Here is a 144179-nt window from a genome sequence, read left to right on the forward strand (position 1 = left end):
AAGGTTTACACAGACCTACTCCTTCAAAGGTATACACAGACCTACTCCTTCAAAGGTTTACACAGACCTACTCCTTCAAAGGTTTACACAGACCTACTCCTTCAAAGGTTTACACAGACCTACTCCTTCAAAGGTATACACAGACCTACTCCTTCAAAGGTTTACACAGACCTACTCCTTCAAAGGTTTACACACACCTACTCCTTCAAAGGTTTACACAGACCTACTCCTTCAAAGGTTTACACAGACCTACTCCTTCAAAGGTATACACACCTACTCCTTCAAGGTTTACACACACCTACTCCTTCAAAGGTTTACACAGACCTACTCCTTCAAAGGTTTACACACCTACTCTTCAAAGGTTTACACAGACCTACTCCTTCAAAGGTATACACACACCTACTCCTTCAAAGGTTTACACAGACCTACTCCTTCAAAGGTTTACACAGACCTACTCCTTCAAAGGTTTACACACACCTACTCCTTCAAAGGTTTACACACACCTACTCCTTCAAAGGTTTACAGACCTACTCCTTCAAAGGTATACACACCTACTCCTTCAAAGGTATACACAGACCTACTCCTTCAAAGTTTACACAGACCTACTCCTTCAAAGGTTTTTCTTTATTTTTTACTATTTTTAGTAGTGAAGACATCAAAACTATAAATGGCACATGAAATCATGTAGTAACTGAAAAAGTGTTAAACGAATGCTTTTCCAACAGTCTTCGAGGAGTTCCTACATATGCTGAGCACTTCTTGGCTGCTTTTCCTTCACTCTGCAGTCCAGCTCATCCCAAACCATCTCAGTTGGGTTGAGGTTGGGTGATTGTGGATGCCAGGTCATCTGATGCAGCATTCCATCACTCTTCTTCTTGGTCAAATAGCTCTTACACAGCCTGGAGGTGTGTTGGGTCATTGTCCTGTTGAAAAACAAATGATAGTGGGGCTAAGCCCAAACCAGATGGGATGGCATATCGCTGCATAATGCTGCATGCTGGTTAAATGTGCGTTGAATTCTAAATAAATCACAGACAGTGTCACTAGCAAAGCACCATCACACCTCCTCCTCCGTGCGTCACAGTGGGAACCACACATCCGTTCACCTACTCTGCGTGTCAAAGACATGGTGGTTGGAACCAAGAATTTGGACTCATCAAAACAAAGGACAGATTTCCACGGGCTAATGTCCATTGCTCATGTTTCTTGGCCCAAGCAAGTCCCTTCCTATTGGTGTCCTCTAGTAGTGGTTTCTTTGCAGCAATTCGACCATAAAGGCCTGATTTCACGCGGTCTCCTCTGAACAGTTGATGTTGAGATGTGTCTGTTACTTGAACTCGGTGAAGCATTTATTTGGGCTGCAATCTGAGGTGCAGTTAACTGTAATGAACTTGTCCTCTGCAACAGGGTAACTCTGGGTCTTCCTTTCCTGTGGCGTTCCTCATGAGCCAGTTTCATCATCGCGCCTGATGGTTTTTGTGACTGCACTTGAAGAAACATTCAAAGGTCTTGAAATGTTCCGTATTGACTGACCTTCATGACTGTCGTTTCTCTTTGCTTATTTGAGCTGTTCTTGCCATAATGTCGACTTGGTCTTTTACCAAACAGGGCTATCGTCTGTATACCACCCCTACCTTGTCACAACACAACTGATTCGCTCAAACGCATTAAGAAGGAAATAAATTACACAAATTAACTTTTAACAAGGCACACCTGTTAATTGAAATGCATTCCATATGACCTCATGAAGCTGGTTGAGAGAATGCCAAGAGTGTGCAAAGCTGTCATCAAGGCAAAGGGTGGCTACTTTGAAAGAATCTCAAATATAAAATATATTTTAAAATTGTTTGACACTTTCTTTGGTTACTACATGTTTCCATATGAGTTATTTCATAGTTTTGATGTTTTCACTATTATTCTACAATGTAGAAGAAAGAAAGAAAAGCCCTTGAATGGGTAGGTGTGTCCAAACTGTTGATTGGTACTGTATGTACAGTGTGAAAGTGACCCGCTTAGATAAATTTTTGTTGTCTTTTCTGGAGCTATACCACGATCTAGGTTTGTGAAAATCACCTGAACTCTTTCTGTCTCCTCTTTTGGGATCCACCTCCTAGCCTACCATGTCTGAACCAGGTTCTGGTTGTGGTGTTCCAGCCCAGAGAAGCTCACAGCGGGGTCCAGAGATGCTGTCAGTGAACCTGGATACCCCAGTCAAACAGTGGAACTCAATGTGATTGTCAAAAGAGGAGGAGGAGCGAGAAATCAATGAGCGGGAGGAGGAAGGGAGAGAGAGGAGGACAGGGACTCTGTTGACTCAGGTAAATTCAGGCTAACATCCTCTTTGGTTCAGAGGTAAACAACCCAAAATAAGCATTGCTTTTCTGGTTCATTAAGAAACGTAAACATGTGTTTTTGGTTGTTGAATAAAATGTTAATTCAGAATATTTAGGCAAGTTAGCTTGCTAACTCATTGATTCTGCTTTGCAGTATAACCCTCAGTATGTGTAAGAGGTATGAGGCGAGTGGCCCTCAAAAATGTCTTCCGACCAATGCGCAATGCATTGTAATTTGACAATGGCGGCATTATTTATGTGCAATGCAACAAGCCCCTTGCAAAAGTATTTCTTTCAATACACTGTTAATCCTAATTAATGTTGAATCCTGCATGAAGCTAAAATACTTTGTTTCTCTCTGTCTGTTTCTTACCCTATATCTGTTCATATTCTTACAGGAGAGATCCCAGACTCGGTCAACGAGCCCAGTTCCACAGCATCAAGACTGCCTGGTTGTGGAGTTACCCCTGTCCTCAATGTGGGAAGTGTTTCAGTCGGCAGGAGACCTGAAGACTCATCAGAGATCGCACAGTGGAGAGAAGCCTACCTGTACTTTCAATGTGATTGTCAAGAGGAGGACGGTGACTGTACTCTCAATGTGATTGTCAAAGAGGAGGAGGATGAGAAGGAAGAGAGGAGTTGAGGAAGAGAAGAAAACTAGTGGTATAGTTGACCCTGATACATCAAGACTTCGTGGTCGTTACCCCTGTCCTCAATGTGGAAAGAGTTTCAGTTCCTCAGGTAATCTAAAGAATCATCAAAGAGTTCACAATGGAGAGAAACCGTACCACTGCTCCCAATGTGGAAAAGGTTTCAGTCGAGCAGGGAGACCTGGAAGACTCATCAGAGATCGCACAGTCGAGAGAAGTCTGCCAGTACTTTCAATGTGATTGTCAAAGAGGAGGGAGGATGAAAAGGAAATCGATGAGACGGTAAAGAGAAGTTAAGGAAGAGCAGGAACCTAGTAGTCTAGTTGACCCAGATACATCAAAATTATCTGGTCGTGGTCGATTCCCCTGTCATCAGTGTGGGAAGAGTTTCCGTTCCTCAGGTAAACTAAAGAATCATCAAGAGTACACACTTTCGAGAGAAACCATTTCACTGTGCCACATGTGGGAAGAGTTTCCGTGAAAATTCAACCTCACGAGACATGAGAAGGTACATAGTGGGGAGAAGCCCATATCACTGCACCCAGTGTGGGAAAAGCTTCAATCGTTCTGGAAGTCTTAAGGAACATCAAAGAGTACATACAGGGAGAAGCCTTACTCACTGCTCTCTTTGTCAGAAGAGTTTTAGTCAGCCAGAAACCTTAAGAAACATCAGAGAATACATACAGGGAGAAGCCTTACCGTTGCTCTCTGTGGGGAATAGTTTTGTTTTGCTGGAAACCTAAAGAATCTCAGAGATCACACTGTGGAGAGAAGCCTTACCGCTGCTCTCAGTGTGGGGAGGATTCCCTCAACTAAAAAAGTCTTAAAAGTCATCAGAAAATACATATTGGAGAGACGTCTCCCTCTACTTTCAATGTGATTGTCAAAGAGGAGGATGGTGACTGTACTTTCAATGTGATTGTCAAGAAGAGGAGGATGGGAAGAAAATTAGAGAAGTTGAAGAGGACAACAACAACAGTGGTGTAGTTGACCCAGATACATCAAGATTACTGTTCCCGGGGTCGTTACCCTGTCCTCAATGTGGAAAGATGTTCAGTTCCTCAAGTAATCTTAAGAATCATCAAGAGTACACTGGAGAGAAACCTTTCCTCTGCTCCCAATGTGGGGAGGTTTCAGTGAGAAGAAATAAACCTTAAGAGACACGAAAGAGTACATAGTGAGAGAAGCCTTACCACTGCACCACATGTGGGAAGAGCTTCAATCATTCAGGAAGTCTTAGAGATCATCAGAATTCATACAGGGAGAAACCCTTACCACTGCTCACTTGTGCGGAAATAATTTTCGTTTTGGTGAGACCTAAAGAATCATCAGAGATCACACAGTGGAGAGAAGCCTTACCAATGTGCTCGGTGTGGAGAGGATTCACTCAGCTAGAAGTCTAAGAAGTCATGAGAGAATATCCATTGGAGGGAAGCCTGCCTGTGCTTTCAATGATTGTCCAAAGAGAAAGAAGTTGAAGGAGAGTGATGTGAAATAAACGTGAAGTGAGGATACATAAGCTAACTATAGGTATTGATATTCACACCTATCCTTGCAGTGGTGTCATGGACTGCACCATTTAGGGCTATCTTCATCTTCTTTACTTCTGAAGAATTGGAAGTTCACAAATGAACTCAACTTGAATACCACCACCACTAATGTGCTAGAGAGTGTATGAATCTGACCTTTATTTTGACAGGAGTCAATACTGAGACCGAGGTCTCTTTTCCAGATGAGGCCTGTATAGCACCACAATACACATTAATATACAATAAACCCATTAAAACTACCAATTCATATACACATGCAACTACCCATTCATAAAACAATATACACAGTGTTATACACAACATGACACAAAGTAAAACACAATCATAAAAAACAGACATTCTTTAGCAACAATGTCCCATAACAACTGTCTGAAATGCCCTGAGGCACCAATTCCCTCCAATTTTTAAAGTGCATTGTAGATTATTCGACACACGCAAGGCACAAGGAAACCAAATGCTGATCTACCGAACTCTGTAGACGCCAATGGAGTCTCTAGAGTTAACCAACCCCAATGGAGTCTCTACTAGAGTTAACCAACCCCAATGGAGTCTCTAGAGTTAACCAACCCCAATGGAGTCTCTACTAGAGTTAACCAACCCCAATGGAGTCTCTAGAGTTAACCAACCCCAATGGAGTTTCTAGAGTTAACCAACCCCAATGGAGTCTCTAGAGTTAACCAACCCCAATGGAGTCTCTAGAGTTAACCAACACCAATGGAGTCTCTAGAGTTAACCAACCCCAATGAGTCTAGTGTTAACCAACCCCAATGGAGTTTCTAGAGTTAACCAACCCCAATGGAGTCTCTAGGAGTTAACCAACCCCAATGGAGTCTCTAGAGTTAACCAACCCAATGGAGTCTCTAGAGTTAACCCACCAATGGAGTCTCTAGAGTTAACCAACCCTTAATGGAGTCTAGTGTTAACCAACCCTAATGGAGTCTCTAGTGTTAACCAACCCCAATGGAGTCTCTAGGAGTTAACCAACCCCAGTGGGAGTCTCTAGAGATTAACCAACCCCAATGGAGTCTCTAGAGTTAACCAACCCCAATGGAGTCTCTAGAGTTAACCAACCCCAATGGAGTCTCTAGAGTTAACCAACCCCAATGGAGTCTAGTGTTAACCAACCCCAATGGAGTTTCTAGAGTTAACCAACCCCAATGGAGTCTCTAGAGTTAACCAACCCCAATGGAGTCTCTAGAGTTAACCAACCCCAATGGAGTCTCTAGAGTTAACCAACACCAATGGAGTCTCTAGAGTTAACCAACCCCAATGGAGTCTAGTGTTAACTAACCCCAATGGAGTCTCTAGTGTTAACCAACCCAATGGAGTCTCTAGAGTTAACCAACCCCAATGGAGTCTCTAGAGTTAACCAACCCCAATGGAGTCTCTAGAGTTAACCAACCCCAATGGAGTCTCTAGAGTTAACCAACCCCAATGGAGTCTCTAGAGTTAACCAGCCCCAATGGTCTCTAGAGTTAACCAACCAATGGAGTCTAGTGTTAACCAACCCCAATGGAGTCTCTAGTGTTAACCAACCCCAATGGAGTCTCTAGAGTTAACCAACCCCAATGGAGTCTCTAGAGTTAACCACCTTAATGGAGTCTCTAGAGTTAACCAACCCCAATGGAGTCTCTAGAGTTAACCAACCCCAATGGAGTCTCTAGAGTTAACCAACTTCAATGGAGTCTCTAGAGTTAACCAACCCCAATGGAGTCTCTACTAGAGTTAACCAACCCTAATGGAGTCTCTAGGAGTTAAACAACCTGTGACCAGGTTTGAGTTTTAAAAAACAGTAAGGGGTTTTCCTGCACAACTGTAAAATCAGACTGTAGCCTTGTCACAGCCAGGTCAGCAGCCGGTAATTCCGTGGGTAATATAGTATCATCCGTATTTAGATGAGATCGAGACAAGATCGTTAACAACTATAGTGGTTGCTGTAGTAATGCTATTCCCAGGCCTAAAGCCTTTAGCATGAGATCGATATACTGAACAATACGTTTTCCATTCACACAAATTTTGTGCTCAAATTTGTTTACGTCCTTGTTATTGAGCATTTTTTTCTTTTGTGAAGATAATCCATCCACCTGACAGGTGTCATATCCAGAAGCTGATTAAATAGCATGATCATTATGGTAATGAACATTGACAAACTGATGTCCCAGCCTTATTAGTCTAGTCATGGTAAAAACATGACGTCTGGCCTCCCGAGTGTCACAGCGGTCTAAGGCACTACTGTCTTTCTTTTGAATGCACAGATGACACAATAAACAACAATATCTAACGTTTAACTACCACAGTATCATGTTACAGGGCAATTTCACAATGACATAGTCATAATCTCAAGCACCACACAACATGTCAACATTTGTGAAATGGCACATTTTTATGTTTTGCAGTAAAATATATAGAGAATATGTGTTTCCAATGACATCAGAGGATTTTATCCAATTATCAGGAGTGAAATTGTTTACTAATTACCTACTAATTGGTTGATGATGTCATCACATATGTTGATGTTGGGGTGGTGCTTGAGATGATGAATGTGTAGTATGTTTTTTTTTTTTTAAATACATTATTTCCTGTTAAAGCAACGTATGTACATGACTAACATGTAAAACAGTAACATAGTCTATAGAGGCCTGTATACTGGGGGCTGAGTCTATATATAGTGTATACTAGGGGGCTGAGTCTATATATAGTGTATACTAGGGGCTGAGTCTATAGAGGCCTGTATACTGGGGGCTGAGTCTATATATAGTGTATACTAGGGGCTGAGTCTATATATAGTGTATACTAGGGGCTGAGTCTATAGAGGCCTGTATACTGGGGGCTGAGTCTATATACTGTATACTAGGGGCTGAGTCTATAGAGGCCTGTATACTGGGGGGCTGAGTCTATAGAGGCCTGTATACTGGGGGCTGAGTCTATAGAGGCCTGTATACTGGAGGCTGAGTCTATAGAGGCCTGTATACTGGGGGCTGAGTCTATATATACTGTATACTAGGGGCTGAGTCTATAGAGGCCTGTATACTGGGGGCTGAGTCTATAGAGGCCTGTATACTGGAGGCTGAGTCTATATATAGTATATACTAGGGGCTGAGTCTATAGAGGCCTGTATACTGGGGGCTGAGTCTATATATACTGTATACTAGGGGCTGAGTCTATAGAGGCCTGTATACTGGGGGCTGAGTCTATATATAGTGTATACTAGGGGCTGAGTCTATAGAGGCCTGTATACTGGGACTGAGTCTATATATAGTATATACTGGGGGCTGAGTCTATATATAGTATGTACTGGGGGCTGAGTCTATATATAGTGTATACTGGGGCTGGGTCTATGTAATATATACTAGGGCTGAGTATATATATATAGTATATACTGAGGGCTGAGTATAGTATATACTGGGGCTGAGTCTATGTATAGTATATACTGGGGGGCTGAGTCTATGTATAGTATATACTGGGGGCTGAGTCTACGTATAGTATATACTGGGGGCTGAGTCTATATATAGTATATACTGGGGCTGAGTCTATATATAGTATGTACTGGGGCTGAGTCTATATGTAGTATATTCTGGGGCTCAATGTCCCAAATGGTGCGCTATTCACCCTGTAGTGCATTACTTTCACCATGGGCCCTATTCTGTAATTGCACTGCATTTGACTATGGGCCCTATTCTGTAGTGTACTGCGTTTGACCATGGGCCCTATGGGCTATTCTATTGAATACAAAATAAGTCCATAGACTACAGTAGAATTCAGTTGTGGATATTTTTTTATACCTGATTAGAAGTAGAAGGGCTGGTTTCTATTGACATAAAATGTATTGTTATGTCATGATCTGGATGGAACCGGTGTTTTTAGAATATTGTTCTTTTCCGGAACAGTATAGATCCCTTTCGTTGTCTGTTCTGGTTCTGTTCCTTGAAAGTCCATTTTTCTTTTCTGTTCACTGAACTGGTTCAACCCCTGATTTAGAATATTGTAAAGTATCCATTAATTAAATAATAAATGCTAACAAACTGTAATCGTCTTCTTCTTTAAAGGTGGATGATGTTGGTAGATTATCTTTATCCATGAAAAGTCAGTATTGTATCATGGTGATGATAAATCACAAGAATAAAAAGATGCCAGACACTCACTGCATTGTTGGAAGTTATAAACGGTCTGGTTTGAGCCCTGAATGCTGATTGGCTGACAGCCGTCGGCATATCAGACAGTAGGACAAAACATGTATTTTTACTGCTCTAATTACGTTGGTAACCAGTTTATAACAGCAATAAGGCACCTCGGGGGTTTGTGGTATATGGCCAATATACCTCCGCTAAGGACTGTATCCAGCCAGTCCGCTTTCAGTCGTGCATGAGAACAGCCCTTCGCAGTGGTATATTGGCCATATACCACACACCCTCTGGCCTTATTGCTTAAACACAAGAGACTACTCTGTTGAATGTTTGTATTGAATGGAGAGTGGTTGGGAAATTGTTTTTCACTCCGTGTAACGTTGCGCTGGAACACGAGAGAAGGTCGACAATCAACAGTCACTTCGAATCAGCAAAGTATATGAGAATGTCAGAACAGTTCCCACGGCAGCGGCAGATCACCATGACTGACGTGGTAGCAGGAAGACTGTGGCAAGCTGAAAGAATCAAGGTGAGTGGCGTTTTACTCCGCTACTCTTGGTTTTTAGTAGGGTGGTCGGCCCTCTGCTCTCCCCAGTCTACTCTTGGTTTTAGTAGGGTGGTCGGCACTCTGCTCTCCCCAGTCTACTCTTGGCTTTAGTAGGGTGGTCGGCACTCTGCTCTCCCCAGTCTACTCTTGGCTTTAGTAGGGTGGTCGGAGCTCTGCTCTCCCCAGTCTACTCTTGGCTTTAGTAGGGTGGTCGGCACTCTGCTCTTCCCAGTGTGTCTATGGAGAGCGCTGCTCAAAGCGCTGAGTGCAATTTGTCAGCTTTGCCGTATTCAATTTAATACGTATGACGAAAGCACAAGCTTTCTGGATTTAAAAATAAATGGTAATACCGTTCTAAAAGTACTTATCAACCACAAAAAATCTAGTTTTTACGTTTTCTGTTCATCTCCCTTTCAGAAAAAATCACAATCATGCATTTTAAGACACAAAAATCGATGCTCAAATTGAAAGCGATTGATGAGCTTTGAATCAATTTGTTTTGTTTGAGAGAGAATGTGACTGGGAGGTGCATCTTGTGTTGATAGCAAGCCCCAAGCCTGATGGAGAGGAGAGTTGTGTGTGTGTGTGTGTGGGTGGATACATTTTATCTAATTAATTGGTGCAATTGTTATTTTTCAGATTTGTGAAGATTGGGTACACACTTGCACAACAATCAACATGCAGGACGGAAAAATGTATCACAGAATTTCCGAAAAGCTTCCACAAAATCAAGTAGAAATCAGAAAAGAATGTCGCGAAATGCTGCAATATGTTGGTAGATTGCCTTTATTGATGTCAGGATAGTCACTTTAAATCATTTAAATAATGCCACTTTAATGTTTACATATCTTACATTACTCATCTCATATGTATACATACTGTATGTTATACAATCTATTGCATCGTGCCTCTCGGTCATCTCATCCATATATTTATATGTACATATTCTTATTCCATCCCTTTAGATTTGTGTGTATTGGGTAGTTGTTGTGGAATTGTTAGATTACTTTTACATTTAAGTCATTTAGCAGACGCTCTTATCCAGAGCGACTTACAAATTGGTGCATTCACCTTATGACATCCAGTGGAACAGCCACTTTACAATAGTGCATCTAAATCTTTTAGGGGGGGGGGTGAGAAGGATTACTTATCCTATCCTTGGTATTCCTTAAAGAGGTGGGGTTTCAGGTGTCTCCGGAAGGTGGTGATTGACTCCGTTAGATATTACTGCACTGTCGGAATTAGAAGACAAGCCTTTCGCTACACTCGCATTAACATATGCTAACTATGTGTGACCCATACAATGGATTTGATAGTAACATGAGGATAATAAAGGATACCAGATGCTGTACACGGTTATAATAATATAACTTCACACTGCTGATAGAAATAGAATGTAGTGATAGCTGTCTTGTTTTGGTTGAAATATCTATTTTCGTGTGTTTTGCCTGACTTCTCTCGGTCGGAGGCCGGTAAAACATGCACAATGACTTCGCTGATACGACGCTCACGAACATTTCCCGCAGCATCTCATAATCCAGACCAAACTCACTCAGAGAGTGGACACATTTTTTCCTCTTGCTCTACGAGACCTCACTACTTCCTCAAGTTCTTTTCAGCCAAACAGGAAATCAGTTCCAGGTAACCTATTGCTAATGATTATTATTTGTTTTAATGATGCTTGTAACACGGTCTGTAAACCAACACATTCCAGGATGAAACCGCTCTGGTTTCCGCGGCCTGGTTTTGTTGTTCCCCCAGCTAGTTAGCTGTTAGCCAGTTAGCAACACATCTCCCGTCAAAACCCGTTTGTGTAGCTAACTAGCTAACATGCTAACTTTATTTCAGGGTCACGATTGAAGTGTGACTTCCACTTCGTTGTTTAGCCACAGGCCTTTGGTAGGCCGTGATTGCAAATAAGAATTTGTTAACTGATTTGCCTAGTTAAATAAATAAAACAAATATTTGGTTTAGCAACTTAGGTAACCAGCTAGCAAAATTAGCAGGACTAAACGTTGCTAAAGTTGCTACACTAAATCAAACTTCTGCCAGATGCCAACCCCCCCCTCCTTTCAAAATGTCCTTAATTTTGTGTCTAGAGTCAAATACTTAATGTTGCACACTACTGGTCAACTCGAGCCACCAAAATCCTGTCAAATACTCCATATAGAACAAACTTCGCGTCAGCATATGCAACTGAAATTAATAGTTAATGTATGTGTGTTATATTAAATATAGAGGAGGGAATAAACGGGATCAGAAATATCAACTCGGAAGCAAGTCGCAGCAATGAACAATTGAGTGCGTGCGTGTACACGGGGTTCGGAACAACACCAGCTTCCGGTTTATGCAAACGTCGAATCCCAACGCTTCGAACACACCTACAGTGATTTTGCGCAAAATGCTATGCAGCAACAGTTCAACCTTCAGCTACCATTTCTGTCAAGCCGTCCAGGCATACACTTTTATACATTACATTCGATCAATTCATGAATATAGGCAATGCTGTAAAGCAAACACAGTGTCCCATTGGAAATAAATGAATGTACTTCTGGTGTACCAAAATACAATGACACTGTTGGTGTAATCAAGGCGTAACACTTTCAAGCAAAGTAAGAAGGAATATCGACATAACTTGTAGAGACATAAGAAGCTAAATGCCATCAAAATAATAAAATACAGTTGTGAAACAGACAAGAATAAGGAAGTACTTCCGGGTCAAGGATCTTTTGGAATCCTTCAGAATAAGAGTCCTGTCATGGATATACTGACAAGATGCATGTCTCTCCGTCCTATTAATGGGAGTGGTTGTCTACAAAGCGGCACGGTGGGCTGTCTAGCTCCTCCCCCTATACTTTCTTTAAATTGGTCGGTACATCTCATTATTGTAATCCTTTAAAAAAGTTTTGATGAGGTTGTAGATGCCAACGCCTGTATTCAATGGAGAGAGATGGATCAAATCAAATGTTATTGGTCACATACACATGGTCAGCAGATGTAAATGCAAGTGTAGCGAAATGCTTGTGCTTGTAGTTCCGACAGTGCAGTAATATCTAACAAGTAATCTAACAATTCCACAACAACTACCCAATACACACACATCTAAAATCTATGTAAAGGAATGGAATAAGAATATATACATGTAAAGATATGGAAAAGTCTGTAGCGATGGCTGTTTAACAGTCTGTATGTTAGGTAGCGATGGCTGTAACAGTCAGCAGCCTCTCTGTGTTAGCGATGGCTGTTTAACAGTCTGTATGTAGGTAGCAGCTGTGTTATGATGGCTCTCTGTGTTAGCGATGGCTGTTTAACAGTCTGTATGTAGGTAGCAGCCTCTGTGTTCTGGCTGTTTTAACAGTCTGTATGTAGGTAGCAGCCTCTCTGTGTTAGCGATAGCTGTTTAACAGTCTGTATGTAGGTAGCAGCCTCTCTGTGTTAGCGATGGCTGTTTAACAGTCTGTATGTAGGTAGCAGCCTCTCTGTGTTAGCGATGGCTGTTTAACAGTCTGTATGTAGGTAGCAGCCTCTCTGTGTTAGCGATGGCTGTTTAACAGTCTGTATGTAGGTAGCAGCCTCTGTGTTAGCGATGGCTGTTAGTCTGTATGTAGGTAGCAGCCTCTCTGTGTTAGCGATGGCTGTTTAACAGTCTGTATGTAGGTAGCATGGCTATTTAACAGTCTGTATGTAGGTCTCTGTGTTAGCGATGGCTGTTTAACAGTCTGTATGTAGGTAGCATGGCTGCTTAACAGTCTCTGTGTTAGCGATGGGCTGTTTAACAGTCTGTATGGCTGTTTAACAGGTAGCAGCTCTCTATGGCTGTTAGTCTGTATGTAGGTAGCATGGCTGTTTAACAGTCTGTATGTAGGTAGCAGCCTCTCTGTGTTAGCGATGGCTGTTTAACAGTCTGATGGCCTTGAGATAGAAGCTATTTTTCAGTCTCTCGGTCCCAACTTTGATGCACCTGTACTGACCTCGCCTTCTGGATGGTAGCGGGGTGAACAGGCAGTGATTCGGGTGGTTGTTGTCCTTGATGATCTTTTTGGCCTTCCTGTGACATCGGGTGCGGGACGTGCCCTGGAGGGCAGGTAGTTTGTCCCCCCCCCCATGCATGTCACGTTTCCTACTTACATCAGTACATTCGTAACGACTTAAGGATGACACAACTTCTATTCGATCAAGTAAAACTTGTGTAGGAAATAAGCCATTACTTTTTTTGTTGACCAAAATCGACACTCATATTCCAACACACAAAAACTCCCTGCTTGTTGGAAACAACGAGAAAACGCCACCTACTGGAGGGAGACAGATTTGCAGCCGTGTTGGGCCTCTCTCTTCCTCTTCCTCTCTGGTTATACTTTGTAAATAAAAGTATTTCTATAAGATATTATGTGATTTGTTTGTTTATTTTTTTAATTTTTCCAGACTAAATGGTCAACAATGTGTTCTGTGAGTAGTCCTATTAATTATTGTCCACAATTATCAATATATTTTATACTAGTTATCGTACAAAGAATAATTACAATACTTGTATAAAATAGTTATTTGATAATTTTTCAAGACTAAATGGGCAACAATGTGTCTTATTAGTTATTGCACCTTACACAATTATCTGTACGCGACTGAGTTTACACCCCAGGAACACTTCTAGTCTCCAAGTCCACTGAGTTTACACCCCCAGGAACACTTCTAGTCTCCAAGTCCACTGAGTTTACCCCCAGGAACACTTCTAGTTTCCAGGTCCACTGAGTTTACACCCCCAGAACACTTCTAGTCTCCAAGTCCACTGAGTTTACACCCCCAGGAACACTTCTAGTCTCCAAGTCCACTGACTTTACACCCCCAGGAACACTTCTAGTTTCCAAGTCCACTGAGTTTACACCCCCAGGAACGCTTCTAGTCTCCAAGTCCACTGAGTTTACACCCCCAGGAACACTTCTAGTCTCCAAGTCCACTGAGTTTACACCCCCAGGAACACTTCTAGTCTCCAAGTCCACTGAGTTTACCCCAGGAACACTTCTAGTTTCCAGGTCCACTGAGTTTACACCCCCAGGAACACTTCTAGTTTCCAAGTCCACTGAGTTTACACCCCCAGGAACGCTTCTAGTCTCCAAGTCCACTGACTTTACACCCCCAGGAACACTTCTAGTCTCCAAGTCCACTGAGTTTACACCCCAGGAACACTTCTAGTTTCCAAGTCCACTGAGTTTACACCCCAGGAACGCTTCTAGTCTCCAAGTCCACTGACTTTACACCCCCAGGAACACTTCTAGTTTCCAAGTCCACTGAGTTTACACCCCCAGGAACACTTCTAGTTTCCAAGTCCACTGAGTTTACACCCCCAGGAACGCTTCTAGTCTCCAAGTCCACTGAGTTTACACCCCCAGGAACACTTCTAGTCTCCAAGTCCACTGAGTTTACACCCCAGGAGCGTCTCTCTTTTTCGTAATTGAATCGCAATTGGATATCACGAGGTAGGGGACAGAAAGGGGTAAAATACACACAAAAACTATTCTAAACTACTTTTAACAATTTCCACTGAAAATTATTGACAGATTGACAGTTTTTGCTGTTTGGTGCTGTCATTGTTACCAAACTTTGTAGAATTTTCTGTGTAAATTGTTCAAATTAGTCCTTGTGGATGGAGTTGTAGGGTTTGTATTCATTGCTTGTATATGCTTGTACTCAACAGCCAGTGTTTTCTTCACTTGTGCCTAATCTGACTGGCTGTTGCCGTCAATCTATATTTATTTTAGGCAAAAAAGTTTCCTGCTGGACGGGATGTGTGGTTAGCTAGCTTAGATACATGTTTGTCTTTTCTGGAACTATACCACAATCTAGGTTTGTGAAAATCACCCTGAACTCTTTTGGTCGCCTCTTGTTTAGATCTACCCAACCTACCATGTCTGAACCAGGTTCTGGTTGTGGTGTTCCAGCCCACAGAAGCTCACAGCGGGCTCCAGAGTTGCTGTTAGTGAAACTGGGGGACTTCAGTCAAACAGTGGAACTCAATGATTGTAAAAGAGGAGGCGGAGGAGAGAGAAATCAATGAGCGGGAGGAGGAAGGGAGAGAGGAGGACAGGGCCTCTGTTGACTCAGGTAAATTCAGGCTAACATTCTCTTTGGTTCAGAGGTAAACAACCCAAAATAACTATTGATTTTCTGGTTCATTAAGAAATGTAAACATGTGTTTTTGGTTGTTGAATAAAATGTTAATTCTGAATATTTAGGCAAGTTAGCTGGCTAACTCATTGATTCTGCTTCGTAGTATAACCCTTCTAAAACTGTTTGAATAATGTATGTGTAAGAAGGAAGGCGAGTGCCCCCCAAAAAAAAAACAATGTCTACAGACCATTGTGAAATGCATTTGTTACGGCGTTCTTTGTTTGTCGAAAGAGAGTCGGACTGAAATGCAGCGTGGTGGTTACTCATGTCTTTAATGAAACTAATGACGATACATGAAATAACGTAATATACAAAAACAACAAAACGGAACGTGAAAACCTATACAGCCTGTCTGGTGAACAACAACACAGAGACAGGAACAATCACCCACGAAATACACAGTGAAACCCCGGCTACCTAAATACGGTTCCCTATCAGAGACAACAAGAATCACCTGGACTCTGACTGAGAACCGCCTCAGGCAGCCAAGCCTAAACTAGACACACCCCTAATCAACCACAATCCAATGCCTGGCCTGAACAAATATATAACGAAACACAAAATACAAAATAGCATTAAATTTGACAATGGCGGCATTATTTATGTGACAACACAATAAACCCATGTCTGTATTAACCTGGTGACATGGGGCCTTGAACAAATATATAACATTAGTATTGGATAGAAAACACAAAATACAATGACCAGGAAGGCGTGACAGATATTGGTTATATTGCACTTCCTATGGCTTCACTAGATGTCAACTTAGAAATGAGGGGATTCAACTATAGGGGCTTAGGAGCTGTTTGAGTGCAGTGGTCTGGCAGAGTGCCCCTTGCAAAGGTAGCTCTCTTTCCATTTACAGACAAAGGAATTCTCCACATTATTGAACATTTGCACATCCTAACGATTGATTCTATATGTGGAACGACCTGTAATATCACTTTTGAACTTCCTGGTGACATGGGGGGATTTGTTTACCAAATGCCCTAACAAAGACGTAGACATAAATGATTGACATTATCGAACAAATCAAACATTTATGGTGCTGGGATTCCCAGATGTAATCACTGAATATTTCCTGCTGACTTCTGTCCCAGATATCTATATGGATATAATGGCTTGTTTGTTATAATTTCTAGTATTGGCTTTTTCCATACATTTTTTAAAAAACACAGTGGTTTCATTAACGTTTCTAAATCTGATCTTGAATGATACGTTAAATCTAATAGTATTAGTTAAAACTCAAAAGTATAACATGTGAATCCAGGGACAGATTTTTAAAACCTGAGAAGCTATTATCTGATAGCATGTAACACTCCCAAAAGACCAGGGGAGGAAGTACACAAACCGGACAATAAAATATAAAACAATTACCTTTGACCATCTTCTTTGTTGGCTTGGCCCATAATCACTATTGGGTATTTTTTTAAAAAAACTCAGATATCGATCTATGAAGACTGTGTGATAAACGAAAAAGAATAGCGCCAACGGATGTGTGGATTTATAAACTTTCACAAACACTTCCCTGCAACTTTAGGTAATAGTACACTAGATGTCAGAGGCGATAAATTTATAGGTGTCTGTCTTTAGAAATCTCAACCAAAACATGGTTTGAGGGAATTTCCTTGATTCTGACCAAGAATCAAAGGAGCAAATGACAAGACTCTAGATAGGAAGCTGTTACTGAACTCGGCCTCAGTGGTCTTGCGCCGAGCCATGATCCTTGGGCTACCATGACGTTAACAATTTCTAAAATCGTAGATGAAATGAAATAAATATGCCTGCTCTCAAGCTTAGCTCTCTTTAACAACACTGTCATCTCAGATTTTCTTTTCTACAGAAAACAATCATTTGTGGAGTGTTGATTCTAGCCGTAGCATTTAGCACGCAACATATTCACAAAACCAGCAAAGGAATCAATAAAATAATTTATGAAGAACTTCAGATGTTTCAATGAACCATCTCAGTTACATAGCAGATGTCCAGTTTTTCCTGAAAGATTCTAGGACAAATCGCCCGCTTTGTTACTTTCAGTTTGGCATGTTTCTAAACGCCAAACTTTTTTCCACTAACTCCATAAATATGGCAAACGTTGTTTGAACTTTTCATCTCTTCATTGATACGTTGGAAGCATGGCTGAATCCTATGGAAAATACCAGCAGCTGAGTTTGGATTTGTTTAGTCTATTATGGCCCAATGAACAAGAACGCTCCAGATTGGGACATAAAGGGTGATTCCTGGACATTAGGAGATAATGCAAAAAGCCTCAGAAATCCTGTTCATTTATGGTTGCAGAAACATCTTGGTTTTGCTTTGAAGCTTTTGTTCTAGGGCACTCACAGTGAAAATCTTTGCAGTTCTGAGTGGCTTCTTTCCAAAGATCATTCAAGGTAGCATCTTTTCGTGAATATTTTATAATGCTATTTCAAAAATGACTTCTAGAGTCTGGAAGAGGTTAACAATTCCTGGAAGTGGCGCATGGATATCTATTAGATATTTTCAGTGATCAGATTTTCCTGTTTGATTGTTCTGTTATAGTCACAGCAGTGATTTAACCAGTTTTATAAACGCCTGAGTGCTTTTTCCACCATACTAATCATATGCATATACTATATTTTAAAGGGCGCTGAAACACAGTGTCTAAAAGTAGGGGGTTCATTAAGGAGAAGTATATCTCTAATTCCACATGTAACACTTGGAATTTTCGTCAACATTTATGATGAGTATTTCGCAACTTGAAGTGGCTCTCTGTAAAATCAATGCATGTTTTAGAACTACGAAAAATAACGCGCCAATGTAAAATGAGATTTTTAATATAAATATGCACTTTAGCAAACAAAACATACATGTATTGTGTAACATGAAGTCCTATGAGTGTCATCTGATGAAGATCATCAAAGGTTAGTGATTCATTTGATCTATATTTCTGCTTTTGTGACTGCTATCTTTGGCTGGAAACATGGCTGGATTTTTATGTGACTTGGTGATGACCTAACATAATCGTTTGTGGTGCTTTCGCTGTAAAGCATTTTTGAAATCAGTCACTGTGGCTGGATTAACGAGAATTGTATCATTAAAATGGTGTTTGATACTTGTATGCTTGAGGAATTTTAATTATGAGATTGGTTGTTGTTTTGAATTTGGAGCCCTTCACTTTCACTGGCTGTTGGCGAGGTGGGACGCCAGTCCCACATATCTCATAGAGGTTAAGCTAAAATACTTTGTTCCTCTGTCTGTTTCTTACCCTATATCTGTTCATATTCTTACAGGAGAGATCCCCAACCCAGACTCAGTCAAGGAGCCCAGTTCCACAGCATCAAGACTGCCTGGTTGTGGGAGTTACCCCTGTCCTCAATGTGGGAAGTGTTTCAGTCGAGCAGGAGACCTGAAGACTCACCAGAGATCCCACAGTGGAGAGAAGTCTGCCAGTACATTCAACGTGATTGTCAAAGAGGAGGAGGATGAAAAGGAAATCTATGAGACGGTAAAGAGAGAAGTTAAGGAAGAGCAGGAATCTAGTGGTCTAGTTGACCCAGATACATCAAGACTATCTGGTCGTGGTCGATTCCCCTGTCATCAGTGTGGGAAGAGTTTCCGTTCCTCAGGTAATCTAAAGAATCATCAAAGAGTACACACTCGAGAGAAACCATTTCACTGTGCCACATGTGGGAAGAGGTTCCGTGAAAAATTCAACCTCACGGGACATGAGAAGGTACATAGTGGGGAGAAGCCTTACCACTGCACCCAGTGTGGGAAAAGCTTCAATCGTTCTGGAAGTCTTAAGGAACACCAAAGAGTACATACAGGGAGAAGCCTTACCACTGGTTTCCTTTGTCAGAAGAGTTTTAGTCAGCCAGAAACCTTTAAGAAACATCAGAGAATACATACAGGGGAGAAGCCTTACCGTTGCTTTCAAAGGAAATAGTTTTGGTTTCGCTGGAAACCTAAAGAATCATCAGAGAGCACACTGTGGAGAGAAGCCTTACCACTGCTCTCAGTGTGGGGAGGACCTCAACTAAAAAAGTCTTAAAAAGCCATCAGAAAATACATATTGAGAGACACCTGCCTGTACTTTCAATGTGATTGTCAAAGAGGAGAAGGATGAGAAGGAAATGAGAGAAGTTGAAGAAGAAGACAATAGTGGTAGTTGGATCCAGATACATCAAGACTGCCTGATCGTTACATCTGTCCTCAATGTGGAAAGAGTTTCAGTACCTCAAGTAATCTTAAGAATCATCAAAGAGTACACACTGGAGAAACCTTTTTTCTGCTCCCAATGTGGGAGGAGTTTCAGTGAGAAAGTAAAACCTTAAGAGACACAAAGAGTGCATAGTGGAGAGAAGCCTTACCACTGCACCACGTGTGGGAAGAGCTTCAATCATTCAGGAAGCCTTACAAATCATCAGAGAATTCATACAGGGGAGAAACCTTTCTACTGCTCACTGTGCGGAAATCATTTCCGTTTTGCTGAGACCTAAAGAATCATCAGAGATCACACAGTGGAGAGAAGCCTTACCAATGCTGCTCAGTGTGGAGAGGGGATTCACTCAGCTAAGAAGTCTAAAAAGTCATGAGAGAATATCCATTGAGGAAGCCTGCCTGTGCTTTTTAATGTGATTGTCCAAGAAAGAGAGAGAAGTTGAGGGAGAGGAGAGTGATGTGAAATAAATGAAGTGAGGATACATAAGCTAACTATAGGTATTGATATTCACACCTATCCTAGAAATGGTATCTTTTGTGACAACATGGTCATGGACAGCACCGTTTAGGGCTATCTTCATCTTCTTTTACTTCTATGAGTGTATTGAATTGAAGTTCACAAATAGGCCTGTATACTGTGGCTGAGTCTATAGGACTGTTTACTGGGGGCTGAGTCTATATAGGCCTGTATACTGGGGCTGAGTCTACATAGGCCTGCATACTGGGGCTGAGTCTATATAGGCCTGTATACTGGGGCTGAGTCTATATAGGCCTGTATACTGGGGCTGAGTCTATATAGGACTGTTTACTGGGGCTGAGTCTATATAGGCCTGTATACTGGGGTTGAGTCTGTTTATAGTATATACTGGGGCTGAGTCTATATATATAGTAGATACTGGGGCTGAGTCTATATATATAGTAGATACTGGGGCTGAGTCTATATATAGTATATACTGGGGCTGAGTCTATATATAGTATATACTGGGGCTGAGTCTATATATAGTATAGTAGATACTGGGGCTGAATCTATATATAGTATATACTGGGGCTACTGGGGGCTGAGTCTATATATAGTAGATACTGGGGCTGAATCTATATATAGTAGATACTGGGGCTGAATCTATATATAGTAGATACTGGGGCTCAATGTCCCAACGGGGCACTATTCCATCTATCTCTCATTGCCTCCAGTAGAATTCAGTTGTGATATTTTTTTATACCTGATTAAACTCAGTAGAAGGGCTGGTTTCTATTGACATAAAATGTATTGTTATGTCATGATCTGGATGGAACCGGTGTTTTTTAGAATATTGTTCTGTTCCGGAACAGTATAGATCCCTTTCGTTGTCTGTTCTGGTTCTGTTCCTTGAAATTCCGTTTTTCTTTTCTGTGCCCTGAACTGGTTCCAACCCCTGGTTTAGAATATTGTAAAGTATCCATTAATTAAATAATAAATGCTAACAAACTGTAATCTTCTTCTTCATTAAAGGTGGGATGGATGATGTTGGTAGATTGTCTTTATCCATGAAAAGTCAGAATATTAGAAATTGAGCCCTGAATCATTGGTGATGATAAATGACAAAACATGTATTTTTACTAATTAAGTAAAGTTTATAATAGCAATGCACCAATGTTTGTGATGAAAGAGAGTGGAGAGATGAGAGAAGAGGCTACACCGAGAATATTTGTGAAGAATAAAGAGTGGTGCTCGTTTTATGAAGTCAGATCAAAAAACTGATTCAATTTAGATCATAGGCTGAGTTTACACAGGCAGCCAAGATCTGATGTGAAAAAATGTCATGTGATTGGTCAAAAGACCAATGAATGGAGAAAAAAACTCAATCGGGCTGCTTGTGTAAAACACAGTCATAATGGCTGTATTCTATATTTGTGCTCACCCTCCTTTCACATTTCTCAACATTCATTTAAAAATATATAATTCTTCAAGTCTTAGATCTTGGGTTATGTACAGTGTTATTTTGAAGTAGCCTACAGTGTTGTGAATTATGTACAGTGTTATTTTGAAGTAGCCTACAGATGTGAATTATGTACAGTGTTATTTTGGAGTAGCCTACAGTGTTGTGAATTATGTACAGTGTTATTTTGAAGTAGCCTACAGATGTGAATTATGTACAGTGTTATTTTGGAGTAGCCTACAGTGTTGTGAATTATGTACAGTGTTATTTTGAAGTAGCCTACAGTGTTGTGAATTATGTACAGTGTTATTTTGGAGTAGCCTACAGTGTTGTGAATTATGTACAGTGTTATTTTGCAGTGAATTAATTTTGAGTATAAGGCGTTAAAGAACTAGCCTGTCTTATTTTCAATGTAAGCACAGTGTTGTCCATTATGGCTCGAGTTGTTAGTTTTGACAGCATAGCCTACAGTGTTGTGAATTATTACAGTGTTATTTTCAAGTAGCCAACAGTGCTGTGAATTATGCGAAACACTTTATTTTGAACAGCCTACAGTGGTTGTGAATTATTTACCGTGTTATTTTGACAGTAGCCAATACAGTCACTTGTGAATTATGTACAAAGTTATTTTGAATGTCAGAACCTACAGTGTTGTGAATCACCATGACTACAGTGTTAGCAGGGAAGAGTGGCAAGCCTACAGTGTTGTGAATTACTGTACAGTGTTATTTTGAGGGTGGTCAGTGCTCTGCTTATGTCTACAGTGGTTTTAGAGGGTGCCTACGCTCTGCTCTGAATTATGTTGGCTTTATTTTGAAGCTAGCCTCCCCAGTGTTGTGAATTATGTACAGTGGTTCTGCTCTCCCCAGTCTACTCTTGAGCTTTATAGGGTGTTAAAGAACTAGCCTGTCAGGGTGGTCGGAGCTCTGCTCTCCCCAGTCTACTCTTGGCTTTAGTTGGGTTGAGTCTTCTCCCAGTCACTCTTGGCGTGAGTAGGGTGGTCGATCATCTCACAAAATCTACTCTTGGCTTTAGTACTCAACCTCATTGGCCAACAAAAATGCTCTTGGCTTTAGTAGGGTGGCAGAAACTCTGCTCTCCCCAGTCTACTCTTGGCTTTAGTAGGGTGGTCAGAAACTCTGCTCTCCCCAGTCTAACTCTTGGCTTTAGTATGTGGTCAGAAGGTCTGCTCTCCCCAGTCACTCTTGGTTTTAGTAGGGTGGTCAGAACTCTGCTCTCCCCAGTCTACTCTTGGTTTTAGTAGGGTGGTCAGCACTCTGCTCTCCCAGTCTACTGAAGTGGTAGTAGGGTGGTCGGCGCTCTGCTCTCCCCAGTCTGCTCTTGGCTTTAGTAGGGTGGTCAGAACTCTGCTCTCCCAGTCTACTCTTGGCTTTAGTAGGGTGGTCGGCACTCTGCTCTCCCCAGTCTACTCTTGGTTTTAGTAGGGTGGTCGGCACTCTGCTCTCCCCAGTCTACTCTTGGCTTTAGTAGGGTGGTCGGGCTCTGCTCTCCCCAGTCTACTCTTGGCTTTAGTAGGGTGGTCGGCGCTCTGCTCTCCCCAGTCTACTCTTGGCTTTAGTAGGGTGGTCGGCACTCTGCTCTCCCCAGTGTGTCTATGGAGAGCGCTGCTCAAAGCGCTTGAGTGCAATTTGTCAGCTTTGCCGAATTCAACTTAATACGTATGACGAAAGCACAAGCTTTCTGGATTTAAAAATAAATGGTAGACCGTTTTAAAAGTACTTATCAACCACAACAATCTATTTTTACGTTTTACGTTCTTCATCTCCCTTTAGACACTCAGAAAAAAATCACAATCAAGCATTTTGAAGACAACAAAAAACGATGCTCAAATTGAAAGCGATTGATGAGCTTTGGATCTATTTGTTTTGTTTGAGAGAGAATGTGAGTGGGAGGTGCATGTTGTGTTGATAGCAAGCCCCAAGCCTGATGGAGAGGTGTGGGTGGATACATTTTATCGAATTAATTGGTGCAATTGTTATTTTTTCAGATTTGTGAAGATTGGGTACACACTTAAACAACAGTCAACATGCACAACATTGCAAAATGTATCACAGAATTTACGAAAAGCTTCCACAAAATCAAGTAGAAATCAGAAAAGAATGTCGCGAAATGCTGCAATATGTTGGTAGATTGTCTTTATTGATGTCAGTATAGTCACTTTAAATAATTTAAATAATGCCACTTTAATGTTTACATATCTTACATTACTCATCTCGTGTGTGTATACATACTGTATTTTATACAATGTATTGCATCTTGCCTCTCGGTCATCTCATCCATATATTTATATGTACATATTCTTATTCCATCCCTTTAGATGTGTGTATTGGGTAGTTGTTGTGGAATTTTTAGATTACTTGTTAGATATTACTGCACTGTCGGAACTTGAAGCCAAGCATTTCGCTACACTCGCATTAACATCTGCTAACCATGTGTGACCCATACAATAGTAACATGAGGATAATAAAGGATAACAGATGCTGTACACTTATAGAAATATAATGTAATGACAGCCGTATTGTTTTGGTTGAAATATCTATTTTCGTGTGTTTTGCCTGACTTCTCTCCGTCGGAGGCCTGTAAAACATGCACATTGACTACGCTGATACGACGCTCACGAACATTTCCTGCCGCATCTCATAATCCAGACCAAACTCACTCAGAGAGTGGACACATTGTTTCCTCTTGCTCTACGAGACCTCACTACTTCCTCAAGTTCTTTTCAGCCAAACAGGAAATCAGTTCCAGGTAACCTATTGCTAATGATTATTATTTTGTTTTAATGATGCTTGTAACACGGTCTGTAAACCAACACATTCCAGGATGAAACCGCTCTGGTTTCCGCGGCCTGGTTTTGTTGTTCCCCCAGCTAGTTAGCTGTTAGCCAGTTAGCAACACATCTCCCGTCAAAACCCGTTTGTGTAGCTAGCTAGCTAACATGCTAACTTTATTTCAGGGTCACGGTTGAAGTGTGACTTTTATTTCATAGTTAGCCAGCTGCCGACTCATCTTCAGTAAAATGACTGTAGCGAGGAATTAGCTAACCGGCTGCTCATTGTTCAGCCACGGGCCTTTTGGTAGGCCGTCATTGCAAATAAAAATGTGTTGTTAACTGATTTGCCTAGTTAAATAAATAAAACAAATATTTGGTTTAGCAACTTAGGTAACCAGCTCGCAATATTAGCAGGACTAAACGTTGCTAAACTAACGTTATTCTACATTTTCTTGCCTGCCGAAATCCCCTTCTAATTCCCTCAATTTTGTGCCTCGAGTCAAATACTTCCGTGGCAACACGAGCCACCAAAATCCAGTCAAATACTTTATATAGAACAAACTTCGCGTCAGGATATGCAACCGAAATTAATAAATCATGTATGTGTGTTATATTAAATATTCTATTAAACAGCGGGGTGAACAGGCAGTGGCTTGGGTGGTTGTCGTCCTTGATGATCTTTTGGCCTTCCTGTGACATCGGGTGCAGGACGTGCCCTGGAGGGCAAGTAGTTTGCCCCCCACGCATGTCACGTGTGTAGGAAATAAGCCATTACTTTTGTTGACCAAAATTGACACACTCATTGACCTCCATACAAAAACTCCCTGCTTGGTGGGCAAAACAACAAGAAAAACGCCACCTACTGGAGGAGACAGATTTGCAGCCGTGTTGGGCCTCTCTCTTCCTCTTCCTCTCTGGTTATACTTTGCCAAATAAAAGTATTTCTATAAGATATTATGTGATTTGTTTGTTTATTTGTTTATTTTTCCAGACTAAATGCTCAACAATGTGTTCTGTGTGTAGACCTATTAATTATTGTCCACAATTATCAATATGTTTTATACTAGTTATCATACAAAGAATAGCTCAAATATTGTTATTTATTTGTTATTTTTTCAAGTCTAAATGGTCAACAATGTGTGTCCTCCTATCATTTATTGCACCTTACACAATTATCTGTAAGTTGTGCTGCAGTAACTGGTCCATTCTACCCAGGAACACTTCTAGTTTCCAAATCCACGGAGTTTACACCCCAGGAATACTTCTAGTTTCCAGGTCCACTGAGTCTACACCCCCAGGAACACTTCTAGTCTCCAAATCCACTGAGTTTACACCCCAGGAACACTTCTAGTCTCCAAGTCCACGGAGTTTACACCCCCAGGAACACTTCTAGTCTCCAGGTCCACTGAGTTTACACCCCCAGGAACACTTCTAGTCTCCAAGTCCACTGAGTTTACACCCCCAGGAACACTTCTAGTCTCCAGGTCCACTGAGTTTACACCCCAGGAACACTTCTAGTCTCCAAGTCCACTGAGTTTACACCGCCAGGAACATCTCTTTTTCGTAATTGAATCGCAATTGTTTATCTTGAAATTGGGGGAGAAAAAGGGGGTAAAATACACAAAAAAAAACATTCTAAACTACTTTTTTTCCACTGAAAATTATACAAACACAGTGCAGATTGACAGTTTTTGCTGTTTGGTGCTGTCATTGTTACCAAACTTTGTAGAATTTTTCTGTGTAAATTGTTCAAACTAGTCCTTGTGCATGGAGGAGTTGTAGGGTTTAACTTTTTATTCATTGGTTTTCATACATTTTAAAGTGACATCTCTGTGTCTACATCACTCTGTTACCTAGAATTACCCTGGCGGCCAATTCTAACACAAGAAAATGCTTGTGTTGCCTAATAGCCTATAAGGTGAATGTTTGAATAGGCTACTGAGGATGGGGTGGTAATTTCAATCACTGTATGTATCAATGTATCATATATTAGTCATGAATTTGAACTGAATATGCTTGTACTCAACAGCCAGTGTTCTTCTTCACTTATGGCAGGATAATCTGACATGCTGTTGCCGTCAATCCTATATGTTTATTTTATGGAAAAAGGTTTTCTGCTGGACGGGATGTGTGGTTAGCTAAGCTTAGATACATGTTTGCTGTCTTTTCTGGAGCTATACCACGATCTAGGTTTGTGAAAATCACCCTGAACTCTTTCAGTCTCCTCTTTTAGATCCACCTCTAGCCTACCAGCCCTGTGTCTAGACAGGTTCTGGTTGTGGTGTTCCAACCCAGAGAAGCTCACAGCAGGGTCGAGAGATGCTGTCAGTGAAGCTGGGGGACTGCAGTCAAACAGTGGAACTCAATGTGATTGTCAGAGGAGGAGGAGGAGGAGAAGAGAAATCAATGAGGGAGGGGGAAGAGCGAGAGGAGGACAGGACTCTGTTGACTCAGTTAAAATTCAGGCTAACATCCTCTTTGGTTCAAGAGGTAAACAACCCAAAATAACCATTGATTTTACTGGTTCATTGAGAAATGTAAACATGTGTTTTTGGTTGTTAAGTCAATTAGAGCATGCCAATTTCAAGTTAATCTTTCAAAAAATAGATATATTTCTGAATATTTAGGCAAGTTAGCTGGCTAACTCATTGATTCTGCTTTGTATATTATACCCCTCAGGCTTCTGTATGTGTAAGAGGGAAGGCGAGTGTCTACCGACCATTTGGCAATGCATTGTAATTTCACAATGCCATTATCTATGTGCGATGCTATGCAACAAGCCCCTTGCAAAGTATTTATCTCAATACTGTTAATCAAAATTATTGTTGAATCCTGCGTTGTTAAGCTTAAAGCCTTTGTTTCTTTGTCAGTTTCTGACCATATATATGTTCATATTCTTACAGGAGAGATCCCCAACCCAGACTCAGTCAAGGAGCCCAGTTCCACAGCATCAAGACTACCTGGACATGGGAGTTATTCGTGCCCTCAATGTGAGAAGAGTTTGGTTCTCAACTGTTAAGTGTGAGTACTGGAAAAACCTTTCCTCTGCTCTGCATGTGGGAAAGAGTTTCAGTGAGAAGTAAACCTTAAGAGCCTGAGAAGTACATAATTGGAGAAAGCACTTACCACTGCACCCAATGTGGGAAGAGCTTCCAATCATTCTGAAGCCTTAAGGAACACCAAGAATTCATACAGGAGAAACCTTACCACTGTGTTCTTTGTAGGAAGCATTTCAGTCAGCCAGGAAGCCTTAAGAAACACCAGAGAATACATACAGGGAGAGCCGCTACCACTGCTCACAGTGTGGAAAGAATTTCCGTTTCGCAGGAGACCTAAAGAGTCACCAGAGATCACAGTGGAAAGCCTTACCACTGTTCTCAGTGTGGCGAGGATTCACTCAGCTCAGGCGTCTTAAACGTCATCAGAGGATACACATTGGGTGAAGCCTGTCTGTGTTTTAAATGTGATTGTCAAAGAGGAGGAGGTTGAGAGGGAAATCAAAGAGGAGGAAGCGAGAGGGTTGAGGAGGGACAATAGGTAGTGTAGGTGACCCAGATACATCAACATTACCTGGTTGTAGTCTTTACCCTTGCCATCAATGTGGGAAGAGTTTCCGTTCCTCAAGTAATCTACAGAATCATCAAGTACACACTGGAGAAAAGCCTTACCACTGCTCTGAGTGTGGGGGGAGGGATTTACTCAGCTACTACGTCTTCAAAAAGTCATCCAGATATTACACAATGGAGGAAGCCTGTTTGTGCGTTAAATGTGATTGTCAAAGAGGAGGAGGTTGAGAGGGAAATCAAAGAGGAGGAAGCGAAGTTGAGGAAGGGGAGGACAATAGTAGTGTAGTTGACCCAGATACACCAAGACTGCCTGATCGTGAGTGAATTACCCTTGCCATCAATGTGGGAAGAGTTTCAATTCCTCAAGTAATCTAAAGAGAATCAAGAGTACACACCGGAGAGAAACCTTACCACTGCTCCCAATGTGGGAGGGGTTTCAGTGAGAAGGTAAATCTTAAGAGACATGGCAAAGTACATAGTGGAAAGAAGCCTTATCACTGCACCCAATGTGAGAAGAGCTTTAATTATTCAGGAAGCCTTAAGGAACACCAGAGAATACATACAGGGGAGAAGCCTTACCACTGCTCTCTATGTGGTAAGAGTTTCAGTCAGCCAGGAAACCTTAAGAAACATCAGAGAATACATACAGGGGAGAAGCCTTACCACTGCTCTCTTTGCGGTAAGAGTTTCAGTCAGCCAGGAAACCTTAAGAAACATCAGAGAGTACATACAGGCGAGAAGCTTTACCACTGCTCTCACTGTGGGGGGGGTTTCACTCAGCTAAGAAGTCTTAAAAGTCATGAAAAAATACACATTGGAGGGAAGCCTGCCTGTGCTTTTAATGTGATTGTCAAGGAGGAGGAGGAGGAGGAGGAGGAGGAGGAAGAAAAGAAAGAAGTTGAGGGAGAGGAGAGTGACGTGAAATAAAGGCGAAGTGAGAATAGATGAGCAACTCTATAGTTATTTAAATTCACACATATCCCTGCAATTGCATCTTCTGTGACGGCATGGTCATGGGCAGCATCATTTGAGTTTTAAAAATCTGTAAGGGGTTTTCCTGCACAACTGTAAAATCAGACTGTCGCCTTGTCACTGCCAGGTCAGCAGTCGGGGTAATTCCGTAACATAATAGTGTCATCCGTATTTAGATGAGATCGAGACAAGATCGTTAACAACTATAGTGGTTGCTGTAATAGTGCTATTCCCAGGCCTAAAGCCTGATTAGTTTACGTTAACAATACATGTCTCATTGTAAACCAGGTTGCCAGTCCGGGCCTAAGCCTGTGTTCCTGGCCTTGACCCAAGCATCATTTATTTTTATGAATTATTTCTGAACAAGATCCCTCCTCCTAATGTGCTACAGTGTGTACAGTCTGAACAGGATACTACCTCCTAATGTGTGCAGTGTGTATACTCTCTGAACAGGATACCACCACCTATAATGTACTGCAGTGTGTATAATCCTGAACAGGATACCACCTCCCTAATGTGCTGCAAATTGTGCAGTCTGAACAGGATACCACCACCTAATGTACTACAGTGTGTACAGTCTGAACAGGATACCACCTCTAATCTTACTGCTGAGTGCCTTACAGTCTGAACAGGATACCACCTAATGTACTGCAGAGTGTACAGTCTGAACAAGATTTACCTCCTAATGTACTACAGTGTGTATACTCACAGACAGGATACCACCTCACAATGTACCTGCAGTGTGTACAGTCTGAACAGGATACCACCTCTAATATACAGTGTATACTCTGAACAGGATACACACCTCTAATGTACTGCAGTGTGTATACTCTGAACAGGATACCACCTCTAATAATCTGCCTACAATTATTGTACAGTCTGAACAGGATACCTCTAATGTACTGCAGTGTATACTCTGAACAGGATACCACCTCTAATGTACTGCAGTGTGTATACTCTGAACAGGATACCACCTCCTAATGTGCTACAGTGTGTACAGTCTGAACAGGTACAAAGACAAGGTTGGTAATTTACTGCTACCTGCAGTTATGGAATGTTATCTCAGGACTATAAATTCATTGGTTGACTCCTCCTGACCTGGATGGAATTATACGACCTGGATATAGTGCACTACATTTGACCATGATTTTGGAATGAGATGTTGGACGAGCAGGTGTCACACTACATCGGTTACCACTACAAACGTATCTTCCTCTATCTACTACCAAACAGAGAAACACTCCATTTTCACATCTGCTGATGTTGGGTTGGTGCTTGAGGTTATGAACATGTAGTAGAATGTTTTTGAAATGTCCCTTTAAAAAGGTATGTATGCCCATGTACCGACTAACATTTACATGTAAAACAGTTGACAGTAGCATAATCTATATTTGACTTGAATTTGAGCTGAATACTGGGGCTGAGTCTACATATAGTACATACTGGATAAGTCTCATATAGTACATACTGGGACTGAGTCTATATATAGTATATACTGGGACTGAGTCTATATATAGTGTATACTGGGGGCTGAGTCTATATATAGTATATACTGGGGCTGAGTCTATATATAGTGTATACTGGGGCTGAGTCTATATATAGTAGACACTGGGGCTGAGTCTATATAGTAGATACTGTCTATATATAGTATATACTGGGGCTGAGTCTATATATAGTATATACTGGGGCTGAGTCTATATGGTATATATACTGGGGCTGAGTCTATATATAGTATATACGGGGCTGAGTCTATATATAGTATATACTGGGGCTGAGTCTATATATAGTGTATACTGGGGAGCTGAGTCTATATATAGTGTATACTGGGGCTGAGTCTATATATAGTATATACTGGGGACTGAGTCTATATATAGTATATACTGGTGCTGAGTGTCCCAAATGGCGCTATTCACCCTGAAGTGCACTACTTTCGACCATGGGCCCTATTCTGTAGGCACTACATTTGACTATGGGCCTATTCTGTAGGCACTACATTTGACCATGGGCCCTATTCTGTAGTGCACTGCATTTTGACCATGGGCCCTATGGGCTATTCTATTGAATACAAAATAAGTCCACAGACTCCAGTAGAGATTCAGTTGTGGATATTTTTATACCTGATTAAACTCAGTAGAAGGGCTGGTTTCTATTGACATAAAATGTATTGTTATGTCATGATCTGGATGGAACCGGTGTTTTAGAATATTGTTCTGTTCCGGAACAGTATAGATCCCTTTCGTTGTCAGTTCTGGTTCTGTTCTTGAAATTCCGGTTTTCTTTTCTGTTCCCTGAACTGGTTCCAACTCCTGGTTTAGAATATTTTAAAGTATCCATTAATTAAATAGTAAATGCTAACAAACTGTAATCTTCTTCTTCATCAAAGGTGGATGATGTTGGTGAGGTGTCTTTATCCATGAAAAGTCAGTATTGTATCATGGTGATGATAAATCACAAGAATAAAAGATGCCAGACATTAATTGTTGGAATAATATAACATCACACTGCAGGCCTGTGTAGGATGATCTACATTACACACGGTCTCTTCTCTACTCGTTCATCTGCCCAGAGAAGAGGCTACTCTGGTGAATGTCTGTGATGAATAAAGAGTGGTGCTCGTTTAATAAAAGTTAGATCAACGCTTAATAAAAGTTAGATCAACGCTTAATAAGGTTAGATCAGCGCTTAATAAAGTTAGATCAAAATCACATTTTCAGGCTCTACCCAGTAGATTTTTGCGGTGACGCAGTGTCCCCATGGTGACAGAACACTGAGCCAATCACGGAGCAACTAGAGAACATTACCAAGCCTATGCTTCGTATTTTCACCTGGCTGCCCCACCACCACAGAAGGCACTGAGCTGAAACACCTGCATTTTGGAGCTGCCTTACTCAAGAAAGCAAAACAAGAGACCAAGTTTGTACGTGGCTTTATTAACTCAATGTTTTATTTATGTATTTTACATTGTTTGCAAACTGAAATGTGACATGTATTTTAATGCCAAAATAACATGCAAAGCAGGCAGCAATAATAAACAAAAATATAATACATATTATAGAAGTACCAGTCAAAAGTTTGGACACACCTACTCATTCCAGGGGTTTTCTTTATTTTTACTATTTTCTACATTGTATAATAATAATGAAGACATCAAAACTATGAAATAACACATATGGAATCATGTAGTAACCAAAGAACTGTTAAACAAATCAAATATTTCTTTATATTTGAGATTCTTCAAAAAGAAGCACTTGGCACAACTATGCAGTTACCCATACCTGGGACTGGGCAAAAACTCCCTATTTTCAGACACAGACTAAAAAAAGTTATATATCTGTCAGATGGCCAAAACATGTACAACTTCAACAGCTGATATGACACTCACAAACATGTATCGAGTGCTCCATTAATCAAGACCAGACACAGTCAGCAGGGTTGGGGGTCATGGCAGCAACACACTAGCTGTATCCTATCACATTAAGACTTCAGGTTTTCGGATTTGATTTCAAAATAAAGTCCCGGGATAAACTTTTTGCAGCTTTGCATAGGACATAATGTTAAAATGATGTTCAAATAAAATAATTAGTCCAGCAACACTGTATTATTCAGTGCCCCATGAAATGACACCATATGTACACTGAGTGTACAGAACATTAGGAACACCTTCCTTATATTGAGTTACATCCCCTTTTGCACTCAGAACAGCCTCAATTTGTCGGGGAATGGACTCTACAAGGTGTCGGAAGCCTTCTATAGGGGCGGCAGGGTAGCCTAGTGGTTAGAGCGTTGGACTAGTAACGTAAAGGTTGCAAGTTCAAACCCCCAAGCGGACAAGGTACAAATCTGTCGTTCTGCCCCTGAACAGGCAGTTAACCCACTGTTCCTAGGTCATTGAAAATAAGAATTTGTTCTTAACTGATCTTGCCTAGTTAAATAAAGGTAAAATTTAAAAAATGCAGAGCCATGTTGAATCAGTTGTGTGAAGTTGGCTGGGTGATGGAGCAATTCTTTATCTACAAAGTAGAGGGGTTTGGTAATGCGTTTAGACACTTTTCCCCTATCCCTAGCGTTTAGACACTTTTCCCTGTCCCTAGCGTTCCAGACACTTTTCCCCCTATCCCTAGCGTTTAGACACTTTTCCCTGTCCCTGGCGTTTAGACACTTTTCCCCTATCCCTAGCGTTTTAGACACTTTTCCCCTATCCCTAGAGTTTAGAGACTTTTCCCCTATCCCTAGCGTTTAGACACTTTTCCCCTGTCCCCTAGCGTTTAGACACTTTTCCCCTATCCCTAGCGTTTAGACACTTTTCCCCCTATCCCTAGCGTTTAGACACTTTCCCCTATCCTAGCGTTTAGACACTTTTCCCCTGTCCCTAGCGTTTTGACACTTTTCCCCCTGTCCCCTAGCGTTTAGACACTTTCCCTGTCCCTAGCGTTTAGACACTTTTCCCCTGTCCCTAGCGTTTAGACACTTTTCCCCTATCCCTAGCGTTTAGACACTTTTCCCCCTGTCCTAAGCGTTTTGACACTTTTCCCCTGTCCCTAGCGTTTAGACACTTTTCCCCTGTCCCTAGCGTTTAGACACTATTCCCTATCCCTAGCGTTTAGACCCTTTTCCCCTGTCCCTGGCGTTTAGACACTTTTACCCTATCCCTAGCGTTTAGACACTTTTCCCTATCCTAGCGTTTAGACACTTTTCCCTGTCCCTGGCGTTTAGACACTTTTCCCCTATCCCTAGCGTTTAGACACTTTTCCCTATCCCTAGAGTTTAGAGACTTTTCCCCCTGTCTAGCGTTTAACACTTTTCCCTATCCCTAGCGTTTAGACACGTTTCCCTGTCCCTAGCGTTTAGACACTTTTCCCTATCCCTAGCGTTTAGACACTTTTCCCCCTATCCCTAGCGTTTAGACACTTTTCCCTATCCTAGCGTTTAGACACTTTTCCCTGTCCCTAGCGTTTAGACACTTTTCCTATCTAGCGTTTGAACACTTTTCCCCTATCCCTAGCGTTTAGACACTTTCCCCCTATCCCTAGCGTTTAGACACTTTTCCCCTACAAGCGTTTTGACACTTTTTTCCCCTGTCCTAGCGTTTAGACACTTTCCCCCTGTCCTAGCGTTTAGACACTTTTCCCCTGTCTAAGCGTTTAGACACTTTTCCCTATCCCTAGCGTTTAGACACTTTTCCCCTGTCCCTAAGCGTTTTGACACTTTTCCCCTGTCCCTAGCGTTTAGACACTTTTCCCCTGTCCCTAGCGTTTAGACACTATTCTATCCTAGTTTAGACCCTTTTCCCCCTGTCCCTGGCGTTTGAACACTTTTCCCCTATCCCTAAGCGTTGAACACTTTTCCTATCCCTAGAGTTTAGAGACTTTTCCCTATCCCTAGCGTTTAGACACTTTCCCCCTATCCCTAGCGTTTAGACACTTTTCCCTGTCCCTAGCGTTTTGACACTTTTTTCCCCTGTCCTAGCGTTTAGACACTTTCCCCCTGTCCCTAGCGTTTAGACACTTTTCCCCTGTCCCTAGCGTTTAGACACTTTTCCCCTGTCCTAGTTTTGACCTTTTTCCTGTCCCTAGCGTTTAGACACTTTTCCCTGTCCCTAGCGTTTAGACACTTTTCCCCCTATCCCTAGCGTTTTAGACACTTTTCCCCTGTCCTAGCATTTAGACACTTTTCCCCTGTCCCTAGCGTTTGGAGCACTTTTCTCTATATCACAACTAAACACAGGGTATTGACACTTTCTGCTATTACATGGGGACTTTATTTTTACGTTTCCGAAATTCCGTGACCCGGAAGTACTTCATTAATGTTGCTGACGAGACGCTGATGTCGAGACGCAGGTGGATAATTGATTCTGCTTGCGCTCTCACTGGATCCCCATCAACCAAACAAGTAGCCAAGAAATCAATATCAAGTAGCCTACCTGCTAACATTTTTAAATTTGAGCTTGTACATTTGGTCTGTAGGCTAGCCTTTCCATCAATCGTTAGTGGTTGCCGCTGACCCTGGCTTTGTTGTTATGCAAACTAGCCCTCCAATCCCAACCCGTTTGTGTAGCTTGCTAACTAGATTCAGTCAGAGTTGAAGTGTGTCTTTTATTTTATATTTAGTCATCTATCATTTGCATTGTGGGTAAAATATCTAGCGAGGAATAAGATAGCTGGCGACTAGCTAGGTAGTTAGCTAGCTAAATAATCTTGATCAACCGTTGCTAAACTAATTGCCAACCGGTTTGTGTTAATCCCTGTTGGACAGGATGAGTTGTTCGCTATTTTAGCTACATATATATTTGGAACTATCACGATCCAGGTTAGTGAAAACCCCCTGAACTTGTTTGAGGTCTCCTCTTTAGATCCACCTCCAGCCCGACCATGTCTGATCCGGGATCTGGCTGTGGTGATCCGGCCAGAAAGAAGCTCACAGCCTGGTCCAGAGACGGTGTCAGTGAAGCTGGAGGACTGCGGTCAAACACTGGAACTCAATGTGATTGAGAAAGAGGGAGGAGAGAGAAATCAAGGAGGAAGAAAACAGTGACTCGGGTGACTCAGGTAAATTCAAGCTAACAACATCTTTGTTTTAGAGTGCTGTACAAATCAGGATCAATGAGTTAACCAGCTAATTTTGATAAACAACCCCACATTACAGTAGATTTTCTGGTACATTAAAGAAATCTATACTTATATGTGTTTGGGTTGTTGAGTCGAATAGACCAATATGAAGCTTGAAGTTATTTCTGAATATTTAGGCAAGTTTGTATTTATTATGGATCCCCATTAGCTGCTGCCTTGGCAAAATGAGGTAGTTACACAAAAAAACATTAAAATACATTCATAAGAGATTTCACAACATATGACGTGTGCCCCTCGTGCCTCTACTCCCACTACCACATATCTACAACACAAGATACATGTGTGTAAGCGTGTGATTGTCTATGATTGTTGCGTCACAGTCCCAGCTGTTCAATAGGATGTATTTGTATCCGTTTTTAAATTCTTTCAGTGAAATTCGGAACCGTTCCGTATTTTATCTAACGGGTGGCATCCATAAGCCTAAATATTGCAGTTACATCACACAACCTTCAATGTTATGTCATAATTATGTAAAAATTCCGGCAAATTAGTTGGCAATAGCCAGGCGGCCCAAACTGTTGCATATGCCCTGACACTCTGTGTGCAATGAACGCAGAGAAGTGACACAATTCTCCTGGCTAATATTGCCTGCTAACATGAATTTCTTTTAAATATGGAGGTTTAAAAATATATACTTCTGTGTATTGATTTTAAGAAAGGCATTTATGTTTGGGTACATTCATGCAACGATTGTGCTTTTTCAAATGCGCTTTTGTTAAATCATCCCCCATTTGTGAAGTTGGCTGTCTTTGTTAGGAAGAAATGGTCTTCACACGGTTCAAAGAGCCAGGCGGCCCAAACTGCATATACCCTGACTGCTCGCACGGAACGCAAAAAGAGAAATGACACAATTTCCTAGTTAAAATAAATTCATATTAGCAGGCAATATTAACTAAATATGCAGGTTTAAAAATATATACTTGTGTTTTGATTTTAAGAAAGGCGTTGATGTTTAGGGTTAAGTACATTGGTACAATGACAGTGCTTTTTTTTTTGCGAATGCCGTGCTGCCCTGTCAATTGCAATTTTTCGAAGTCCATTTTTGTGGCACCTGAACAGTATTCAGGTGCGACAAAAGCCTTTAGAGCCTGTAGGACCCTGCCTTGTTGATAGTGTTGTTAAGAAGGTAGACACTAGGGCCTGTAGGACCTGCCTTGTTGATAGTGTTGTTAAGAAGGGAGCACTAGGCCTGTAGGACCTGCCTTGTTGATAGTGTTGTTAAGAAGGTAGACACTAGGGCCTGTAGAACCTGCCATTGTTGATAGTGCTGTTAAGAAGGTAGACACTAGGTCTGTAGGACCTGCCTTGTTGATAGTGTTGTTAGAAGGTAGACACTAGGGCCTGTAGGACCTGCCTTGTTGATAGTGCTGTTAAGAAGGTAGACACTAGGGCCTGTAGGACCTGCCTTGTTGATAGTGTTGTTAAGAAGACACTAGGGCCTGCAGGACCTGCCTTGTTGATAGTGTTGTTAAGAAGGTAGACACTATGGCCTGGACACCTGCCTTGTTGATAGTGTTTGTTAAGAATGAAGAGCAGTGCTTTATTATGGACAGACTTCTCCCCATCTTAGCTACTGTTGTATCAATGTGTTTTGACCATGACAGTTTTACAATCCAGGTTACTCCATGCAGTGTAGTCTCCTCAACCTGCTCCATTTCCACACTATTCATGACAAGATTTAGTTGAGGTTTAGTGAATGATTTGTCCCAAATACAATGCTTTTGGTTTCTGATTCCTTGCCACCTATTCTGAAACTAACTGCAGCTCTATGTTAAGTGTTGCTGTCATTTCAGAAGCTGTGGTAGCTGACGTGTACAGTGTTGAGTCATCCTCATACATAGACACACTGGCTTTACTCAAAGTCAATTAGACCATGCCAATATCAAGCTTAAAGTTATTTCTGAATATTCAGGCAAGTTAGCTGGCTAAACTCATTGATCCTGCTTTGTAGTATAAACCCTCAGGCTTCTGAATGTGGGAGGATGAGCACCACAACAAATGACTGTCCAGTAACTCACCAGTGTGCAATGCATTGTAATTGATCTCTGTGTGATACAAAGCAACAAGCCCCTTGTAAGTCTGTTTATTGCTCTGTTAATGTACACACTCCAGCTCACATCCCACCAAATTCATGTTGAATCCTGCATTTTTTAAACCCAAAATCATTTGTTCCTCTTTCTGTTTCTTACCCAATATGTGTTCATATTCTTACAGGAAAGAGCTCCAACCCAGACTCAGACAGCAAGCCCAGTCCCACAGCATCAGGAAACCACAGACAGAAGCCCCAACCCTGCTGCAGTTTTATTTGTCCAACTCACCTCAAATCACACCAACCAACTCCCAAAATATATAAGACTTACCTTTGCCGTCAATGTGGGAAGAGTTTTCAGACACCAAGCAAGCTAAGGCTCATCAGAGTATGCACATTGAGAGAATCCTTACCCCTGCTCCCAGTGAGAAGAGCTTCAATCATTCAGGAAGACTTAAGGACCATCAAAGAGTACATACTGGGGGAGAAGCCTTACCACTGCCCTCTTTGTGGGAAGCGTTTCCCAGTCAGTTAGGAAACCTGAAGACTCATCAGAAAAATCACAAGCCTTACCACTGCTCACAATGTGGGAAGAGTTTCAGTGAGAAAGTAAAACTTACGGGACATGAGAGAGTACATAGTGGACAGAAACCTTACCACTGTACCCAATGTGGGAAAAGCTTCAATTATTATTCAGTACTTAAGGAACATCAAAGAGTACATACAGGGGAGAAGCCTTACCACTGCACACTTTGTGGGAAGAGTTTCAGTTGGGCAACAAACATAAGGAATCATCAGTTAAGACACATTGGAGAGAAACCTACATGTACTCTCAATGTGATTGTCAAAGAGGAGGAGGGCGAACAGAGACACATTAAGGCAGAAGAGCGAGAAGTTGAGGTAGAGGAGAGAGAGGTGAAGGAAGAGGCTACATAAGCTAACTCCATAGGAATTGCATTGCAGGGGGGTATAATGGATGGGGGCGGAACATGAAGTGCAGCTGGATGTATACGATACAGTCCCTTTCAAAAACGAAACATATTTGGTCGCTTTGGATAAAAGCGTCTGCTAAATGGCATATATTATTATGTTGTTATGGTAGAGACAATTAATTATTTCCAACCTACTTTAACTGAGGAGACAGGTCCTACAGACAGGTCCTACAGACAGGTCCTGCAGCCCAATATTTCAACATTGTATTTTTCAATATTGGTCATAAAAAAGTTGTCTTATTAGCACAATAAAAGGTGGCCATTGATTAAAATGGAATCTTATGAATCTGTTATTGATGTTGAAATGCAGGCTTTTATGTTGAAGTTTTTTTATAGAAATGTTTTTTTGTTTTTTTTTTTTGTGTGAAATAAGGTGTCAAGAATGTGTATTTTAATTGACCTGCCTGATAAAGTTAAGGTAAATACACACATTATATGAGAGTGATGTCATTGTTTGTGCTGCTGGCAGAACAAATGTCAAATTGTGGTTTGTAATGAGTCTGTGAACTCGTAGATCAAATAGCCAAAAGGGTGATAGAACATGAATCAATAGATTCTCCACTGGGTGAACTGAGGCTCAATGTAAGATCAGAGACATGTTGGTAGATGTGTGGCAGAAGGGTTTGGATTCAGAGACCAAGGGCGGCATTTATAATCCCTCTAAAGGAAGGTTGGAGGACCAAGATTCCAAGGTCAGACTGGGAAAGAAGAGGTGTCTCCCTCCAAAGGAAGGTTGGAGGACCAAGATTCCAAGGTCAGACTGGGAAAGAAGAGGTGACTCCAATACCAAATCGTCCCTTAAGCCCTGCACCCCATGTACTTGTGTAGATCTGAGAGATTTGATAACACTGTAGAGGGAGAGACCATTAAGAGACCATTGTTAATTGAATTCATCATTCCATTTTGGTTGGCCTTCATGTGAATGGTTTGTGTCTGGACTCTCTGGTTTTCTTGTATTGTTCTAAATACAGTTCCTACGGTGCATTCAGCAAGTATTCAATACCCTTTGACTATTCCACATTGTGTATTACAGCCTGAATTCAAAATGGATTAAAGAAAAATATTTCTCTCACCCATCTACACACTAACCCATAATGACAAAATTGAAACCATGTTTTTAGAAATGTTTGCAAATTTAGTGAAAATGACATTTCAGATAAGCCTTCATTTAGTTTTCCATGTTGAATGTCTCAGTAGTATAGGACCAACACCGTGTAGCCTACTGAAAGGAGACAAACGTTCACTCTGCTATCATTACTCAGATAGACCTCCATTTAGTTTTCCATGTTGAATGTCTCACTAGTATAGGACCAACACCGTGTGTAGCCTTATAAAGTAGACAAACGTCGATTTAATATAAAACAACGGTTGGTGATGTATACAGCTACATTTCAGATACTTTATTTTGTACATTTTCAGCTAAAAAAAATTCACAGCTGACATTGCTAAGCTAGTTGTCATAGTAACGGCAGGGTGTGGAGCGGTGGTGGAGGCTGCTTGGTAGTGTTGCTCGTGCTTCCTATCACTCAGAAGTTATGTAACAAGCTACGGTGACAACAACGCCCCGCCATGGACGTTTCCAATGCTTTGAATGACCAAAATCATAGTGTAAGAACACTTTTAAAGCCTCAAGGGATAAGATGATCTAACGTTCAAAACAACTTATTTTTTTTGGCTAGCCACTACAGTCAAATAGCTAGCCACTACAGTCAAATAGCTAGCCACAACAGTCCACTAGCTAGCCACAACAGTCCACTAGCTAGCCATTACAGTCAAATAGCTAGCCACAAGTCCACTAGCTAGCCACAACAGTCAACTAGCTAGCCACAACAGTCCACTAGCTAGCCACTACAGTCAAATAGCTAGCCACAACAGTCCACTAGCTAGCTGCAGCAGTCAGCTAGCTAGCCACAACAGTCCACTAGCTAGCCACTACAGTCAAATAGCTAGCCACAACAGTCCACTAGCTAGCCGCAGCAGTCAGCTAGCCAGCCACAACAGTCCACTAGCTAGCCACAACAGTCAAATAGCTAGCCACAACAGTCCACCAGCTAGCCGCAGCAGTCCGCTAGCTAGCCGCAGCAGTCCGCTAGCTAGCCACAACAATCCACTAGCTAGCCGCAGCAGTCCGCCAGCCAGCCGCAACAGTCCGCTAGCTAGCCGCAGCAGTCAGCTAGCTAGGCCGCAACAATCCCCTAGCTAGCCGCAGCAGTCAGCTAGCTAGCTATGTAGCTGTTTAGCTTTCTAGCACATTCACTCATTTGTTTGTAAACAATCAAACAAGCTAGTTAGCTACCACATGTTCTTGTCAAACTGTCAATAGAGTAGACAAGTAACAGTCTAAAAACACTTGAGGGCAAATACATCTGATCTGTACGGTTCAGACACAAATCGCATTGCCAGGAATCAGATTTGTATCTGACTTCCAACCACCTATGAAGGTGGTTTGAAATGTGGCTTGAATTATCAGATTCCATGTGCTTTTTTTGGCTGTTCAGACTGCAGGAAAAATAACAGATTCTAGTCGGATATGCAAAAAAAATAGGATTTCAGTCAGTTCAAACTGCCAATGTGAACAAAGCTTTAGACCAGCAGCAGCCAAACATAGTAGGGAAGTGAAGACACAGAGACTGCAACAGAAGAGTAGATGATGGAGACACCAGACAAGACACAGAGACAGCAACAGAAGAGTAGATGATGGAGACACCAGACAAGACACAGAGACAGCAACGGAGGAGTAGATGATGGAGACACCAGACAAGACACAGAGACAGCAACAGAAGAGTAGATGATGGAGACACCAGACAAGACACAGAGACAGCAACAGAAGAGTAGATGATGGAGACACCAGACAAGACACAGAGACTGCAACGGAAGAGTAGATGATGGAGACACCAGACAAGACACAGAGACGGCAACGGAAGAGTAGATGATGGAGACACCAGACAAGACACAGAGACAGCAACAGAAGAGTAGATGATGGAGACACCAGACAAGACACAGAGACAGCAACGGAAGAGTAGATGATGGAGACACCAGACAAGACACAGAGACAGCAACAGAAGAGTAGATGATGGAGACACCAGACAAGACACAGAGACAGCAACGGAAGAGTAGATGATGGAGACACCAGACAAGACACAGAGACAGCAACGGAGGAGTAGATGATGGAGACACCAGACAAGACACAGAGACAGCAACGGAGGAGTAGATGATGGAGAGAGGTAACAGACAGCAACAGAGAAGACAGAGAAAGTGACAGAAGAGGGCAGATGGAGAGACACCAGACAAGACACAGACAGCAACTGAGAAGAGAGAGAACGTGACAGAAGAGGGCAGATGGAGAGACACCAGACAAGACACAGATAGCAACTGAGAAGACAGAGAACGTAACAGAAGAGGTCAGATGGAGAGACACCAGACAAGACACAGACAGCAACTGAGAAGACAGAGAACGTGACAGAAGAGGGCAGATGGAGAGACACCAGACAAGACACAGACAGCAACTGAGAAGACAGAGAACGTGACAGAAGAGGGCAGATGGAGAGACACCAGACAAGACACAGACAGCAACTGAGAAGACAGAGAACGTGACAGAAGAGGGCAGATGGAGAGACACCAGACAAGACACAGACAGCAACTGAGAAGACAGAGAACGTGACAGAAGAGGGCAGATGGAGAGACACCAGACAAGACACAGACAGCAACTGAGAAGACAGAGAACGTGACAGAAGAGGGCAGATGGAGAGACACCGGACAAGACACAGACAGCAACAGAGAAGACAGAGAATGTGACAGAAGAGGGCAGATGGAGAGACACCGGACAAGACACAGACAGCAACAGAGAAGACAGAGAACGTGACAGAAGAGGGCAGATGGAGAGGGCAACAGATAAGAGAACAGAGAAATTGTCATAAGAGGGTAGATGGAGAGAGAATATAGGTGGGTTGAGTACAGTAACAGTATTACTTCAAGCTGCTCTATAGATTCTAATTACACTGAACAAAAATATGAATGAAACATGTAAAGTGTTGGTCCCGTGTTTCATGAGCTGAAGTAAAATATCCCAGACGTTTACCGCAATCAGATTGGCTCATTAGACAAGCCAGAGTCTATGTTTGATGTCTTTTGGCCACATGCTGTAGAGTAAAAGGAGATAGTTTTCCAGAGTAGAGAGACCCATAGTAGCTCCTGTAATTGGTCGTTTCTGCTGTGGCAGGTGGGAAGGTGCAAAATTACCTGAAAATATCTAATCTCTCAAAGTTAATCTCAAAGTGTACCAAATTCATGCATTTAGCTGTTGAAATTCCTTATTTTTCTTGTCGGGGTAGAATGCCTCCGGACTCCCCTACTGGCTTTGGGCAAAGACCCCAATGTCTTCAAATCCTATATATTTATTAAATTAACCTTTATATAACTAGGCAGGTCAGTTAAGAACAAATTATTATTTACAATGACGGCCTACACCAGCCAAACCTGGGCCAATTGTACACCACCCTATGGGACTCCTAATCATGGTCAGTTGTAATACAGCCTGGATTCCAACCAAGGTGTCTGTAGTGACACCTCTAGCACTGAGATGCAGTGCCTGAGACCGCTGCGCCACTCAGGTGCTGCAGGGTAGCCTAGTGGTTAGAGCATTGGACTAGTAACCGAAAGGTTGCAAGTTCAAATCCCCCGAGCTGACAAGGTACAAAATCTGTCGTTCTGCCCCTGAACAGGCAGTTAACCCACTGTTCTGAGGCCGTCATTGAAAATAAGAATTTGTTCTTAACCGACTTGCCTAGTAAAATAAAGGTAAAATAAATAAAACTCTCTTCAACATCTGTCCACTTGGTGATACAGCATTATTAAATGCGTTTATATGGGCTTTTTTATTTCACCTTTATATAACTAGGCAAGTCATTTAAGAACTAATTCTAATTTACAATGATGGCCTACTGGGGAACAGTGGGTTAACTGCCTTGTTCAGGGGCAGAACAATCTAGCAACCTTTTCGGTTACCGCCCAACGCTGTAACCACTAGGCTACCTGCTGGTTACTGGCCCAACGCTCTAACCACTAGGCTACCTGCTGGTTACCGGCCCAACGCTGTAACCACTAGGCTACCTGCTGGTTACTGGCCCAACGCTGTAACCACTAGGCTACCTGCTGGTTACTGGCCCAACGCTGTAACCACTAGGCTACCTGCTGGTTACTGGCCCAACGCTGTAACCACTAGGCTACCTGCTGGTTACTGGCCCAACGCTGTAACCACTAGGCTACCTGCTGGTTACTGGCCCAACGCTGTAACCACTAGGCTACCTGCTGGTTACTGGCCCAACGCTCTAACCACTAGGCTACCTGCTGGTTACTGGCCCAACACTCTAACCACTAGGCTACCTGCTGGTTACTGGCCCAATGCTCTAACCACTAGGCTACCTGCTGGTTACTGGCCCAACGCTCTAACCACTAGGCTACCTGCTGGTTACTGGCCCAACGCTGTAACCACTAGGCTACCTGCTGGTTACTGGCCCAACGCTCTAACCACTGGGCTACCTGCTGGTTACTGGCCCAACGCTGTAACCACTAGGCTACCTGCTGGTTACTGGGCCCAACGCTGTAACCACTAGGCTACCTGCTGGTTACTGGCCCAACGCTGTAACCACTAGGCTACCTGCTGGTTACTGGCCCAACGCTGTAACCACTAGGCTACCTGCTGGTTACTGGCCCAACGCTGTAACCACTAGGCTACCTGCTGGTTACTGGCCCAACGCTGTAACCACTAGGCTACCTGCTGGTTACCGGCTCAACGCTGTAACCACTAGGCTACCTGCTGGTTACTGGCCCAACGTTCTAACCACTAGGCTACCTGCTGGTTACTGGCCCAACGTTCTAACCACTAGGCTACCTGCTGGTTACTGGCCCAACGCTGTAACCACTAGGCTACCTGCTGGTTACTGGCCCAACGCTGTAACCACTAGGCTACCTGCGGTATGTGTTAATTGTAGGTGTGCCCATGGGGCTGGGTGTCAGAAATGTCCGGTGAGAGAGAGCCAGATTGAGGTTTCCAGGGTTAGATTAGTGCAGAAGTTGTCATATGCTGAGGCAAGTGAAGGAAGTAGAGGAAGATGGGTCAAGGGGAGGGATCCCGAGGAGTGGTGTTAGTAGTAGATCTGTACCAGTACAGAGAGAGGGATCCTGAGAGGAGGGGTGTTAGTAGTAGATCTGTACCAGTACAGAGAGAGGGATCCTGAGAGGAGTGGTGTGAGTAAGTGGTGTGAGTAGTAGATCTGTACCAGTACAGAGAGGGATCCTGAGAGGAGTGGTGTTAGTAGTAGATCTGTACCAGAACAGAGGGAGGGATCCTGAGAGGAGTGGTGTAAGTAGTAGATCTGTACCAGTACAGAGGGAGGGATACTGAGAGGAGTGGTGTAAGTAGTAGATCTGTACCAGTACAGAGGGAGGGACTGAGAGGAGTGGTGTTAGTAGTAGATCTGTACCAGAACAGAGGGAGGGACTGAGAGGAGTGGTGTTAGTAGTAGATCTGTACCAGTACAGAGGGAGGGACTGAGAGGAGGGGTGTTAGTAGTAGATCTGTACCAGTACAGAGGGAGGGACTGAGAGGAGTGGTGTTAGTAGTAGATCTGTACCAGAACAGAGGGAGGGACTGAGAGGAGTGGTGTTAGTAGTAGATCTGTACCAGTACAGAGGAGGGACTGAGAGGAGTGGTGTTAGTAGTAGATCTGTACCAGAACAGAGGGAGGGACTGAGAGGAGTGGTGTTAGTAGTAGATCTGTACCAGAACAGAGGGAGGGATCCTGAGAGGAGTGGTGTAAGTAGTAGATCTGTACCAGTACAGAGGAGGGATACTGAGAGGAGTGGTGTAAGTAGTAGATCTGTACCAGAACAGAGGAGGGATCCTGAGAGGAGTGGTGTAAGTAGTAGATCTGTACCAGTACAGAGGGAGGGATACTGAGAGGAGTGGTGTAAGTAGTAGATCTGTACCAGTACAGAGGGAGGGACTGAGAGGAGTGGTGTTAGTAGTAGATCTGTACCAGTACAGAGGGAGGGACTGAGAGGAGTGGTGTGAGTAGTAGATCTGTACCAGTACAGAGGGAGGGACTGAGAGGAGTGGTGTTAGTAGTAGATCTGTACCAGAACAGAGGGAGGGATCCTGAGAGGAGTGGTGTTAGTAGTAGATCTGTACCAGTACAGAGGAGGACAACAAGTGATCCATGTTTCAGTAAGATTTGATTTTTATAATTTATAGCAATGGTTATTAACTGTACTGCAGGGATGGAAAGATAAGTCGCAGAAAATTGAAGTTGTGGTGGCAGCTGCAGGAAGTATTTGGTTGAATGACGTTTGACATCATAAGTGTTACAGGTGTGTTGAGTGGTGGTGTCCTCAGGCTGTTGGCCTGGCGCACGACAACATAGATTTAGGCACTAGGGTGGTGGGTTTTAATTAGTGTAGGGTTAGATGGTAGGGCAGTTGTTCATTTATTAACTTTAAAAAAAAGCAAACTATAAGGGTGTTATACTCCAGTCTAGTAGGTGGCGGTATTGCAACATGTCGGATGCCACCCGTCCGTTAAACCACATCGAAGAAGAAGAAGATCCCGTCATACAGATGTGTTTATACCATATAGAATAATACATTGAACGATTCTGATCGCTCCCACAGGATCTCATAACCATTTACAGCCAAACAATTACAGAAAAGTAACTGTTCAGGTATTTACATTTTTAAATGTGACCTTGTAGTTGGGTTTGTAAACTAACGCATTCCATGAATCTGCAGTGGTTTCCGCGGCCTGTCTTTGTTATTGTTTTTCCCAGCAAGTTAGCCATTAGTCAGCTAGATAGTCAGCTAGTTACAACCTCCAATCTGTTACTATCGCTAATGTTAGTTAGTTAACTACAGTTCAGGATAACGGTTTAAGTGTGACTTGCTTTTTGGTAGCCAGCTAACGTCTCCTTGTGAGCAAAATGACTTAGCGAGGAATTAGCTAGCTAGCTAAATTAGCTGGACCAACCGTTGCTAATGGCGACCGATTTACGCAAAAAAAAAAAAAAAAATCCCTGTTGGACGTTATGTGTTGTTAGCTCGTTTAGCAAACGTTACATGTTTGTGTTGTCTTTTCTGTAGCAATCACACGAAAGATCCATCTGTGAAACCACCCTGAACTTGTTGAGGTCTCCTCTTTTAGATCCACCTCCAGCCCGACCATGTCAGAGGTCCGGGATCTGGCTGTGGTGATCCGGTAGAGAAGCTCACAGCCTGGTCCAGAGAGGTGTCAGTGAAGCTGGAGGACTGCGGTCAAACACTGGAACTCAATGTGATTGTGAAAGAAGGAGGAGAGAGAAATCAAGGAGGAAGAAAACAGTGACTCCGGTGAGTTCTGGCTGTCTTTCCCACCAGCGCAGACTTTGCTGATATCTATTTTATCGAGGAGACATGTATTTACTATGATTGAGAAAATGGTGGCCTCACCTACTTAAGATGGATGCACTAACTGCAAGTCGCTCTGGTTAAGGGCGTTTGCTGAAGGACTAAAATGGAAAATGTCCAGACTTCCATCCTCTTTGACTTGAGTTCAGGCTGTGTTTCGTAGGGAGGGAGGACAGATAGCTTTATCCCCAAACATTATAATATTTTATATATTTATTTTGTGTTATCACTGTGTGATTCAAAGCAACAAGCCCCTTGTAAAAGCCTTTCTTTCAATGCCTCTGTTAATGTACCAGGCCTCTGGCTGACATCACAACATATTAAAGAGCAACTTAATGCAAAATCCACTTTCAATATTGACTAAAGAAAGTGTAAGTAGGATAATTTTGGTCATAAACTTTATTCCAAAACAGTTGTGAGATTTGTGTAACTGAGGTCATCATGACACATGAGGGTTGTGTTTGGATTCCAATCGTGCCCCACCAACACAACAGTGGTAGACCTGATGACTGACAACGATGAGACAGCCTGTAGGGAGGAGGTCAGAGACCTGACCATATGGTGCAAGGACAACAACCTCTCCCTCAATGTGATCAAGACAAAGGAGATGATTGTGGACTACAGGAAAAAGGCGGACCGAGCCACGCCCCCATTCTCATCGACGGGGCTGTAGTGGAGCAGGCTGAGAGCTTCAAGTTCCTTTGGCGTCCACATCACCAACAAACTAACATGGTCCAAGCACACCAAGACAGTCGTGAAGAGGGCACGACAAAACCTATTCCCCTACAGGAGACACAAAGATTTGGCATGGGTCATCAGATTTTTACAGCTATACCATCGAGAGCATCCTGACGGGTTGCATCACTGCCTGGTATGGCAACTGCTCGGCCGCAAGGCACTACAGAGGGTAGTGCGTACGGCCCAGTACATCACCAGGGCCAAGTCTCCTGCCATCCAGGACCTCTATACCAGGCGGTGTCAGAGGAAGGCCCGAATAATTGTCAAAGACTCCAGTTTCCCTAGTCATAGACTGTTCTCTCTGCTACCACACAGGAAGTAGTACCAGAGCGCCAAATCTAGGTCAAGAGACTCCTAAATAGCTTCTACCCCCAAGCCATAAGACTCCCGAACAGCTAATCAAATGGCTACGCAGACTATTTGCATAGTCTGGGTAGCCATTCCCTTCTCCTAGCTGCCAACCTCCTTGCTCCGAAGCACCTCTCACTCACATGGCTCTCTCAGATATCTCAATTCTTATTAGCCAATTCCCGTCACGTGATCGGGTCCATCAGTCGTCGCAGCCCCGAGGTAGGCTACCAGTGAAGAGCGACACATCGGGCTAGGCTACCAGTGAAGAGCGACACATCGGGCTAGGCTACCAGTGAAGAGCGACACATCGGGCTAGGCTACCAGTGAAGAGCGACACATCGGGCTAGGCTACCAGTGAAGAGCGACACATCGGGCTAGGCTACCAGTGAAGAGCGACACATCGGGCTAGGCTACCAGTGAAGAGCGACACATCGGGCTAGGCTACCAGTGAAGAGCGACACATCGGGCTAGGCTACCAGTGAAGAGCGACACATCGGGCTAGGCTACCAGTGAAGAGCGACACATCGGGGTAGGCTACCAGTGAAGAGCGACACATCGGGGTAGGCTGCTATCGAAGACCGACACATCGGGGTAGGCTGCTATCGAAGAGCGACACATCGGGCTAGGCTGCTATCGAAGACCGACACATCGGGCTAGGCTACCAGTGAAGAGCGACACATCAGGGTAGGCTGTTAGCGAAGAGCGACACATCAGGGTAGGCTGCTAGCGAAGAGCGACACATCGGGCTAGGCTGCTAGCGAAGAGCGACACATCGGGCTAGGCTGCTAGCGAAGAGCGACACATCGGGCTAGGCTGCTAGCGAAGAGCGACACATCGGGCTAGGCTGCTAGCGAAGAGCGACACATCGGGCTAGGCTGCTAGCGAAGAGCGACACATCGGGCTAGGCTGCTAGCGAAGAGCGACACATCGGGCTAGGCTGCTAGCGAAGAGCACCACATCGGGCTAGGCTGTTAGGGAAGAGCGACACATCGGGCTAGGCTGCTAGCGAAGAGCGACACATCGGGCTAGGCTGCAACGGTCTTATCGGATTCCAAGACGGATATTGAAGATGTTAGAAGACATTTCCATTGTTTTTGGGGTCGACAAGATGAGCAACGAACAGGCTTCTGCTTTTACTACGTCAATGTACTATCCTCCCCATAGTTCAAAGGTTGACCTCTTCTATTGGTCAGCTTGTTGTTCTGTGCGAGAAGTAAATATTCCAAACCAGACTCTGGGACAGTTGTGGGGTGATAGATCCCAAATGAATCCAACCACTGTACGTCAAAACACCCTTTAATAGCAATAAGGCTGATCAGAATGTTTATTTTTCTCTTCACGTTATAAGCTCAGCAATGTCCACATGGCAGTAAATCACATCAAATTGTATTGGTCACATACACATGGTTAGCAGATGTTAATAATGCCAGTGTAGCGAAATGCTTGTGCTTCTAGTTCCGACCGTGCAGTAATATCTAACAAGTAATATAACAATTCCACAACAACTACCTTATACTTACAAGTGTAAAGGAATTATTAACTATATTTACATATAAATATATGGATGAGCGATGGCCGAACGGCATAGGCAAGATGCAGTAGAAGTAGAGTACAGTATATACATATGAGATGAGTAATGTAGGGTATGTAAACATTTATATAAAGTGACTTTGTTTAAGTGACTAGTGATACATTTATTACATCCAAATGTTAATTATAAAAGTGGCTAGAGATTGAGTCTGTATGTTGGCAGAAGCCACTCAATGTTAGTGATGGCTGTTTAACAGTCTGATGGCCTTGAGATAGAAGCTGTTTTTCAGTCTCTCGGTCCCAGCTTTGATGCACCTGTATTGACCTCGCCTTCTGGATGATAGCGGGGTGAACAGGCAGTGTCCGTGTGGTTGTTTTGTCCTTGAGGATCTTTTTGGCCTTCCTGTGACATCTGGTGGTGTAGGTGACCTGAAGGGTAGGTAGTTTGCCCCCAGTGATGTGTTGTGCAGACTTCACTACCCTCTGGAGAGCCTTTCGGTTATGGGCGGAGCAGTTGCCATACCAGGCGGTGATACAGCCGTACCAGGCGGTGATACAGCCGTACCAGGCGGTGATACAGCCCGACTGGATGCTGGCGATTGTGCATCTGTAAACGTTTGAGTGTTTTTGGTGACAAGACGAATTTCTTCAACCTCCTGGGGTTGAAGAGGTGCTGTTGAGCCTTCTTCACCACGCGGTCTCTGTGGGTGGACCATTTCAATTTGTCTGTGATGGGTACGCCAAGGAACTTAAAACTCTCCACCTTCTCCACTGCTGTCCCGCCGATGTTGATAGGGGAGTGTTCCCTCTGCTGTTTCCTGAAGTCCACGATCATCTCCTTTGTTTTGTTGACATTGAGTGAGAGGTTATGGCTGGGGATGCCGTCTGGACCTTTTAACACGTTTAAATGTTTTACTTACGTTGGCTGCGGTGAAGGAGAGCCCGCAGGTTTTGGTAGTGGGCCGTGTCAGTGGCACTGTATTGTCCTCAAAGCGAGCAAAGAAGTTGTTTAGTTTGTCTGGGAGCAAGACATTGGTGTCCGCGACGGGGCTGGTTTTCTTTTTGTAGTCCGTGATTGACTGTAGACCCTAGACTGTAGTCCGTGATTGACTGTAGATACATTTTGTGTCTGAGCCGTTGAATTGCAACTCTACTTTTTCTCTATACTGACGCTTAGCTTGTTTGATTGCCTTGTGGAGGGAATAGCTACACTGTTTGTATTCAGTCATCTTTCCGGTCGCTTTGCCACGATTAAAAGCAGTGGTTCGCGCTTTCAGTTTTGCACGAATGCTGCCATCAATCCACGGTTTCTGGTTGGGGAAGGATTTAATCGTCACCGTGGGTACCACATCACCGAAGCACTTGCTAATAAACTTGCTCACCGAATAAGCGTATACGTCAATGTTATTGTCCGATGCTATCCGGAACACATCCCAGTCCACGTGATCGAAGCAATCTTGAAGCGTGGAATCAGATTTGGTCGGACCAGCATTGAACAGACCTGAGCACGGGCGTTTCCTGTTTTAGTTTCTGTATATAAGCTGGGAGCAACAAAATGGAGTCGTGGTCAGATTTGCCGACAGAGGGCTTTGAATGCGTCACAGAAATTAGAGTAGCAATGATCCAGAGTGTTGCCAGCCCGGGTCGCGCATTCAATATGCCACTAAAATTGAGAGCCTTGTTTTCAGATTAGCCTTTTTAAAATCCCCAGCTACAATAAATGCAGCCTCAGGATATGTGGTTTCCAGTTTACATAGTCCAATTAAGTTCTTTCAGGGCCATCAAGGTGTCTGCTTGAGGGGGGTATACACGGCTGTGATTAGCATCGAAGAGAATTCTCTTGGTAGATAATACGGTTGGCATTTGATCGTAAGGAATTCTAGGTCAGGTGAACAAAAGGACTTGATTTATTGTATGTTGTTATGATCATACCACGACTCGTTAATCATACACCCCCGCCCTTCTTCTTACCAGAGAGATGTTTGTTTCTGTCGGTGCGATGCATGAAGAAACCGGGTGGGCTATAAGCTCAGCAATGTCCACGCGGCAGTAGGCTATAAGCTCAAATGTTCCAAATTGTATTTAGCGTTTTATGGTTAAATAGTTGAAAAATGTTGACTGCCTCCGCTCAGATTGCAAGGTGGGTGATGTTGCCGTGCGCAACAGTCATTGGCCTTTCTCTCCTGTCTGAATGAACAGCCTCTCCTATCTGAATGAACAGCCTCTCCTATCTGAATGAACAGCCTCTCCTATCTGAATGAACAGCCTCTCCTATCTGAATGAACAGCCTCTCCTGTCTGAATGAACAGCCTCTCCTGTCTGAATGAACATCCTCGCCTGTCTGAATGAACAGCCTCTCCTGTCTGAATGAACAGCCTCTCCTGTCTGAATGAACAGCCTCTCCTGTCTGAATGAACAGCCTCTCCTGTCTGAATGAACAGCCTCTCCTGTCTGAATGAACAGCCTCTCCTGTCTGAATGAACAGCCTCTCCTGTCTGAATGAACAGCCTCTCCTGTCTGAATGAACAGCCTCTCCTGTCTGAATGAACAGCCTCTCCTGTCTGAATGAACAGCCTCTCCTGTCTGAATGAACAGCCTCTCCTGTCTGAATGAGCAGCCTCTCCTGTCTGAATGAGCAGTCTCTCCTGTCTGAATGAGCAGTCTCTCCTGTCTGAATGAGCAGTCTCTCCTGTCTGAATGAACAGTCTCTCCTGTCTGAATGAACAGCCTCTCCTGTCTGAATGAACAGCCTCTCCTGTCTGAATGAACAGCCTCTCCTGTCTGAATGAGCAGTCTCTCCTGTCTGAATGAGCAGTCTCTCCTGTCTGAATGAGCAGTCTCTCCTGTCTGAATGAGCAGTCTCTCCTGTCTGAATGAGCAGTCTCTCCTGTCTGAATGAACAGTCTCTCCTGTCTGAATGAGCAGTCTCTCCTGTCTGAATGAACAGCCTCTCCTGTCTGAATGAAGCAGTCTCTCCTGTCTGAATGAGCAGTCTCTCCTGTCTGAATGAGCAGTCTCTCCTGTCTGAATGAGCAGTCTCTCCTGTCTGAATGAGCAGTCTCTCCTGTCTGAATGAACAGTCTCTCCTGTCTGAATGAACAGCCTCTCCTGTCTGAATGAACAGCCTCTCCTGTCTGAATGAACAGCCTCTCCTGTCTGAATGAACAGTCTCTCCTGTCTGAATGAGCAGTCTCTCCTGTCTGAATGAGCAGTCTCTCCTGTCTGAATGAGCAGTCTCTCCTGTCTGAATGAGCAGTCTCTCCTGTCTGAATGAGCAGTCTCTCCTGTCTGAATGAGCAGTCTCTCCTGTCTGAATGAGCAGTCTCTCCTGTCTGAATGAGCAGTCTCTCCTGTCTGAATGAACAGTCTCTCCTGTCTGAATGAACAGTCTCTCCTGTCTGAATGAGCAGTCTCTCCTGTCTGAATGAGCAGTCTCTCCTGTCTGAATGAACAGCCTCTCCTGTCTGAATGAGCAGTCTCTCCTGTCTGAATGAGCAGTCTCTCCTGTCTGAATGAGCAGTCTCTCCTGTCTGAATGAACAGTCTCTCCTGTCTGAATGAAGAGTCTCTCCTGTCTGAATGAAGAGTCTCTCCTGTCTGAATGAAGAGTCTCTCCTGTCTGAATGAAGAGTCTCTCCTGTCTGAATGAAGAGTCTCTCCTGTCTGAATGAAGAGTCTCTCCTGTCTGAATGAAGAGTCTCTCCTGTCTGAATGAAGAGTCTCTCCTGTCTGAATGAAGAGTCTCTGGTATGACAGAATCAAGCCTTTAGACATTAATATTAATTATCCTTCATTATATTTGTCAAATATGACAGACTATGGTATTGACTACAGCCTATCACCTACACTTGACGTGTAGGATAATTATTTCTGTACATTGACATACACTTATGTTTTTCTTAACAGAAGAGCTCGTGTGTTTTTTTTCTTCCTCAAATTAATTTAATTGTCTATTTTGGTTAAGTGCCTTGGTGCCCTAGCAGATTGCCTTGGTGCTCTAGCAGATGGCCTTGGTGCCCTAGCAGATGGCCTTGGTGCCCTAGCAGATGGCAGATTGCCTTGGTGCTCTAGCAGATTGCCTTGGTGCTCTAGCAGATGGCCTTGGTGCTCTAGCAGATGGCCTTGGTGCTCTAGCAGATGGCCTTGGTGCTCTAGCAGATTGCCTTGGTGCTCTAGCAGATGGCCTTGGTGCTCTGGCAGATGGCCTTGTGTGCCCTTGGTGCTCTAGCAGAGAGTAGATGGCCTTGGTGCTCTAGCAGATTGCCTTGGTGCTCTAGAATATGGCCTTGGTGCTCTAGAATATGGCCTTGGTGCTCTAGAAGATGGCCTTGGTGCTCTAGCAGATTGCCTTGGTGCTCTAGCAGATGGCCTTGGTGCTCTAGCAGATTGCCTTGGTGCCCTGGCAGATTGCCTTGGTGCTCTAGCAGATGGCCTTGGTGCTCTAGCAGATGGCCATGGTGCCCTAGCAGATGGCCTTGGTGCTCTAGCAGATGGCCATGGTGCCCTAGCAGATGGCCTTGGTGCCCTAGCAGATGGCCATGGTGCCCTGGCAGATGGCCATGGTGCCATAGCAGATGGCCATGGTGCCCTAGCAGATGGCCTTGGTGCTCTGGCAGATGGCCTTGGTGCCCTGGCAGATTGCATTGGTGCCCTAGCAGATGGCCTTGGTGCCCTTGCAGATTGCCTTGGTGCTCTAGCAGATTGCCTTGGTGCTCTAGCAGATGGCCTTGGTGCTCTAGCAGATGGCCTTGGTGCTCTAGCAGATGGCCTTGGTGCTCTAGCAGATGGCCTTGGTGCCCTAGCAGATGGCCTTGGTGCCCTGGCAGATGGCCTTGGTGCCCTGGCAGATGGCCATGGTGCCATAGCAGATGGCCATGGTGCCCTAGCAGATGGCCATGGTGCCCTAGCAGATGGCCTTGGTGCTCTAGCAGATGGCCTTGGTGCTCTAGCAGATGGCCTTGGTGCCCTGGCAGATTGGGCACCTCTTGGAAGACCAAATGGCCCTGCCCCTAACATCAGGAAACTCCCGGCCTGGTGATCACTCCAGTCTGCCATTGTTTTGGGCAAATGGGGAATTAAGACGATGCGCACTTGTCAATATTCCAAAATTACTATTCGCGAACATCTTAGTGTCTCGCCTCGACCTGTTTTATAACATGATTTGCTATGAAACACTGCCAGACTTACAACTTTCTCGCTCTCCGTTACCAGAGTGTGTAAGAAACAAAACGGTACCGAAGCACATGTGTCGCCAGTGACTTGATAAGCTGATTGAGCTAATGTGGCCTGCCTGATCAATGTACCTGCTTCATTGACAAACACAGAGATGGAACTTGGCTAGCTGGCTAGTGATTTTAGGAACTAATAAATGTTGTTGGTGAAGGGTATGGAACCCTGGTCTCTGGTGGGGAGTCTTAAATGTGATTGGTGTAGGGGAGTTTTATCACTACACCAGGGCTCTACGCTAATTACAGATTTCTTGATTGATCTGAGATTATTTCGGACTATTTTTAGGATATTGGTAGGATATGTTGTTGCATTTTTAAGCCTAAAAGCCTTTGTTCCTCTTTCTGTTTCTTACCCAATATGTGTTTATATTCTCACAGGAAAGAGCTCCAACCCAGACTCAGACAGCAAGTCCAGGCCCACAGCATCAGGAAATCATAAACAATGCAGACAGAAGCCCCAACCCTGCTGTAGCGACAGTTTTATTTGTCCAACTCACCTCAAATCACTCAAACAGACTCCCAAAATAAAGAAGACATACCTCTGCTCCCAATGTGGGAAGAGTTTCAGTCGGACAGGAGACCTAAAGAGTCACGAGAGATCACACAGTAAAAAAAAGCCTTACCACTGCGTTCAATGTGGGGAGGGATTCACTCAGCTTGGAAGTCTAAAAAGTCATCAGAGAATACATACAGGGGAGAAGCCTTACCACTGCTCCCAGTGTGGGAAGAGCTTTAATCGTTCAGGAAACCTTACAGAACATCAAAGAATACATACAGGGGAGAAGCCTCACCACTGCACCCAATGTGGAAAGAGTTTCAGTCGGGCAGGAATTCTAAAGAATCACAAGAGAACTCACACAGGAGAGAAACCTTTCCACTGCTCTGCTTGTGGGAAGAGTTTTACAAGAGAAGTAAGCCTAAAGAATCATCAAAGAGTACACACTGGAGAGAAACCTTTCCACTGCGCCACATGTGGGAGAGGTTTCAGTGAGAAAGTAAATCTTAATAGACACGAGCGAGTACATAGTGAAGAGAAGCCTTACCACTGCACCACATGTGGGAAGAGCTTTAATCACTCAGGAAGCCTTAAGGAACACCAGAGAATACACACAGGGGAGAAACCTTACCACTGCACTGAGTGTGGAAAGAAATTCCGTTTTGCGGGAGATCTAAAGAATCACCAGAGATCACACAGTAGGGAGAAGCCTTACCACTGCTCTCTTTGTGGGAAGAGTTTCAATCAACCCGGAAACCTAAAGAGTCATCAGCGAATACACATAGAAGAGAAGCCTACCAGTACTCTCAATGTGATTGTCAAAGAGGAGGAGGGTGAGAGGAAAATCAATGATAAGGTAAAAGAGAAGTTGAGGAAAGTAATGGTGTAGTTGACTCAGGTACATCAAGACTACCTGGTCGTGGGAGTTACCCCTGTCCTCAATGTGGGAAGAATTTTAGTTCCTCAAGTAATCTAAAGAATCATCAAAGAGTACACACTGGAGAGAAACCTTTCCACTGCTCAGTATGTGGGAAGCGTTTCCGTGAGAAAGCACACCTTAAGAGACATGAGAGGGTACATAATGGAGAGAAGCCTTACAACTGCTTCGAATGTGGGAAGAATTTCCGTGTGGAAGAGACCCTACAGAAACACCAGAGAATCCACACAGGAGAGAAGCCTCACCACTGCTCTCTTTGTGAGAAGAGCTTTAATCATTCAGGAAGCCTTAAAGAACATCAAAGAATACATAGCGGAGAAAAGCCTTACCACTGCTCTCTTTGTGGGAAGAGCTTCCATCATTCAGGAACCTTTAAGAAACATCAGCAAAGACACATTGGAGTGAAACCTACCTGTAATCACAATGTGATTGTCAAAGAGAAGGATGATGACTGTACTCTCAATGTGATAGTCAAAGAGAAGGATGATGACTGTACTCTCAATGTGATAGTCAAAGAGGAGGATGATGACTGTACTCTCAATGTGATTGTCAAAAAGGAAGATGGTGACTGTACTCTCAATGTGATTGTCAAAGAGGAGGATGATGACTGTACTCCCAATGTGATTGTCAAAGAGGAGGAGGATGACCCAGATACATCAAGACTACCTGATTGTGGTCGTTACCCCTGTCCTCAATGTGGAAAGAATTTTAGTTCCTCGAGTAATCTAAAGAATCATCAAAGAGTACACACTGGAGAGAAACCTTTCCACTGCTCTGCATGTGGGAAGAGTTTCAGTGAGAAAGCAAACCTTAAGAGACATGAGAGAGTACATGAGAAGGAAAAGAGAGAAGTTGAGGAAGAGGAGAAAACTGGTATTGTAGTTGACCCAGGGACATCAAGACTACCTGGCCGTGGGAGTTACCCCTGTCCTCAATGTGGGAAGAGTTTCAGTTCCTTAGGTAATCTAAATAATCACCAAAAAGTACACACGGGAGAGAAGCCTTACCACTGCACCCAATGTGGGAAGAGCTTCAGTGAGAAAGCAAACCTAAAGAGACATGAGATAGTACATAGTGGAGAGAAGCCTTACCACTGCACCCACTGTGGGAAGAATTTCCGTGCGGCAGATACCCTACAGAAACACCAGAGAATCCACACAGGAGAGAAGCCTAACCACTGCTATTTTTGTGGGAAGAGCTTTGATAATTTAAGCAGCCTTAAGGAACATAAAAAAATACATAATGGAGAGAAGCCTTACCACTGCACTCAATGTGGGAAGAGCTTCAATTACTCAGGAAATTTTAAGAAACATCAAAGAATACATATTGGAGAGAATCCTACCTTTATTCTCAATGTGATTGTCAAAGAGGAGGAGGAAGATGGAAAAGAGAGAGAAGTTGAGGTCGAGGAGAGAGAAGTGAAGGAAGAGGATAGCAGTGTGTACAGTCTGAACAGGATACCACCTCCTAATGTACTGCAGTGTGTATCATCTGAACAAGATACCTCCTCCTAATGTACTGCAGTGTGTATCATCTGAACAGGATACCACCTCCTAATGTACTGCAGTGTGTATCATCTGAACAAGATACCTCCTCCTAATGTACTGCAGTGTGTATCATCTGAACAGGATACCACCTCCTAATGTACTGCAGTGTGTATCATCTGAACAAGATACCCCCTCCTAATGTGCTGCAGTGTGTATCATCTGAACAGGATACCACCTCCTAATGTACTGCAGTGTGTATCATCTGAACAAGATACTCCCTCCTAATGTGCTGCAGTGTGTATCATCTGAACAGGATACCACCTCCTAATGTACTGCAGTGTGTACAGTCTGAACAGAATACCACCTCCTAATGTACTGCAGTGTGTACAGTCTGAACAGGATACCACCTCCTAATGTACTGCAGTGTGTATCATCTGAACAGGATACCACCTCCTAATGTACTGCAGTGTGTATCATCTGAACAAGATACCTCCTCCTAATGTTCTGCAGTGTGTACAGTCTGAACAGGATACCACCTCCTAATGTACTGCAGTGTGTAGTCTGAACAAGATACCACCTCCTAATGTACTGCAGTGTGTATACTCTGAACAGGATACCACCTCCTAATGTTCTGCAGTGTGTACAGTCTGAACAGGATACCACCTCCTAATGTACTGCAGTGTGTACAGTCTGAACAAGATACCACCTCCTAATGTACTGCAGTGTGTATCATCTGAACAGGATACCACCTCCTAATGTACTGCAGTGTGTACAGTCTGAACAGGATACCACCTCCTAATGTACTGCAGTCTGAACAGGTACAAAGACAAGGTTGGTGATTTACTGCTACCTGCAGTTATGGAATGTTATCTCAGGACTATAAATTCATTGGTTAACTCCTTCTGCTGACCTGGATGGAATTATAGCGTCCTTCCTTAACCCACAGGAAGTCCCACCATTTTGACTACTTCAAAATGGTGAAAGTCCTCAATGGTGCTGCTCGTTAGACAATACAGTGGAAAAGCCTCACCACTGCTCTCCATTATATAAAATCTCTTATTCACTAAAGCATGTGATAAATATATCTGTATAGAAACTGCGTTCCAGGACACAGATTCATGCTCCGAGTTCATTTGACTGCGGGTTGTCGACAATGCAGCTTTTAAAAAGCCAATTTCCGACCGTGTGAAAACATATGCAGCATTTACCACGAATAAGAAATACACGCGATAGTGGGAACCTTGCCTTTTAAAAGTCACATTGAATCCCAGCTTCTGTTGAGTCGTGGTAAAAACATTACATCTTTCTTCCATTTAGCAAAGTCTTTATCCAAAGTGATTTGTTCTGGATGTAAAGCACAGACGACACAAACAACAATATCTAAACGCATTAAAGGACCAATCCAAAGTTGAACCAATAACACAGCGAGGCACCCTTGTTTTGGTATGAAGCTTAGGGACCTGGAGAAGCGTAACCACTTTCACATTCATAGACAGAGTTATGGGCTGACCATTCATGATCTCAAAATGATCTGCTATGGGCTGACCATTCATGATCTCAAAATGATCTGCTATGGACTGACCATTCATGATCTCAAAATGATCTGCTATGGGCTGACCATTCATGATCTCAAAATGATCTGCTATGGACTGACCATTCATGATCTCAAAATGATCTGCTATGGGCTGACCATTCATGATCTCAAAATTATAATTTTAGCTATTGACTGACCATTCATAATCTGCTATGGGCTGACCATTCACGGTCTCAAAATGATCTGCTATGGGCTGACCATTCATGATCTCAAAATGATCTGCTATGGGCTGACCATTCATGATCTCAAAATGATCTGCTATGGACTGACCATTCATGATCTCTAAATGATCTGCTATGGACTGACCATTCATGATCTGCTATGGACTGACCATTCATGATCTCAAAATGATGATTTTAACCATGTTTTTAGGCTATACGGGGTTTGTTTACATTTACAATGTTTCCAAACATTGGAGGAAAACAAGCTTATATTTTGTGGTTCTGATGGAGTGTGACAGTTGAAATAATCTTATGAGGGAATATAAATGAATAGTTTAAGAATCAATAGGGATATACAGTATCATTCATTTATATAAGTCTAAAAATGTATGTTACAACTGCAGATCCCCCTTTAAACACTACAGTATCATACCATATTTACATATACCATTACAACTGCAGATCCCCCCTTTAAACACTACAGTATCATAACATATTTACATATACCATTACAACTGCAGATCCCCCCTTTAAACACTACAGTATCATACCATATGTACATATACCATTACAACTGCAGATCATCCCACTGGGCACAGACGTCAGTTCAACGTCTACTTTGAATTCATATTTGGTTGTGAATTCAATGTGAATTCAACAAAACATTTCACCATGTCATTGGATTTAGGTCCCCAATTCTTCATTTTATTAAATTCTCAAAACATTTAAATACTTACAAACAATTTTTAAATCTTTTTTCAAAATCAGTTTTTCCACGTTGATTCAACGTCATCGCTTTTGACGTTTTTGGTTGAAATGACGTGGAAACGACGTTGATTCAACCAGTTTTTTTTTTTGCCCAGTAGGATTATGACAGAATTCAACCATTGTTTTTTAACCTCAGGAGAAGGGCTGGTCTGGATTGACATCAGAAGTAAACTATATGAGTGTATTGTTGTGTCATCATCTGGATGTAACCTGTGTGTAAAAAAAATATTGCCAAGTATCCTCAATTGAATTATAAATACAAACAGAACAAACTGTCTGTGTAGATCCCCCCTTAAACACTACAGTATCATACCATATGTACATATGTACCATTACAACTGCAGATCCCCTTTAAACACTACAGTATCATACATATTTACCTCAATGCCTCTTCATTGACATTGTATTATGTTGGTACCATGGCATGGCAGACCACAACAATGCCTTTTTGTACACTTTCAGGAAGGTCAGGAAAATGGCAAGAAGGAGAGGTTAGGAGAAGTGTAATATTATCATAAGGCAGGGTTCCCCAAGAAGGAGAGGTTAGGAGAAGTGTAATATTATCATAAGGCAGGGTTCCCCAACCCCAAGAAGGAGATGTTAGGAGAAGTGTAATATTATCATAAGGCAGGGTTCCCCAACCCCAAGAAGGAGAGGTTAGGAGAAGTGTAATATTATCATAAGGCAGGGTTCCCCAAGAAGGAGAGGTTAGGAGAAGTGTAATATTATCATAAGGCAGGGTTCCCCAACCCCAAGAAGGAGATGTTAGGAGAAATGTAATATTACCATAAGGCAGGGTTCCCCAACCCCAAGGAGGAGAGGTTAGGAGAAGTGTAATATTATCATAAGGTAGGGTTCCCCAAGAAGGAGAGGTTAGGAGAAGTGTAATATTATCATAAGGCAGGGTTCCCCAACCCCAAGGAGGAGAGGTTAGGAGAAGTGTAATATTATCATAAGGCAGGGTTCCCCAAGAAGGAGATGTTAGGAGAAGTGTAATATTATCATAAGGCAGGGTTCCCCAAGAAGGAGATGTTAGGAGAAGTGTAATATTATCATAAGGCAGGGTTACCCAAGAAGGAGATGTTAGGAGAAGTGTAATATTATCATAAGGCAGGGTTCCCCAACCCCAAGGAGGAGAGGTTAGGAGAAGTGTAATATTATCATAAGACAGGGTTCCCCAACCCCAAGGAGGAGAGGTTAGGAGAAGTGTAATATTATCATAAGGCAGGGTTCCCCAAGAAGGAGAGGTTAGGAGAAGTGTAATATTATCATAAGGCAGGGTTCCCCAAGAAGGAGAGGTTAGGAGAAGTGTAATATTATCATAAGGCAGGGTTCCCCAACCCCAAGAAGGAGATGTTAGGAGAAATGTAATATTACCATAAGGCAGGGTTCCCCAACCCCAAGGAGGAGAGGTTAGGAGAAGTGTAATATTATCATAAGGTAGGGTTCCCCAAGAAGGAGAGGTTAGGAGAAGTGTAATATTATCATAAGGCAGGGTTCCCCAACCCCAAGGAGGAGAGGTTAGGAGAAGTGTAATAGTACCATAAGGCAAGGTTCCCCAAGGAGGAGAGGTTAGGAGAAGTGTAATATTATCATAAGGCAGGGTGCTCCAACCCCAAGAAGGAGAGGTTAGGAGAAGTGTAATATTATCATAAGGCAGGGTTCCCCAACCCCAAGGAGGAGAGGTTAGGAGAAGTGTAATATTATCATAAGGCAGGGTTCCCCAAGAAGGAGAGGTTAGGAGAAGTGTAATATTATCATAAGGCAGGGTTCCCCAACCCCAAGAAGGAGAGGTTAGGAGAAGTGTAATATTATCATAAGGCAGGGTTCCCCAAGAAGGAGAGGTTAGGAGAAGTGTAATATTATCATAAGGCAGGGTTCCCCAAGAAGGAGAGGTTAGGAGAAGTGTAATATTATCATAAGGCAGGGTTCCCCAACCCCAAGAAGGAGAGGTTAGGAGAAGTGTAATATTATCATAAGGCAGGGTTCCCCAACCCCAAGAAGGAGAGGTTAGGAGAAGTGTAATATTATCATAAGGCAGGGTTCCCCAACTGGCATCCCACGGGTGGTTTTATTTGGCCCCTAAGTAAAATGTTTATCAGCTCCAAACTATTTTAATTTCAAATAAAATCTGTTCCCAAGTATTTCCACGCATAATAGAGAGAAACGTGATCGTATACAAATGTAAGCAAAGCTTGAAGTTGTTTTGTCAAACATCTGTTTGGGCTTCTTGCGGTCAATTTGCAATTATGTTTAGGCCCACAGCTGAATCTAGTTCATGATCCCTGTCATAAGGAGACGGATACTTGAAATACGGAAGGAGGAATGGAGGGGAAAAGAAAGGCAGAGGAGGTCAAAGAGAAAGAGAAGGAGGAAGAGGGGGGAAGAGGGGGAGCTTGAAGCGGTTTAAAAATGGTGGGGGGAAAAGGGAGATGGTTTGTTTGAAGTAGAATGACAGAAAGTGTAAGCAGAGTGAGCTGTATGCCGGATCAAACTCTGGAGGAGAAATGGAGGTGAATGAGGGTGAATTATATGAGGTGGTGAAGTTCTCAGAGCCTGAAGCTTGCAATGATGAGCCTGTTACTCTAGGAGTGATATAATGATGAGTCTGTTACTGTAGGAGTGATATAATGATGAGTCTGTTACTGTAGGAGTGACATAATGATGAGTCTGTTACTGTAGGAGTGATATAATGATGAGTCTGTTACTGTAGGAGTGATATAATGATGAGTCTGTTACTGTAGGAGTGATATAATGATGATGACAAAGATCTCCGCCACGGTACAACCCAAGGGGGGGCAACCCAGACAGGCCGAACACAACAGTGAATCAACCCACCCAGGTGACGCACCCCCCCCCAGGGACGGCACGAGAGAGCCCCAGCAAGCCAGTGACTCAGCCCCCGTAACAGGGTTAGAGGCAGAGAATCCCAGTGGAAAGAGGGGAACCGGCCAGGCAGAGACAGCAAGGGCGGTTCGTTGCTCCAGAGCCTTTCCGTTCACCTTCCCACTCCTGGGCCCAGACTACACTCAATCATATGACCCACTGAAGAGATGAGTCTTCAGTAAAGACTTAAAGGTTGAGACCGAGTTTGCGTCTCTGACATGGGTAGGCAGACCGTTCCATAAAAATGGAGCTCTATAGGAGAAAGCCCTGCCTCCAGCTGTTTGCTTAGAAATTCTAGGGACAATTAGGAGGCCTGCGTCTTGTGACCGTAGCGTACGTGTAGGTATGTACGGCAGGACCAAATCAGAGAGGTAGGTAGGAGCAAGCCCATGTAATGCTTTGTAGGTTAGCAGTAAAACCTTGAAATCAGCCCTTGCTTTGACAGGAAGCCAGTGTAGAGAGGCTAGCACTGGAGTAATATGATCAAATTTTTGGTTCTAGTCAGGATTCTAGCAGCCGTATTTAGCACTAACTGAAGTTTATTTAGTGCTTTATCCGGGTAGCCGGAAAATAGAGCATTGCAGTAGTCTAACCTAGAAGTGACAAAAGCATGGATTAATTTTTCTGCATCATTTTTGGACAGAAAGTTTCTGATTTTTGCAATGTTACGTAGATGGAAAAAAGCTGTCCTCGAAATGGTCTTGATATGTTCTTCAAAAGAGAGATCAGGGTCCAGAGTAACGCCGAGGTCCTTCACAGTTTTATTTGAGACGACTGTACAACCATTAAGATTAATTGTCAGATTCAACAGAAGATCTCTTTGTTTCTTGGGACCTAGAACAAGCATCTCTGTTTTGTCCGAGTTTAATAGTAGAAAGTTTGCAGCCATCCACTTCCTTATGTCTGAAACACATGCTTCTAGCGAGGGCAATTTTGGGGCTTCACCATGTTTCATTGAAATGTACAGCTGTGTGTCATCCGCATAGCAGTGAAAGTTTACATTATGTTTTCGAATAACATCCCCAAGAGGTAAAATATATAGTGAAAACAATAGTGGTCCTAAAACAGAACCTTGAGGAACACCGAATGTACAGTTGATTTGTCAGAGGACAAACCATTCACAGAGACAAACTGATATCTTTCCGACAGATAAGATCTAAACCAGGCCAGAACTTGTCCGTGTAGACCAATTTGGGTTTCCAATCTCTCCAAAAGAATGTGGTGATCGATGGTATCAAAAGCAGCACTAAGGTCTAGGAGCACGAGGACAGATGCAGAGCCTCGGTCCGATGCCATTAAAATGTCATTTACCACCTTCACAAGTGCCGTCTCAGTGCTATGATGGGGTCTAAAACCAGACTGAAGCATTTCGTATACATTGTTTGTCTTCAGGAAGGCAGTGAGTTGCTGCGCAACAGCCTTCTCTAAAATCTTTGAGAGGAATGGAAGATTCGATATAGGCCGATAGTTTTTATATTTTCTGGGTCAAGGTTTGGCTTTTTCAAGAGAGGCTTTATTACTGCCACTTTTAGTGAGTTTGTGGGCTATACTCTTTGTGGGCTATACTCGGCCTTGTCTCAGGATGGTAAGTTGGTGGTTGAAGATATCCCTCTAGTGGTGTGGGGGATGTGCTTTGGCAAAGTGGGTGGGGTTATATCCTTCCTGTTTGGCCCTGTCCGGGGGTGTCCTCGGATGGGGCCACAGTGTCTCCTGACCCCTCCTGTCTCAGCCTCCAGTATTTATGCTGCAGTAGTTTATGTGTCGGGGGGCTAGGGTCAGTTTGTTATATCTGGAGTACTTCTCCTGTCCTATTCGGTGTCCTGTGTGAATCTAAGTGTGCGTTCTCTAATTCTCTCCTTCTCTCTTTCTTTCTCTCTCTCGGAGGACCTGAGCCCTAGGACCATGTCCCAGGACTACCTGACATGAGGACTCCTTGCTGTCCCCAGTCCACCTGGCCATGCTCCTGCTCCAGTTTCAACTGACCTGAGCCCTAGGACCGTGCCCCAGGACTACCTGACATGAAGGCTCCTTGCTGTCCCCAGTCCACCTGACTGTGCTGCTGCTCCAGTTTCAACTGTTCTGCCTTATTATTATTCGACCATGCTGGTCATTTATGAACATTTGAACATCTTGGTCATGTTCTGTTATAATCTCTACCCGGCACAGCCAGAAGAGGACTGGCCACCCCACATAGCCCGGTTCCTCTCTAGGTTTCTTCCTAGGTTTTGGCCTTTCTAGGGAGTTTTTCCTAGCCACCGTGCTTTTACACCTGCATTGTTTGCTGTTTGGGGTTTTAGGCTGGGTTTCTGTACAGCACTTTGAGATATCAGCTGATGTACGAAGGGCTATATAAATAAATTTGATTTGATTTGATTTGATTTGATTTGATGAGTCTGTTACTCTAGGAGTGATATAATGATGAGTCTGTTACTGTAGGAGTGATATAACGATGAGTCTGTTACTGTAGGAGTGATATAACGATGAGTCTGTTACTGTAGGAGTGATATAATGATGAGTCTGTTACTGTAGGAGTGATATAATGATGAGTCTGTTACTGTAGGAGTGATATAATGATGAGTCTGTTACTGTAGGAGTGATATAATGATGAGTCTGTTACTGTAGGAGTGATATAATGATGAGTCTGTTACTGTAGGAGTGATATAATGATGAGTCTGTTACTGTAGGAGTGATATAATGATGAGTCTGTTACTGTAGGAGTGATATAACGATGAGTCTGTTACTGTAGGAGTGATATAATGATGAGTCTGTTACTGTAGGAGTGATATAATGATGAGTCTGTTACTGTAGGAGTGATATAATGATGAGTCTGTTACTGTAGGAGTGATATAATGAAGAGTCTGTTACTGTAGGAGTGCGAACCATCAGATCCTCCTCTCCACCCTCTCCGAGTTGGGCATCTCCGGCGCGGCCCACGCTTGGATTGCGTCCTACCTGACAGGTCGCTCCTACCAGGTGGCGTGGCGAGAATCTGTCTCCTCACCACGCGCTCTCACCACTGGTGTCCCCCAGGGCTCTGTTCTAGGCCCTCTCCTATTCTCGCTATACACCAAGTCACTTGGCTCTGTCATAACCTCACATGGTCTCTCCTATCATTGCTATGCAGACGACACACAATTAATCTTCTCCTTTCCCCCTTCTGATGACCAGGTGGCGAATCGCATCTCTGCATGTCTGGCAGACATATCAGTGTGGATGACGGATCACCACCTCAAGCTGAACCTCGGCAAGACGGAGCTGCTCTTCCTCCCGGGAAGGACTGCCCGTTCCATGATCTCGCCATCACGGTTGACAACTCCATTGTGTCCTCCTCCCAGAGCGCTAAGAACCTTGGCGTGATCCTGGACAACAAACACCCTGTCGTTCTCAACTAACATCAAGGCGGTGGCCCGTTCCTGTAGGTTCATGCTCTACAACATCCGCAGAGTACGACCCTGCCTCACACAGGAAGCGGCGCAGGTCCTAATCCAGGCACTTGTCATCTCCCCGTCTGGATTACTGCAACTCGCTGTTGGCTGGGCTCCCTGCCTGTGCCATTAAACCCCTACAACTCATCCAGAACGCCGCAGCCCGTCTGGTGTTCAACCTTCCCAAGTTCTCTCACGTCACCCCGCTCCTCCGCTCTCTCCACTGGCTTCCAGTTGAAGCTCGCATCCGCTACAAGACCATGGTGCTTGCCTACGGAGCTGTGAGGGGAACGGCACCTCAGTACCTCCAGGCTCTGACCAGGCCCTACACCCAAACAAGGGCACTGCGTTCATCCACCTCTGGCCTGCTCGCCTCCCTACCACTGAGGAAGTACAGTTCCCGCTCAGCCCAGTCAAAACTGTTCGCTGCTCTGGCCCCCAATGGTGGAACAAACTCCCTCACGACGCCAGGACAGCGGAGTCAATCACCACCTTCCGGAGACACCTGAAACCCCACCTCTTTAAGGAATACCTAGGATAGGATAAAGTAATCCTTCTCACCCCCCTTAAAAGATTTAGATGCACTATTGTAAAGTGGCTGTTCCACTGGATGTCATAAGGTGAATGCACCAATTTGTAAGTCGCTCTGGATAAGAGCGTCTGCTAAATGACTTAAATGTAAATATAATGATGAGTCTGTGACTGTAGGAGTGATATAATGATGAGTCTGTTACTGTAGGAGTGATATAATGATGAGTCTGTTACTGTAGGAGTGATATAATGATGAGTCTGTTACTGTAGGAGTGATATAATGATGAGTCTGTTACTGTAGGAGTGATATAATGATGAGTCTGTTACTGTAGGAGTGATATAATGATGAGCCTGTTACTGTAGGAGTGATATAATGATGAGTCTGTGACTGTAGGAGTGATATAATGATGGTCAGGATAATGATGAGTCTGTTACTGTAGGAGTGATATAATGATGAGTCTGTTACTGTAGGAGTGATATAATGATGAGTCTGTTACTGTAGGAGTGATATAATGATGAGTCTGTTACTGTAGGAGTGATATAATGATGAGTCTGTTACTGTAGGAGTGATATAATGATGAGTCTGTTACTGTAGGAGTGATATAATGATGAGTCTGTTACTGTAGGAGTGATATAATGATGAGTCTGTTACTGTAGGAGTGATATAATGATGAGTCTGTTACTGTAGGAGTGATATAATGATGAGTCTGTTACTGTAGGAGTGATATAATGATGAGTCTGTTACTGTAGGAGTGATATAATGATGAGTCTGTTACTGTAGGAGTGATATAATGATGAGTCTGTTACTGTAGGAGTGATATAATGATGAGTCTGTTACTGTATGAGATATATAATGATGAGTCTGTTACTGTAGGAGTGACATAATGATGAGTCTGTTACTGTAGGAGTGATATAATGATGAGTCTGTTACTGTATGAGATATATAATGATGAGTCTGTTACTGTAGGAGTGACATAATGATGAGTCTGTTACTGTAGGAGTGATATAATGATGAGTCTGTTACTGTAGGAGTGATATAATGATGAGTCTGTTACTGTATGAGATATATAATGATGAGTCTGTTACTGTAGGAGTGATATAATGATGAGTCTGTTACTGTAGGAGTGATATAATGATGAGTCTGTTACTGTAGGAGTGATATAATGATGAGTCTGTTACTGTAGGAGTGATATAATGATGAGTCTGTTACTGTAGGAGTGATATAATGATGAGTCTGTTACTGTAGGAGTGATATAATGAAGAGTCTGTTACTGTAGGAGTGATATAATGATGAGTCTGTTACTGTAGGGTGACATAATGATGCGTCTGTTACTGTAGGAGTGATATAATGATGAGTCTGTTACTGTAGGATGATATAATGATGAGTCTGTTACTGTAGGAGTGATATAATGATGGTCAGGATAATGATGAGTCTGTTACTGTAGGAGTGATATAATGATGAGTCTGTTACTGTAGGAGTGATATAATGATCAGTCTGTTACTGTAGGAGTGATATAATGATGAGTCTGTGACTGTAGGAGTGATATAATGATGAGTCTGTTACTGCGTGAGTGATATAATGATGAGTCTGTGACTGTAGGAGTGATATAATGATGTGTCTGTTACTGTAGGAGTGATATGATGAGTCTGTTACTGTAGGAGTGATATAATGATGAGTCTGTTACTGTAGGAGTGATATAATGATGAGTCTGTTACTGTAGGAGTGATATAACGATGAGTCTGTGACTGTAGGGTGATATAATGATGAGTCTGTTACTGTAGGAGTGATATAATGATGAGTCTGTGACTGTAGGAGTGATATAATGATGTGTCTGTTACTGTAGGAGTGATATGATGAGTCTGTTACTGTAGGAGTGATATAATGATGAGTCTGTTACTGTAGGAGTGATATAATGATGAGTCTGTTACTGTAGGAGTGATATAACGATGAGTCTGTGACTGTAGGAGTGATATAATGATGAGTCTGTTACTGTAGGAGTGATATAATGATGAGTCTGTGACTGTAGGAGTGATATAATGATGTGTCTGTTACTGTAGGAGTGATATGATGAGTCTGTTACTGTAGGAGTGATATAATGATGAGTCTGTTACTGTAGGAGTGATATAATGATGAGTCTGTTACTGTAGGAGTGATATAATGATGAGTCTGTTACTGTAGGAGTGATATAATGATGAGTCTGTTACTGTAGGAGTGATATAATGATGAGTCTGTTACTGTAGGAGTGATATAATGATGAGTCTGTTACTGTAGGAGTGATATAATGATGAGTCTGTTACTGTAGGAGTGATATAACGATGAGTCTGTGACTGTAGGAGTGATATAATGATGAGTCTGTTACTGTAGGAGTGATATAATGATGAGTCTGTGACTGTAGGAGTGATATAATGATGTGTCTGTTACTGTAGGAGTGATATAATGATGAGTCTGTTACTGTAGGAGTGATATAATGATGTGTCTGTTACTGTAGGAGTGATATAATGATGAGTCTGTTACTGTAGGAGTGATATGATGAGTCTGTGACTGTAGGAGTGATATAATGATGAGTCTGTTACTGTAGGAGTGATATAATGATGAGTCTGTTACTGTAGGAGTGATATAATGATGAGTCTGTTACTGTAGGAGTGATATAATGATGAGTCTGTTACTGTAGGAGTGATATAATGATGAGTCTGTTACTGTAGGAGTGATATAATGATGAGTCTGTTACTGTAGGAGTGATATAATGATGAGTCTGTTACTGTAGGAGTGATATAATGATGAGTCTGTTACTGTAGGAGTGATATAATGATGGTCAGGATAATGATGAGTCTGTTACTGTAGGAGTGATATAATGATGAGTCTGTTACTGTAGGAGTAATATAATGATGAGTCTGTTACTGTAGGAGTGATATAATGATGGTCAGGATAATGATGAGTCTGTTACTGTAGGAGTGATATAATGATGAGTCTGTTACTCTAGGAGTGATATAATGATGAGTCTGTTACTGTAGGAGTGATATAATGATCAGTCTGTTACTGTAGGAGTGATATAATGATGAGTCTGTTACTGTAGGAGTGATATAACGATGAGTCTGTTACTGTAGGAGTGATATAATGATGAGTCTGTTACTGTAGGAGTGATATAATGATGAGTCTGTTACTGTAGGAGTGATATAATGATGAGTCTGTTACTGTAGGAGTGATATAATGATGAGTCTGTTACTGTAGGAGTGATATAATGATGAGTCTGTTACTGTAGGAGTGATATAATGATGAGTCTGTTACTGTAGGAGTGATATAATGATGAGTCTATGACTGTAGGAGTGATATAATGAAGAGTCTGTTACTGTAGGAGTGCGAACCATCAGATCCTCCTCTCCACCCTCTCCGAGTTGGGCATCTCCGGCGCGGCCCACGCTTGGATTGCGTCCTACCTGACAGGTCGCTCCTACCAGGTGGCGTGGCGAGAATCTGTCTCCTCACCACGCGCTCTCACCACTGGTGTCCCCCAGGGCTCTGTTCTAGGCCCTCTCCTATTCTCGCTATACACCAAGTCACTTGGCTCTGTCATAACCTCACATGGTCTCTCCTATCATTGCTATGCAGACGACACACAATTAATCTTCTCCTTTCCCCCTTCTGATGACCAGGTGGCGAATCGCATCTCTGCATGTCTGGCAGACATATCAGTGTGGATGACGGATCACCACCTCAAGCTGAACCTCGGCAAGACGGAGCTGCTCTTCCTCCCGGGGAAGATTTAGATGCACTATTGTAAAGTGGCTGTTCCACTGGATGTCATAAGGTGAATGCACCAATTTGTAAGTCGCTCTGGATAAGAGTGTCTGCTAAATGACTTAAATGTAAATGTAAACTGTAAATGCATGGATTTGGTGCACTTTGAGATTAGAACATTGAGAGATTAGATATTTTTCAGGTAACTTGTACCTGCCACAGCAGACACTGCCAGTACTCAATAACAGTAGCTACTGTGGGTCTCTCTACTTTGAAACACAAGTCTACAGTGTATTGCCCAGTAAACTCCATACCTCAACAACTTCAAACACACTCTGACCTGTCTAACGAGACAAACTGATGAAAGAATCCCACAGTCCCCAAACACACTCTGACCTGTCTAACGAGACAAACTGATGAAAGAATCCCACAGTCCCCAAACACACTCTGACCTGTCTAACGAGACAAACTGATGAAAGAATCCCACAGTCCCCAAACACACTCTGACCTGTCTAACGAGACAAACTGATGAAAGAATCCCACAGTCCCCAAACACACTCTGACCTGTCTAACGAGACAAACTGATGAAAGAATCCCACAGTCCCCAAACACACTCTGACCTGTCTAACGAGACAAACTGATGAAAGAATCCCACAGTCCCCAAACACACTCTGACCTGTCTAACTGATGAAAGACAAACTGATGACAAAATGAAAGAATCCCACAGTCCCCAAACACACTCTGACCTGTCTAACGAGACAAACTGATGAAAGAATCCCACAGTCCCCAAACACACTCTGACCTGTCTAACGAGACAAACTGATGAAAGAATCCCACAGTCCCCAAACACACTCTGACCTGTCTAACGAGACAAACTGATGAAAGAATCCCACAGTCCCCAAACACACTCTGACCTGTCTAACGAGACACACTGATGAAAGAATCCCACAGTCCCCAAACACACTCTGACCTGTCTAACGAGACAAACTGATGAAAGAATCCCACAGTCCCCAAACACCCTCTCTCTCTCACATACAGTACCAGTCACAAGTGTGGACACACCACATTCAAGGGTTTTTCTTTATTTTTTATTATTTTCTACATTGTAGAATAATAGTGAAGACATCAAAACTATGAAATAACACATATGGAATCATGTAGTAACCAAAAAGTGTTAAGTCCTCCTCTGTCCCTTAGTCTTCTATGCATTACTGTGTGTACATGTGATTTTGGAGACCCTTCTGGCAAAGTAGTATTTTATAGATTAGAACACAATATCCCAGAATCCCCAGCTCTCATTGTTAGTCCCTGCTGAGACTTTGCGGCAACTAGTGACAACCCAACAGAGTCGGGATGTTTGAGACATGATAAGATTGAAAATGATTCAATTACATTTTTTGCAACAATGTCTCCAGAACAGGTACAAAAAAATATTACACACTGGGTATAATTCTCATTTTTAGATTGTGATATAAAAAAAATCACCTTGTCAGCAATGTCAAGGTAGGTAGCTACATAGTTGATGATAGCTACGGTTAATTATTCTAAAGTCATGGTGAGTAGAGACATCATGTCAATAGGTACCAGTCATGGTGAGCTACATAGTTGATGATAGCTACGGTGAATTATTCTAAAGTCATGGTGAGTAGAGACATCATGTCAATAGGTACCAGTCATGGTGAGTAGAGACATCATGTCAATAGGTACCAGTCATGGTGAGTAGAGACATCATGTCAATAGGTACCAGTCATGGTGAGTAGAGACATCATGTCAATAGGTACCAGTCATGGTGAGTAGAGACATCATGTCAATAGGTACCAGTCATGGTGAGTAGAGACATCATGTCAATAGGTACCAGTCATGGTGAGTAGAGACATCATGTCAATAGGTACCAGTCATGGTGAGTAGAGACATCATGTCAATAGGTACCAGTCATGGTGAGTAGAGACATCATGTCAATAGGTACCAGTCATGGTGAGTAGAGACATCATGCCAATAGGTACCAGTCATGGTGAGTAGAGACATCATGTCAATAGGTACCAGTCATGGTGAGTAGAGACATGTCAATAGGTACCAGTCATGGTGAGTAGAGACATCATGTCAATAGGTACCAGTCATGGTGAGTAGAGACCTCATGTCAATAGGTACCAGTCATGGTGAGTAGAGACATCATGTCAATAGGTACCAGTCATGGTGAGTAGAGACCTCATGTCAATAGGTACCAGTCATGGTGAGTAGAGACATCATGTCAATAGGTACCAGTCATGGTGAGTAGAGACCTCATGTCAATAGGTACCAGTCATGGTGAGTAGAGACATCATGTCAATAGGTACCAGTCATGGTGAGTAGAGACATCATGTCAATAGGTACATCAGTCATGGTGAGTAGAGACATCATGTCAATAGGTACCAGTCATGGTGAGTAGAGACATCATGTCAATAGGTACCAGTCATAGAGACATCATGTCAATAGGTACCAGTCATGGTGAGCTACATAGAGACATCATGTCAATAGGTACCAGTCATGGTGAGTAGAGACATCATGTCAATAGGTACCAGTCATGGTGAGTAGAGACATCATGTCAATAGGTACCAGTCATGGTGAGTAGAGACATCATGTCAATAGGTACCAGTCATGGTGAGTAGAGACATCATGTCAATAGGTACCAGTCATGGTGAGTAGAGACATCATGTCAATAGGTACCAGTCATGGTGAGTAGAGACATCATGTCAATAGGTACCAGTCATGGTGAGTAGAGACATCATGTCAATAGGTACCAGTCATGGTGAGTAGAGACATCATGTCAATAGGTACCAGTCATGGTGAGTAGAGACATCATGTCAATAGGTACCAGTCATGGTGAGTAGAGACATCATGTCAATAGGTACCAGTCATGGTGAGTAGAGACATCATGTCAATAGGTACCAGTCATGGTGAGTAGAGACATCATGTCAATAGGTACCAGTCATGGTGAGTAGAGACATCATGTCAATAGGTACCAGTCATGGTGAGTAGAGACATCATGTCAATAGGTACCAGTCATGGTGAGTAGAGACATCATGTCAATAGGTACCAGTCATGGTGAGTAGAGACATCATGTCAATAGGTACCAGTCATGGTAGAGAGACATCATGTCAATAGGTACCAGTCATGGTGAGTAGAGACATCATGTCAATAGGTACCAGTCATGGTGAGTAGAGACATCATGTCAATAGGTACCAGTCATGGTGAGTAGAGACATCATGTCAGGTTTAAATGTATTATTGTCATAATGCATATTGTGTCATATCATGTCAATAGGTAATCATATCATCCTGTCAATTCATATCTGACATTCAAGATACAGTCATGGTGACAGAAACTTTATTGAGGTACCAGTCATGGTTACAGACTCATAGCAGTAGGTACCAGTTTGGTGATACATCTTCAGAGTTTCAGTCAGAGTATCAGAAACTAACCACTAGCCATTCAGTCATGGTGAGTGATGTCTAATGGCACATTTAGAGTACAATTACATGGATGCATGTCATGGGGGGACTTTTATTTTGAAAAACTTGTCCTCAATGGGAGCAGCAGGTAAAACCAGCAGCAGGTTTAAATGACTATTGTATCTCAATTCATCATGCCCATAATCATATCATCCTTTCAATTCATTCTGTCTCCTCCTCAAAATGGAGAATAAAGTCAGAGAGGAGGGACCTCAGAACTTCTCTTCTCAGTCATTGAGTGACAGTTGAGAGGAGGGGGGGACTTTTATTTTGAAAAAAACTTGTCCTCAATGGGAGCAGCAGGTAAAAGGAATCACAGAAAGAGAATAAAGTCTTTTACCGAGGAATCACAGAAAGACATCTCCTATCTCCCGTCAAACTAGACGGTAGTCTCTTTCATATGTTTCTGTTGGTGTGTCTTTAGTGCTTTGGGTACAATGAACCCTTTCCCACACAGGCTACAGACGTACGGCTTCTCCCCTGTATGGAACCTCCTCATGTGCACCTTCAGACTCCCAGAGGTGGTGAACCCCTTATCACAGACAGTACAAGGGTACGGTCTCTCTTTAGTGTGCTTGATCTGATGCACTCTCAAGTTCCCAGATTGGGCGAAACTTTTCCCGCATATGGCGCAGACAAAGGGTTTCTCTCCGGTGTGTGTTCTCTGGTGACTCTTTAGATCCCCGTCCCGTAGGAACATTCTCCCGCAGTATGAGCAGCAGTACTTCTTTTCCAGGCTCTTGTAGTGCATTCTCGCGTGCACCTCCAACCTCTTCATGTCAGGGAAACTCTTCCCGCACTCGCACATGTGATGGCGGACCTCTGCCATGTGTATCCTCTTGTGTTTCTTCAGGCTTTCGCTTCTGGCAAAACGTTGGCCGCACACAGAGCACTGGTGCGGTTTTTCCTTGGTGTGGATCAGTATGTGGGTCGCCAAGGAGGTTTTCTGAGTGAAGCCCCTCCCACAGTAGGAGCAGTGGAGGAGGTTCTCCCCTGTGTGGATTGACCGGTGGGTCTTGAGGGTGTAGAAGTGGGTGAACGTCTGGCCGCATTGGTCACAAAGGTACGGTTTCTTGTTATTGTGCGTCTGCTTGTGCTCCCTGTACTCCAACAGGTTGCCAAAGCTCTCTGGGCACTTGGAGCAGTGGTACGGTTTCTCTCCCGTATGGGTGCGCTGGTGAGTCTTTAGGTCCTGCAGCAGAGTGAAGGTCTTCCCACATGGTTGGCAGATGTGCTTGGTCTTCTCTCCTGTGTGGATCGTCACGTGAATGTTCAAGTCGTCGAGCTTCAAGAAACTCTCCTCGCAGACAGAGCACTGGTGGGGTTTTTCTGTGCTGGCGCCCTCTCCTGTTTCAATGACAACATTACAAGACAGAGAGGATAAATTAATTGGTGCACCGTAGCAGAAACAAAGCGTTTCTTACTGGAAAAGATCTGGTAGACCATCCCTGTTTCTGCCTGTTTGCTTCAGTGTGGTTTCCTAGTAAACATGACTCGGGTGTGTGGGTCTCTCTTACCTTTGTGGATCACCTGGTGTCTCTTCAGGTCCTGGTATCGCAGGAAACACTTCCCACAGACGGAGCACTGGTGGGGTTTCTTTCCACTGTGCGTCATTGTGTGTGTCTTCAGGCTGCTGGCTGCAGTGAACCTCTTACCGCACTGGGAGCAGAAATATGGCTTCAGCTCCTGGTCAGGATCCCCTGGACTGTCAGGGTCAGAGCTGGTGCCCTCTCCTGTTTCAATGACACCATTAGAAGGGTTTAACACAGGAGGAAAATGATAAGGATAACGCAACTCCAACCTGGTGTTCCTCTCACCTTTATGGGTCACCAGGTGTCTTTTAAGGTCGTAGGGTCGAAGGAAGGCCTTGCCACAGACGGAGCACTGGTGGGGTTTCTCTCCGCTGTGGATCTTCATGTGTGCCTTAAGCCTGAAGGCTGCGGTGAACCTCTTACCACACACAGAGCAGGGGAACGGTCTCTCCGGATCTGCTTCCCCTGGACTGTCTGCGTCAGAGTTGTTGCCCCCTTCAATGACAACATTTACAGGGGTTAAAATGCTGCACTATCAATTAAATGACAGTTTATTACAGACTAATACACATATAAATACCCAGCTAATTCATGGAAAGAAGCACTGGTGTGGATATGTTTATGTTTCTTCAAGTCACCTGTGTTCCAGCAGAGATCTCAGGGTCCTTGTTCATTACTGCAAAGTACTGTTGCAAAATGTTTTGCAAACGGAAAACAAGTGTATTATTATTGGATAGTCCCTCCCACTTCGGGCCCATTTGTTTCTGTTTGGTTCCTAATGAATATGACCCAAGTGTGTGAGCATAGACTTCAGGGGTGTATTCACTAGGAACAAAAATGGAAGCAAACAGAACAAAATGAAGAAGGAACCTACCTGAATTTGTCCAATAGAATTTTTGCACAAAAATGTTTCCCTTTCCATTGCAAAACGTTTTGCGACAGTGAATCAGTGTGTTTGCGTCTCTCACACCTTTGTGTATCTCCCGGCGCCTCCCTCTCACCTTTGTGTCTCTCTCTCACCTTTGTATCTCCCAGTGTCTCTCTCTCACCCTTGTATCTCCCGGTGTCTCTCTCTCTCTCTCACCTTTGTGTATCTCCCGGCGTCTCCCTCTCACCTTTGTGTCTCTCTCTCTCACCTTTGTATCTCTCGCTCTCACCTTTGTGTATCTCCCTGGCGTCTCGCTCTCACCTTTGTGTATCTCCTGGCGTCTCGCTCTCACACCTTTGTGTATCTCCCAGCGTCTCTCTCTCTCACCTTTGTGGATCTCCCGGCGTCTCTCTCTCTCACCTTTGTGGATCTCCTGGCGTCTCTCTCTCTCACCTTTGTGGATCTCCCGGTGTCTCTCTCTCACCTTTGTGTATCTCCCGGTGTCTCTCTCACCTTTGTGGATCTCCCGGTGTCTCTCTCACCTTTGTGGATCTCCCGGTGTCTCTCTCTCACCTTTGTGGATCTCCCAGTGTCTCTCTCTCACCTTTGTGTATCTCTCTCACCTTTGTATCTCTCTCTCACCCTTGTATCTCCCGGCGTCTCCCTCTCACCTTTGTGTCTCTCTCTCTCACCTTTTGTATCTCTCTTTGCTCTCACCTTTGTGTATCTCCTGGCGTCTCGCTCTCACCTTTGTGTATCTCCTGGCGTCTCGCTCTCACCTTTGTGTATCTCCTGGCGTCTCGCTCTCACCTTTGTGTATCTCCTGGCGTCTCGCTCTCACCTTTGTGTATCTCCTGGCGTCTCGCTCTCACCTTTGTGTATCTCCTGGCGTCTCGCTCTCACCTTTGTGTATCTCCTGGCGTCTCGCTCTCACCTTTGTGTATCTCCTGGCGTCTCGCTCTCACCTTTGTGTATCTCCTGGCGTCTCGCTCTCACACCTTTGTGTATCTCCCGGCGTCTCTCTCTCTCACCTTTGTGGATCTCCCGGCGTCTCACTCTCTCACCTTTGTGGATCTCCTGGCGTCTCTCTCTCTCACCTTTGTGGATCTCCTGGTGGATCTCTCTCTCTCTCACATTTGTGTATCTCCTGGTGTCTCTCTCACCTTTGTGTATCTCTCTCACCTTTGTATCTCTCTCTCACCCTTGTATCTCCCGGTGTCTCTCTCTCACCTTTTGTATCTCTCGCTCTCACCTTTGTGTATCTCCTGGCATCTCGCTCTCACACCTTTGTGGATCTCCGGTGTCTCTCTCTCACCTTTGTGGATCTCCCGGCGTCTCTCTCACCTTTGTGGATCTCCCGGTGTCTCTCTCACCTTTGTGGATCTCCCGGTGTCTCTCTCTCACCTTTGTGGATCTCCCGGTGTCTCTCTCTCACCTTTGTGGATCTCCCGGTGTCTCTCTCACCTTTGTGGATCTCCCGGTGTCTCTCTCACCTTTGTGTATCTCCCGGTGTCTCTCTCTCACCTTTGTGTATCTCCTGGAGTCTCTCTCTCACCTTTGTGGATCTCCCAGTGTCTCTCTTTTGAGGTCCTCTCACCTTTGTGGATCTCCCGGTGTCTCTCTCTCACCTTTGTGGATCTCCCGGTGTCTCTCTCACCTTTGTGGATCTCCCGGTGTCTCTCTCTCACCTTTGTGGGTCTCTCTCTCACCTTTGTGTATCTCCCGGTGTCTCTAGGGTCTCACCTTTGTGTATCTCCCGAGGTGTCTCTCTCTCACCTTTGTGAATCTCCCAAGAACAGGGTCTTTCTCACCTTTGTGTATCTCCCGGTGTCTCTCTCTCACCTTTGTGTATCTCCTGGTGTCTCTCTCTCACCTTTGTGTATCTCCTGGTGTCTCCCTCACCTTTGTGGATCTCCTGGTGTCTCTCTCACCTTTGTGGATCTCCTGGTGTCTCTCTCACCTTTGTGTATCTCCTGGTGTCTCTCTCACCTTTATGTATCTCCCGGTGTCTCTCTCACCTTTATGTATCTCCCGGTGTCTCTCTCTCACCTTTGTGTATCTCCCGGTGTCTCTCTCACACCTTTGTGTATCACCCGGTGTCTCTGAGCCCCTCACCTTTGTGAGTATCTCCCTATGGTAACTGTCTCTCTCACCTTTGTGTATCTCCTGGTGTCTCTCTCTCACCTTTGTGTATCTCCTGGTGTCCTCTCTCTCACCTTTGTGCCTCTATCTCCCTATGGTGTCTCTGAGCCTCTTACCTTCGTGAGATCTCCCGGTAACTGTCTCTCTCACCTTTGTGTATCTCCTGGTGTCTCTCTATCACCTTTGTGGATCTCTTGGTAACTGTCCTCTCACCTTTGTGGATCCTCCTGGTATCTCTTGAGGTCCTGGCCTCTATAAACAGCAGGAAACACTTCCCACAGACGTCCTCTGAGCCTCTATAACCACACCCTATGGTGGTGTATCTCCCCACTGTGAGACTTCATGGTGAGACTTTAGTAAATGGTAACTGCTGTGGTGAACCTCTATAACCACACACTCTGAGCAGAGGTACAGTCTTTTAGGGTCCGGTAACTGTCCTCTGAGCTTCTGCCCCTGTCCTCGGGATCCCTGGGCTGTCTGGGTCCGAGGTGGCGCCTCTGCTTCAATGACCACGTCACAGGTTTTAGAACACATCGAGACAGAAGCAAGAACCAAGAACAGCATAGAACACATAACTGTCCTCTGAGCCTCTATAACCACACCCTATGGTAACTGTCCTCTGAGCCTCTATAACCACACCCTATGGTAACTGTGAGCCTCTATCTGAGCCTGAGCCTCTATAACCACACCCTATGGTAACTGTCCTCTGAGCCTCTATAACCACACCCTATGGTAACTGTCCTCTGAGCCTCTATAACCACACCCTATGGTAACTGTCCTCTGAGCCTCTATAACCACACCCTATGGTAACTGTCCTCTGAGCCTCTATAACCACACCCTATGGTAACTGTCCTCTGAGCCTCTATAACCACACCCTATGGTAACTGTCCTCTGAGCCTCTATAACCACACCCTATGGTAACTGTCCTCTGAGCCTCTATAACCACACCCTATGGTAACTGTCCTCTGAGCCTCTATAACCACACCCTATGGTAACTGTCCTCTGAGCCTCTATAACCACACCCTATGGTAACTGTCCTCTGAGCCTCTATAACCACACCCTATGGTAACTGTCCTCTGAGCCTATCTATAACCTATAACCACCCTATGGTAACTGTCCTCTGAGCCTCTATAACCACACCCTATGGTAACTGTCCTCTGAGCCTCTATAACCACACCCTATGGTAACTGTCCTCTGAGCCTCTATAACCACACCCTATGGTAACTGTCCTCTGAGCCTCTATAACCACACCCTATGGTAACTGTCCTCTGAGTCCTCTGAGCCTCTATAACCACACCCTATGGTAACTGTCCATAATCACAACCAGTCGGACAGTACTGTTTCCGCTGAATTCAACGATGCACCGTTCTGTCATTCCGAACACGATCCTGGGGCTTTTGTGCGAAGGTCACGTTCTACCAATGAGCCACACAGGACGTGTCTTCCCGGCAGAGAGATGTTTCTCTCACCTTTGTGCGCCACCTGGTGTCTCTTCAGAACACACAGCCACAGGAAACGCTTCCCGCAGACGGAACACTGGTGGGGTTTGTCTTCGCTGTGGATCTTCAGGTGGATCCTCAGGCTGGTGGGCGAGGTGAACGTCTTGCCGCACTCCGAACAGCGGTACGGTCTGTCCGAGGTGACTGCTTTAATGACAACATCACAGAGGTTAAACCGCCGCAGTACACAAAGGAGAGAACAGCACCACCAGCGCATACAGTATTAGGCATATATGGGCAAATACATTTTAACTGAATGGAGACAGATTTTTTTTTAACGTAAAATGTATGCTCTACAAAAACAAACAAAAAACATAGATTTTTAACGAACATACAACTTTATGCACAAGGACTACGTTTACGCTGAACATTTGACCCCCCAAAAAAACACATTTACTGGAAGAACTGTGAGGGAGTTTGGTAGGAGTTGTGAGGGAGTTTGGTAGGAGTTGTGAGGGAGTTTGGTAGCGGAATTTCAGTGAAATCTCCTGGTTTTCTTAAAGACTCTGCATAAAGAACTGCGTGTCAGTTTATGACAGGACACATTGAGCTTGAAGGAAGTGAGTGGAGTGGATTTACACCCGGTAACAGATCTCTACAAAAAAGGGTGTAAATATGCAACATCCTCCTCTACATATGTGGGTATTATTCTACACACGGGCAATTATTTAAATCTGCTCCGCAGCAAAACCACATTTGGTGTATAATGAACTATACTCCACAGGACTGTATGGTACTATAATGAACTAGAATCCACAGGACTGTATGGTACTATAATGAACTATACTCCACAGGACTGTATGGTACTATAATGAACTATACTCCACAGGACTGTATGGTACTATACTGAACTATACTCCACATGACTGTATGGTACTATACTGAACTATACTCCACACGACTGTATGCTACTATAATGAACTATACTCCACAGGACTGTATGGTACTATAATGAACTATACTCCACAGGACTGTATGGTACTATAATGAACTATACTCCACAGGACTGTATGGTACTATACTGAACTATACTCCACAGGACGGTATGGTACTATACTGAACTATACTCCACAGGACTGTATGGTACTATAATGAACTAGAATCCACAGGACTGTATGGTACTATAATGAACTATACTCCCCAGGACTGTATGGTACTATAATGAACTATACTCCACAGGACTGTATGGTACTATAATGAACTATACTCCACAGGACTGTATGGTACTATACTGAACTATACTCCACAGGACTGTATGGTACTATAATGAACTATACTCCACAGGACTGTATGGTACTATAATGAACTATACTCCACAGGACTGTATGGTACTATAATGAACTATACTCCACAGTACAGGACTGTATGGATGGTACTATAATGAACTATACTCCACAGGACTGTATGGTACTATAATGAACTATACTCCACATGACTGTATGGTACTATAGTGAACTATACTACAGGACTGTATGGTACTATAATGAACTATACTCCACATGACTGTATGGTACTATAGTGAACTATACTCCACAGGACTGTATGGTACTATAATGAACTATACTTCCAGTACAGGACTGTATGGTACTATACTGAACTATACTCCACAGGACTGTATGGTACTATAATGAACTATACTACAGGACTGTATGGTACTATAATGAACCCAGGACTGTATGGTACTATAATGAACTATACTTCCAGGACAGGACTGTATGGTACTATAATGAACTATACTCCCCAGGACTGTATGGTACTATAATGAACTATACTCCACAGTACAGGACTGTATGGTACTATAATGAACTATAAACAGGACTGTATGGTACTATAATGAACTATACTCCACAGGACTGTATGGTACTACATGAACTGTTACAGGGACTGTATGGTACTATAGTGAACTATACTCCCCAGGACTGTATGGTACTATAATGAACTATAACAGACTGTATGGTACTATAATGAACTATACTCCACAGGACTGTATGGTACTATACTGAACTATATCCACAGGACTGTATGGTACTATAATGAACTATACTCCCAGTACAGGACTGTATGGTTTATAATGAACTATACTCCACAGTACAGGACTGTATGGTACTATGTGAACTATTCCACAGGACTGTATGGTACTATACTGAACTATACAGGACTGTATGGTACTATAGATGAACTAGGACAGGACTGTATGGTACTATAATGAACTATACTCCACAGGACTGTATGGTAAAATGAACTTCAGTACAGAGCATGTATGTAACACTACCTTAAGAGCACCAACACTACCTTACAGAGCACCAAATATAGTACTATACTGAGCACCAACACTACTTTGAGCACACAATTTGAACTATACAGACACCAACACTACCTTACAGAGCACCAACACTACTTACAGAGCACCAACACTGAACCTTACAGAGGGGTACAGAGCACCAACACTACCTTACAGGCACCAACACTACCTTACAGAGCACCAACACTACCTTACAGAGCACCAACACTACCTTACAGAGCACCAAAACGACCAATTCCTTGTATCTTTTGGTTGTCATTTCCGGTCACAACTTGTAGACTTGTTTACGTGATTATGTGCCCCAAAAATTATTTGCGGGGGGTCAAAGAATTTCGAATTCATAAACAAAATTGATATCAGTAAAAACATTATAGCTAAATTGGTAGTTCTACATTTACTTGTTACATTTGTGAACTTTCATTATCCTCCTTATGAGGAAATATCTTAAAGATATGTGGTTTTTAGTAACGAGGCAACGATTCAGTTAAATTTATCCAAAACTAAATATAAGAATTGATATTAGTTGGCAGGGTTTTTACTTCAATATTATTGTGTTTTGATGTATTTCTTCTAAGACTTTTTCTGGTAGATGTTTTTTTAGGAACCCTTGTCCATCCAATAAGCTTATTCACATGGATGGAAAATGGTTCAAATGTATGTATGCCTTAATTTCTTCAAAATATAGACTCTCTGCTTTCATTTGACACACAATTTGACACGCTCCAATGAACTTCACGTTGGTGCTCATGGGGTCATTTTACATGGGAATGAACCTACACCGTATAGATCAACTTATTTAACTGATAAACAGGTGCACTGGTGTGGACACGTTGATTGACAGTGTTCCAACAGAGAGATGTGAGAGAGGAGCGACGCCGGGTGAGAGAGGAGCGACGCCTGGTGAGAGAGGAGCGACGCCGGGAGGGAGAGAGAGGAGCGACGCCGGGAGGGAGAGAGAGGAGCAACGCTCGGGAGAGAGAGGAGCAACGCCGGGTGAGAGAGGAGCGACGCCGGGTGAGAGAGGAGCGACGCCGGGGTGAGAGAGGAGCGACGCCGGGTGTTTGAGAGGAGCGACGTCGGGTGAGAGAGGAGCGACGCCTTGTGAGAGAGGAGCGACGCCGGGTGAGAGAGAAGAGACGCCGGGTGAGAGAGGAGCGACGCCGGGTGAGAGAGGAGCGACGCCGGGTGAGAGAGGAGCGACGCCGGGTGAGAGAGGAGCGACGCCGGGTGAGAGAGGAGCGACGCCGGGTGAGAGAGGAGCGACGCCGGGTGGGAGGGGAGCGACGCCGGGAGAGAGAGGAGCGACGCCGGGAGAGAGAGGAGCGACGCCGGGAGAGAGAGGAGCGATACCGGGTGAGAGAGAGGAGCGACGCCGGGAGAGAGAGGAGCGACGCCGGGTGAGAGAGGAGCGACGCCGGGTGAGAGAGAGGAGCGACCCCGGGTGAGAGAGAGGAGCGACCCCGGGTGGGAGAGGAGCGTCGGGTGTTTGGGTGTCTCTCTTACCTTTGTGGATCATCTGGTGTCTCTTCAGGTCTGTGGATCGTAGGAAGCGCTTCCCACAGAAGGAGCACTGGTGGGGTTTCTCTCCGCTGTGTCTCTGCATGTGAGTCTTCAGGCTGCTTGGTGCAGTGAACCGCTTACCACACTGGGAGCAGAGGAACGGTCTCTCTTTGTCTGAGCTGGCACCCTCTCCTGTTTCTATAACAACATCACAGGGGTTAAACAGGAGTCCCTGGACACAGCCCTTAGCCGTGGTATATTGGCCATATATCACAAACCCCAGAGGTTCCTTATTGCTGTTATAAACTGGTTGTTAGCCAATCAGCATACAGGGCTCGAACCACCCAGTTTATTATACTGTATACAACACTATGCATTGGTATGTAGGAAGGTAGAAAGGGAAGATGACTCCTCTTGGACCCCTTTCAATGTAAACTGATCAGGAGTTATTTGGTTAGGGGGCACAGTTTAGTACATACAAGATTGACAACTATAAGCAGTCACTCAGCCCTCTGGGCCCTTCTCAAAAGTAGTGCTCTGATGTTCTGATAGGGAACTGGGTTCCATGAAACTGGTCTCTGATGTTCTGATCAGGGATTACCTGGTTGGGTCCTGTCCCCAACCTCCTTAGTCATCTGAAACTGGTCTCTGATGTTCTGATCAGGGATTACCTGGTTGGGTCCTGTCCCCAACCTCCTTAGTCATCTGAAACTGGTCTCTGATGTTCTGAGTCCTGTCCCCAACCTCCTTAGTCATCTGAAACTGGTCTATGTTCTCAGGGATTACCTGGTTGGTCCTGTCCCCAACCTCCTTAGTCATCTGAAACTGGTCTCTGATGTTCTGATCAGGGATTACCTGGTTGGGTCCTGTCCCCAACCTCCTTAGTCATCTGAAACTGGTCTCTGATGTTCTGATCAGGGATTACCTGGTTGGTCCTGTCCCCACCTGGTTGGTCCTGTCCCCAACCTCCTTAGTCATCTGAAACTGGTCTCTGATGTTCTGATCCGGGATTACCTGGTTGGGTCCTGTCCCCAACCTCCTTAGTCATCTGAAACTGGTCTCTGATGTTCTGTTCTGATTACCTGGTTGGTCCTGTCCCCAACCTCCTTAGTCATCTGAAACTGGTCTCTGATGTTCTGATCAGGGATTACCTGGTTGGTCCTGTCCCCAACCTCCTTAGTCATCTGAAACTGGTCTCTGATGTTCTGTTGGTCCTGTCCCCAACCTCCACTGGTCTCTGATGGATCAGGGATTACCTGGTTGGTCCTGTCCCCAACCTCCTTAGTCATCTGAAACTGGTCTCTGATGTTCTGATCAGGGATTACCTGGTTGGGTCCTGTCCCCAACCTCCTTAGTCATCTGAAACTGGTCTCTGATGTTCTGATCAGGGATTACCTGGTTGGTCCTGTCCCCAACCTCCTTAGTCATCTGAAACTGGTCTCTGATGTTCTGATCAGGGATTACCTGGTTGGTCCTGTCCCCAACCTCCTTAGTCATCTGAAACTGGTCTCTGATGTTCTGATCCGGGATTACCTGGTTGGTCCTGTCCCCAACCTCCTTAGTCATCTGAAACTGGTCTCTGATGTTCTGATCAGGGATTACCTGGTTAGTCCTGTCCCCAACCTCCATAGTCATCTGAAACTGGTCTCTGATGTTCTGATCAGGGATTACCTGGTTGGTCCTGTCCCCAACCTCCTTAGTCATCTGAAACTGGTCTCTGATGTTCTGATCAGGGAGCCTCCTTTACCTGGTTGGTCCTGTCCCCAACCTCCTTAGTCATCTGAAACTGGTCTCTGATGTTCTGATCAGGGATTACCTGGTTGGTCCTGTCTCCAACCTCCTTAGTCATCTGAAACTGGTCTCTGATGTTCTGATCAGGGATTACCTGGTTGGTCCCCAACCTCCTTAGTCATCTGAAACTGGTCTCAATATACTGTAGCTCCATCTGGATGTTTTGATCAGTGATTAATTACCTGGGTTGGTCCTGTCTCTCCTCCCTCTCTGTCCCCAACCTCCTCCTCTCCGTCCTCCTCCTCTCTGTCCCCAATCTCCTCCTCTCCATCCTCCTCCTCTCTGACCCCCTCCTCCTCTTCTTCTCTTTTAACAGTAACAAGTCCTGTAAAATGTCAAACCAAAAGATCTAAAACACTTTATAATATAAATGCCTCCCATCAGTACTCCACCAGAGAGAGCTCTAACTTAGTTCCCTGTAGAATGAAGAGCTCCTTGGGGAGGGGACACATTCTGGTACTTTGTGTCATGTTGTGTCAGGTCATGTTGTGTTATGTTGTGTCATGTTGTGTTATGTTATGTTGTGTTGTGTCATGTCATGTTGTGTCATGTTGTGTCATGTCATGTTGTGTTATGTCATGTTGTGTCATGTTGTGTCAGGTCATGTTGTGTCATGTTGTGTCATGTTGTGTCATGTCATGTTGTGTCATGTTGTGTCAGGTCATGTTGTGTCATGTCATGTCGTGTCAGGTCATGTTGTGTCATGTTGTGTCATGTCGTGTTATGTTGTGTCATGTCGTGTTATGTTGTGTTATGTTGTGTCATGTCGTGTCATGTTGTGTCATGTCGTGTCATGTTGTGTCATGTCGTGTCATGTTGTGTCATGTCGTGTTATGTTGTGTCATGTCGTGTCATGTTGTGTCATGTCATGTTGTGTCATGTTGTGTCAGGTCATGTTGTGTCATGTCATGTCGTGTCAGGTCATGTTGTGTCATGTTGTGTCATGTCATGTCGTGTCATGTTGTGTCATGTCGTGTTATGTTGTGTTATGTTGTGTCATGTTGTGTCATGTCATGTTGTGTCAGGTCATGTTGTGTCATGTCATGTCGTGTCAGGTCATGTTGTGTCATGTTGTGTCATGTCATGTTGTGTCATGTTGTGTCATGTCATGTTGTGTCATGTTGTGTCATGTCATGTTGTGTCATGTCATGTTGTGTCATGTCGTGTCAGGTCATGTTGTGTCATGTTGTGTCATGTTGTGTCATGTCATGTTGTGTCATGTTGTGTCATGTCATGTTGTGTTATGTTGTGTCATGTTGTGTCATGTCGTGTCGTGTCGTGTCATGTCATGTTGTGTCATGTTGTGTCATGTCATGTTGTGTCATGTCATGTTGTGTCATGTTGTGTCAGGTCATGTTGTGTCATGTCATGTCGTGGTCAGGTCATGTTGTGTCATGTTGTGTCATGTCGTGTCGTGTTATGTTGTGTCATGTCATGTTGTGTCATGTTGTGTCATGTTGTGTCATGTCGTGTCATGTTGTGTCATGTCGTGTTGTGTCGTGTCATGTCGTGTTATGTTGTGTCATGTCGTGTTATGTTGTGTCATGTCATGTTATGTTGTGTCATGTCGTGTTATGTTGTGTCATGTCATGTTATGTTGTGTCATGTCGTGTCATGTTGTGTCATGTCGTGTCATGTTGTGTCATGTCGTGTCATGTTGTGTCATGTCATGTCGTGTCATGTTGTGTCATGTCGTGTCGTGTTGTGTCATGTCACGTCGTGTTATGTCGTGTCATGTTGTGTCATGTCATGTTGTGTCATGTCGTGTCAGGTCATGTTGTGTCATGTTGTGTCATGTTGTGTCATGTCATGTTGTGTCATGTTGTGTCATGTCATGTTGTGTCATGTTGTGTCATGTTGTGTCATGTCATGTCATGTTGTGTCGTGTCATGTCGTGTTATGTTGTGTCATGTCGTGTTATGTTGTGTCATGTCGTGTCATGTTGTGTCATGTCGTGTCATAACCTGCCATCACAGTGGAAATAATAACCTGCCATCTCACAGTGGAAATAATAACCTGCCATCTCACAGTGGATGTAATAACCTGCCATCTCACAGGACCACTGTGGAAATAAGCTTTTTGGACCTCAGTGTTTTTATCCTGAATAATTGTTTGTGTCATGTTATGTTATATTATGTTATGTTATATTATGTTATATTTATATTATGTTATGTTATATTATGTTATGTTATATTATGTTATGTTATATTATGTTATGTTATATTATGTCGTGTTGTGTCATGTCGTGTTGTGTCATGTTGTGTTATGTCATGTCGTGTCATGTCGTGTCATGTCGGTATTAGTGTTGTGTCATGTTGTGTTATGTCATGTCGTCATGTTATGTTGTGTTATGTCATGTCGTGTTGTGTCATGTTGTGTTATGTCATGTCGTGTCATGTCGTGTCGTGTCGTGTCATGTTGTGTCATGTTGTGTTATGTCATGTTGTGTCATGTTATGTTCATGTCATGTCGTGTTGTGTCGTGTTGTGTCATGTCGTGTCGTGTTGTGTCATGTTGTGTGTCGTGTCATGTCATGTCGTGTGTCATGTTGTGTCATGTTGTGTCATGTTGTGTCGTGTCATGTGTGTTGTGTTATGTCGTGTCGTGTTGTGTCGTGTCATGTTATGTTGTGTTATGTCGTGTTATGTCGTGTTGTGTCGTGTTGTGTCGTGTCATGTTGTGTCATGTTGTGTTGTGTCATGTCGTGTCGTGTTGTGTCATGTCATGTTATGTTGTGTTATGTTGTGTTATGTCATGTTGTGTCGTGTTGTGTCATGTCGTGTTGTGTTATGTTGTGTCGTGTCATGTTGTGTCATGTTGTGTCATGTCATGTCATGTCATGTTGTGTTATGTCATGTTGTGTCATGTTGTGTCATGTCGTGTCGCGTGTTGTGTTATGTGTCGTGTCGTGTTGTGTCATATCGTGTTGTGTCGTGTCATGTCGTATCGTGTCGTGTTGTGTCATATCGGTCGTGTTGTGTCGTATCCGTGTCATGTTGTGTCGTCATATCGTGTCGTGTCGTGTTGTGGGCGTGTCATATCGTGTCGTGTTGTGTCATGCCGTGTCATGTCTTCGTCGTGCGTGTTGTGTCAGTTGTGTTGTCTTCACTACTTTTAATTTACCTAATCAATTTAAAATCATGTCAATATTCACATAATAAGGTCTTGGGATAATACATACATCTAGTCTATGTCCTGGCTAGTGTCATTTACATTTACATTTGTGTCATTTAGTCAGACGCTCTTATCGTGTCGACTTACAAATTGGTCATTTGTGTTATGTTGTCCAGTGGAACAGTCACTTTACAATAGTGTGTCTAAATCTTAAAAGGTGTCATGTGTGTTGTGATTACTTGTCCTATCCTTGGTCTGGGTTGTGTCACCTCCTCCTTCGTCCTCCTCGGTCCTGTCATTGGCCTGGTCGGAATGACACACTATTCTATAGCTTCTTCCATGTCTACTGCGTCGTGTTGTGTCATATCGCGGTCATCGTGTTGTGTCATATTATGCGGTCGTGTCGGTTGTGTCATCGCGGTTGTGTCGTTGTGTCGTATGTTGTGTCATATCGTGTACTACGGTCGTGTTGTGTCTACTACTGTCATATAGCATGTTGTGTCGTGTTGGGTTCAAATAGTATTCAGGTCCATTCGTGTTGTTCTATTGATTGAGCTTGCCTGGAGCAATTGAACCGTGTTGTGTCATGTCGTGGCTATTTCTTCAGCTGCTCACTACGCTACTTTTAATTACCTAATCAATTTAAAATCAATCAATATTCACATAATAAGGTCTTGGGATAATACATACATCTAGTCTATACCCTGGCTAGTGTACATTTACATTTTACAATTTAGCAGCGCTCTTATCCAGAAACTTACAAATTGGTGCATTCACCTTATGGCATCCAGTGGAACAGTCACTTTACAATAGTGCATCTAAATCTTGAGAAGGAACTAGCAACCTAAAATCCCCTTATCCTATCCTTATTACCCTGGCCACACCTCCTCCTTCCTGGATGTCCAAGCAACCTCTTCTTCCATATCTACTGGAACAACATCAACATCAACATATTGGCCTATTAGGATGACACACTATTCCTATATAGTGCACTATGCTACTACTACTATGCTACTATGCTACTACTATGCTACTAACTACTCTCTGAACTATAGCAGACCTGGGTTCAAATACTCATTTGAAACCATTCAAATGCTTCTTCTGTGTGATTGAGCTTGCCTAGGCAGCATTGAACCAAATGGGATAGTCCCTAAGTTGTCACCCCGCCCCTGCTATTTGGCCCTCCAGAAAGGCTCAACCAAACGCTGAAGGATTTGAATGTTTCAAAATGATTTATTATATATTTTAAAACTAGATTAGGATGTAACCTCTTCAAAACTCCTATTAGATTTAAACTAGCTCTCTAAAAACTCCTATTAGATGTAACATAAGCCTCCAACTACTAAAACTCCCTATTAGATGCAACCTAAACTCCTATTAGGATGTAACCTAGCAACCTAAAAAACTCCTATTAGGATGTAACCTAGCAACCTAAAACTCCTATTAGATGTAACCAAGCAACCTAAAACTCCTATTAGGATGTAACCTAGTAACCTAAAAACTCCTATTAGATGCAACCTAAAACTCCTATTAGGATGTAACCAGCAACCTAAAACTCCTATTAGGATGTAACCTAGCAACCTAAAACTCCTATTAGGATTAAAGCAACCAAAACTCATATTAGAGCAACCAAGCTCTCTGTAACTCTAGGCAGCATTCTGCCTTCTCCCTACAGTTTTCAGCCCTCATGTTTTAATGTTGAGAAACATCAATAATCATTGCTTGAGATAAGGCTTTCAAAACAAATGGCCCTTATCTTTCATCGGTGAGAAAGAATCCTTCAAATACTGTAGTAGTTACAGATCCATACAGCCTTCATCCTACTAAACTACACTGTAGTAGTTACAGATCCACAGCCTTCATCCATACAGATCCATACAGCCTTCCATCCTACTAAACTACACTGTAGTAGTTACAGATCCATACAGCCTCCATCCTACTAAACTACACTGTGGGTAGTTACAGATCCATACAGCCTCCATCCTACTAAACTACACTGTAGTAGTTACAGATCCATACAGCCTCCATCCTACTAAACTACACTGTAGTAGTTACAGATCCATACAGCCTTCATCCTACTAAACTACACTGTAGTAGTTACAGATCCATACAGCCTCCATCCTATAAACCATACAGCCTCCATCCTACTAAACTACACTGTAGCAGTTACAGATCCATACAGCCTCCATCCTACTAAACTACACTGTAGTAGTTACAGATCCATACAGCCTCCATCCTACTAAACTACACTGTAGTAGTTACAGATCCATACAGCCTTCATCCTACTAAACTCCTACTAAACTACACTGTAGCAGTTACAGATCCATACAGCCTCCATCCTACTAAACTACACTGTAGTAGTTACAGATCCATACAGCCTCCATCCTACTAAACTACACTGTAGTAGTTACAGATCATACCCAGCCTTCATCCTACTAAACTACACTGTAGCAGTTACAGATCCATACAGCCTCCATCCTACTAAACTACACTAGTTAGTACAGTAAACTAGTTACAGATCCATACAGCCTCCATCCTACTAAACTACACTGTAGTAGTTACAGATCCATACAGCCTCCATCCTACTAAACTACACTGTAGTAGTTACAGATCCATACAGCCTCCATCCTACTAAACTACACTGTAGTAGTTACAGATCCATACAGCCTCCATCCTACTAAACTACACTGTAGCAGTTACAGATCCATACAGCCTCCATCCTACTAAACTACACTGTAGTAGTTACAGATCCATACAGCCTCCATCCTACTAAACTACACTGTAGTAGTTACAGATCCATACAGCCTCCATCCTACTAAACTACACTGTAGTAGTTACAGATCCATACAGCCTCCATCCTACTAAACTACACTGTAGCAGTTACAGATCCATACAGCCTCCATCCTACTAAACTACACTGTAGTAGTTACAGATCCATACAGCCATCCTACTAAACTACACTGTAGTAGTTACAGATCCATACAGCCTCCATCCTACTAAACTACACTGTAGTAGTTACAGATCCATACAGCCTCCATCCTACTAAACTACACTGTAGTAGTTACAGATCCATACAGCCTCCATCCTACTAAACTACACTGTAGTAGTTACAGATCCATACAGCCTCCATCCTACTAAACTATACTGTAGTAGTTACAGATCCATACAGCCTCCATCCTACTAAACTACACTGTAGTAGTTACAGATCCATACAGCCTCCATCCTACTAAACTACTGTAGTAGTTACAGATCCATACAGCCTCCATCCTACTAAACTACACTGTAGTAGTAACAGATCCATACAGCCTCCATCCTACTAAACTACACTGTAGTAGTTACAGATCCATACAGCCTCCATCCTACTAAACTACACTGTAGTAGTTACAGATCCATACAGCCTCCATCCTACTAAACTACACTGTAGTAGTTACAGATCCATACAGCCTCCATCCTACTAAACTACACTGTAGTAGTTACAGATCCATACAGCCTCCATCCTACTAAACTCCATCCTACTAAACTACACTGTAGTAGTTACAGATCCATACAGCCTCCATCCTACTAAACTACACTGTAGTAGTTACAGATCCATACAGCCTCCATCCTACTAAACTACACTGTAGTAGTTACAGATCCATACAGCCTCCATCCTACTAAACTACACTGTAGTAGTTACAGATCCATACAGCCTCCATCCTACTAAACTACACTGTAGTAGTTACAGATCCATACAGCCTCCATCCTACTAAACTACACTGTAGTAGTAACAAACTCAGTTACAGATCCATCCATCCTACTAAACTACACTGTAGCAGTTACAGATCCATACAGCCTCCATCCTACTAAACTACACCAGTAACAGATCCATACAGCCTCCATCCTACTAAACTACACTGTAGCAGTTACAGATCCATACAGCTATGGAGTCTCCATCCAGCCTCCATCCTACTAAACTACACTTCCACTACTCTTCCCAGTCGTGGACAAAGTTACACTTACACACAGGTGTTATGATGGCATGCTATAGACAGCTAATTGGCTATAGACAGCAAACAATTGGCTATAGACAGCTAAGCTAATAAGACAGGGAACAAATTGGCCACTATAGGCAGCTACCATTGGCTATAGACAGCAAAAATTGGCTATAGACAGCTAATTGGCTATAGACAGCTAATTGGCACAGGTGGTCGCCTCTTGTATTCCATCTGTTTTCCATAAACAAGCGCTGTAACTTGAAGATATGACCGTATGGGAACAATAACCCTATCAAGGTGTGTATCAATTTAACCTTTTGTTTTTTTGTTGAAAATTATAAAAAGGTCCTTATCCTTCCAAAACCGTACCGCAAGCGACTCGTGTTAATATTCAGATTGAGCGAATGGGCTCTTAACAAAACTCCCCCCTGTACAGAAGACGCATTCACCCAATGTCGGGGTCTACATCCAGTGGCAGGTGTAGGCATCTTAGACTCACCCGAGTCAACGTTACCGTCTTCCCTCTCCTGTTCTACTCCTCCGTTCTCTTCCTCGGTTCTTCTCTCATCCTCCTCTTCCTCTTTTTTGACAATCACATTGAGCTCCAGTGTTTGACTGCAGTCCTCCAGCTTCACTGACGCCATCTCTTGACCTGGCTGTGAGCTTCTCTGGGCCGGACTCGGTTCAGTCATGGTATGCTAGAGGCGGATGCTTTAATAAGAAAGGAAAATAGATATGTTCATGTAATTAAAATAAAATATAAAACAATAAAATATATATAAATCACAATGGGAGGAACCGACTTTCATGCCAGGGAAAGCGCTGCAGATAAACAATTAGCTGAAGGCCATTTCACCAATCTCCATGTTTGTATAGGCTAAATGGTGACGTAATGTACGACCGCGCGAAAGAATGTAGTCTTTCTACGTACAGTGTTTTCACTCCGACATAATTCATTCATATGGAGTTCCTCCCCTGGACTGTAATGGATTTTTATCGATAACGTTCCTGGCCAGAACAACAACCGAGACAGCCCAACGGACCGTGGCTCTCTACAACCTCACTGTTCAACATCTTCCACATCGCCGACCGACAAACGTTAACTGTAAGTTTCACCGTCTGGTTATAGTTTAAATTACTATAATCAAAACATGACAGATTACCTGATATCACTGGTCTTTTATTGTTTGATTAGACTCTGAGCATGGAGAATCGGATGAGCCAGTACAGTAAACTTCCGCCTGCGCGCAGGATGGGAAAGGGCGTCATGTTCACGGGCGTCATGTAAGCGCAGGGGTCGGCCATCACACCGACCGATTCGCAACCCTCCTCCCAGTTTACCAATAAAAGACCAGCGATTTCAGGTAATCCGAAAATGCTTTCATGATCATATAAACGACAGACAAGAGTTGAACAGTACAGTAAACGTTTATTTTCAATCGGTAATGTGGTAGATTGCAGCTGTTGAATAGTGTCAGTTTTGTCGGGCTTGCAGCGGTTGTTGTGGTTTCCGTCTGTCATGTTTATTATTATTTATTTTTTTACTCAGGGTCGTTATCGATACAAGCCATTACATAGGTGAGGACTCAAAATGAATGTATATCTGAGTAAGAGTATGGTACTGTGTAAAAAAAAGTGCTGATTAGTTAAATACCCCTTATTGTTCTACTGTAGCGCTTGTTGCACAAGCAAGAAAACGGACTCATCACACCGTGACAAATATAATGAAAAGAGGATACCGAGTCAGTATGTGTGTATATATATATATACTACCGTTCAAAAATGGGGAGTCACTTAGAAATGTCCTTGTTTTCCATGAAAACATACATGAAATTAGTTGTAAAAATTAATAGGAAATATAGTCTAGACATTTACAAGGTTATACATAATGGTTTTTAATTGAAATAATAATTATGTCCTTCAAACTTTGCTTTCATCAAAGAATCCTCAATTTGCAGCAATTACAGCGTTTGCAGGCCTTTGGCATTCCATGCTTCCTGAAGCACCTCCCACAAATTGGATTGGCTTGATGGGCATTTCTTATGTACCATACGGTCAAACTGCTCCCCCAACAGCTCAATAGGGTTGAGATCCAGTGACTGTGCTGGCCACTCCATTATAGACAGAATACCAGCTGACTGCTTCTTCCCTAAATAGTTATTGCATAGTTTGGAGCTGTGCTTTGGCTCTAATTAAGCGCCGTCCACAGGGTATGGCATGGCGTGGAACAATTGAGTGATAACCTTCCTTCTTCAAGATCCCTTTTACCCTGTACAAATCTCCCACTTTACCACCACCAAAGCACCCCCAGACCATCACATTCCCTCCACCATGCTTGACAGATGGCGTCAAGAACTCTTCCAGCATCTTTTCATTTTTCTGAGTCTCACGAATGATCTCCTTTGTGATCTGAATATCTCAAACTTAGATTTGTCTGTCCATAACACCTTTTTTCCAATCTTCCTCTGTCCATTGTCTGTGTTCTTTTACCCATCTTAATCTTTTATTTTTATTGGTCAGTCTGAGATATGGCTTTTTCTTTTCTGGGTTCTGGCTGCCGTGTTCATACCATGTCTGAACTGGGTTCTGGCTGCAGTGTTCATACCATGTCTGAACTGGGTTCTGGCTGCAGTGTTCATACCATGTCTGAACTGGGTTCTGGCTGCAGTGTTGCAGCCCAGACAAGCTCACAACAGGTTCCAGAGATGGGGCATCATGTCTGAAGCTGGAGGACTGCAGTAAAACACTGGAACTCAATGTGATTGTCAAAGTTCAGGAGGAGGAGGAGCTGGAGGAGCGACTGGAAATCGAGGAGGAGGAGGAAGAAGAGGATGAGGAAGATAATGACATTGACTCTGGTGAGTCCAGGTTGGCTATGCCAACATTCTGGGTTACATCATAGTCCTTAAAGTCCAGATCTGGGTTCAAATAGGATTTAAAAACATTCAAATACGTTCAGTGTTTGTTGGAGCCTTGCTGAAGTGTCAGCTAGTTAAGTGGGGTGATGGTCACTTTTGAGACTATTGGACCAGGCACATATTGATTTCAATCAAGCACAGACAGATTTTAAATTCGAATTGAACCCATGTCTACTATTGTCTAGTGTGGCACACACAGTAGTCCAAAAATAACCCCTAAGCACCTGTTTTGATGTTGTTCAAGTAGATATGGAAGAAGAGGAGGACCAGGGAGAAAGAGGTGTGGCCAACCCAGGTAATATATTACAATAGAGAGAACTAACCCAGGTAATATATTACAATAGAAGAGAACTAACGCAGGTAATATATTACAATAGAAGAGAATAGAATAAAGCCTATTATATTATTATTGTTATTATTACTATTATTATTATTATTATTATTATTACTACTACTACTACTACTACTACTACTACTACTAATTACTATTACTGTTATCATTATTATTACTACTATTATTGTTACTATTATTATTATTACTATAATACTATTATTATTACTACTAATACTATTATTATATTACTACTAATACTACTATTATTATTACTATTATTATTATTATTATTATTACTACTAATACTATTATTATTACTATTACTATTATTATTATTATTATTACTATTATTATTACTACTAATTATTATTATTATTACTACTAATACTACTATTATTATTACTATTCCTGTTTATTATTATTACTATTATTATTACTACTATACTACTATTATTATTACTATTATTATTATTATTATTATTATTTACTACTACTACTATTACTGTTACTATTATTATTACTACTAATACTACTATTATTATTATTATTAATATTATTATTATTATTACTATTACTACTACTACTACTACTACTACTACTACTAATATTATTATTATTATTACTACTAATACTATACTATTACTGTTATTATTACTACTATTATCATTACTATTATTATTATTACTATTACTACTACTAATACTACTACTATTACTGTTATTATTACTACTATTATTATTACTATTATGATTATTTATTATTACTACTATTATTATTACTATTATTATTACTATTACTGTTATCATTATTATTACTACTATTATTATTACTATTATTATTATTATTATTATTATTATTACTACTATTACTACTAATACTACTATTATTATTACTATTACTGTTATCATTATTATTACTACTATTATTATTACTATTATTATTATTATTATTATTATTATTACTACTATTATTACTACTAATACTACTATTATTATTACTATTATTATTACTATTACTGTTATCATTATTACTACTATTATTATTACTATTATTATTATTATTATTATTATTATTATACTATTATTATTATACTACTATTATTATTACTATTATTATTATTATTATTATACTATTATTATTACTATTATTATTATTATTATTATTATTATTACTACTATTATTATTATTACTATTATTATTATTATTACTACTACTACTATTATTGTTACTATTATTATTACTACTAATACTACTATTTTTATTACTACTACTACTACTACTACTACTTCTTATTATTATTTACTACTATTACTACTATTATTATTATTATTATTATTACTATTACTACTACTACTACTAATACTACTACTATTACTGTTATTATTACTACTATTATTATTACTATTATTATTATTACTATTACTACTACTACTATTACTGTTATTATTACTACTATTATTATTACTATTACTACTATTATTATTACTATTATTATTACTACTAATACTACTATTATTATTACTACTAATACTACTATTATTATTATTATTGTTACCATTATTATTATTATTACTACTACTACTATTATTGTTACTATTATTATTACTACTATTACTACTATTACTACTACTACTACTATTATTACTACTATTATTACTATTATTCTTTTTCAAATGTTTTATTACTATTATTATGTGAAGATCTATTATAAAGTTTTAATGAACATTGTGTTCCAGTCTTATTGGTTTGATGTTTTACAGGGCTTGTTATTGTTAAAAGAGAGGATGAGGAGGAGAGGGACAGAGAGAAGGATGAAGAGGAGGAGGAGGAAGGTGTGGATAGGACCAAGCCAGGTAATCACTGATCAGAACATGCATCCAGAGGAGGAGGTGGGGGATGAAGAGGAGGAGGAAGGTATAGATGGGACCAAGCCAGGATTTATTTAAACACATGACCAATTCATATACACATTAATATACAATAAACACATTCAACTATCCATTAATATACAATAAACACATTCAAATACCCATTCATATACACATTAATATACAATAAACACATTCAACTACCCATTAATATACAATAAACACATTCAAATACCCATTCATATACACATTAATATACAATAAACACATTCAAATACCCATTCATATACACATTAATATACAATAAACACATTCAACTACCCATTAATATACAATAAACACATTCAACTACCCATTAATATACAATAAACACATTCAAATACCCATTCATATACACATTAATATACAATAAACACATTCAACTACCCATTAATATACAATAAACACATTCAAATACCCATTCATATACACATTAATATACAATAAACACATTCAACTACCCATTCATATACACATTAATATAAAATAAACACATTCCAACTACCCATTCATATACACATTAATATACAATAAACACATTCAACTACCCATTCATACACATATTAATATACAATAAATACATTAAACTCCACATTTATATAGACATTAATATGCAAAGTGCTGTACAGAAACCCATTCTAAAACCCCCAAACAGCAAGCAATGCAGGTGTAGAAGCACGGTGATTAGGAAAAATTCCTAGAAAGGCCAAAACCTAGGAAGAAACCTAGAGAGAAACCAGGCTATGAGGGGTTCTGGGGCCCCACAAGGGTGTGTTCTCAGCCCTCTCCTGTACTCCCTGTTCAGCCATGACTGCGTGGCCATGCACGCCTCCAACTCAATCATCAAGTTTGCAGACGACACTACAGTGGTAGGCTTGATTACCAACAATGACGAGACGGCCTACAGGGAGGAGGTGAGGGCCCTCGGAGTGTGGTGTCAGGAAAATAACCTCTCACTCAATGTCAACAAAACAAAGGAGATGATCGTGTACTTCAGGAAACAGCAGTGGGAGCACCCCCCTTTCCACATTGATGGGACAGCAGCGGAGAAGGTGGAAAGTTAAGTTCCTCTGCGTACACATCACGGACAAACTGAAATGGTCCACCCACACAGACAGCATGGTGAAGAAGCTGAAGAAATTTGGCTTGTCACCTAAAACCCCCCACAAACTTCTACAGATGCACAATCGAGATCATCCTGTCAGGCTTTATCAACACCTGGTAGGGCAAACTACCTTCCCTGAACCGTAAGGCTCTCCAGAGGGTAGTGCGGTCTGCACAACGCATCACCGGGGCAACTACACTTCCCTGAACCGTAAGGCTCTCAGAGGGTAGTGAGGTCTGCACAACGCATCACCGGGGGCAACTACACTTCCCTGAACCGTAAGGCTCTCCAGAGGGTAGTGCGGTCTGCACAACGCATCACCGGGGGCAACTACACTTCCCTGAACCGTAAGGCTCTCCAGAGGGTAGTGCGGTCTGCACAACGCATCACAGGGGGCAACTACACTTCCCTAAACCGTAAGGCTCTCCAGAGGGTATTTGAGGTCTGCACAACGCATCACCGGGGGCAACTACACTTCCCTGAACCGTAAGGCTCTCCAGAGGGTAGTGCGGTCTGCACAACGCATCACCGGGGCAACTACACTTCCCTAAACCGTAAGGCTCTCAGAGGGTATTGAGGTCTGCACAATGCATCACCGGGGCACTACACTTCCCTAAACCATAAGGCTCTCTAGAGGGTATTGAGGTCTGCACAACGCATCACCGGGGCAACTACACTTCCCTAAACCGTAAGGCTCTCCAGAGGGTATTGAGGTCTGCACAATGCATCACCGGGGCAACTACACTTCCCTAAACCATAAGGCTCTCTAGAGGGTAGTGCGGTCTGCACAACGCATCACGGGGGCAAACTACCTTCCCTCCAGGACACCTACACCACCCGATGTCACAGGAAGGCCAAAAATATCAAAGGACAACAACCACCTGAGCCACTGCCTGTTCACCCCGCTTATCATCCAGAAGGCGAGGTCAGTACAGGTGCATCAAAGCTGGGACTGAGAGACTGAAAAACAGCTTCTATCTCAAGGCCATCCGACTGTTAAACAGCCATCACTAATATAAAGAGGCTGCTGCCAACATACAGACTCAAATCACTGACCACTTTAATAAATGGATGTAATAATGTTATCACTAGTCACTTTAAATAATGCCACTTTAATGTTTACATATCTTACATTACTCATCTCATATGTATATACTATATTTTATACCATCTATTGCATCTTTCCTATGCCGCACAGCCATCGCGCATCCATATATTCATAGATACATATTCTTATTCCATCCCTTACATTGTGTGTGTGTATTAGGTAGTCGTTGTGAATTTGTTAGATTACTTGTTGGTTATTACTGCACTGTCGTAACTAGAAGCACAAGCATTTCGCTACACTCGCATTGACATCTGCTAACCATGTGTATGTGACAAATAAAATGTGATTTTATTTAAACCTATGAAACTACCATATACATTAATTCAACAAACCCATTAAACTACCCAATATACACATTAAAACAATAAACCTATTAAACTACCCATTCATATACACATTAATATACAATAAACCCATTAAACTACCCATTCATATACACATTAATATACAATAAACCTATTAAACTACCCATTCATATACATTAATATACAATAAACCTATTAAAACCCATTATAAACATTAATATACAATAAACCTATTAAACTACCCATTCATATACACATTAATATACAATAAACCCATTAAACTACCCATTCATATACACATTAATATACATAAAACCCATTAAAGCAAACACGTTATTAAAAGCAACACGAAAAGCAAAACAAAATTATAAAAACAGACTCAGTAAAACGGTCCCCTAACAACCATCTGAAAGGCCCTAGAAGGTCCCCTAACAACCGTCTGAAAGGCCCTAGAAGGTCCCCTAACAACCATCTGAAAGGCCCTAGAAGGTCCCCTAACAACCGTCTGAAAGGCCCTAGAGGGTCCCCTAACAACCATCTGAAAGGCCCTAGAGGGTCCCCTAACAACCATCTGAAAGGCCCTGGAGGGTCCCCTAACAACCATCTGAAAGGCACTAGAGGGTCCCCTAACAACCATCTGAAAGGCCCTAGAGGGTCCCCCTAACAACCATCTGAAAGGCCCTAGATTCTCTAGGGTCCCCTAACAACTGTCTGAAAGGGCCTAGAAGGTCCCCTAACAACTGTCTGAAAGGCCCTAGAGGGTCCCCCTAACAACCATCTGAAAGGCCCTAGAGGGTCCCCTAACAACCGTCTGAAAGGCCCTAGAGGGTCCCCCTAGCAACCGTCTGAAAGGCCCTAGAGGGTCCCCCTAGCAACCGTCTGAAAGGCCCTAGAGGGTCCCCTAACAACCATCTGGAAGGCCTAGAGGTCCCCTAACAACCATCTGAAAGGCCCTAGAAGGTCCCCTAACAACCGTCTGAAAGGCCCTAGAGGGTCCCCTAACAACCGTCTGAAAGGCCCTAGAGGGTCCCCTAACAACCATCTGAAAGGCCCTAGAAGGTCCCCTAACAACCATCTGAAAGGCCCTAGAGGGTCCCCCTAACAACCATCTGAAAGGCCTAGAGGGTCCCCTAACAACCATCTGAAAGGCCCTAGAAGGTCCCCTAACAACCATCTGAAAGGCCCTAGAGAGGTCCCCTAACAACCGTCTGAAAGGCCTAGAGGGTCCCCCTAAACAACCATCTGAAAGGCCCTAGAGGGTCCCCTAACAACCATCTGAAAGGCCCTAGAAGGTCCCCTAACAACCATCTGAAAGGCCCTAGAGGGTCCCTAACAACCATCTGAAAGGCCCTAGAAGGTCCCCCTAACAACCGTCTGAAAGGCCCTAGAGGGTCCCTAACAACCGTCTGAAAGGCCCTAGAGGGTCCCCTAACAACCATCTGAAAAGCCTAGAAGGTCCCCCTAACAACCGTCTGAAATGCCCTAGAGGGTCCCCTAACAGTCTGAAAGGACCTAGAGGGTCCCCCTAACAACCGTCTGAAAGGCCTAGAGGGTCCCCCTAACAGTCTGAAAGGCCCTAGAGGGTCCCCTAACAACCATCTGAAAGGCCCTAGAAGGTCCCCTAACAACCGTCTGAAAGGCCTAGAGGGTCCCCTAACAACCATCTGAAAGGCCCTAGAGGGTCCCCTAACAACCGTCTGAAAGGCACTAGAGGTCCCCTAACAACCGTCTGAAAGGCCTAGAGGGTCCCCCTAACAACCATCTGAAAGGCCCTAGAGGGTCCCTAACAACCATCTGAAAGGCCCTAGAGGGTCCCCTAACAGTCTGAAAGGCCCTAGAGGGTCCCCTAACAACCATCTGAAAGGCCCTAGAAGGTCCCCCTAACAACCGTCTGAAAGGCCCTAGAGGGTCCCCTAACAACCATCTGAAAGGCCCTAGAGGGTCCCCTAACAACCGTCTGAAAGGCACTAGAGGGTCCCCCTAACAACCGTCTGAAAGGCCCTAGAGGGTCCCCTAACAACCGTCTGAAAGGCCCTAGAGGGTCCCCTAACAACCATCTGAAAGGCCCTAGAAGGTCCCCCTAACAACCGTCTGAAAGGCCCTAGAGGGTCCCCTAACAACCATCTGAAAGGCCCTAGAAGGTCCCCTAACAACCTTCTGAAAGGCCCTAGAGGGTCCCCCTAACAACCGTCTGAAAGGCCCTAGAGGGTCCCCTAACAACCTTCTGAAAGGCCTAGAAGGTCCCTAACAACCATCTGAAAGGCCCTAGAGGCACCAATTCCTACCGTTTGAAAGGCCATTGTAGGTCCCCTAACAACCGTCTAAAAGCAGGCCCAAGGGAGGACAACCGTCTGAAAGGCATATCCTAGAGCCATCTCGGTCCCCTAACAACCGTCTGACAGGCAATAGAGGGGTCCCCTAAAATGCATGCAATGGGCCTTTTTATAGACAAAGAGCACAACCATCTATGAAAGGAACTTCAAGGTGGCCCCCTGATACAAAATGCCGTCTGAAAGTAATAAACCACATCCAATGGGTCCCCTAACAACCATTCTGAAAGACAATATCCGCCAAGGTCAATATACCTGGAATGAATGTTGACTAAATTATTTGTTTCTATTTAATGAAAGACCAGTTCCTAGAAGAAGCCGATTTAAAAGAATAGTTTTTATTTATTTTGTAATATTATTAATTTCTTTGAACTCCCCTAAACATACTTTTTTTTTTGAAAAAATATCGCTTTTTCACCCATCCAGGTAGACAGTCTGTATATAGGCCCACGATCCGGAGAGCACCCCAAAGTACGTATACTATACGCATGCATAAATCATCAGATATTAAAAAACATGTGATTTGGAAAATGTACATGTACTTGGCACCAAGTTTCAGTTCAACCATTTTAAAGAACATTGAAGACAGATTGAAGCTCCAGAGCCTGGTCAGCTGCAAGGCAACAGCAAACCACAGTGTCATCTGCGTACTGAACCCAACTGGAGGATACGAGATAGAGAGAGAAAAAAACAGACCAGAATGGATCTCCTCCGGGAAACCCTTTGTTACGCCCAGAACCTGATTTACATCAGTAAATACACACTGTGTTCTGAGGGGTATCCTGCGAAGAAATGCATGCAATGGGCTTTTTTATAGACTTCCTGAGCAGGCTTCATCCTATGTACGACGGTGGATATTTCTCTTCAAGGTGGGCCAGCCTGCAGAAGGATTCTGATTTCAAAATGGTCCTCAACATGGCTTGCTGAACTTCATTGATCGATGCTGAAATAAACCACATCCAATGATGTTCAAATAGTGAGCAACTGCATTAATGAAGGAAAATATCCGCCAAGGTGTCAATATACCTGGAATGAATGTTGACTTCATTGTTTTTTTCTGCTATTTAATGTTAAAGATTAATTATTATAGAAGAAGCCGATTTTAGTTTCTAAATGCATTCTGTCATTACTAAATCATGTGATAGGTATTTTTTTAATTGTAAAAATAAATAAAAATCACACAAACATTTAATTAATAACATATTTAATCAGTCTTCTTCCTCAAATGAAGGAGATGATGACGCACTCTTTGCAAGAGGGAGGGATTCTGATTTCATTGGTCCTCAACTCGCGGTTCAGACTATTCATTCAGGATAGTGTTGGGCAGGTTAGTTCTGAAGGATTCATTCAGGATAGAGTTGGCCTGAGGTTAGTTGGTGAAGGATTCATTCAGGATAGAGTTGGCCTGAGGTTAGTTCTGAAGGATTCATTCAGGATAGAGTTGGCCTGCCCGGGAGCAGGTTAGTTCTGAAGGATTCATTCAGGATAAAGTTGGCCTGCCCGGGAGCAGGTCAGTTCTGAAGGATTCATTCAGGATAGAGTTGGCCTGAGGTTAGTTGGTGAAAGATTCATTCAGGATAGAGTTGGCCTGAGGTTAGTTGGTGAAAGATTCATTCAGGATAGAGTTGGCCTGAGGTCAGTTGGTGAAGGATTCATTCACTGAGTTGGCCTGAGGTTAGTTGGTGAAGGATTCATTCAGGGATAGAGTTGGCCTGAGGTTAGTTGGTGAAGGATTCATTCAGGATAGAGTTGGCTTGAGGTCAGTTGGTGAAGGATTCATTCAGGTTAGAGTTGGCCTGGTTAGTTTGAAGGATTCATTCCAGGATAGAGTTGGCCTGAGGTCAGTTGGTTCTGATTCATTCAGGGTAGGTCGTTGGCCTGAGGTTAGTTGGTGAAGGATTCATTCAGGATAGAGTTGGCCTGAGGTCAGTTGGTGAAGGCATTCAGGATAGAGTTGGCCTGAGGATAGTTGGTGAAGGGATTCATTCAGGATAGAGTTGGCCTGAGGTTAGTTGGTGAACGGATTCATTCAGGATAGGAGTTGTGCCTGCTTGGGAGCAGGTTAGTTGGTGAAGTATCTTCATTCAGGATAGAGTTGGCCTGAGGTTATTGGTGAAGAATTCATTCAGGATAGAGTTGGCCTGAGGTTAGTTGGTGAAGGATTCATTGAAATAGAGTTGGCCTGAGGTCAGTTGGTGAAGGATCATTCAGGATAGAGTTGGCCTGAGGTTAGTTGGTGAAGGATTCATTCAGGATAGAGTTGGCCTGAGGTCAGCTGGTAAAGGATTTAATTAGGATAGAGTTGGCCTGAGGTCAGTTGGACTATTCATTCAGGATAGAGTTGGCCTGACATCAGTTGGTGAAGGATTCATTCAGGATAGAGTTGGCCTGAGGTCAGTTGGTGAAGGATTAATTGGCCAGGATAGAGTTGGCCTGAGGTCAGTTGGTGAAGGATTCATTCAGGATAGAGTTGGCCTGAGGTTAGTTGGTAAAGGATTCATTCAGGATAGAGTTGGCCTGAGGTCAGTTGGTGAAGGATTCATTCAGGATAGAGTTGGCCTGCTTGCCAGGTCAGTTGGTGAAGGATTCATTCAGGATAGAGTTGGCCTGAGGTTAGTTGGTGAAGGATTCATTCAGGATAGAGTTGGCCTGAGGTTAGTTGGTGAAGGATTCATTCAGGATAGAGTTGGCCTGCTTGGGAGCAGGTTAGTTGGTGAAGGATTCATTCAGGATAGAGTTGGCCTGAGGTTAGTTGGTGAAGGATTCATTCAGGATAGAGTTGGCCTGAGGTTAGTTGGTGAAGGATTCATTCAGGATAGAGTTGGCCTGCTTGGGAGCAGGTTAGTTGGTGAAGGATTCATTCAGGATAGAGTTGGCCTGAGGTTAGTTGGTGAAGGATTCATTCAGGATAGAGTTGGCCTGAGGTTAGTTGGTGAAGGATTCATTCAGGATAGAGTTGGCCTGAGGTTAGTTGGTGAAGGATTCATTCAGGATAGAGTTGGCCTGAGGTCAGCTGGTAAAGGATTCATTCAGGATAGAGTTGGCCTGAGGTCAGTTGGTGAAGGATTCATTCAGGATAGAGTTGGCCTGACATCAGTTGGTGAAGGATTCATTCAGGATAGAGTTGGCCTGAGGTCAGTTGGTGAAGGATTCATTCAGGATAGAGTTGGCCTGAGGTCAGTTGGTGAAGGATTCATTCAGGATAGAGTTGGCCTGAGGTTAGTTGGTGAAGGATTCATTCAGGATAGAGTTGGCCTGAGGTCAGTTGGTGAAGGATTCATTCAGGATAGAGTTGGCCTGAGGTTAGTTGGTGAAAGATTCATTCAGGATAGAGTTGGCCTGAGGTTAGTTGGTGAAGGATTCATTCAGGATAGAGTTGGCCTGAGGTTAGTTGGTGAAGGATTCATTCAGGATAGAGTTGGCCTGAGGTCAGTTGGTGAAGGATTCATTCAGTATAGAGTTGGCCTGAGGTTAGTTGGTGAAGGATTCATTCAGGATAGAGTTGGCCTGAGGTTAGTTGGTGAAGGATTCATTCAGGATAGAGTTGGCCTGAGGTCAGTTGGTGAAGGATTCATTCAGTATAGAGTTGGCCTGAGGTTAGTTGGTGAAAGATTCATTCAGGATAGAGTTGGCCTGAGGTTAGTTGGTGAAAGATTCATTCAGGATAGAGTTGGCCTGAGGTTAGTTGGTGAAGGATTCATTCAGGATAGAGTTGGCCTGAGGTTAGTTGGTGAAGGATTCGCTGCCATAGAAATGTAACTGACTAAAAGGTGAGCCACATTCATATGACTTTTAAATCCTTTTCAAACCAGCTCCATGCAGCCTGGTCCAGGTCTCAGAATAAGTTGTGTAGTATTTAGTAGTATTTATTGGGATCCTCAATTAGCCCCACTTTCTGGGGTCAAAACAGGAAATAAAACACAACAAATAAAATACATGATATCCATAAAATATACATAACACTACATACTCTCCTGCCTCTGCCTCACGCTTCAGAAACAGGAGATCTGTCCTATGAGCCGTTCTGGTTTGTTCAGACCAAGGCTTGTGGAAGGCTACTTACCGACATACAGTGCATTCGCTAAGTATTCAGACCACTTGACTTACCCCACATTTTGTTACACTACAGCTTTATTCTAAAATAGATTAAACGAATTTAAAACATCCTCATCAATCTACACACAATCTACACACCATAATGACGAAGCAAAAACAGGTTTTCAGAAATGTTTGCAAATATATTAAAAATTAAAACAGAGACCCTTTGCTAGGAGACTCGAAATTGAGCTCAGGTGCATCCTGTTTCCATTGATCATCCTTGATGTTTCTTCATCTTGATTGGAGTCCACCTGTGGTAAATGTAATTGATTGGACATGATTTGGAAAGGCACACACCTGACTATATAAGGTCCCACAGTTGACAGTGCATGTCAGAGCAAAAACCAAGCCATGAGGTCGAAGGAATTGTCCTTAGAGCTCAGAGACAGGACTGTGTCACGACACAGATATGGGGAAGGGTTTCCTAGAGCTGGCCACCTTGCCAAACTGAGCAATCGGGAGAAGGGCCTTGGTCACGGAGGTGACCAAGAACCCGATGGTCACTCTGTCAGAGCTCCAGAGTTCTCTGTTGCGATGGGAGAACCTTCCACAAGGACAACCATCTTTGCAGCACTCGACCAATCAGGCCTTTATGGTGGAGTGGCAAGACAGAAGCCACTTCTCAGTAAAAGGCACATGACAGCCAAAAGGCACCTAAAGGACTTAGACCGTGAGAAACAAGATTATCTGGTCTGATGAAACTAAGATTGAACTCTTTGGCCTGAATGCCAAAGAGGAAACCTGGCGCCATCCCTATGGTGAAGCATGGTTGTGGCAGCATTATGCTGTGGGGATGTTTTTCAGCAGCCAGGATTGGGAGACTAGTCAGGATCGAGGGAAAGATGAACGGAGCAAAGTACAGGAGATCCTTGATGAAAACCTGCTCCAGAGTACTCAGGACCTCAGACTGGGGCGAAGGTTCGCCTTCCAACAGGACAACGACCTTAAGCACACAGCCAAGACAACACAGGAGTGGCTTCGGGACAAGTCTCTGAATGTCCCTTGAGTGGCCCAGCCAGAGCCCGGACTTGAATATCCCAGTAATCGCTGATCAGAACATACATCTAAGAGGAGGAGGAAGGTGTGGGTAGGACCAACTCAGATCAGAATATACATTTAGGAGAAGTCAACTATCCTTTCTACCTTTTTAGATACCGATGCATAGTATAGCATATAAAATAGAAAACAAGTGTTTAATCCCTGTAATGTTGCCATTAAAACAGGAGAGGGTGCCAGCTCTGACCCAGACAGCCTTGGGGACCCTGACCGGAGAGACCTTACCTCTGCTCCCAGTGCGGCTTAGCGGTTTACTGCAGCCAGCAGTTTGAAGATACACACGATGACCCACAGCGGAGAGAAACCCCACCATTGTTCCGTTTGCGGGAAGGCCTTCTTGCGATCCTATGACCTGAGACGACACCAGGTGGTTCACAAAGGTGAGAGAAACACCCATACCCTGATGTTAAACTATTTGATTGACTATGGTGCAGGTACACTATTGTGTAACACAATGAATTTGAAGATGATCTCCACTGTTTGCTTGTTGCTATCCAGACAGCTTAAAAAAATAGCTGCCAACATTCCATTAAAAACAATGCAGTCAATCCACAGCCATACACTTTCTGACATCAGTTGTTGATAGGACTTAGACAAGTTGTAAAATGCAAGTACTGATATTGTATCGTATAAAAACACTCACTGCTTTCCAAGAGAGCACACATTGAGTCATTGTGGGTTTGTTTACATATATTTTAGAGGCTAATTATACGGAAAATGTGTTTAAAACCTGTATAAACTGTATTTATAATTATATGACCAACATTTTAGGTCGACTAATTCTATTACCCAATTTCTGATGCATCACATGCCTTTTTTATTTCCTCGTCAGTTAAAGCAGGAAATGCATCACCTACTGCCATTCATTCCAATTAGACTGTGTTGGATTTCTCCCTGACCAAGATGGCTGCCATTTTCAGACCATTATGGAACTTTGAGGGTTCACAACACAGCCCCTCTAGTAATTGAGTAGGATCTCTATGGGTGCAGGTACATGGTATTGTAGCACATTTGGGTGTACCTCCCGACCAGTATGCAAAATGGGTCCAGGAGACTGTCAACCCAACAGTGATCTGAACCGCTTGACGAGGTTGCTAGGTGTTGGGTCGCTATAGTATTTTACTATATGTACAGTATACTGTTAAGCATGCAAGTGATGCTGTTCTCTCCTCTCTGTCCTAGCAGCGTCTCTAACCCCTATAATGTTGTCATTGAAACAGGAGAGGTTGCCAGATCTCTGACACAGACATCTCTGAGAAGCACCACCGCTGCTCGAGTGCGGAAGAGGTTCCTCACAAAGACGCGGCTGAACAGACATGCACTGATTCAGCGGAGAGAAACCACATCAGTGCTCTGTCTGCGGGAAGTGTTTCTTACGACCCGACGACCTGAGGAGACACATGACCATCCACACCGGAGAGAAAACCAAGCACGTCTGCCATCCGTGTGGGAAGACCTTCACCTTGCTACGGCACCTCAAGATCCACCAGCGAGTCCATACGGAGAGAAACCATACCACTGCTCCAAGTGTGCGGAGAGTTTCGCCCACCTGTTGGAGTATAGGAAGCACAGACAGACCCACCGTATCGAGAAGCCATACCACTGTGATGACTGTGGCAAGATGTTCTCCCACTTCAGAACCCTCAAGGTTCATCGTCTGATCCACACAGGAGAGAACCTCCACCACTGCTCCTACTGCGGGAAGGGCTTCACGATCAGAGGGAACCTCAACACCCACCTACTGACCCACACCAAGGAGAAACCGCATCAGTGCTCCATCTGCGGACAACGCCGCCAGATCCCAGTGCCTGAAAAACACAAGCTCAAGTTACACATGGAAGAGGTCCTCTACCACATCTGCGACTGCGGTAAGAGCTTCACGGATGTAGAGAAGCTGCAGACGCATGCAGGACGCACTTGAAGAACCTTGAGAAGAGGTTCTGCTGCTCGTACTGCGGTCGGACGTTCGTACGGGCTGGTGACCTTCAAAGCCACCAGAGAACACACTGGAGAAACCGTACGTCTGCACTATATGCGGGACCCGTTTCGCCTCAGTCTGGGAACCTGAGAGTGCACCAGATCACGCACACTAAAGAGAGGCCGTACTCTTGTACTGTCTGTGATAAGGGGTTCACCACACCGGGGGAGTCTGAAGGTGCACATGAGGCTCCATACAGGGGAGAAGCCGTATGTCTGTAGCCTGTGTGGGAAAGGGTTCCATGTACCCAAATTGCTGAAGAAACACCAGGAGCATCACACAAGCGAGATGACAGCCTCCTTGGACATGACATAGGAAAAGCCTACAATTTGTCTGGAGGACTTTTATTTTGGAAAACACATGTCGTCAATGAGACCAGTGGCCCAGTACTTTAGTCACTGAGGCCTATCCTTTCTCAATTCATCTCTCCTCGATTATCTTGCATCCTCAACTGTATTGGAGGAGAATATCTAAAGTCCCTCCCCTCAGACCTTCTCCTCCAATGAGTTTTGAGAAGAAGCTGAGGAGAGAGAATGCAAAAACTCGAGGACTGATGAATTGAGAAAAAAATCCAGGTTTCTCTGCTGCTCTCATTAACACTAGCATCGCTGGGCCTCGGGCACGTACCAGTGGAAGGTCTACATTTGAAACAGTCGAAAAAATCCATTTAAGGACATGGGTTTTCAAAATAAAAGTAATCTGAAATTGCGCTCCACATGTGCTTTTCAACGTCTCACTAGTCATGACTGAATTTGTAGTGCTTCATTTAGTGATACAGCCTTCATAAAGCTTCTCTAGGTTAACGCCATATATGAAGACAGTAATGATATATATAATGATGTGTTACATCGTGTTGCCCTCTTTAGGTAGCCTAGTGGTGAGAGCATTGGGCCAGTAACTGAAAGGTTGCTAGATCGAATCCCTGAGCGGACAAGGTACAAATCTGTCATTCTGCCCCTGAGCAAGGCAGTTAACCCACGGTTCCCCTGAGCAAGGCAGTTAACCCACGGTTCCCCTGAGCAAGGCAGTTAACCCACGGTTCCCCTGAGCAAGGCAGTTAACCCACGGTTCCCCTGAGCAAGGCAGTTAAACCCACGGTTCCCCTGAGCAAGGCAGTTAACCCACTGTTCCCCTGAGCAAGGCAGTTAACCCACTGTTCCCCTGAGCAAGGCAGTTAACCCACTGTTCCCTTGAGCAAGGCAGTTAACCCACTGTTCCCCTGAGCAAGGCAGTTAACCCACGGTTCCCCTGAGCAAGGCAGTTAACCCACTGTTCCCCTGAGCAAGGCAGTTAACCCACTGTTCCCTGAGCAAGGCAGTTATTACGGTTCCCCTGAGCAAGGCAGTTAACCCACTGTTCCCCTGAGCAAGGCAGTTAACCCACTATTCCCCTGAGCAAGGCAGTTAACCCTGTTCCCCTGAGAAAGGCAGTTAACCCACTGTTCCCTGAAAGGCAGTTAACCCACTGTTCCTGAGAAAGGCAGTTAACCCACTGTTCCCCTGAGCAAGGCAGTTAACCCACGGTTCCCTGGGGCGCCGTGGATGTTGGATTAAGGCAGCTCCTCCTCACTCTCTCTGATTCAGGGGTTGGGTTAAATGCAGAAGACACATTTCAGTTGAAGGCATTCAGTTGTACAGCTGACTAGGTATCCCCCCTTTCCATTATTGTCATCGTGGTTATTATTTGACCCTGCTGGTCATCTATGAACGATCCGGCCTTAATGGTCACATGGACTCTTAAATCTCTATCCGGCACAGCCAGAAGAGGTCAGGTCATGCCTCGGCGCCTGGTTCCTCTCTACCCAACACAGCCAGAAGAGGTCTGGTCACGCCTCGGCGCCTGGTTCCTCTCTACCCAACACAGCCAGAAGAGGTCAGGTCACCCATCAGAGCCCTGCTTCCTCTCTACCCAACACAGCCAGAAGAGGTCTGGTCACCCATCAGAGCCCTGCTTCCTCTCTACCCAACACAGCCAGAAGAGGTCTGGTCACCCATCAGAGCCCTGCTTCCTCTCTACCCAACACAGCCAGAAGAGGTCTGGTCACGCCTCGGCGCCTGGTTCCTCTCTACCCAACACAGCCAGAAGAGGTCTGGTCATCCATCATAGCCCTGCTTCCTCTCTACCCGACACAGCCAGAAGAGGTCTGGTCACGCCTCGGCGCCTGGTTCCTCTCTACCCAACACAGCCAGAAGAGGTCAGGTCACGCCTCGGCGCCTGGTTCCTCTCTACCCAACACAGCCAGAAGAGGTCAGGTCATGCCTCGGCGCCTGGTTCCTCTCTACCCAACACAGCCAGAAGAGGTCAGGTCACGCCTCGGCGCCTGGTTCCTCTCTACCCAACACAGCCAGAAGAGGTCAGGTCACGCCTCGGCGCCTGGTTCCTCTCTACCCGACACAGCCAGAAGAGGTCTGGTCACGCCTCGGCGCCTGGTTCCTCTCTACCCGACACAGCCAGAAGAGGTCTGGTCACCCATCAGAGCCCTGGTTCCTCTCTACCCGACACAGCCAGAAGAGGTCAGGTCACGCCTCGGCGCCTGGTTCCTCTCTACCCGACACAGCCAGAAGAGGTCTGGTCACGCCTCAGCGCCTGGTTCCTCTCTACCCGACACAGCCAGAAGAGGTCTGGTCACGCCTCGGCGCCTGGTTCCTCTCTACCCGACACAGCCAGAAGAGGTCAGGTCACGCCTCGGCGCCTGGTTCCTCTCTACCCGACACAGCCAGAAGAGGACCAATCAGAGCCTGCTTCCTCTCTAGGTTTCTGCCTTTCTAGGGAGCTTTTCCTACTCCCTTTGATTCTGCCTCTGCATTGCTTGTTCTTTGTGGTTTTAGGCAGGGTATCTGCAGGGCACTTTGTGGTTTTAGGCAGGGTATCTGCAGGGCATTTTTGTGGTTTTAGGCAGGGTATCTGCAGGGCACTTTGTGGTTTTAGGCAGGGTTTATTCCAACTGAAATAGTCAAAATACTTTACTCAACATTGGGTGCTGGAGCTTTTTGTTGTTGACCACATGCCCCCAAAGGGTCAGAGCTCAGCCCTGGACAAGAGCACTTTGTGGCACCTGCTGATGTGAAAAGGGCTTAATAACATACATGATTTGATGTGACACAATGTGACCTTGTCAGTAAATGTTATGACAATAAACGCCAACTGCGTGATGTGTTGTCCTTTGTCTGGGGTTCTCTGGGGTGGTTTACCAGACGCAGATTAAGCCTAGTCCTTGTTTAAAAAAGCATTCTCAATTGAGAATTTATAGTGAAAAGGTGCTTTTTAGTTCAGCACTGGGGCTTGATCTGTGTCTGGGAAACCGCCAACAGAGACTTTTAACATGTGGAGTTTAGAAATGCTAAAATAAGATGAATGAATACCTGTCTTGGTGGCAATTTTGGGGATGATTTCTGTTGTCCAAGATGAGGCCCCTATCCAGCAGTACAATTATCCTAAAAAATAAAGACGTTTAAAAATGTTGAGCTTACAAAGTAGTTTAGACACATACCTTTTCTATAAATGTCGTAGATTTAAATAAAAAGTCAAGGAGTCCTGCCGAATTGCGCCTGTAAATCGCTGGATAAGAGCATCTGATACATGCATCTCCTTTTTACACCAATACTACTGTACGCCGAATAGTATACTGCTCTAAATAATCATTTGTTATTAACTGACTTGCCTAGTTAAATAAAGGTTCAATATAAATTAATAATAGAAACAATCCAAACAGAGTGAAAGAAGCGCAATGCCTGCGCATCCGTGATGCTCGTGAACACACCTTTTTCCTCATACAGGCGGAAGTTTACATTTGGATTCCCCGACCTCCTCCATGTCAAATAATTGAAGAAACCTATCCCAGGTAATCTGTGTAACGTTGAAATGTTGAACCCAACATGCTATATCAGTGTTTAAGCTACTAGAACGACTACCAGCCAGGAAGCTTCAGGTCGAGCTAACGAGGATGCGCCTATGGCACTTTTTCCCCACGTCCTCCACTAGTCCAGTAGCCACAGAGGGAGGATGTTTAATCTACAACATGTGAAGGCTATTCCCGTCTCAGTAACTAGCTAACCTGAACTAGATCAGTGACCGTCGTTGTTTTTCCTCCAATGTTCTGCAAGCAGCGAACTAGCAAGCTTAGACTCATATCTGATACAATAACGACGTTAGACAGCTAGACGTCAGTGTGTTTTCTGAATAGATCGATCGATCGATCACATATCTCCTCTTCATATTTAAGACTGTGGCACCATGTCTGATCCGGAATCCCCGGATGCTAGTGATCCGGCCCAGAAACTCCCTGCGAGGTCCAGAGATGACGTCAGGGAAGCTGGAAGACTGCAGTCAAACACTGAAACTCAGTGTGGCTGTCAAAGATGATGATGGTAATGACGAGGAGGCTGATGAAGAGGAAGAGGATAGCGATGATGTAGACTGGTAAGTTCAGGTGTTGAGTCAAGTCAATATTGGGCTACAATAAACTCTACTGTGCTGTGTAGTTTTTTTCATAGCCTGGACTGCCAGCCTGTTTCCCCTATATTGCCAACTCCTTATGGAGTGTGGATTTGACAAGAGCGCAGAAACAGACTGTCAGTCAGGCTAGTTTAGTCATAGAGCTGATGGTCTTTCATCATCACTACTGTCTGTTTTCAGTCAGGCTAGTTTATTCATAGTGCTGATGGTCTTTCATCAACACTACTGTCTGTTTTCAGTCAGGCTAGCCTGGGCAACTCCAGTCCTCCAAGGCCTGATTGGTGTCACAGTGTTGTCCCAGCCCCAGCTAACACACCCCTGACTCCAATAATCATCTAATCACGATCTTCAGTTAAAAATGCAATTAGTTTAAATCAGGTGTGTTTGCTAGGTAGGGATGGGGGAACAGTGGGACACCAATCAGGCCCCAGAGGACTGGAATTTCTCCAGGCTGGGCTAGTCTGTTCATCACTACTGTCTGTTTGTCAGTCAGGCTAGTCTGTTCATCACTACTGTCTGTTTTCAGTCAGGCTAGTCTGTTCATCACTACTGTCTGTTGTTCAGGCTAGTCTTCATCACTACTGTCTGTTTTCAGGCTAGTCTATTCATCACTACTGTCTGTTTCAGGCTAGTCTATTAATCACTACTGTCTGTTTTCAGGCTAGTCTGTTCATCACTACTGTCTGTTTTCAGTCAGGCTAGTCTGTTCATCACTACTGTCTGTTGTATCAGGCAGTCTGTTCATCACTACTGTCTGTTTTTCAGGCTAGTCTGTTCATCTGTCTGTTGTCACTGCTGTCTGTTTTTCAGGCGTCTGTTCATCACTACTGTCTGTTTTCAGGCTAGTCTTAATCACTACTGTCTGTTTTCAGTCAGTCTATTCATCACTACTGTCTGTTTTCAGGCTAGTCTGTTCATCACTACTGTCTGTTTTTCAGGCTAGTCTGTTAATCACTACTGTCTGTTGTCAGTCAGGCTAGTCTGTTCATCACTACTGTCTGTTTTCAGGCTAGTCTGTTAATCACTACTGTCTGTTTTCAGGCTAGTCTGTTCATCACTACTGTCTGTTTTTTCAGGCTAGTCTGTTAATCACTACTGTCTGTTTTCAGTCAGGCTAGTCTGTTTCACCTGTGTTTTCAGGCTAGTCTGTTCATCACTACTGTCTGTTTTCAGTCAGGCTAGTCTATTCATCACTACTGTCTGTTGTCAGTCAGGCTAGTCTATTCATCACTACTGTCTGTTGTCAGTCAGGCTAGTCTATTCATCACTACTGTCTGTTTTCAGTCAGGCTAGTCTGTTCATCACTACTGTCTGTTTTCAGTCAGGCTAGTCTATTCATCACTACTGTCTGTTGTCAGTCAGGCTAGTCTATTCATCACTACTGTCTGTTGTCAGTCAGGCTAGTCTATTCATCACTACTGTCTGTTTTCAGGCTAGTCTGTTCATCACTACTGTCTGTTGTCAGTCAGGCTAGTCTGTTAATCACTACTGTCTGTTGTCAGTCAGGCTAGTCTGTTAATCACTACTGTCTGTTGTCAGGCTAGTCTGTTAATCACTACTGTCTGTTGTCAGGCTGTCTGTTCATCACTACTGTCTGTTGTCAGGCTAGTCTGTTAATCACTACTGTCTGTTGTCAGGCTAGTCTGTTAATCACTACTGTCTGTTGTCAGGCTAGTCTGTTAATCACTACTGTCTGTTTTCAGGCTAGTCTGTTCATCACTACTGTCTGTTTTCAGGCTAGTCTGTACATCACTACTGTCTGTTTTCAGGCTAGTCTGTACATCACTACTGTCTGTTTTCAGGCTAGTCTTCATCACTACTGTCTGTTTTCAGGCTAGTCTTCATCACTACTGTCTGTTTTCAGGCTAGTCTGTTCATCACTACTGTCTGTTTTCAGGCTAGTCTTCATCACTACTGTCTGTTTTCAGTCAGGCTAGTCTATTCATCACTACTGTCTGTTTTCAGTCAGGCTAGTCTATTCATCACTACTGTCTGTTTTCAGGCTAGTCTTCATCACTACTGTCTGTTTTCAGGCTAGTCTTCATCACTACTGTCTGTTTTCAGGCTAGTCTTCATCACTACTGTCTGTTTTCAGGCTAGTCTGTTCATCACTACTGTCTGTTTTCAGGCTAGTCTTCATCACTACTGTCTGTTTTTCAGGCAGGCTAGTCTCAGGCTAGTCATCAACTACTGTCTGTTTTCAGGCTAGTCTTCATCACTACTGTCTGTTTTCAGGCTAGTCTTCATCACTACTGTCTGTTCAGGCTAGTCTCATCACTACTGTCTGTTTTCAGGCTAGTCTGTTCATCACTACTGTCTGTTTCAGTCAGGCTAGTCTGTACATCAACTACTGTCTGTTTTCAGGCTAGTCTTCATCACTACTGTCTGTTTTCAGTCAGGCTAGTCTGTTCATCACTACTGTCTGTTTTCAGTCAGGCTAGTCTATTCATCACTACTGTCTGTTTTCAGGCTAGTCTTCATCACTACTGTCTTTTTCAGGCTAGTCTGTTCATCACTACTGTCTGTTTTCAGGCTAGTCTATTCATCACTACTGTCTTTTTCAGGCTAGTCTGTTCATCATTACTGTCTGTTTTCAGGCTAGTCTATTCATCAGTACTGTCTGTTTTCAGGCTAGTCTATTCATCACTACTGTCTGTTTTCAGGCAGTCTATTCATCACTACTGTCTGTTTTCAGGCTAGTCTATTCATCACTACTGTCTGTTTTCAGGCTAGTCTGTTCATCACTACTGTCTGTTTTCAGGCTAGTCTGTTCATCACTACTGTCTGTTTTCAGGCTAGTCTATTCATCATTACTGTCTGTTTTCAGGCTAGTCTATTCATCATTACTGTCTGTTTTCAGGCTAGTCTGTTCATCATTACTGTCTGTTTTCAGGCTAGTCTGTTCATCATTACTGTCTGTTTTCAGGCTAGTCTATTCATCACTACTGTCTGTTTTCAGGCTAGTCTATTCATCACTACTGTCTGTTTTCAGGCTAGTCTTCATCACTACTGTCTGTTTTTCAGGCTAGTCTGTTCATCATTACTGTCTGTTTTCAGGCTAGTCTGTTCATCACTACTGTCTGTTTTCAGTCAGGCTAGTCTATTCATCATTACTGTCTGTTTTCAGGCTAGTCTTCATCACTACTGTCTTTTTCAGGCTAGTCTATTTCATCACTACTGTCTGTTTTCAGGCTAGTCTTCATCATTACTGTCTGTTTTTCAGGCTAGTCTGTTCATCACTACTGTCTGTTTTCAGTCAGGCTAGTCTATTCATCATTATTGTCTGTTTTCAGTCAGGCTAGTCTATTCATCACTACTGTCTGTTTTCAGGCTAGTCTATTCATCATTCCTGTCTGTTTTCAGGCTAGTCTATTCATCATTCCTGTCTGTTTTCAGGCTGGTCTATTCATCATTACTGTCTGTTTTCAGGCTAGTCTATTCATCATTACTGTCTGTTTTCAGGCTAGTCTATTCATCACTACTGTCTGTTTTCAGGCTAGTCTATTCATCACTACTGTCTGTTTTCAGGCTAGTCTGTTAATCACTACTGTCTGTTTTCAGGCTAGTCTGTTCATCACTACTGTCTGTTTTCAGTCAGGCTAGTCTGTTCATCACTACTGTCTGTTGTCAGTCAGGCTAGTCTGTTCATCGCTACTGTCTGTTGTCAGTCAGGCTAGTCTATTCATCGCTACTGTCTGTTTTCAGTCAGGCTAGTCTGTTCATCACTACTGTCTGTTTTCAGTACTGTATCTTGTGTTCTCCACCAGGGCAGAACGTTGTGAAAGTGGACATGGATGAGGAGGAAGGCGAAGCAGTGAAATCGGGTGAGTAGAGAGTCCTCTGGGTAGTAGTGGTACAGTAGAGTCCTCTGGGTAGTAGCAGGACAGTAGCAAGCTGGAATGGGGTGAGGATAGTCCTCTGGGTAGTAGCAGGACAGTAGCTAGCTATAATGGGGTGGGAGAGAGTCCTCTGGGTAGTAGCAGGACAGTAGCTAGCTATAATAGGGTGGGAGAGAGTCTCTGGGTAGTAGCAGGACAGTAGCTAGCTAGAATGGGGTGGGAGAGAGTCCTCTGGGTAGTAGCAGGACAGTAGCTAGCTAGAATGGGGTGGGAGAGAGTCCTCTGGGTAGTAGCAGGACAGTAGCTAGCTAGAATGGGGTGGGAGAGAGTCCTCTGGGTAGTAGCAGGACAGTAGCTAGCTAGAATGGGGTGGGAGAGAGTCCTCTGTCTTTAGTAGCAGGACATCTGCTAGCTAGAATGGGGTGGGAGAGAGTCCCTCTGGGTAGTAGCAGGACAGTAGTCGAGGCTAGAATGGGGTGGAGAGAGTCCTCTAGGTAGTAGCAGGACAGTAGCGAGCTAGAATGGGGTGGGAGAGAGTCCTCTGGGTAGTAGCAGGACAGTAGCGAGCTAGAATGGGGTGGAGAGAGTCCTCTGGGTAGTAGCAGGACAGTAGCTAGCTAGAATGGGGTGGAGGAGAGTCCTCTGGGTAGTAGCAGGACAGTAGCTAGCTAGAATGGGGTGGGAGAGTCCTCTAGGTAGTAGCAGGACAGTAGCTAGCTAGAATGGGGTGGGAGAGAGTCCTCTGGGTAGTAGCAGGACAGTAGCTAGCTAGAATGGGGTGGGGAGAGAGTCCTCTGGGTAGTAGCAGGACAGTAGCGAGCTAGAATGGGGTGGGAGAGAGTCCTCTAGGTAGTAGCAGGACAGTAGCGAGCTAGAATGGGGTGGGAGAGAGTCCTGGGTAGTAGCAGGACAGTAGCGAGCTAGAATGGGGTGAGAGAGTCCTCTGGGTAGTAGCAGGACAGTAGCTAGCTAGAATGGGGTGGAGGAGAGTCCTCTGGGTAGTAGCAGGACAGTAGCTAGCTAGAATGGGGGTGGGAGAGAGTCCTCTAGGTAGTAGCAGGACACAGCTAGCTAGAATGGGGTGGGAGAGAGTCCTCTGGGTAGTAGCAGGACAGTAGCTAGCTAGAATGGGGTGGGAGAGAGTCCTCTGGGTAGTAGCAGGACAGTAGCGAGCTAGAATGGGGTGGGAGAGTCCTCTGGGTAGTAGCAGGACAGTAGCGAGCTAGAATGGGGTGGGAGAGAGTCCTCTGGGTAGTAGCAGGACAGTAGCTAGCTAGAATGGGGTGGGAGAGAGTCCTCTGGGTAGTAGCAGGACAGTAGCTAGCTAGAATGGGGTGGAGAGAGTCCTCTGGGTAGTAGCAGGACAGTAGCTAGCTAGGGAATGGGGTGGGAGAGAGTCCTCCTGGGGTAGTAGCAGGACAGTAGCTAGCTATAATGGGGTGGGAGAGAGTCCTCTGGGTAGTAGCAGGACAGTAGCTAGCTATAATGGGGTGGGAGAGAGTCCTCTGGGTAGAGGCAGGACAGTAGCTAGCTAGAATGGGGTGGGAGAGTCCTCTGGGTAGTAGCAGGACAGTAGCTAGCTAGAATGGGGTGGGAGAGAGTCCTCTGGATAGTAGTGGTACAGTAGAGTCCTCTGGGTAGTAGTAGTAGTACAGTAGAGTCCTCTGGGTAGTAGCAGGACAGTAGCTAGCTAGAATGGGGTGGGAGAGAGTCCTCTGGGTAGTAGCAGGACAGCTAGCTATAATGGGGTGAGAGAGTCCTCTGGGTAGTAGCAGGACAGTAGCTAGCTATAATGGGGTGGGAGAGAGTCCTCTGGGTAGAAGCAGGACAGTAGCTAGCTAGAATGGGGTGGGAGAGAGTCCTCTGGGTAGTGGCAGGACAGTAGCTAGCTAGAATGGGGTGGGAGAGTCCTCTGGGTAGTAGCAGGACAGTAGCTAGCTAGAATGGGGTGGGAGAGAGTCCTCTGGATAGTAGTGGTACAGTAGAGTCCTCTGGGTAGCAGTGGTACAGTAGAGTCCTCTGGGTAGCAGTGGTACAGTAGAGTCCTCTGGGTAGCAGTGGTACAGTAGAGTCCTCTGGGTAGCAGTGGTACAGTAGAGTCCTCTGGGTAGCGGTGGTACAGTAGAGTCCTCTGGGTAGCGGTGGTACAGTAGAGTCCTCTGGGTAGTGGTGGTACAGTAGAGTCCTCTGGCTAGTGGTGGTACAGTAGAGTCCTCTGGGTAGTGGTGGTACAGTAGAGTCCTCTGGGTAGTGGTGGTACAGTAGAGTCCTCGGGCTCTTATCTTCTGCACTCATTATTGTACACTCCTGGTTACCCATGTCTATATCAAACACTGATTGACAGAAATAATAAACATCAGCAGACACTCAGGGCCCCGTTGCCTGGTTACCTTGCCTGGTTACCTGTTATAGAAGTTCTGATGGATATTATCGGTTCTATTCATGTGAATCTGTATTTTAACAGGGCTTTCTATTGTTAGAAGAGATGCAGAGGAGGAGGGAGGTGGCGGGGATGAGACCAACTCCGGTAATCACAGACCAAAATAAACATTTATGGGGATGATAAAAGCTTTGGTTGTATCCACTTTGATAGTTTATAGTGTTTACGTAAGAGAACATTGATCTGAAAGAGATACACACGGTTCCCCGACCGTATTTAACCTGTAGTGTTGTCACGGAAACAGGAGGGGGCGCCAACTCGGACACAGACTGTTCAGACGGGGAGAATGAACAGAGTTCGAACGCTCAGAGTGCAGTGGAGAAGCCACACCCTTGCTCCCAGGGCAAGACCTTCATCACCGTGGGGAGCCTGAAGAGGCACACAGACTCACAGCGGAGAGAAACCCCACTGCAAGTTCGTCTGCGGGAAATGTTTTCTCACGCTCAGACGACAAGGAAGAGACACCTCACCATCCACACAGGTTATTGTGAACAAGTATTATTTTTCAGTATTTCAGTATAGACTATTACAAGATAGAATGTAGCTGTAAGCAGCCATGGTGGTGCTCAAGCCTTATTGCACCACAGCGCTCAACTTCAGTACACCAGACCATGCCTGCCAATTATCGCAAACCAGACCATGCCTGTCATTACAACTCAACATCCAGCAACCAGACCATGCCTGTCAAGTAACATCACAACTCAACATCCACCAGACCAGACCATGCCTGTCATAACATCACAACTCAACATCCACCAGACCAGACCATGCCTGTCATAACATCACAACTCAACATCCACCAGACCAGACCATGCCTGTCATGACATCACAACTCAACATCCACCAGACCAGACCATGACCGCCGACATCACAACTCAACATCCACCAGACCATACCTGCCATGTCATAACATCACAACTCAACATCCACCAGACCAGACCATGCCTACTATAACAACACTCAACATCCACCAGACCATGCCTACAACATCACAACTCCATCCACCAGACCATGCCTGCCATAACATCACAACTCAACATCCACCAGACCATGCCTGTCATAACATCACAACTCAACATCCTGACCAGACCATGCCTGCCATAACATCAACTCAACATCCACCAGACCAACCATGCCTACTATAACATCACAACTCAACATCCACCAGACCAGACCATGCCTGCCATAACAACTCAACATCCACCAGACCAGACAGACCATGCCTGCTATAACATCACAACTCAACATCCACCAGACCATGCCTAACATCACAACTCAACATCCACCAGATCATGCCTGCTATAACATCACAACTCAACATCCACTAGACCAGACCATGCCTGCCATCCACCAGACCAGACCATGCCTGTCAACATCACAACTCAACATCCACCAGACCATGCCTGCTATAACATCACACATCACAAACATCCAGACCATGCCTGCCATAACATCACAATCATCCACCAGACCAGACCATGCTATATAACATCACAACTCAACATCCACCAGATCATGCCTGTCTATAACATCAGAACTCAACATCCACCAGACCATGCCTGTCTATAACATCACAACTCAACATCCACTCAACGTCACCAGACCATGCCTTCAACTTCACCAGACCACAACATCAACATCCACCAGACCATGCCTGTCATAACATCACAACTCAACATCCACCAGACCATGCCTGCTATAACATCACAACTCAACATCCACCAGACCATGCCTGCTATAACATCACAACTCAACATCCACCAGACCAGACCATGCCTGCTATAACATCACAACTCAACATCCACCAGACCAGACCATGTCATAACATAACATCACAACTATAACATCCATCCACTAGACCATGCCTGCTAACATCACAACTCAACATCCACCAGACCATGCCTGACCATGCCTGCCCATAACATCACAACTCAACATCCACCAGACCAGCCTGCCATAACATCACAATCATGCCCCCATAACATCACAACTCAACATCCACCAGACCATGCCTGCTATAACATCACAACTCAACATCCACCAGACCATGCCTACCATAAACATCACAACTCAACATCCACCAGACCAGCCATAACATCACAACTCAACATCCACCAGACCAGACCATGCCTGTCATAACATCACAACTCAACATCCACCAGACCAGCTATAACAACTCACATCCATGCCATAACATCACAACTCAACATCCACCAGACCAGTTTCTGATGGCCATAACATCACAACTCAACATCCACTAGACCAGACCATGCCTGTCATAACATCACAACTCAACATCCACCAGACCATGCCTGCTATAACATCACAACTCAACATCCACCCGGCACCAGATCATGACCATAACATCACAACTCAACATCCACCAGACCATGCCTGCTATAACATCACAACTCAACATCCACCAGACCATGTGCCATAACATCACAACTCAACATCCACCAGACCATGCCTGTCATAACATCACAACTCAACATCCAGACCAGACCATGCTTGCCATAACATCACAACTCAACATCCACCAGAATGCTGTCATAACATCACAACTCAACATCCACCAGACCAGACCAGCCTGTCAGATGGTCAGACCAGACCATTTTTACAAAGTGCTGTGAAGTGTAGAGGTCTTCTCATGTAAATCACAATCAACATCCACCAGAGAAGTCAGACATCACAACTCAACATCCACCAGACCATGCCTGCATCTATTGAGGGGCAACTCAAATCAGAATGCAGTATGTTTCGATGGATTTGGGATAGTTTTATGACGGGTATTTTTGGTATCATGAGTGCATCCACACAAGGGGAGGTAGGAAGCATGTGCATCTATTGAGGGGCTGAATCAGAAATATGTCTAGCAACGGATAGTTTTATGAGGGTATTTTTGGCAGTATCAGTGAAGGAGGCTTTGTTGCGAAACAGGAAGCAGATTCATGTTCCATTACTGGACATTCAGAGGCAGTTTCCCAGACACCATGTGCTACACATCTATTGAGGGGCTGAATCAGAAATATGTCTCGCAACGGGAAATATCACTTAACTGTGTTTATTTTTAGATGACAAAATGTTGGAATCGATATACAGTGTTGGCAAAAAAGTATTTAGTCAGCCACCAATTGTGCAAGTTCTCCCACTTTAAAAAGATGAGAGGCCTGTAATTTTCATCATAGGGACACTTCAACTATGACAGACAAAATGAGAAGAAGAAAACAAATCCAGAAAATCACATTGTAGGATTTTTTTAAATGAATTTATTTGCAAATTATGGTGGAAAATAAGTATTTGGTCACCTACAAACAAGCAAGATTTATGGCTTAGATGACAAAAATGTTGGAATCGATATATGGATGCTCTTGATCGGACTTTATCAGTACCTCTAACTCATCCCTAGGAGAGAGGGTGAGCCACGTCTGTCATCAGTGTGGGGAAGACTTTCACCAGTCTGGGAGGGCTGAAGAAACACCAGATGACCCACACAGGTGTAGTGGCTCCTTCTTCCAGGTGTATAAAGGATGATGTCATGGGATGTTTGTTGATGAGGGCGCGGCAGCGTAGCCTAGTGGTTAGAGCATTGGACTAGTAACCGAAATGTTGCAAGTTCAAATCCCCGAGCTGACAAGGTACAAAATCTGTCGTTCTGCCCCTGAACAGGCAGTTAACCCACTGTTCCTTGGCCGTCATTGAAAATAAGAATTTGTTCTTAACTGACTTGCCTAGTAAAATAAAAAAAATATTGATATTATAATTGCCTACAAATGTTATCAGTGTCTCAAAACTCTCTTTGATTGGGCCTCAATGTGTTTTTAAAATCTGTTATTTGTGACATTGAAACGTTCTGTCTGTCTGTGTATCAGGAGAGAAGCCGTTCCAGTGTTCTGAGTGTGGGAAAGGTTTCACTGCGCAGGGTTACCTTAAGATCCACCAGCGCATCCACACAGGTCTGTTATATAATACATGTGTTGTTTTACCTCCTCAGGTTTATATCTCTCAGAAAGACACTCAACGTTTTGTACCGGCTTTTTTAAATGAAAAAAATGTATTTATGCTCATCTTGTTTCTGTCTTCCATGTCATTGGTATTTATGCTCATCTTGTTTCTGTCTTCCATGTCATTGGTATTTATGCTCATCTTGTTTCTGTCTTCCATGTCATTGGTATTTATGCTCATCTTGTTTCTGTCTTCCATGTCATTGGTATTTATGCTCATCTTGTTTCTGTCTTCCATGTCATTGGTATTTATGCTCATCTTGTTTCTGTCTTCCATGTCATTGGTATTTATGCTCATCTTGTTTCTGTCTTTGTTTCTGTCTGTCTTCCATGTCATTGGTATTTATGCTCATCTGTTTCTGTCTTTCATGTCATTGGTATTTATGCTCATTGGTATTTATGCTCATCTTGTTTCTGTCTTCCATGTCATTGGTATTTATGCTCATCTTGTTTCTGTCTTCCATGTCATTGGTATTTATGCTCATCTTGTTTCTGTCTTCCATGTCATTGGTATGTGTTCTGTGTAGAGTTCTCATTCTCAGCCCAACGGTTTCAGGCTTGCCATGCTGTGTTAAGGGGGGTAAAACTGGACTGCCCACCTTTTCTCTCTCAGGCAGCAGCAGCCAGATTCCAGTAGTGGCTGGTTCAAGGGGTGGTGAATTTTCTTTCTGATGTACAGACAGCGATTTTAAGTTGAATAAAATCTCATTGACTGGATTATCAGACAAGACACAGGCTTTTGGTTGGGAGGAGGACAGGCTGCCAGAGAAGAGCAGAATCCACTTGTTAAGCTACATAACACGCGCTGGCAAAAATGCTCTGTCACTTAATATATGAGCAAACTGGAATCAAGTTTACCTCACTTAGCTAACATTTCCCGGCCTAATTGTTGTCCAATATCCAAACGAACATTCAGCGAATTAAAAAAATCTTCCATTTTAGTTAATTGATTTATCAAGACGAGTCACCCACACTCTTCTTAAAGCAATGTGGTGGCGCTGTCCCAATCAAGTCAGTGCTGAAATGATCATTTTGGTGACACACACACACACGATATTGCTTTAAATTAGTATAACGGTTGGATATGACATTGGGAGTTTTTCAGTATAAGCAAGTATTTGATACATGCCTTCAATTGTATTAGCTTATTTTATTGCATTTTTTTAACATGAAGGTGATTATAACTAAGAGAAACGTTGTTCTCAACACCAGTTTAAATCAATATAAACTTTATTTAAAAATGAAGTTATTCTATTCACAGGGGAGAAACCGTACCAGTGCTCCCAGTGTCAGAAAAGCTTCTCCCGGCTGGCCCACTATAAAGACCACCAGCAGACTCACCGGGAGGAGAAACCGTACCACTGCAATGACTGTGGGAAAAGCTTCTCCTACTTCAAGGTTCGTTGTTGTTTTGCGGTCTTAATTTTATCTATTTACTCCTCGTCTGCTGTTTGTTTTTATCTTTCTCACGGTTTATTGATTTTATGTATGGAAGCACTTTGCACTGCATTTTGTTGTAAGTAATGATCTAAATAAAGTTTGTTTTGATTCAAGTCGCTCAAGTGCCACCAGATGATCCACAAAGGGGAGAACCTCCACCACTGCTCCGTATGCGGTAAAGGGTTCGCCATCCGCGGCAACCTGAAGACCCATCTGCAGACACACACCAAGGAGAAACCACACCAATGCTCAGAGTGCGGGAAACGGTTCTCCCGAGCCCACGACCTGAAGAAACACAAGCTGCTCCACACGGGGGCAGAAGACCTACCACATTTGCCAGTGTGGCAAGGTTTAACTCAGTTATATGTAGCTTTGTGTACGAACCAACAGTTTTCCGATAGAAATGCGAGTTATAGATTTGCCATTCTCTTTGAAAGCAAGTCTTATAAACTGTAGATCTGTTATATGTGCGATATTTCTCTGCTTCCCCTCCTTTTTAATTTTTGTTTTTGTGTCTTTGTTTATCTGTCTCCAATCGAAGAGCTTCACGGAGCTGGGGGAACCTGCGGACCCACCAGAGAACTCACACCGAGAAGAGAAACCATTCTGCTGTTCCTTCTGCGGCCGAATCCTTCTTGCGTGCTGAGACCTGAAGAGCCACCAGCGGACACACACGGGAGAGAAACCATTCATCTGCGCCATATCGGGACCAGTTTCGCCCAATCTGGCAACCTAAAAGTGCATCAGATCACACACACTAAAGAGAGGCCGTACCCTTGTGCTGTCTGTGATAAGGGGTTCACCACACCGGGAGTCTGAAGCTGCACATGAGGACACACAGGGGAGCGGCCTTTCCTGTGTAGCGCATGTGGGAAAGGGTTCACGGCGTCAGGGCAGCTGAAGAGGCACCAAGAGTGTCACATGAGAGAGCACTGTCCAATCATCTCTAGTGAGACACGGGGGTGGCGGTGGCTTCAAAAATAAAAGTCCTCTCTAAGCGGACTACGAAATAAGAGTACTGGAAACGTGCCATTGTGTGTCTGAACTGTGATCATGATGGGAGGGTTTTACTGCTTCATGATGTCCCTAATGGGACACCATTCCCTAATGAGGCTCTGGGCAAACAGACACCATTCCCTGTGAGCTCTGGGCAAACAGACACCATTCACAGTGGGCTCTGGTCAAAATGGGACACCATTCACTCTGGGCTCTGGTCAAATGGACACCATTCACTGTGGGCTCTGGTCAAATGGGACACCATTCACTCTGGGCTCTGGTCAAATGGGACACCATTCACTATGGGCTCTGGTCAAATGGGACACCATTCACTGGTCAAAAGGACTGCACTAAAGGGAGTGGGCATTCACTCTGGACTGCACTATCAAATGGGACACCATTCACTGGTCAAAAAGGACTGCACTATAAAGGGTCAAATGAGACACCATTCACTAGTAGGGCTCTGGTCAAAAGGACTGCACTATAAAGGGGTAGGGACACTGTTCACTCTGGTCAAAAGGACTGCACTATAAAGGAGTAGGGACACTATTCACTCTGGTCAAAAGGACTGCACTATAAAGGAGTAGGGACACTATTCACTCTGGTCAAAAAAGGACTGCACTATAAAGGGAGTTGGGACACTATTCAGGACCTACACTATTTCCCTTTTGCAGAACATCAGTGGTTTACTCTGTGAGCTCAAATATGAGCTTTTAAAGTGTCAGAGAATGTGATGTTTGACAAGAAATTGTTATCGGAGTCCTGAATGACACCCAGTTTAGTGCACTACGTTTGACCAGGGCCCATAGGGTTCTGGCTAAAAAGTAGTGCATATATAATAAGGAATAGGGTGCCATTTAGGACCCTGGTCTTAATGGTAAATGTCATCCATCCATTTTAGAATGTACACGATCTGATATTGATCATATAACATGATTCCCAAATGGCTCCTATTCCTATATAGTGCACTAATGTTCTCAGAGCCTAAAGTAGTGCACTATATAGGGAATAGGGTGCCAGTAGGGACACAAAACAGTGTATAGTATACGACAGTGCTAATGAACATTCTCTGGTAAACACAGTTTACTGATTTTTGTCTATTTTATTATCTGAGTATTGATCTGATTTTAATAAATAAACTATTCTACTAATATGTTTCATCCTGTGAAAACTGTTTGAAACAAATTAAGTTCCCCTGTCGTCCTGTAGGTGGTGCTATTGAGTCACATTCTCAATGGAGTCCGTAGTTTCCCATATCGTCCTGTAGGTGGTGCTATTGAGTCACATTCACAATGCAGCCAGTGAAGTTTGTTTTTAGCCCATAGCGCTCTGTAGTGCACTGTATAGGGAATAGTGTGCCATTTGTTAGGTAGCCTTAGTCCCTCCCTTTAGTTTCACACTAAAGTGTGTTTCCTACTGATAAGGAACTCTTCCTCAGAATAAACATGTATTATCCCCTACAAAAACAGGTGGTTTATAACGAAGAATGGACAAAAATTAGTCATACCAAAGACTAACAAAAATGAACGTCGGAACTACATGTAATTTAACTACACTGAACAAAAAAAATATAAATATAATAATTTCAAAGATTTTACTGATTACAGTTCATATAAGGAAATCAGTCAAGTGCTTGCCCAGGTGAGGTAAGTGGCTGGGCCAGTGGTCTTGAGAGTTGTGGAGGGGTCAACACCTTTTAGTTTGCGCTCCGCTTTGATTTCTAGATAAACATTCCTGTGTTTGATCTTCCCAGTTTTGGTTTTGCTTCCTGTCTTTTCAGTTTGGGTTTTTATTTTGTTTGCTTCTTGGGAAAATTTAGTGGGTGTCTTTTACGTTCCAGTTGTTGTTGTTGCTAGTCAACTATCAGTGGACACCCCATGAGTGTCTTTCAGAGCCCTTCCTGTTTCGTTCCGGTTGTTGTCAGTGACTCTGTTCACCTTCTGTTTGAGCGATTTATTATTTGGGTTTTCTTGCTGGGGAACGTTACAAAATGGGTTTCGGTAGTGTTTTCTGAGAGGAACATTACAAAATGGGTTTTGGTAGTGTTTTCTGGGGAACATTACAAAATGGGTTTCAGTGGTGTTTTCTGGGGAACATTACAAAAATGGGTTTCAGTGGTGTTTTCTGGGGAACATTACAAAATGGGTTTCAGTGGTGTTTTCTGGGGAACATTACAAAATGGGTTTCAGTAGTGTTTTCTGGGGAACACATTACAAAATGGGTTTTTCAGTAGTGTTTTCTGGGAACATTTACAAAATGGGTTTCAGTGGTGTTTTTCTGGGAACATTACAAAATGGGTTTCAGTGGTGTTTTCTGGGAACATTACAAAATGGGTTTCAGTAGTGTTTCTGGGGAACATTACAAAATGGGTTTCGGTAGTGTTTTCTGGGGAACATTACAAAATGGGTTTCGGTAGTGTTTTCTGAGGAACATTGCAAAATGGGTTTCAGTAGTGTTTTCTGGGAACATTACAAAAATGGGTTTCAGTGGTGTTTTCTAGGGAACATTACAAAGTGTGTTTTGGTGGTGTTTTCTGGGGAACATTACAAAATGGGGTTCAGTGGTGTTTTCTGGGGGAAACATTACAAAATGGGTTTCAGTGGTGTTTTCTGGGGGAACATTACAAAGTGTGTTTCAGTGGTGTTTTCTGAGGAACATTACAAAATGGGGTTCAGTGGTGTTTTCTGGGGAACATTACAAATGGGTTTCAGTGGTGTTTTCTGGGGAACATTACAAAATGGAGTTTCAGTAGTGTTTTCTGGGGAACATTACAAAATGGGTTTTGGTAGTGTTTTCAGTGAATACAATTTTTTTGGCATGTCGCTAACTGCTAACTACTGGAATGACACAATGTGGGTGAGAAGTAGACAATCTCTTCCTTTCTTGTATTCTCACTTGGAAACATTTGTTTGTGTATTAAGCTAAATTACACAGTCTGCTGACATTTGACCCCTGAAGTGTTCTGTTCTTGCAAATATGTAGTCTAACGTTTCAGATTTAGAGATGGTAATTACAGTAGTTTGGGATGTAGTGAAATATTTTATTTTCAAGGTCACTGAGTAAACTTTGTTTCTCAAAAGTAGCTTTAGTGTACAGTAGCTTAACTTCAGTATTCAGTAGTGGTGAGTAAGCTATATTTTCAGAGCAGCTTTCCCAAACGCTGTTAATGGGACCTGGTCTCTGCTGCGCCACGCCAGCTTTTGAACTCGGCCCTGGGGTCCCTAGGGAGGTGTGTGAGATTTTGTCCAAGTCATAGACAGCTGATTTTTAAATAATCAACTCATCAAGCGTTGATAATTTTAATCAGCTGTGTAGTGCTCAGGCAAAAACCAGGTGACACTTTTATTTGGATGGTCCATCTGTAGATACCACAGACTATCAGTAACATTTCCACTATCTACTAGATCTAACGTAACCTTAACCCTTATCCTGACCCTACACTTACCCTTAACCCTTATCCTGACCCTAAACTTACCCTTACCTTAACCCTTATTCTAACCTTGGCAAGCAGTTGCTTATGAACAACGAATTGTTTGTTGATAGTATGACCAACTGTAGAGGATCTATAGATACCAAATCTGCACTATCCAAGTAAGTGTAACCAAAACCAAAATGATCCCCCTCTGGGAAATACTGCACACAGCAAATAGGGGAGATAGGTGGGGTTAAGGCCTTGTGATAAACTAGTGTCCTGTCCAGGAGGTGTACTGGTACATCATGCTGTCTCACTACAGAAACAGGGAGACAGAGCAGGGCCTGTGAGCTGTTCCAGTTCACTGGCAAGACTTGTGCATGGCTGCTTGCTTACTCAGGGAGGGAGGGAGGTGGAAGGGGTAAGGCGGGAGGGAGAGGGGGGTTGGAGAAGTGGCATGGAGAGGCAGAGGCAGAGAGGGGTTGGAGAGTGGCATGGAAGGCAGAGAGAGAGAGAGGGGTTGGAGAGTGGCATGGAAGGCAGAGAGAGGGGTTGAGTGGCATGGAAGGCAGAGAGGGGATGGAGAGTGGAATGGAAGGCAGAGAGAGAGAGTGGTTGGGAGTGGAATGAAGGCAGAGAGGGTTGGAGAGTGGCATGGCAGGCAGAGAGAGAGAGGGTTGGAGGTTGGCAGGCAGAGAGAGGGGGTTGGAGAGTGGCATGGAAGGCAGAGAGAGAGAGAGAGAGAGAGGGGCTTGGAGAGTGGCATGGCAGGCAGAGAGAGGGGTTGGAGAGTGGAATGGCAGGCCAGAGAGAGAGAGGGTTGGAGAGTGGCATGGCAGGCAGAGAGAGAGAGGGGTTGGAGAGTGGCATGGCAGGCAGAGAGAGAGAGAGAGAGAGAGGGGTTGGAGAGTGGCATGGCAGGCAGAGAGAGAGAGGGGTTGAGTGGCATGGCAGGCAGAGAGAGGGGTTGGAGAGTGGCATGGAGAGAGGCACAGCATAGAAGAGTTGGAGGTGGCATGGAGGCAGAGAGAGGGAGTTGGAGAGTGGCATGGAAGGCAGAGAGAGAGAGGGGTTGGAGAGTGGCATGGCAGGCAGAGAGAGAGAGGGGTTGGAGAGTGGCATGGAAGAAAGAGAGAGAGAGAGAGGTTGGAGAGTGGCATGGAAGGCAGAGAGAGAGGGGTTGGAGAGTGGCATGGAAGGCAGAGAGAGAGAGGGGTTGGAGAGTGGCATGGAAGGCAGAGAGAGAGAGGGGTTGGAGAGTGGCATGGAAGGCAGAGAGAGAGAGGGTTGGAGAGTGGCATGGAAGGCAGAGAGAGAGGGGTTGGAGAGTGGCATGGAAGGCAGAGAGAGAGGGGTTGGAGAGTGGCATGGGAGGGAGAGAGAGAGGGGTTGGAGAGTGGCATGGGAGGCAGAGAGAGAGGGGTTGGAGAGTGGCATGGGAGGCAGAGAGAGAGGGGTTGGAGAGTGGCATGGCAGGCAGAGAGAGAGGGGTTGGAGAGTGGCATGGCAGGCAGAGAGAGAGAGGGGTTGGAGAGTGGCATGGAAGGCCTTATAGACTACTGCCCTGATCTGGGTCACTGTTACTGTTTGATGGAAGAGACACCTCTAACCTAAACAACACCCCATTATAGACTACTGACCTGATCTGGGTCACTGTTACTGTTACTGTTTGATGGAAGAGACACCTCTAACCTAAACAACACCCCATTATAGACTACTGACCTGATCTGGGTCACTGTTACTGTTTGATGAAAGAGACACCTCTAACCTAAACAACAGTCCATTATAGACTACTGACCTGATCTGGGTCACTGTTACTGTTACTGTTTGATGGAAGAGACACCTCTAACCTAAACAACACTATATTATAGACTACTGACCTGATCTGGGTCACTGTTACTGTTTGATGGAAGAGACACCTCTAACCTAAACAACACTCCATTATAGACTACTGACCTGATCTGGGTCACTGTTACTGTTTGACTGTGAAGAGACACCTCTAACCTAAACAACACCCCATTATAGACTACTGACCTGATCTGGGTTACTGTTACTGTTTGATGAAAAGACACCTCTAACCTAAACAACACCCCATTATAGACTACTGACCTGATCTGGGTCACTGTTACTGTTACTGTTTGATGGAAGAGACACCTCTAACCTAAACAACACCCCATTATAGACTACTGACCTGATCTGGGTCACTGTTACTGTTGATGGAAGAGACACCTCTAACCTAAACAACACCCCATTATAGACTACTACTGACCTGATCTGGGTTACTGTTACTGTTACTGTTTGATGGAAGGGACACCTCTAACCTAAACAACAGTTCATTATAGACTACTGACCTGATCTGGGTCACTGTGCCTGTTACTGTTTGATGGAAGAGACACCTCTAACCTAAACAGCACCCCATTATAGACTACTGACCTGATCTGAGTTACTGTTACTGTTACTGTTTGATGAAAGAGACACCTCTAACCTAAACAACACCCCCTTATAGACTACTGACCTGTCTGGGTCACTGTTACTGTTGATGGAAGAGACACCTCTAACCTAAACAACACTATATTATAGACTACTGACCTGATCTGGGTCACTGTTACTGTTACTGTTTGATGGAAGAGACACCTCTAACCTAAACAACACTATATTATAGACTACTGACCTGATCTGGGTCACTGTTACTGTTACTGTTTGATGGAAGAGACACCTCTAACCTAAACAACACTATATTATAGACTACTGTCCTGATCTGGGTCACTGTTACTGTTACTGTTTGATGGAAGAGACACCTCTAACCTAAACAACACCCATTATAGACTACTGACCTGATCTGGGTCACTGTTACTGTTACTGTTTGGTGAAAGAGACACCTCTAACCTAAGCAACACTATATTATAGACTACTGACCTGATCTGGGTCTGTTACTGTTACTGTTTGGTGAAAGAGACACCTCTAACCTAAACAGCACTATATTATAGACTACTGACCTGATCTGGGTCACTGTTACTGTTACTGTTTGGTGAAAGACACCTCTAACCTAAACAACACTATATTATAGACTACTGACCTGATCTGGGTCACTGTTACTGTTACTGTTTGGTGAAAGAGACACCTCTAACCTAAACAACACTCCATTATAGACTACTGACCTGATCTGGGTCACTGTTACTGTTTTGAAAGGAGACACCTCTAACCTCAACAACACCCCATTATAGTGACATGATCTGGGTCACTGTTACTGTTACTGTTTTGGTGAAACAACACTCCCTTATAACCTGAAACAACACTATACACACATAGACTACTGCACCACTTACACACACTCACACATACACACATATATATATATATATAGATTGGACACCAGTGTCAGTGATAGAATGATGTGTGTGACAATGCAGGTGTTGGTTGACTGGTTGATATATCTGCCCTGCTGCCTCTACCCTCTTCCTCTCACCCCTGCCTCTTCCTCTCACCCCTACCCTCTTCCTCTCCACCCCTGCCCTCTATCCTCTCCTATTGTCCCATACACTAATCTATACTCTTATTTATTCTTTGGGCGAGTGCACTGCAGTTCTCCCCTCAGTTCGTGACCCCGACTATGAATACCACTGCTGTAGATAATAGAGACTCAGAGAGGAGGAAGAGGAGGGGTCGTTGGGGCGTTTTCCAGTCTAGAATACTTTCACTTTCAACGGTCTTCTGCAAAGCAGAACGGCGCATTTCTTCTTCTTCAGCTCGTCGAACAGAAAAGCGGAAGACTTCGCCGAGGGACGTTCGTTGTTAGTTCGATGGAAAATTGCGATTTTAATTGGTCTACTTATTTCATCATTGTCTCTGTATTGTGACTTCACCGGTAAGTTAGACTTCTGTCTAATTCCACAACTCTGTGACGAGTGCGGAATTAAGTTGAGTTTAATAGTTTAGGTATTTTTTTTTCTGTTTTGTTTCCTTAAATAAATGTTGATACTGTGCATTTGATTTAAAGTATTTTAGATAACTAATGACTGACAGTGAATGGTTGAATTCTTTGGAATACATCCTCCCCTCCTGCCATGGTTCAATGACGTACTAAATTCCATGTGTGTGTAAGTGTTTGTGGTGCTCAGGTCAGCTGTTTGTTCACCCTCCCGGAATTGCTAATAACCCATCCACAACAACCCGACTAGATGTGATAAAGTGAAAATCTGAGGTCCACCCAACCTAACCCGCAAATATAGAACATATGCAATAGGCTAAAGTCAAAGAGAGCGGAACGATTTTTTTTTTTTTTTTGACAGGGGAGCATTTTTAATAAACCTGATTTAGATATAAATGATAATTTCCTACATTTTGGCTATTTGTTAGTCGACTATTCTATAATTAGATGCATGTAGCTTCTCTTTTGTCATTCTATGTTGACCTAGAATACTACATAAACCCTTGATCAACATAATGTAATAGATCGATAGAATGAACGCTATCAATCTAGTTGACATCCGTAAAGTTCCGCTGTTATCTTTCGCAGAGCGAAGATGTTTAGGACCGGCGAGAAAATACAATGACGAAACAAAAATAAAAACGGAAAAGATTTTCTGTGCAAAATGTCAAATGACATCAGTTTGAGCGGTTGTAAAGGAGAAATAAATCTGTGAAATGAAACCCAATATGTTTCTGATGAGATTGCAGTTCGGCTTTTATGTGGTTGAAATACTATCAGGTTTTAATGATGTTTAATGATGAAGAGGGCACCTCTACAGATGGTATCTAACGGAGCTTTGTATTCTCTCAAGTAGGCAGAAATAAAGAATTCATATTTCTCCGCTCCTGTTTCAAGTCGAACATTCTGTCAACATTTGGTGTATCATTTTACTGCAAGACATGTTCTGCAAGAGTTCATATTATGGCTGTATGAGAAGTCATAGACCTACCAACAGATTTCCGTTTCCATGTAATACATCTGAACAGAAGGCTGCAGTTCCAGATAGCCTAAAATAATGAAAGAAAAACCTCAATTTAGCCTGTATAAAGTGAACAAGATTTATACATTTATAGATTTATTGAAGCTGTACTTCCTCCTTTTCAACCCACTCAACCCGCCCTTCAGCCACACAATTTAATGAGTTAACACGTGCATCACTAGTGTGTGCGGTATGTGTGTTGTTCTTCGCGTGTGTGTGTGTGTGTGTGGCAACTTCTGGGTTATGGAGTGTAACATGTATTTGATTAACATACAGATAGATAAACGTTATACAATAATATTGTCCTGTTTGGTTTGAACAATAAAATCAACAATAACAGAACAATAACGTTTTCACTTGACCTTGGTCTTCCAGATGCTGAGTGCCTGGTGGTCAGTCCTGCCTGGTGGTGAAGCATGGAGACCCAGCCTCCTCTAACTGCAGCTCAGATACCCCTGTAGAGATGGGCTGGGAAGCCACCCCAGGGGAGGAGTTGGTCTAACAGACAACAAGGTGAAGTTCCTACGCTGGAGGGTGGACAGGTAAGAGAGGCAGACACAGCTGAGACTTTTAAAACTTGTTAAAAACGTGTTAGAAAAGCCTTTAATGAATGGTTTTACTGTTTTAGACAGTTCTGGCTTCTATTTTAGATTTATTTTAAATGCACTTTAAATATTCCATTTGATTTGACAGTGTGACTGACTGGAAGATCAAACCTACATGCTTCACAGAAGGAGGCCAGTGTCAGAAACAGCTGGACATCACAGTTTATAGTGAGTGACATCTCTCTCTTATCTTCTCTGGTGTTTCTGAATGTATTATTAGTATGGCTCTGCACTGTTAATCACTGTGTGTTCCATTCCTCCACAGAGCTTCCAGACCGTGTCTCCATCAGCTACAGGAAGTACCCTGATCCGATGGTTGAGGGGGATCAGTACCTGCTACAGTGTCTTGTCCAGAACATCGCTCCTATTGGGAGACTCACGGTGTCCTTCTACAAAGTCAGTGCCACTGGTGAACAGACAGAATTAGACACACAACATAAATCCAAGGACAACATCAAGACACCACAGAATGGGACCTTCACCTGGACTTCACCCCTGGTAGAGATGATGACGGGGCCCAGTTGTTGTGTTCAGCCATGTTGGATCTGGGACCAGAGGACCCCAACCTCCTCCTGTAATGGACTCAACTGTGACCGCCTCAACATCAACGTGCACTGTAGGTCCTTCTGGTTCTCTGTCTTCACACATTTAGTACAACAGTTAGTTAGACACCAGACGAGTCATGAATCAACGTTGACAGATGTTGTTTTCACTTCATTTTCTCTCATGAATCAACTTGTTTCTCTCTCTTTATTTCTCATCTCTCTTTATCTCTCATTAATCAACTTGTTTCTCATCTCTCTTTATCTCTCATTAATCAACTTGTTTCTCATCTCTCGTTATCTCTCATTAATCAACTTGTTTCTCTCTCTCTCTTTATCTCTCATTAATCAACTTGTTTCTCATCTCTCTTTATCTCTCATTAATCAACTTGTTTCTCATCTCTCTTTATCTCTCATTAATCAACTTGTTTTCTCATCTCTTTATCTCTCATTAATCAACTTGTTTCTCATCTCTCTTTATCTCTCATGAATCAACTTGTTTCTCTCTCTCGTTATCTCTCATTAATCAACACCCTCATCTCTCTTTATCTCTCATTAATCAACTTGTTTCTCATCTCTCTTTATCCTCATTAATAAACTTGTTTCTCATCTCTCTTTATCTCCCTCATTAAGTGCAACTTGTTTCTCATCTCTCTTTATCCCCATTAAAGAGTTTCTCATCCTCGTGACCATCACCAACATGTTTCTCTCTCACTCTGGAGATTACACTTGTTTCTCATCTCTCATCAATCACCTGTTTCTCAGCACCTTTATCTCTGTTAATCGTGGAGGTCACAGGTGAGATGGATGTTTCTCATGATTGTTTATCTCATTAATAGGTTTGTTGAAAGATTGTTTGGATGGTTGGTAGTTGGATTAGATTGATTGTTTTCATCTCTCTTTAGTCTGGATTGATAGTTTGGTTGGTTGGTTGGTCATTGATAGATTGTTTCTCCATCGGTCTTGGTCTCTCATTAATCAAGGTCCTGTTTTGGAAAAATATATATCTTTATTAAAAATGAAACAATAGATTCACACATGGTATTCTGAAAGCCTCACGTGACCGACACCCTCTCCTTGTCATGACAAACCCCTCTCCTATTACCTCTGTGAGCCGACCCCAACCCCATGGAAGACAATCTCTCTATTACCTCTGTGACCATGCTCTCCTTGGAATGACACCTGCCCTCCTATTACCTCTGTGACCATGCTCTCCTTTGTCAGGTGACAAGCCCTCCTGATTTACCTTTGTTGAAAGATTGGTTGGATCCTTGTCATGACAATTGATTGGTTCCTAGGTTACCTCTGTGACCAGTTTGGTCTCCTTGTCATGACAAGCCCGGTCTTGGTCTCGAGAAGGTACCTCTGTGACCATATCTCCTTGTCATGACAAGAATTCCCATCCTATTACCTCTGTGACCATGCTCTCCTTGTCATGACAAGCTCTCCTATTACCTCTGTGACCATGCTCTCCTTGTAATGACAAGCTCTCCTATTACCTCTGTGACCATGCTCTCCTTGTAATGACAAGCCCTCCTATTACCTCTGTGACCGCGCTCTCCTTGTAATGACAAGCCCTCCTATTACCTCTGTGACCATGCTCTCCTATTACCTCTGTGACCATGCTCTCCTTGTCATGACAAGCCCCCTATGACTCAATGTGACCATGACCTTTCACATAATCACTGGTATCTTTGCTCAACACAAAGCACTGTAATATCTTGACATTCCAGGTGTGTTTATGTTATTTGAAACCTGACACAGATCATGACTATCTGATGTCCCCCCCATATACTGCTAACATAGAGCAGGTCAAGCTCTCCAATCACCTCTGTGACCTATTCTATTACCCCCCATGCTCTGCTAACATAGAGCAGGTCAACTCTGCAATCATGACTTTCACGATAATGCCCCCATTTACTCTAACATAGAGAAGGTCACTGTGACCTCATGACATTCGATGTGTTTACTGCTAACATAGAAACCTGACACAGATCCTAATCATGACTATACGATGTCCCCCCCATATACTGCTAACATAGAGCAGGTCAACTCTGTAATCATGACTATTCGATGTGTCCCCCCCATATACTGCTAACATAGAGCAGGTCAACTCTGTAATCATGACTATTCGATGTGTCCCCCCATATACTGCTAACATAGAGCAGGTCAACTCTGTAATCATGACTATACGATGTCCCCCATATACTGCTAACATAGAGAAGGTCAACTCTGAATCTTCTGATGTCCCCCCCATATACTGCTAACATAGAGCAGGTCAACTCTATAATCATGACTATACGATGTCCCCCCCCCATATACTGCTAACATAGAGCAGGTCAACTCTGTAATCATGACTATTCGATGTGTCCCCCCCCATATACTGCTGACATAGAGCAGGTCAACTCTGTAATCATGACTATACGATGTCCCCCCCATATACTGCTAACATAGAGCAGGTCAACTCTGTAATCATGACTATCGATGTGCCCCCCCATATACTGCTGACATAGAGCAGGTCAACTTTGTAATCATGACTATTCGATGTGTCCCCCCATATACTGCTAACATAGAGCAGGTCAACTCTGTAATCATGACTATCTGATGTCCCCCCATATACTGCTAACATAGAGCAGGTCAACTCTGTAATCATGACCCGATGTGTCCCCCCATATACTGCTAACATAGAGCAGGTCAACTCTGTAATCATGACTATTCGATGTGTCCCCCCATATACTGCTAACATAGAGCAGGTCAACTCTGTAATCATGACTATACGATGTGTCCCCCCCATATACTGCTAACATAGAGCAGGTCAACTCTGTAATCATGACTATACGATGTACCCCCCCCCATATACTGCTGACATAGAGCAGGTCAACTCTGTAATCATGACTATCGATGTGCCCCCATATACTGCTAACATAGAGCAGGTCAACTCTGTAATCATGACTATTCGATGTCCCCCCCCCATATACTGCTAACATAGAGCAGGTCAACTCTGTAATCATGACTATACGATGTGCCCCCCATATACTGCTAACATAGAGCAGGTCAACTCTGTAATCATGACTATACGATGTGTCCCCCCCATATACTGCTAACATAGAGCAGGTCAACTCTGTAATCATGACTATACGATGTGTCCCCCCCCATATACTGCTAACATAGAGCAGGTCAACTGTAATCATGACTATTCAGGAGAGTGTTTTGAAGATGAGTTTATAGAAAATAAAAAATATATATAAAAAGGTATGCGAAGAAGGTTGTAAATATATACATATATATATACGGACAAGGACAAAAGACATTTAAACTGCTATGCCATCTTGGAGCAGAGGAAGGATGCAATGCTCATTTCCTCTCTCTGTTCCGTTAAACTTTTGGGGTGGTAGTCTTGGTAACGGTAGGTCATATGCAAAACCACTTCAGTGTAAAAAAATAAATGAATCTGAGCATCCTTGTATATGGAGTATGGGAATTGTATCAGGATTGAGATCCACATATGAATGTAGTTTAATTAAATCAAAAGATAAACTCATGTCGTTTTTCGAGCTGTTTACATATTGGGAAAAAAATTCAGATGTATATCAGACATGCCAAATAATATTATTATTATAAAATAAAATTATTGTGAAATGATCAGAATTGTGTTGCCTGTGTAAACGCAGCCTAAACATCTGTTCCCTCCTCAAGACTTCCTGTCAGACTGCTGGAAGTGCCTTGGTGGTTGTGCTGCTCCTCCAACTCATTCATTGGCTTTAAGACCACTTCCTGAACCCACTGATTGGCTGAATACATGTGCTTTTATTTTTTTCTTCTTCAAAATCCCTCCCACTGTGATTGGTGGCTGTCTGTCCACTTTCTGCTAACTATTGATTAATTAAAAAATATATATATTGATTGATTGATTGATAACCATGACAACAATACTTTGATAATATTACCTTGTAACTTTATGATTTTGCCTTAAATCAACAGTTTGGATCCACCTACACATTAAAGGGTTTGTCTTTATTCGTACTATTTCTACATTGTAGAATAACAGTGAAGACATCAACTATTATGCTGTGCCAATAGTAGGACACACCTACTATTCCATGGTTTCCATGGTTTCTATATATATATATATATATATATATATCATGGATTTAATTCATTTACCTACTATTCCATGGTTTCTATATATATATATATCATGGATTTAATTCATTTACACCTACTATTCCATGGTTTCTATATGTGTATATATATCATGGATTTAATTCATTTACAGTGTTATTGACTGCGTTTTATTTCACTATCTCTGACCATTCGTGATCTTAGTCAGCTATGACACATAATACTTCATTTCACATTTCCTTATTAAGTTATGGTGTCAGATAACATACAATGAAACTAGACTTTGTTAATAATATACAAATGACCTTGTTCCAGGTGGGGATGTTGTTCTGCACTAGTGTGTCAATAGCAGGGCATCTTTTGACTCTAGATTACATCTACTAAACATGTTACATTGTTTGGTGAGGATGTTGTTCTGCACTAGTGTGTCAATAGCAGGGCATCTTTGACTCTAGATTACATCTACTAAACATTGTTTGGTGGGGATGTTGTTCAGCACTAGTGTGTCAATAGCAGGGCATCTTTGACTCTAGATTACATCTACTAAACATATTACATTGTTTGGTGGGGATGTTGTTCTGCACTAGTGTCAATAGCAGGACATCTTTGACTCACCTACTAATCATATTACATTGTTTTGTGGGATGTTGTTCAGCACTAGTGTGTCAATAGCAGGACATCTTTGACTCTACTAATCATGTTACATTGTTTGGTGGGGATTTGTTCTGCACTAGTGTGTCAATAGCAGGGCATCTTTGACTCTAGATTACATCTACTAAACATTGTTTGGTGGGGATGTTGTTCTGCACTAGTGTGTCAATAGCAGGGCATCTTTGACTCTAGATTACATCTACTAATCATATTACATTGTTTGGTGAGGGATGTTGTTCAGCACTAGTGTGTCAATAGCAGGGCATCTTTGACTCTAGATTACATCTACTAATCATATTACATTGTTTGGTGGGGATGTTGTTCTGCACTAGTGTGTCAATAGCAGGGCATCTTTGACTCTAGATTACATCTACTAATCATATTACATTGTTTGGTGGGGATGTTGTTCTGCACTAGTGTGTCAATAGCAGGACATCTTTGATTACATCTACTAATCATATTACATTGTTTGGTGAGGATGTTGTTCTGCACTAGTGTCAATAGCAGGACATCTTTGACTCTTCATGACTCTGCACTAGTGTGTCAATAGCAGGACATCTTTGACTCTACTAATCATATTACATTGTTTGGTGGGGATGTTGTTCTGCACTAGTGTTCATTGTAGGCAGTTCAGAGCTTCATTTGACTCTAATTACAGTTTCTACTATTAACATGTTTTTGGGGATTCTGTTCAGCATTTTACATGATGTTGTGATGTAGGGATCTTTGAGTTCTTAGATTACATCTACTAATCGTGTTCCATTGTTTGCAGTGGGGATGTTGTTCTGCACTCTGTGTGTCAGCCATTAGCAGGACATCTGTGACTCTACTAATCATATTACATTGTTTGGTGAGGATGTTGTTCAGCACTCTGCTGTGGGGCCTTCCAGACATCTTTGACTCTATGGGGCTACTAATCATATTACATTGTTTGGGGGGCCAGACATCACTGTAACACAACTCTGCAGGGCATCTTTGACATCACTGTAACACACATCTATAATCATACTTACATTGTCTGGTGGGGAATCCGCAATGTTCATCTGCTATGGGGGCATCTTTGAGGCTAATTACACTCTGCTTTCATTTCAGAGGATGTTGTAACACACACTCTAATTTGTAAAGTTATGGGCACACTCTTTGACTCTAGAACATCTACATCAAACAAATGATAACTTTTGTAGATTCAATAGTGAAACATTTTACATTATGATGTTTGGTAAGGATGTAGGTGTAACAAATGAACAAATTAAGAGTTCTTATCATTAATTGTCACAAATTAATTGTCTGTAAAATTGTCTGTAACAAATTAATTGTTCAAATTAATTGTCTGTAACAAATTAATTGATTTCTGTAACTCTAATTTGTAACTCAGGTTTCTGGGTATTAAATGTCTGTAACACACATTCTTAACTGCTGTAGGGAACACACACTTCTGCTGTAAAAGGGTATCCTTGACAGATTGGAAGCCATTATGGGGCCAGTGTGAACACTAAACACACACTCTGCTATTTGAATTCGGAGGCCATGAACACATGTCTTTTCTGTAACCACACTCTGCTGTATGTGGGGCCTTACCAGCCATTACTGGGGCCATGAACACACACTCTTCTGTAAACATGGACTCTGCTGTAGGGCCTTACCAGCCATTACTGGGTCCAAAACACATGAACACACACTCTGCTGTGTAACACACACACTCTGCTGTAACACACACTCTGCTGTAACACACACTCTGCTCAGTTGTAACACACACACTCTGCTGTAACACACACACACACTGCTGTGTAACACACACTCTGCTGTATGGCCTTACCAGACATCACTGTAAACACACTCTGCTGTAAACACACACTCTGCTGTAACACACACTCTGCTGTAACACACACTCTGCTGTGTAACACACACACTCTGCTGTAACACACACTCTGCTGTAACACACACTCTGCTGCTGTAACACACACACTCTGCTGTAACACACACTGCTATGTAACACACACTCTGCTGTAACAGACATCACTGTAACACACACTCAGACACTCTGTAACACACTCTGCTGTAGGGGCAGAGGATCCACTATATAACAGCTGAAACTCTGTGTCTGTAATGAGAGGGACAGAGGATCCACTATATAACAGCTGAAACTCTGTGTCTGTAATGAGTCCTGTGTTGGACAGAGGATCCACTATATAACAGCTGTAAAACTCTGTGTTGCTGACTGTGTTAGTCCTGTGTTGCTGACTGTGTTCCTGGCTGTGTTAGTCCCGTGTTGCTGACTGTGTTAGTCCTGTGTTGCTGACTGTGTTGCTGACTGTGTTAGTCCTGTGTTGCTGACTGTGTTGCTGTTGTTAGTCCTGTGTTGCTGACTGTGTTGCTGACTGTGTTAGTCCTGTGTTGATGACTGTGTTGCTGACTGTGTTAGTCCTGTGTTGCTGACTGTGTTGCTGACTGTGTTAGTCCTGTGTTGCTGACTGTGTTAGTCCTGTGTTGCTGACTGTGTTAGTCCTGTGTTGCTGACTGTGTTAGTCCTGTGTTGCTGACTGTGTTGCTGACTGTGTTAGTCAGTCTCACTGTTGTTCATGTGTTGCTCGGTCTTAACTGGGGAGGA

At 43.4% G+C, this 144179-nt stretch overlaps 5 protein-coding genes and 4 long non-coding RNA genes across 15 annotated transcripts; 6 read left to right on the forward strand and 3 right to left on the reverse strand.

Moving 5' to 3' along the window:
• Nucleotides 1-39060: 39060 nt before the first annotated feature.
• LOC118376722 (zinc finger protein 239-like) lies at nt 39061-56098 on the forward strand (the record flags this gene model as incomplete). Its single annotated transcript, XM_052505872.1, has 4 exons — nt 39061-39156; nt 46659-46712; nt 46804-46843; nt 55125-56098. Coding segments are annotated over exons 1-4 (1164 nt in total), but the record flags the coding sequence as incomplete, so codon positions are not given.
• Nucleotides 56099-56109: 11 nt separating this feature from the next.
• LOC127922249 (zinc finger protein 271-like) lies at nt 56110-60150 on the forward strand (the record flags this gene model as incomplete). The annotated part of the gene is made up of 1 exon (XM_052505873.1): nt 56110-60150. A coding segment is annotated over one exon (1584 nt), but the record flags the coding sequence as incomplete, so codon positions are not given.
• A 10949-nt stretch (nt 60151-71099) lies between these two features.
• On the reverse strand, nt 71100-71839 carry LOC127922255 (uncharacterized). Its single transcript, XR_008110669.1, has 3 exons — nt 71738-71839; nt 71514-71681; nt 71100-71443 (listed from the first exon to the last, which is right to left on the reverse strand). It is a non-coding gene; the product is annotated as an uncharacterized LOC127922255 (long non-coding RNA).
• Nucleotides 71840-72219: 380 nt separating this feature from the next.
• On the forward strand, nt 72220-73878 carry LOC127922254 (uncharacterized). Of its 2 annotated transcripts, none has more exons than XR_008110668.1 (3): nt 72220-72347; nt 72471-72874; nt 73282-73878. It is a non-coding gene; the product is annotated as an uncharacterized LOC127922254 (long non-coding RNA). The 2 variants fall into 2 exon arrangements; XR_008110667.1 differs by having other exon boundaries at nt 72240-72347; nt 72434-72874.
• A 755-nt stretch (nt 73879-74633) lies between these two features.
• LOC127905969 (zinc finger protein 665-like) lies at nt 74634-78604 on the reverse strand. The gene is made up of 4 exons (XM_052505877.1): nt 78587-78604; nt 76073-76282; nt 75773-75988; nt 74634-75602 (listed from the first exon to the last, which is right to left on the reverse strand). The coding sequence occupies exons 2-4, from the start codon at nt 76170-76172 to the stop codon at nt 74635-74637; spliced, it is 1284 nt and encodes a 427-aa protein (XP_052361837.1). The 5' UTR covers nt 76173-76282; nt 78587-78604; the 3' UTR covers nt 74634.
• Nucleotides 78605-78909: 305 nt separating this feature from the next.
• LOC127922250 (zinc finger protein 728-like) lies at nt 78910-93675 on the reverse strand. The gene is made up of 4 exons (XM_052505874.1): nt 93477-93675; nt 84102-84296; nt 80267-80443; nt 78910-79049 (listed from the first exon to the last, which is right to left on the reverse strand). Exons 1-4 carry the CDS (start codon nt 93667-93669, stop codon nt 78910-78912), a joined length of 705 nt encoding a protein of 234 aa, XP_052361834.1. The 5' UTR covers nt 93670-93675.
• Nucleotides 93676-104221: 10546 nt separating this feature from the next.
• Nucleotides 104222-107492, forward strand: LOC127922251 (uncharacterized). Its single transcript, XM_052505876.1, has 4 exons — nt 104222-104311; nt 104495-104577; nt 105555-106454; nt 106623-107492. Exons 1-4 carry the CDS (start codon nt 104222-104224, stop codon nt 106741-106743), a joined length of 1194 nt encoding a protein of 397 aa, XP_052361836.1. The 3' UTR covers nt 106744-107492.
• A 7477-nt stretch (nt 107493-114969) lies between these two features.
• LOC127922253 (uncharacterized) lies at nt 114970-121192 on the forward strand. 6 transcript variants are annotated; one of them, XR_008110661.1, is made up of 4 exons: nt 114970-115030; nt 118339-118395; nt 120875-120937; nt 121095-121192. It is a non-coding gene; the product is annotated as an uncharacterized LOC127922253 (long non-coding RNA). The 6 variants fall into 6 exon arrangements; XR_008110662.1 differs by lacking the exon at nt 114970-115030 and adding an exon at nt 115103-115129; XR_008110663.1 differs by lacking the exon at nt 114970-115030 and adding an exon at nt 115270-115296.
• A 3145-nt stretch (nt 121193-124337) lies between these two features.
• On the forward strand, nt 124338-126604 carry LOC127922252 (uncharacterized). Its single transcript, XR_008110660.1, has 3 exons — nt 124338-124806; nt 126116-126252; nt 126409-126604. It is a non-coding gene; the product is annotated as an uncharacterized LOC127922252 (long non-coding RNA).
• The last annotated feature ends 17575 nt before the right edge of the window (nt 126605-144179 follow it).

Source organism: Oncorhynchus keta, unplaced genomic scaffold, assembly GCF_023373465.1.
Source record: "Oncorhynchus keta strain PuntledgeMale-10-30-2019 unplaced genomic scaffold, Oket_V2 Un_contig_25002_pilon_pilon, whole genome shotgun sequence".
NCBI classification, from domain to species: Eukaryota; Metazoa; Chordata; class Actinopteri; order Salmoniformes; family Salmonidae; genus Oncorhynchus; species Oncorhynchus keta.

What these genes read in the sequence shown, in the direction of transcription:
- LOC127905969 (XM_052505877.1), bottom strand. Translation starts at nt 76,172, where the DNA reads ATGAAGATCCACAGCGGAGAGAAACCCCACCAGTGCTCCGTCTGTGGC. An exon ending in ACACCTGGTGACCCATAAAG is followed by an intron (nt 75,989 to 76,072) that starts GTGAGAGGAACA and finishes TCATTGAAACAG; the next exon opens with GAGAGGGCACCAGCTCTGAC. An exon ending in ACACCAGGTGATCCACAAAG is followed by an intron (nt 75,603 to 75,772) that starts GTAAGAGAGACC and finishes TCATTGAAACAG; the next exon opens with GAGAGGGCGCCAGCACAGAA.
- LOC127922250 (XM_052505874.1), bottom strand. Translation starts at nt 93,669, where the DNA reads ATGACTGAACCGAGTCCGGCCCAGAGAAGCTCACAGCCAGGTCAAGAG. An exon ending in AGACGGTAACGTTGACTCGG is followed by an intron (nt 84,297 to 93,476) that starts GTGAGTCTAAGA and finishes ATGTTGTTATAG; the next exon opens with AAACAGGAGAGGGTGCCAGC. An exon ending in ACACCAGGTGGCGCACAAAG is followed by an intron (nt 79,050 to 80,266) that starts GTGAGAGAAACA and finishes TGCTGTTTATAG; the next exon opens with AGGCCAGGACCTCAAGAGAT.
- LOC127922251 (XM_052505876.1), top strand. Translation starts at nt 104,222, where the DNA reads ATGACGCACTCTTTGCAAGAGGGAGGGATTCTGATTTCATTGGTCCTC. An exon ending in TTCAGGATAGTGTTGGGCAG is followed by an intron (nt 104,312 to 104,494) that starts GTTAGTTCTGAA and finishes GCCCGGGAGCAG; the next exon opens with GTCAGTTCTGAAGGATTCAT. An exon ending in CAGTATAGAGTTGGCCTGAG is followed by an intron (nt 106,455 to 106,622) that starts GTTAGTTGGTGA and finishes AGTTGGCCTGAG; the next exon opens with GTTAGTTGGTGAAAGATTCA.